This window comes from Schistocerca serialis, chromosome 12 (assembly GCF_023864345.2).
Source record: "Schistocerca serialis cubense isolate TAMUIC-IGC-003099 chromosome 12, iqSchSeri2.2, whole genome shotgun sequence".
In the NCBI taxonomy this organism is placed as follows: Eukaryota; Metazoa; Arthropoda; class Insecta; order Orthoptera; family Acrididae; genus Schistocerca; species Schistocerca serialis.
The window spans coordinates 115,369,348-115,513,526 of NC_064649.1; the positions used below are offsets into that span (position 1 = coordinate 115,369,348).

Sequence of the window (144,179 nt, forward strand, 5' to 3'; positions counted from 1 at the left end):
TGCGTGAAAATGTAATCACTTGTCAGTTCTAGTATAATATATTTGTCCAATGAATACCCGTTCATCATCTGCATTTGTTCTTGGTGTTGCAAGTTTAATGGCGAGTAGTGTAGAATGGGCGTGTGCAGCGAACGAAACGAACAACAACCCGATACTGAAGTATGAGCAGTCAGTCGGCAGTGGGACTGCGACGAGTGACGTCTGCGAAGAAAGAAGAGTCCGGCCGTGCGAGACCGAGACCGGGACAGATTGGAACTGGATCGAGGCTGGAACGAGACCGGCCATTTCCCATTGCTGGTAACTGTAAGTAGAAAGGCGCGACCGAAATTAACTATGAAAGACCGTCCCTTAGAATTCGTTCCTCGCTCGTAACGTTCTTCTTGATGAATCGTTCCTTTGGACCCGTTAGTTTCCGAACGACCCGTCTCTAGTCCTCACCCACGCGCAAGCAAGCGTTGAGCAGTGCCTCGCGCAAACGTCTGCGTGTATGAAACCCGTCCGCAGTAATGCAAATTTTGAAAAAAATGTACAGATGTGTGTGAAATCTTATGGGACTTAACTGCTAAGGTCATCAGTCCCTAAGCTTACACGCGACTTAACCTAAATTATCCTAAGGACAAACACACACACCCATGCCCGAGGGAGGACTCGAACCTCTGCCGGGACCAGCCGCACAGTCCATGACTGCAGCGCCAAAATTTGAAATAATGAAAATCAGTCCAGTTAAGGAAACTAATTGTATGGAGAATGAAAACTATGTAACTAAAACTCAGTACCGAAGCAGTACGATGCGCAATATGAAGCACAATGTCAGAACAAGAATTCCACGAAAATAGATCACCGCTGTACTCGGATGGGAATAACAGTTTGAAATTATCAACACTATTCACTGAAACTTAATGTGCTAGCTAGGTCGACAACTAGCAATCTCGACTACACACTGATCAAGAATGCAAGGTGAGATCTGCCCTGAAATAAAACAGACATACCATCTTGTTTGGCAATCTGTTTTTGTTCACGCCCGGGTTCCCGGGTTCGATTGCCGGCGTGGTCAAGGATTTTCTCTGCCTCGTGATGACTGGGTGTTGTGTGATGTCCTTAGGTTAGTTAGGTTTAAGTAGTTCTAAGTTCTAGGGGACTGATGATCATAGCTGTTAAGTCCCATAGTGCTCAGAGCCATTTGAACCATTTGTTTTTGTTGGTTGGTTGATTCGAGGGAGGGGAGCAAACTGCAAGGTCATCGGTCCCATCGTATTAGGGAAAAATGGCGAAGGAAATAGGCCGTGCCATTTCGAAGGAACCATCCCGGCATTCACCTGAAGCGGTTTAGAGAAATCACGCAAAACCTAGGTCAAGATGGCCGCACGCGGGTTTCAACCGTCGTCCTCCCGAATGCGAGTCCAATGAGCTGACCACAGCTGCCACGCGGGATTAGCCGAGCGGTCTGGGGCGCTGCAGTCATAGACTGTGCGGCTGGTCTCGACGGAGGTTCGAGTCCTCCCTCGGGCATGGATGCGGGTGTCTGTTTGTCCTTAGGATAATTTAGGTTAAGTAGTGTGTAAGCTTAGGGACTGATGACCTTAGCAGTTAAGTCCCATAAGGTATCACACACATTTGAACATGACCACAGCACCACCTCTCTCGGTGCTGCTCCTATATGATGTTCTCGAAAGCAAATACAAATCAGCAGATAGTTTTTTTTTTTTTTTTCAGGAAGTCTAGCCACGTGTGGTGTAAGGTCAATGTACACACGAAAAAAATTCAAAACTTTACGATGAGTCAGGAGGTCAGTGTTGCTTTAAACAAAATGTTTTTCGACAACTGAGACTCTGATTGTCGAGAAAAAGACCGCACAACAATCGGATACTCTAACAATTACAACCTTTAAAGTTCCTTCAAAATCTTCTCGATCAATAGAACGAGCAAGAACGCTTTATATGTCTGTTTTGATCTTCATAATAAAATATTCTAGATAGCTTCTCCCAGATTCACAGGAAACAGATTGTATTCTTTGAAAATCTTAACTGCAGGCTAGCATGCCTAAAATAAGAATGTCTCAGCACCGTACAAGTGACTGACTCACAAGTCAACCATAGATAAAACTAAACACACAGTCAAGGATCCTATTCGCTTCTCCTACAGTGCGGTCATTCATCTTTGTCCCATTACAGTGAAGGAGAATTATTTACAATACCAGAAAGCATACGAGTACCTTACAAATACTTTATTGACCGAACTCCTGCACGGCAGAGGTTGCTGAACACTACGACTGTTTCGAGATCTTAGCCCCATCATGAGATGTATCTGAAATCTACCACAGTAGAACGTAATGTCCTTGCCCTAACAACTAACAGGCAAATATCTGTCGCAGATGTACCGTCAAACAACATCCCAAATTGTGGCTGCGAAGAATTCCAACTTTCAACCACGGCCTGAGCGAAATGTAGCTCTGGCCGAGGAAGGAAGTAACGTAGGCCCATGAATTGGTACAGTCAGGATCCGTTTCAAAGTGGGGGTAAAAACGGCCATTTAGTTGAAAAATTTTAATTTTTTTCTTTTTGCGGAAACATTATTTGGAATTTGCTGATGAACTTAGTGTACGATTTATTAAATTTGGTTGATAGGAAATATATTTAATTTTTGTTCAAAATGGTTCAAATGGCTCTGAGCGCTATGGGACTTAACATCTATGGTCATCAGTCCCCTAGAACTTAGAACTAATTAAACCTAACTAACCTAAGGACATCCCACAACACCCAGTCATCACGAGGCAGAGAAAATCTCTAAACCCGCCGGGAATCGAACCCGGGAACCCGGGCGTGGGAAGCGAGAACGCTACCGCACGACCACGAGTTGCGGACTTTAATTTTTGTAATAAAGTTAGTGACATAGGACATTTTTAGGATTTGATAAACCATTACTCAGTTGACTGAAAATTAATATGTCAAGGAAGTATGAGGACTAGAAGGCTGTGATACGATGTAAATCGTAGTGGAGAAAATTGCTGCACAAGTTGGTAGGGCTGACAAGACAGCTGAGATTCTTGACGACATTGTTCATGCGATATTCTTGAAATGACTGAGAAATCAGGGGCTGTTGATGACACCGCTGCCCGACGGCAAGACTATTAGGAATCGTCTTCCAGACGATACCATCAATGAACGATCAGAATACTGTCGTGAAGCCACAGGAAGCAAATACTACGGAATAGGATGAGAGGGCAGTCTTTTCCCACAAAATATCAACAGATGACAAGCCAGTCCACATCCTTCGTTTAGGCGAGTGGTGTAAATATGAAAACCAGTATCATCTGGAACTTTAGACAAGTTCACCTACAATAACTCTTTGCCTAAGTACGCTATGTTGGCTATAAGGCGAGTATATAACGATTTGGGAAATCCAGATCAATTGGATAAATGTACAGGGTGATTAAAAGTTAAACTGTCAAACCGCTGTAGAAATAACACCAGTGGCTAGAATGACGTCAAATTGGAATATTATCGGAGAAGGGGGAAAACGTCTGTAAGAAGAAAAATAGATGGTTACAAAATGTAGCAATAGATGGCGCTGTAAGGACCATAATTTAACAGTGGTCGACTACAAATGACAAATGAATCATACAGCATAGCCTGAGGTGTACATTTGACATTAAACAAACTGTACTACTTGGTATGCGTGGGTGTACAGGTGTGATACTGTTAGTTAAGGAAGCCCATCCATCACGGCAAGGTCATATCACATCGGAGAGGAGAAAAATCGGTTTTTAATTGTCCTGAGGCCAAGAACCGCATAAAAAGCATCAATCACAATCAAATCGGATAGTTAATTTCCGTCTGACCATGTTCAATATGTTGTTCACCGTTTTCTGCAACAAGTTGAAATCAAATGGCTCTAAGCACTATGGGACTTAACATCTGAGGTCATCACTCCCCCAGACTTAGAACAACTTAAGCCTAACTAACCTAAGGAAATCACACGAATCCATGTCCGAAGCAGGATTCGAACCTGCGACCGTATCAGCGGCGCGGTTCCGGACTGAAGCGCCTAGAACGGCTCGGCCACTGCGGCCGGCTTGCGTGCCTTCAATGTAACTACGAGGGTTGTTTTTTAAGTAAGGGCCATTCGCGCGTATAGTCCCGTAGTTCGCGCGGACGCCGCAACAAGCCACCGCGCCACTTGCCGGCATCCTTCCCGTCCACACTGATGCAAGTTGCAGCTCTGTAGCTGACGTGTACGCATCGCTGTGCTACTTTATAATGTTTACGATTATTGAATCGCCCGCCGCGTCTGAGATACGGTCAGTGATACGTTTTTTGACCGCGAGAAGCCTATCAGCTGCAGAAATTCATCGTCAGTTAACAGAAGTTTATGGCTGGAATGCAATGAGTGAAGGTAATGTGCGTCAATGGGTTAGAGAGTTTAAAAATGGCCGTCAAAACGTCCATGACTCAGGCCGGCCGTCTGTGATCGCTGATGATTTGGTGGCTGCAGTCGATACAAAGATTCGTGAGGACAGAAGATTCACAATTTCCACTCTTTCTTTGGAATTTCCACAAGTTTCAATATCGGTTTTGTACAAAATTGTGTCTGAAAACCTAAACTTTAAAGAACTGTGTTGTCGGTGGGTACCCAGACTCCTCACAGAGGACCACAAAGGGAAGAGATTTGCCACTTCATTGGACTTTTTGATTCGTTACGAGGAAGGAGGGGATGACATGTTGAGTCAAATTGTCACTGGAGATGAAACATGGGTATCCCAAATCACTCCCGAAAGTGAGCGACAATCGATGGAATGGCGACACACAACCTCACCCGTCAAGGTCAAAGCCAAACAGACGCTGTCAAAGCGCAAGATTATAGCAACTGTGTTCTGCGACCGGCGCGGTGTTTTGCTAGTGGACTTTATGCCACGAGGAACGACAATCAACTCAGATGCCTACTGTGCAACTCTAAAGAAGCTCCGCAGAGCGATTCAAGACAAAAGGCGCGGCATGCTGACAAAAGGAGGTTTGCTCCTGCACGATAACGCTAGCCCTCACACGTCTCAAAAGACTCGGGATTTGATTGATTCTTTTGGCTGGGAAGTTTTGGACCGTGCACCATACAGCCACGACCTTGCTCCTAGCGATTTTCACCTTTTCCGGTACCTGAAACATCATCTTGGCGCGTAGCGCTTCAATGACGACGATGAAGCGAAAGCGGCCGTGAATTCTTGGCTGTCGGAGCAGGCGACCGAATTCTTTGAAGAGGGAATTAAAAACTTAGTTGTACGGTATGACAAGTGCTTAAATAAACAAGGCAACTATGTAGAAAAACAGGTAAAAGAGTGTAGAATCAGAAAATAAAAGTTTTTTTACAAAAGGATTTGTATCTTTTTTTAAAAATAAAAACGGCCCTTACTTAAAAAAAACAACCCTCGTAAGTTTTCAATCGCAACACTGAACACATCTTTCAGATAGCCCCACAGCCAGAAGTCACACGGATTAAGATCATGTGATCGGGACGGCAGGCTGCAGGGAAATGGCGGCTGATAATTCTAGCATTTCCGAAATGGCGGCTCAGCAGCTACTTAACTGAATTTGCAATGTGCGGAGGTACGCCATCGTGCATAAAAATGATCCCATCCACACATCCACGCTGTTGGAGAGCTGGAATGACGTGGTTGCGCAAAAGACGTCCATAGCGCTTACCAGTGACAGTAAAGATAACACCGCGCGACTGCTACGGCCGCAGGTTCTAATCCTGCCTCGGGCATGGATGTGGGTGATGTCCTTAGGTTAGTTAGGTTTAAGTAGTTCCAAGTTCTAGGGGACTGATGACCTCAGATGTCTCATAGTGCTCAGAGCTATTTGAACCATTTTTGGTACAGATAACACCTTTGTCTTCGAAAGACTATGGCCCTATGATAAATAATGCCGTAAACCCGCACCAGACAGTGACCTTTTCAAGATGAAGTGGTACTGGTTGATTTGCTTGGGGATTTTCCGTTGCCAATATTCGACAGTTCTGTGTATTGACATATCCTGTCAGATGGAAGTGGGCTTTGTCTGTCCACAACACCTCTCCACGGCCAATCATCGTCCACTTCTTGCTGGCAGGTCAACAGGAAGCAATTGGTGTACATGGGTAATTTTGAATGGATAGCAAAGAAGGATGCTTCGTAGGATTTTAAGCACTGTGCTCACGGGTATCTCCATTGTTTGGGCAATTACCCGTGCAATTCACGTTTACACACCAGCACACGTCTCCTGCTGCATTGCTGTGGCCACTGCTTCCACTGACGTCGAATCAATTCGTTTCCTCCCTCTACCATGTGCACACCAAAAGAACCCGTCTTTTCGAATTTCCGAATCATTTTCTCCACACCCACGGCAGCCACCGGACCAACGTCTTTTTTTTCAAACCCTTCATTGTCCGGAACTTCTGCAGAGCGACGTGTGCACAGTCACCATCCTTGTAATACAGCTTTACAAGCAGAGCGCGATCCTGCATTGAGAAGGTCATGTGGAACGTCGCAGATGCGAAAAGCCGTTTACCCGGCGTGTTTATACCAAATCCAGTGGGTCGTGCGCATGACAGGTGTTTTCATTTACGTATTACGCAGTTGACGTTAAATAACGAAAAGTGTGAGGTCATCCACATGAGTTCCAAAAGAAATCCGTTGGAATTCGATTACTCGATAAATAGTGCAATTCTCAAGGCTGTCAATTCAACTAAGTACCTGGGTGCTAAAATTACTAACAACTTCAGTTGGAAAGACCACATAGATAATATTGTGGCGAAAGCGAGCCAAAGGTTGCGTTTCATTGGCAGGACACTTAGAAGATGCAACGAGTCCACTAAAGAGACAGCTTACACTACACTCGTTCGTCCTCTGTTAGAATATTGCTGCACGGTGTGGGATCCTTACCAGGTGGGACTGACGGAGGACATCGAAAGGGTGCAAAAAATGGCAGCTCGTTTTGTATTATCACGTAATAGGGGAGAGAATGTGGCAGATATGATACGCGAGTTGGGATGGAAGTCATTAAAGCAAAGACGTTTTTCGTCGCGGCGAGATCTATTTACGAAATTTCAGTCACCAACTTTCTCTTCCGAATGCGAAAATATTTTGTTGAGCCCAACCTACATAGGTAGGAATGATCATCAAAATAAAATAAGAGAAATCAGAGCTCGAACAGAAAGGTTTAGGTGTTCGTTTTTCCCGTGCGCTGTTCGGGAGTGGAATGGTAGAGAGATAGTATGATTGTGGTTCGATGAACCCTCTGCCAAGCACTTAAATGTGAATTGCAATGTAGTCATGTATTGATCAATTTTCACACTATTTTTGTCTTCTGCCATACGTTTTCTCCCTTCTCCGATGACATTCCGTTGCAATATGATATCATTCTGGCCAATGATCTTATTTCTACAACGTTTTGAAAGTTTAACTTTAATTGTAATCACACAGTATATATGCAGTTTGGAGTGGGGAAGGCCGGGCCTCGAACGCGGGTCTTCTGCTCACTAGGCAGATGTGCTAACCACTACGCCACTCTAGCACAGTGTCTTAGCACAACTGTACGGACCACGATAGTTTCATTTCTCACGGAAAAGTCTAACAGGGAAAACACAAAATGCGAACGAGTCATTTAACAATATACTGTGGACAAGGTTATCTATAATTGTATTTGTGGAGCACCATACATTGAAGATTGTCATGTGTGTTGCCGTCATCACATATAAGAATGATACTACCGGTAGACTGACAGTCTTACAGGAACTTGGAGTGAAGGCTGGTTCGAATAAGAGAGCCTTTCTGGCGGAACTGGACAAGGAGCGAACCAGAAGACTGAGATACAAACCCGAACTGTATCCAAAGAATATGACGAATAGGATGCCTTCAGAGAATGGAGAAGTTGATACACATTGCAGTTCTGTTGCGTTTTAGCTGTCTTTTTCTATTAAAATGTGAGTTTTGATTTAAATTAATTTGTACTTTCAATTACTGGGAAAAAAATTTTCGCAGACAAATGTCCCGTTTCCTCTGGAACTACAGAAGAGAGCAGAAGAGACTCTGTTGATTTTCTTTTCTTTTTACAATGCACAGAAATTTAATAAAATCTGTAATAAAAGAAGTGGAACAGAAAAAACATGAAGGCCCAACGGAACCGACCGGCCGCCATGTCATCCTCAGCCCAAAGGCGTCAGTGGGATATGAGGGGGGCATGTGGTCAGCACACCGTTCTGCCGCTACTTCTCAACCAAGTAGCTCTTCAGTTTGCTTACAAGGGCTGAATGTACTCCGCTTGCCAGCAGCGCTCGGCAGACCGCATGGTCACCCATCCAAGTGTTAGCCCAAACCGACAGAGCTTAACTTTGGTGATCTGATTGGAACCGGTGTTACCACTGCCTCAGGGCCGTTGACTCCTAGGATAAATACGAGAACTGTCCAGAAAGTAAGTTCCGATCGGTCGCGAAATGAAAACCACAGTGAAAACCAGAAATTTTTACTTGCAACAGTTAGGTACAACTTCCACCTACTTCTCTACATAGTCGCTGCTCCAACTTCGAGTTTTGTCGTAGTGTTGTATCAGCTTTGCAATACCCTCGTCATAGAAGGCAGCCGCCTGTGGTTTCGGCCAGTTATCTGCACTGGACTGCAGCTCGTTGTCTGTGCAAAATTTTGTCTTCATAGCCAGCGATTCTGGCGAGCAGAGATGAGACTCAGGGGGAGCCAATTACGGACTGTATTGTGGGTTATCAAACACTTCTCATCGGGAAAGCTGCAGGGGCGTCTTCATTGCCCTGCAGTGTGCGGCAGAGAATTGGGTTGAAGAAGGAACTGCTCGACAGTTGTGTTATGTGGGCTGCATGACACAGGCGAAATCTCTAACCGGGCCCTCATACTTGGCGGGAGACGCTATTCCCTACACATCTTCACGTGCTCACTGTTCACTCAAAACTGAAAAAAGCGACGCGACACGATCGACGGGCATACTAGAGACACTGCCCAACACATCTGCGCAAAGCTTTACCGGATTTTCACGGCGGTTTCCATTTCACGGACGATCGGAAATAACTTTCTGGACAAACCTCGTACTTGAACCAAAGTAGAGGAGTAAGTACATGAAGGATGTATAAGTAAGCTGCAACAGTTTCATTACGTTGTATGGCATACTACTTGAGAAAATTGGTTATGAAAGTAGCAGATGTAATAGTATTGTTACAAGAAATCAATTCAAACACTTTACATAGCACGTAAACAATGTTAAAGATTGCGCCTGACATGCCTGCCTTGCACTATCATGTAAATGCATGCAAACTATGGTAAGCGACGCAACTGAACATTGCCTACTTGCTGAATAAATATGGGCATTTGTCTGAATTGTACTATGTTCTGATGGGCATTTCTATTCAGCAACACATTCAAGGTCTTTATCGGTGTCACAATTGTCCACATTATCCTCCGATTCGTAAAGTTCGTTGCTGGAAAGTTTATTTTTGGTAACAGTCATCGGCACACGTTACTGCTAGAGGTAGCCATGCTTTTGGCAGGTACCATTGTTTACCTGTACATTTAGTGCCAAAGTCGCCACTAGCTAAAATCTCAATTTCGAGATGGAGTTGTTATCCCTCGGGTTGGTTCAAAAATGGCTCTGAGCACTATGGGACTCAACATCTTAGGTCATCAGTCCCGTAGAACTTAGAACTACTTAAACCTAACTAACCTAAGGACATCACACACACCCATGCCCGAGGCAGGATTCGAGCCTGCCACCGTAACAGTCCCGCGGTTCCAGACTGCAGCGCCAGAACCGCTAGACCACCACGGCCGGCCCCTCGGGTTGTCATGCAACTTTCAACTAGTTGGAGTTATAATGTTTTGCACGCAGTAACTCACTTTCCATTTTTCCCACTCTTCCCTAATAAATTCGGAGAAAATCAGTTTGTATTCTGGGGGAATGTAGGACCATTTGATGTAATACTGACCCTACGCATTCTCTCAGAAGATAGATTAAACAAATACAAATCTATAAAATTTATAGACTTAGAGAAATTTTTGGCATACTCTATTCGCAATGCTGAAGGTAGCATGGGTAAAATACAGGGGGTGAAACGCTACTTACAACTTGTACATAAACCAGACGGCAGTTTTAAGAGTCGATATGCAAGAAAGGGTAGCATTGGTTGAGAAGGGACTGAAACAGGGTTGTAGCCTATCCCCCATGTTATTCGATCTGTCCCCAGAGCAAGCAGTAAAGGAAACTATAGAAAAATTTGCAGTAGGAATTAAAGTTCAGACAGAAGAAATGAAAAATTTTTGTCAGTGACATTGTAATTCTGTCAGAGACAGCAGAGGACTTGGAATTGGAAGAGCAGTTGAACGGAATGGACAGTGTCTTGACACGAGGATATAAGATGAACATAAGCAAAAGCGAAACAAGAATAATGGAATGTAGTCGAATTAAGTTGAAGGACATACACTAGAAAACGAGATACTTTAAGTAGTAGATCAGTTTTATTATTTGGGTAGTATAACAACTGATGACGGCTGAAGTAGAGAGGATTTAAGAAAGAGACTGGCAATGGCAAGAAAAGTGGTTGCGAGTACGAGAAATCTCTTAATATCGAATATACAATAAAGAGCCAAAGAAACTGGTAGGCATGCCCAATATAGTGTAGGGCTCCTTCGAGCACGCAGAAGTGCCGCAACATGGCATGGACTCGACTAACGTCTGAAGTAGTGCCGGAGAGAACTGACACCATGAATCCTGCAGGGCTGTCCATAAATCCGTAAGAGTACAAGGGGGTGGAGCTCTCTTCTGAACATCACGTTGCAAGGCATCCCAGATATGCTCAATAATGTTCATGTCTGCGGAGTTTGGTGGCCAGCGGCAGTCTTTAAACTTAGGAGAGTGTTCCTGGAGCCACTCTGTAGCAATCGTGGACGTGTGAAGTGTCGCATTGTCCTGTAGGAATTGCCCAAGTCCTTCTGAATGCACAGTGGACATGAATGGATGTAAGTGATCGGACACGATGCTTACGTACGTGTCACCTGTCAGAGTCGTATCTAGACGTATCACGGAACCTATATCACTCCAAATGCCAACGCCCCACACCATTCCCAGCTTGAACCATCCGCTGACATGCAGGGTCCATGGATTCATGAGGCTGTGGCCATACCCGTACACGTCCATCTGCTCGATACAATTTGAAACAAGACTCTTCTGACCAGAAACATGTTTCCAGGCATCACCAGACCAATGTCGCAGTTAACGGGCACAGGCGAGGCGTAAAGCTTTGTGTCGAGCAGTCATCAAAAGTACACAAGTGAGCCTTCGGCTCCGAAAGCCCAGATCAGTGATGTTGAATGGGTCGCAAGCTGACACTTGTCGGCCAAGCGTTGAAATCTGCAGCAATTTGCGAAAGGTTTGCACTTTTTTCACGTTAAACGATTCTCTTCAGTCGGCGTTGGTCCCGTTCTTGCAGGATCAACAAATGATTCAAATGACTCTGACCACTATGCGACTTAACTTCTGAGTCATCAGTCGCCTAGAACTTATAACTAATTAAACCTAACTAACCTAAGGACATCAAACACATCCATACCCGAGGCAGGATTCGAACCTGCGATCGTAGCGGTCGCTCGGTTCCAGACTGTAGCGCCTAGAACCGCACGGCCACACCGGCCGGCTTTCAGGACCTTTTTTCCGGCCGCAGCGACGTTGGACATTTGATCTTTTGCCGGATTCATGATATTCACGGTACACTCGCGAAATAGTGGTACGGGCCATCGTAACGGTAGTAACCTATCTGAAAACTGCGCCAGCCACTTGTTGTCTTATATAGGCGTTGCCGAACACAAAGCCGTATTCTACCTGTTTACATATCTGTGTAACTGAATAAGCAGGGCCATACCAGTTTCTTTGACACTTTAGTGTAGATGTAAGGCTTAGGAATGCTTTTCTGAAGTTATTTACATAAAGCACAGCCACGTATTGGCGTGAAACATAAACAATATACAATTTAGACATGAAGTGGTTTTTTAAGTTTGATGTTACAGAACAATGCCGAATATTAGATAGGTGCAACCACAACGGAGGGGTATGTGTGGAGAGGCCAAACAAACGTGTGGTTCCTGAAGAGGGGCAGCAGCCTTTTCAGTAGTTGCAGGGGCAACAGTCTGGATGATTGATCTGGCCTTGTAACGCTAACAAAAACGGTCTCGCTGTGTTGGACTGCGAAAGGCCGAAAGCAAGGGCAAACTACAGCCGTAATATTTCCCGAGGGCATGCAGCTTTAACTGGAATACTCTCTTTCAAAGTCTGAAGGTGGCAGGGGTAAAATACAGGGAGCGAAAGGCTATTTACAATTTGTACAGAAACCAGATGACAGTTATAAGAGTCGAGGGACATGAAAGGGAAGCAGTGGTTGGGAAGGGAGTGAGACAGGGTTGTAGCCTCTCCCCGACGTTATTCAATCTGTATATTGAGCAAGCAGTAAAGGAAACAAAATTCGGAGTAGGTATTAAAATCCATGGAGAAGAAATAAAAACGTTGAGGTTCGCCGATGACATTGTAATTCTGTCAGAGACAGCAAAGGACCTGGAAGAGCAGCTGAACGGAATGGACAGTGTCTTGAAAGGAGGGTGTAAGATGCACATCAACAAAAGCAAAATGAGGATAATGGAAAGTAGTCGAATTAAATCAGATGATGCTGAGGGTATTAGATTAGGAAATGAGACACTTAAAGTAGTAAAGGAGTTTTGCTATTTGGGGAGCAAAATAACTGATGATGGTCGAAGTAGAGAGGATATAAAATGTAGACTGGCAATGGCAAGGAAAGCATTTCTGAAGAAGAGAAATTTGTTAACATCGAGTATAGATTGTCAGGAAGTCGTTTCTGAAAGTATTTGTGAGGAGTGTAGCCATGTATGGAAGTGAAACTTGGACGATAAATAGTTTAGACAAGAAGAGAGTAGAAGCTTTCTAAATGTGGTGCTACAGAAGAAAGCTGTAGATTAAATGGGTAGATCACATAACTAATGAGGAGGTATTGAATAGAATAGGGGAGAAGAGGAGTTTGTGGCACAACTTGACTAGAAGAAGGGATCGGTTGGTAGGACATGTTCTGAGGCATGAAGGGATCACAAATTTAGCATTGGAGGGCAGCGTGGAGGGTAAAAGTAGTAGAGGGAGACCAAGAGATGAATACACCATGCAGATTCAGAAGGATGTAGGCTGCAGTAGGTACTGGGAGATGAAGCAGCTTGCACAGGATAGAGTAACATGGAGAGCTGCATCAAACCAGTCTCAGGACTGAAGACCACAACAACAACAAAAAATTGTGTAACTACTGAGAAGGTATTGAGCAGTATTGGGTGGACTAAAGAAGGGATTGGTTGATAGGACACATTCTGAGAGATTAAGACATCACCAATGTAGAAGACCAAGAAACCAGAACCAGAAGGATGTAAGTTGTAGTCATGTAGAGATGAAGAGCTTTGTGAAGTATAGAGTATCATGCAGAGCTGCATCAAACCAGTCTTTGGACTGAAGATCGCATCATCAACAACAACCAACACAACAACTCAGTTTTCCTACCGAGTTTCGCTTATCATTTTTTGCAGCTGAGGGCTTCAGTTGTTCAAATGGTTCAAACAGCTCTAAGCATTATGGGACTTAACATCTGAGGTCATCAGGCCGGGGTGGCCGAGCGGTTCTAGGCGCTACATCTGGAACCGCGCGACCGCTACGGTCAGAGATTCGAATCCTGCCTCGGGCGTGGATGTGTGTGATGTCCTTAGGTTAGCTAGGTTTAAGTAGTTCTAAGATCTAGGGGGACTGATGACCTCAGAAGTTAAGTCCTATAGTGCTCAGAACCATTTCATCAGTCCCCTAGAACTTACAACTACTTAAACCTAACTAACCTATCACACACATCCATGCCCAAGGCAGGATTCGAACCTGCGGCCGTAGCAGCAGCGCGGTTCCGGACTGAAGCCCCTAGAAGCGCTCGGCCACAGCGGCCGGCGCTGCAGTTGTCGAGTCCGGTTTGTGTTCTTCCCTGGACTCTCTCTGTTTACCCGCATCTCCATGATAAGGCTTCACGAATAAAAGTGTATACGGCACCCCGCCACCTTCCGAAGTTCCCGAGGCTGCATCAGTTGCAGGTGACCTGCTGCGGACGGGCCACTTCCGCTGTTGACTCTCATTGGCTGTCGCGGCGGTTCTCCCCGGCGCTAAGAACAGCAGGCTAGGGTAGCTGAGCGCCGCTCGTCGGCCACGTGGCTGACGCGCTGCCCCTAATGAGATCGCGAGCAAATATGGCGTCCACTCCGAGGCGTGTGTCAGTTGCGCCGCTCCAGCTGTTTGGCCGACGCTCCAGCTTGTGTGCTGGACCATACTACACACTCCAGCGTGTTCCGCACTCAGCTACGGGTCGTTCCACAGCATAGCTGCTGCAGGCACTTCTCCGTCTGAATACCCTCCCAATACTGGCTGATTGCTGGACAGGTATTGTTCGCACTGCGGTACACTCTGCTAAAACGTCAGACAGTATGTATTTGTACCGTACATCAAGGACCATTTGAGCTCAATAAGATTTACAATCAGAGCATCCTGATTAAAGAAATAAAACTAAACCAATATGAAACTTCAGGGGGGTAGGGCGTCAAACGGGCCGACCTGGAGCAGGGAGGCACCACAGGACATTTTAATTTCCACTGTCTATACTTTTACAAATAAATTCATAAAACTTTGTCAGCATGACCAGGAAGGATTCAGGATTCACACTCATAGCAGTGGAAGTGCAAAAACATAAATAATTTTTTTTCAGATATATCATATTTTCACTTACTGATGGCTGCATTTGTTGCTATAGGTACTTTTTTCTTCACAAGTAAGAGAGATTCTTTGATGAATTTTACACACCATGCAAACCATACTTACAGGTGTATGAAACTCTAGAATGTTCCAAATCTGTTAAAAACTGTGGTAAAAATTGAGATAATTAACTACAAAATTTGATTTTTTTCTAAACATAAAGTTTAAAACGTAACAGCACATTCATTTTTTCATAAGTCAAATAGATTCTAGAGTTTCAGACACCCGTAAGTATGGTTTGTATGCTGTGCAAAATTCATCGAACAGTCTCTCTTACTTATGAAGGAAAGTGTACCTATAGCAACAAATGCAGTAGCACAATAGCAGTAAGAGAAAAAATGATGAAATTTCACATGTAAAAAAATTATTTTGTTATGTTTTTGAAGTTCCGCTGCTACGAGTGTGAATCCTGAATCCTTCCTGCTCATGCTGACAAAGTTTTATGAATTTACTTGTAAAAGTATAGACAGTGTAAATTAAAATGTCCTATGGTGCCTCTCCTGCTCCAAGTCTGCCAGTTTGACATCCTAACCCCCCTTAAGCAAACAAAATTCCTGACGAATATTATGAAAGCAATGAAAATACATGGGAAAACAAATTCGTAAAATAAAGTGAGTTAGTAACTTTAGAAATCATACAGCACAACAGACTAAAAAGATTTGCGATGGATGTAAGAGTTAATAAAAAGAAAAAAACATATACTTTCACAAAAAGAAATATCAGCAATAGGAAATGCATATCTAGAAATATGTAAATAAAACACTGTATCACAGTGGTACTGTATGTTAGAAGCAGTCGAACTACTTGAAAGACGGATTGTCAAGAAAACACTGGGTGGAATACAAACCATGGATCACTGGAAAACGAGAAGCAATGAAGATATCTGCCGAATTGTTTGTGTCTCGTTTCCTAATCTAATTCCTTCAGCATCACCCGACTTAATTCGACTACATTCCATTATCCTCGTTTTGCTTTTGTTGATGTTCATCTTATATCCTCCTTTCAAGACACTGTCCACTCCGTTCAACTGCAAACCTCAAAGTTTGTATTTCCTCTCCATGGCTTTTAATACCTACTCCGAATTTTTCTTTTGTTTTCTTCACTGCTTGCTCAATATACAGATTGAATAACATCGGGGAGAGGCTACAACCCCGTCTCACTCCCTTCCCAATCACTGCTTTCCTTTCGTGTCCCTCTACTCTTATAACTGCCATCTGGTTTCTGTACAAATTGTGAATAGCCTTTCGCTTCCTGTATTTTACCCCTGCCCCCTTCAGAATTTGAAAGAGAGTATTCCAGTCAACATTGTCAAAAGCTTTCTCTAAGTCTAGAAATGCTAGAAACGTAGGTTTGCCTTGCTTTAATCTAGCTTCTAAAATAAGTCATAGGGTCTGTATTACCTCACGTGTTCCAATATTTCTATGGAATCCAAACTGATCTTCACCGAGGTCGGCTTCTACTAGTGTTTCCATTCGTCTGTAAAGAATTCGCGTTAGTATTTTGCAGCTGTGACTTATTAAACTGATAGGTCGGTAATTTTCACATCTGTCAACACCTTCTTTCTTTGGGATTGGAATTATTATATTCTTGTTGAAGTCTGAGGGTATTTCGCCTGTCTCATACATCTTGCTCACCAGATGGTAGAGTTTTGTCAGGACTGGCTCTCCCAAGGCTGTCAGTAGTTCTAATGGAATGTTGTCTACTCCGGGGGCCTTGTTTCGACTCAGGTCTTTTAGTGCTCTGTCAAACTCATCACACAGCATCGTTTCGCCCATTTCATCTTCATCTACATCCTCTTCCATTTCCATAATATTGTCCTCAAGTACACTGCCCTTGTATAGACCCTCTATATACTCCTACGTTTCTGCATTCTGTTTTCCCAAGTAGCAGCATCTAAACGGCCGCTTTCTCGGACACATATCACTTTATAACACTGTTATGCATCAATTTACAATCTTTGTAAATTTTGTATGAATTGAGTTAAGCAAGCTTTAACCACAGAAAAAGTTTTAGCTCGCCTACATATAAATTTCGCCGTCTAGAATTTTTAGAACGGAACTGACAGTAGAACATTACCTTTGAACTACATCTTTAAGAGACCTTGTACGGATTGTTATTTGCATCAAAGTCTTGAAACTAGTTATTATCTTCATTATTTAATGTGGTGACACAGAAGAATGCTGAAGATTGTATGGGTAGATCATGTGACTAATGATGAGGTACTGAATATACTAGAAGAAGGGATCGGTTGGTAGGACATGTTCTGAGGCATCAAGGGATCACCAATTTAGCATTGGAGGGCAGCGTGGGGGGTAAAAATCGTAGAGGGAGACCAAGAGGTGAATACACTAAGCAGATTCAGAAGGATGTAGGTTGCAGCAGTTACTCAGAGATGAAGAAGCTTGGACAGGATAGAGTAGCATGGAGAGCTGCATCAAACCAGTCTCAGGACAAGACCAGAACAACAACAACTTGGGATGGAGCGGATGACGGCAAGTGTTGTCTTCAGCCGTCCGCTGCGCCCGTATATAATTACGGCCTTAGAGGCAGTGGCTGGACTCCACTTCGCACACAGCTACAACACGGTCCGCGTCAGACAAACGCCAGCTTACGCACTGCCTCGGGTGACGTCACAGCCAGGCTGCAACTAAATGCACGTTTTTCGGTACAGGTAGTAAGTGAAATCGCGACGACTGATTTGTATCCCGCCTGGAAGGCGGCGCGTGGATCTGCTCCTGAAAACTAGAGGGTATGCCGAATGTAGAAAGCGAGTAGGAGCAGGTGAGGTGAAAATCTCGGTACTGCTTTTAAAGTAAAAGATGTTTACTCTAGGTAAGACAATAAATACCGGGTAACATAACTTTGGCTATGATGAGCACGTAGGTGCGAAGCTGGATGTATCTAAGCTAACACAGACAAAATCTGTAGTGGCTCGCCTACTATAAAAAAGAAAACAAATGTTGCTTGTTCGTCTGCTCGGAATCTGGAGCGGCGCTCGTAGAGCTGCACAGTGCCGGCTAGAGGACGCTGTCGTCGGTGTCGGTGTCGTAGTGCCAACCTAAGAACTTGTACCTACGCCTTGGCATCGTAGCTATCGCTATCACAGACTGTACACCGTCTTCGATCGCTTACATTTAGTGGGAGTAACTGTCTGTCTGCCGCCCGTAATGTTGACAAAAGCGCGTGACTAATGGTGACTTTATTTTCCACGAGCAATCAACTTTGACTATCTGAAATCGGGGCGAAAGACTATTTAATGTGTACTTACGGTAGAGGTCGCCACTGAACTGCTCATTGTGCTGTTTATGATAGAGACATCATTACTATTATTATTATTATTATAACGATTGTTCCCCTTTAGGAGAGCGATTGAACTTGAATTCATAATTTCATCTTCGGATGTTTTTCTTCTTTGCTTCCCAAAACCTCCTCATCCTCTCAGAATGCTCCTTCTTCCGTTCCTCTGTCCATTTTTTACCAGGCTGACGCGATGTTCTTTCCCAAAACTTCACACTTGTGATTTTATGCCGGCACTCGGTGCGACCTTCGAGATTTTTTATGTTGGTCTGCTGTAGATCCCTCTGGACTTCTTTCAGCCATTCTGTGCCACATTTACTCCTTGTTATAATATTGAATTATTTCTTTGCTGTTCTGGAGTCTTCCATCCTGTAGATGTGCGTATAAAATTTGGCTCGGCGCTTTCTGATTTCATCTGTTACTATGTTGATCTTTCTATAGAGTTCGTTTTGTGGTCTCTTCATCCAAATGCCATTTTTGTTGATTGGACCGTAAATCTTCCTGAGAATTTTTCTTTCCTGCTTTTCTATTTCCTTAATTTTTGAATGACCATCAATCACCGTTGTTTCAGTTGCATAGATTGCTTCTGGAAGAATCACTGTTGTATAGTGCCTTAATTTTGCGTCTGTCGAAATGCACTTCTTGTTGTAATGCATCCATGTTAGCTTGTAGGCCTTCTGGAGCTTGGTGATTCTTTGTTCATTGGCAATTCGGTTTAATCCTGAGGACTGTATAGTTTTACCGAGGTATTCAAAATGGCAGACTTGTGCAATTTTACCATATTTTGTTATTAAAGGGGATTTATTTTCTGGCTGCCTTTCCATATATTGGGTTTTTTCATAAGATATCTGTAGTCCGGTTTTTTGTGAAATTTCATGTAGTTTTTCCACTGCGTGAATCGCTTCTGTTCTGTTATTGGTGATAATTCCAATATCGTCAGCGAAAGTAAGGCACTTGACTTTAATTCGGTTCTCTTTCTTGATACCAATTTGGATACCCTTTACGTGAGGTTCCCATTCCCTGATTATCTTTTCTAGAACAATATTGAAAAGGATTGGGGATAGTCCGTCCCCCTGTCGGACTCCAGATTTGATTTCGAAGGGTTCTGACACTTCGCCCATGAATTTCACTTTGGCCGTTGTTCCTGTAAGTGTCTGTTCTGTGATTTTTCGTGTCTTTCGGTCGATCCCAAACTCTTCCATGATTTTAAACAGGTTCCACGGTCTACTGAATCATATGCTTTCCTGAAGTCGATGAATGTAACTACTGTGTTTCTGCATTTCCTCATTTGCAATGTTGTCTTTAAGCACCAGATCTGTTCCGCACATGAGCGTCCTTTTCTGAATCCGGCCTGGTATTCACCAATTAGTGTATCTGCTTGGGATTCTATCCTGTTTAAAAGCGCTTTGGAAAGGATTTTGTAAGCGACTGGGAGCAGGGAAATTCCTCTGTAATTGGTCATGTCTGTCTTGCGCTCTTTTTGTGTAGCGGGTGAATTAGAGCGCATTTCCAGTCCTCTGGTATCTGCTCCGTTATCCATATCTCTGACATTATATGGTGTAATTTCTGCATAAGTATAGGATCGATTAGTTTCCAGAACTCAGCAATGATCCCATCTTCTCTTGGTGCTTTGTTATTTTTCAACTGCTTGACTATCTCCATAATTTCTTCAAGATCCGGGGCATGTGAGTCTGTGTGTGTGAATACTGGAGAAGAGAAGACAAGTTTTTCTTGGGGTGGTTCGCAGTTGAGAAGGGAACTGAAATATTGGGCTAAGATTTTGCAGTTATTTTTCGTGTTGGTTTCCAAAGAGCCATCGGGTTTCTTGAAGCACAAGCTAGGCGCTTGGTATCCCTGTAAGTTTTCTCTGAAAGTCTTATAAAAATTTCTTGTATTATTTTTGATGAAATCCTGCTGGATTTCAGAGAGTCTGTTGTTGTCATATCCCCGTTTTTCTTTTCTAATTATTTTTGAGGTCTGTTTTTGAGTTTTAAGAAAGTTCTCCCAGTTTTCTTCAGTTTTGTGACTGCAAAATTTTTTCCTTGGAGTTATTCGGTTGTCGACTGCCTCATCACAGGTTGCATTCCACCAGCGATGTTTCCTGTTGCGAGGGGGTTGTCCTAATTTGAGAGCTTCCTGAATTTTCTCTGTTAGTTTCTTCCAGTCTGTTGATTTTTCCTGATTAATTCGCATGATGATTTTTTCTTTGTTGAGTTGCAGATATTCCGGATATGGTTTGGCACTTTTGGGTGGCCTTTTTAGCATTCTGTTGGGTTGGAATTTTGTTTTTATTTGGAGAAGATGATGATCTGATTCAAAGACACCTTTGCGGGTTCTGATGTTTTGAATTTCTTTTATGTTTTCTTTGGAAATTGCGGCATGGTCTGTTTGGTATTCACCCTGTCTAAGACTGGGTGATCTCCATGTTGTTAATTTATGTGCAGGTGTTTGAAACTGGGTACACATTATTTTAAGTCCAAAGTTTCTGCAGAAGTCCATTAGTTTTTCACCATTCTTGTTGGTACGTTTGTGTTTGATGTGAGGTCCAGTGGTATCTCTGAATTTTTTTTCCTTCCATAATTGTGCGTTAAAATCGCCTACTAAGATTTTCACATGGTGCCTAGGTACTTTATTTGTTGTTTCTTCTAGTGCTTCCGAGAAATTGTCCACTGTTTCAGGGTAGATTTAGTTGTGGTGATTTGTGGGGGCGTGCACATTGATCAGAGTGTATGCTTTATTAGCTAATTTCACTGATAGCAGGCAGACTCTTTCATTGGGAGACGTGAAGTCAATAACTGAGTCGAGTACGGAAGTGTGTACGGCGAATCCTGTTCCGAAAAGTGGTAGTTTGTCTCTTACTTTTATGGCAGGTTTGCCCTTGTAGATCCTGTAATTCTCTGTGTTAAAGTGTCCTTCATCTGTGAATCTCGTCTCTTGCAGTGCAGTGATTTTCAGGTTAAATTTTCCCATTGCGTTGGTAAGTTGCTTTAATTTGCCTGTTTTAGTGAGGGTGTTCACATTAATTGTACCAATAAAATTTTTGCGTTTCGTTTTGAGAGTGTGAGGAGTTTTTGAGAAGCTCCGATTCTTCTCCGCATGGTGTCCCTGATCCCCCAGAATCCGATGATCAGGCGAATCCAGTCTGTCGACTGGTGCCTGGGGTAGTGACTCTGTGGGCGTCTTTTCCATCATGCGTTCAAGTTGAATTTTAGTCTTTGTGGTGATCTCTGTTGAGACCACAGGTATACGACTCGATTTTTGAGTTCGAGAAGATTTTGTGCAGCCGCCTCAACTAGAGAACAGACGCTGGCCACTGGCCGCCTGATACTGCACAGACACCACTGGGTTTATTGGTTTTTGGTCCGCCCTGGGTATCTCATTTCCCCAGTACCACCTACAGGGCTATTACAAATGATTGAAGCGATTTCATAAATTCACTGTAGCTCCATTCATTGACATATGGTCACGACACACTACAGATACGTAGAAAAACTCATATAGTTTTGTTCGGCTGAAGCCGCACTTCAGGTTTCTGCCGCCATAGCGCTCGAGAGCGCAGTGAGACAAGATGGCGACAGGAGCCGAGAAAGCGTATGTCGTGCTTGAAATGCACTCACATCAGTCTGTCATAACAGTGCAACGACACTTTAGGACAAAGTTCAACAAAGATACACCGACTGCTAACTCCATTCGGCGATGGTATGCGCAGTTTAAAGCTTCTGGATGCCTCTGTAAGGGGAAATCAACGGGTCGGCCTGCAGTGAGCGAAGAAACGGTTGAACGCGTGCGGGCAAGTTTCACGCGTAGCCCGCGGAAGTCGACGAATAAAGCAAGCAGGGAGCTAAACGTACCACAGCCGACGGTTTGGAAAATCTTACGGAAAAGGCTAAAGCAGAAGCCTTACCGTTTACAATTGCTACAAGCCCTGACACCCAATGACAAAGTCAAACGCTTTGAATTTTCGGCGCGGTTGCAACAGCTCATGGAAGAGGATGCATTCACTGCAAAACTTGTTTTCAGTGATGAAGCAACATTTTTTCTTAATGGTGAAGTGAACAGACACAATGTGCGAATCTGGGCGGTAGAGAATCCTCACGCATTCGTACAGCAAATCCGCAATTCACCAAAAGTTAACGTGTTTTGTGCAATCTCACGGTTTAAAGTTTACGGCCCCTTTTTCTTCTGCGAAAAAAACGTTACAGGACACGTGTATCTGGACATGCTGGAAAACTGGCTCATGCCACAACTGGAGACCGACAGCGCCGACTTCATCTTTCAACAGGATGGTGCTCCACCGCACTTCCATCATGATGTTCGGCATTTCTTAAACAGGAGATTGGAAAACCGATGGATCGGTCGTGGTGGAGATCATGATCAGCAATTCATGTCATGGCCTCCACGCTCTCCCGACTTAACCCCATGCGATTTCTTTCTGTGGGGTTATGTGAAAGATTCAGTGTTTAAACCTCCTCTACCAAGAAACGTGCCAGAACTGCGAGCTCGCATCAACGATGCTTTCGAACTCATTGATAGGGACATGCTGCGCCGAGTGTGGGAGGAACTTGATTATCGACTTGATGTCTGCCGAATCACTAAAGGGGCACATATCGAACATTTGTGAATGCCTAAAAAAACTTTTTGAGTTTTTGTATGTGTGTGCAAAGCATCGTGAAAATATCTCAAATAATAAAGTTATTGTAGAGCTGTGAAATCGCTTCAATCATTTGTAATAACCCTGTATATCTAGGAAGCTTTCGCCTATCCGCCACCCGGGGAGGCGCCCGATGGGGGTACCAACAACCCCACACGGGACATCATTACTATTATAATAATTATTATTGTTATTATTCAGATGTTCAAATGTGTGTGAAATCTTATGGGACTTAGCTGCTAAGGTCATCAGTCACTAAGCTTACACACTACTTAACCTAAATTATCCTAAGGACAAACACACACCCTTGCCCGAGGGAGGACTCGAACCTCCGCCGGGACCAGCCGGCCGTCTATCACTGCAGCGCCTAAGACCGCTCGGCTAATCCCGCGCTGCTGTTATTATTATCAGCAATATTATTATGTAGTGTGTGTGAATGTTTATCAAATATATCGACCAATTAGAACTCAAAACTTTCATTTATGACGGTAGTTCCCGATCTTGTTCAGTAAATAGAGAGTACAAGGATTTCAAATGGTTCAAATGGCTCTAACCACTATGGGGCTTAACATCTGAGGTCATAGTGCACTAGACTTAGAACTACTTAAACCTAACTAACCTAAGGACATCACACACATCCATGCCCAAGGCATAATTCGAACCTGCTACCGTAGCAGCAGCGTGGTTCGGGAATGAAGCACCTAGAACCGCTCGGTCACAACGGCCGGCTATAAGGATTTCTTTCAGTGAACAAATGAAGAATGGAAATTACGGTCAGCATTTTCTCCATCGCTTTCTGGCTCACTGCAAAAATAGTTTTCAGCGTCTCGTAAAGAAAAGACGGTGCCGCTGCCCCACAAACGGTTGTTTACGCTTTGTTAGTCTCGTAGCTGCTAGCGATTGAAATTTGACGGTATCTTGCCATACGAAAAAGTTCGGGCAACCAGCGAATACACGTATTCATGTCAGAATGGTTCAAATGGCTCTGAGCACTATGAACTTCTGAGGTCATCAGTCCCCTAGAACTTAGAACTACTTAAACCTAACTAACCTAAGGACATCAAACACATCCATGCTCGAGGCAGGATTCGAACCTGCGACCGTAGCGGTCGCGCGGTTCCAGACTGTAGCGCCTGGAACCGCTCGGCCACTCTGGCCGGCCATGTCAGAATCATTAACATTATCATACAATACACCATACGTCGTGCTTTTAGCATATATATCGTATAGGTGCCCAGTTTTTCAGTGGTGCAGTAAAAAAGTCTGTGTGAGTATGTAACTCCCCCCTTCCCGGCTGAGCCCCCACTTGCAACCTCCCCTCCCCTTCCTAATTCTAGCTATTGTCCACTAGTTTACTTAGCTTTTCGTGCAGAGTTGGTTCCAGTTCCTCTTGTCTTGGGGTCCGATTCTTGAAGCTGAATTTGTCACATTTTAGGTCCTCATGGTTGAACTCATGTAAATAAATTTCAAGATTGTTGTTGCAGAATTTCTGTTGTTACGTCAATATATTTTGCCTTGGAAGGGCCAACAGACCGACAGGCCGCCATGTCACCCTCACCCCGGTGGATGCTGATATGGAGGGTTATGTGGTCAGCACACCGCTATCCCGACTACATGTCAGTTTACGAGACCGGAGCCGCTACTTCTCAATCAAGTTGTTCTTGTTGTTGTGATCTTCAGTCCTGATACTGGTTTCATGCAGCTCTCCATGCTTCTCTATCCTGTGCAAGCTTCTTCATCTTCCAGTACCTACTGCATCCTACATCCCTCTGAATCTGTTTAGTGTATTCATCTCTTGGTCTCCCTCTGCGATTTTTACCCTCCACGCTGCCCTCCAATACTAAATTGGTGATCCCTCGGTGTCTCAGAACATGCCCTACCAACCGATCCCTTCTTCTAGTCAAGTTGTGCCACAAGCTCATCTTCTCCCCAATTCTATTCAATACCTCCTCATTAGTTATGTGATCAACCCATCTAATCTTCAGCATTCTTCTATAGCACCACATTTCGAAAGCTTCTATTCTCTTCTTATCTAAGCTATTTATCGTCCACGTTTCACTTCCATACATGGCTACACTGCATACAAATACTTTTAGAAACGACTTCCTGACACTTAAATCAATACTGGATGTTAACAAATTTCTCTTCTTAAGAAACGCTTTCCTTGCCATTGCCAGTCTACATTTTATATCCTCTCTACTTCGACCATCATCAGTTATTTTGCTCCCCAAATAGCAAAACGCCTTTACTACTTTAAGTGTCTCATTTCCTAATCTAATTCCCTCAGCATCACCCGATTTCATTCGACTACATTCCATTATCCTCGTTTTGCTTTTGTTGATGTTCATCTTATACCCTCCTCTCAAGACACTGTCCATTCCGTTCAACTACTTTTCCAAGTCCTTTGCTCTCTCTGACAGAATTACATTGTCATCAGCGAACCTAAAAGTTTTTATTTTTTTCTCCATGTATTTTAATACCTACTCCGAACTTTTCTTTTGTTTCCTTTATTGCTCGCTCAATATACAGATTGAATAACATCGGGGATAGGCTACAACCCTGTCTCACTCCCTTCCCAACCACTGCTTCCCTTTCATACCCCTTGACTCTTATAACTGCCATCTGCTTTCTGTACAAATTGTAAATGGCCTTTCGCTCTCTGTATTTTACCCCTGCCACCTTCAGAATTTGAAAGAGAGTATTCCAATCAACATTGTCAAAGCTTTCTCTAAGTCTACAAATGCTAGAAACGTAGGTTTGCCTTTCCTTGATCTTTCTTCTAAGATAAGTCGTTGGGTCAGTATTGCCTCGCGTGTTCCAACATTTCTACGGAATCCAAACTGATCTTCCCCGAGGTCGGGTTCTATCAGTTTTTCCATTCGTCTGTAAAGAATTCGCATTAGTATTTTGCAGCTGTGACTTGTTAAACTGATAGTTCGGTAATTTTCACATCTGTCAACACCTGCTTTCTTTGGGATTGGGATTATTATATTCTTCTTGAAGTCTGAGGGTATTTTGCCTGTCTCATACATCTTGCCCCCCAGATGGTAGAGTTTTGTCAGGACTGGCTCTCGCAAGGCCATCAGTAGTTCTAATGGAATGTTGTCTACTCCGGGGGCCTTGTTTCGACTCAGGTCTTTCAGTGCTCTGTCAAACTCTTCACGCAATATCATATTTCCCATTTCATCTTCATCGACATCCTCTTCCATTTCCATAATATTGTCGTCAAGTACATCGCCCCTGTATAGACCTACTCCTTCCACCTTTCTGCTTTCCCTTCTTTGCTTAGAACTGGGTTTCCATCAAAGCTCTTGATATTCATGCAAGTGGTTCTCCTTTCTCCAAAGGTCTCTTTAATTTTCCTGTAGGCAGTATCTGTCTTACCCGTAGTGAAATAAGCCTCTACATCGTTACATTTGTCCTCTAGCTATCCCTGCTTAGCCATTTTGCACTTCCTGTCGATATCATTTTTGAGACGTTTGTATCCTTTTTTGCCTGCTTCATTTACTGCATTTCTATATTGTCTCCTTTCATCAATTAAATTCAATATTTCTTCTGTTCTGTTGTTGCAGAATTTCTGTTGCTATGTCAATATATTTTGCCTTGGAAGGGCCAACAGACCGACAGGCCGTCATGTCACCCTCACCCCAGTGGATGCCGATATGGAGGGTTATGTGGTCAGCACACCGCTATCCCGGCTATATGTCAGTTTACGAGGCCGGAGCCGCTACTTCTCAGTCAAGTAGCTCCTCAGTTTGCCTCACAAGGGCTGAGTGCACCCCGCTTGCCAACAACGCCCGGCAGACCGGATGGTCACCCATCCAATTGCTAGCCGAGCCCGGCAGCTCTTAAGTTCGATGATTTGACGGGAAGCGATGTCGCCACTGCGTCAAGGCCGTTGGCTAGTATATCATACAGTCTTTTGAATTTTCACAGTAACAAAGCCTAAGTTGCATTATTCACCTTAATTACAAAAATACGTCCGGTCACATCAGAGACATGCTTACTATCATCTCACTCATCGGAAATAACAAAACTCCAAAGGATTTACAAGTTTTCTTGAAAAATGAATTTAAATCAATTTCGTTGTCCCCCCCGGTAGCTGAGTGGTCAGAATGTCAATCCGAAGGGCTTGAGTTCGATTCCCGGCTGGGTCAGAGATCTTCTCCGCTCAGGGACTGGGTGTTGTCTTGTCCTAATCAACATCATTTCATCCCCATCGACGCGCAAGTCGCCGACGTGGCGTCAAATCGAAAGACTTGCACCAGGTGTACGGTCTACCCGACGGGAGGCCCTAATCACACGACTTTTATTTATCAGTTTCGATTTCATAAATGAATCCAGAGATAAACATATTAAACACTACTAGATTGCGTAATTAATAATAGAAATTTTAAGTGTGCTAAAAGAATTCGTAATTTCAAAAAGTTTCTAAAAACAATAATTTCAGCTATACTTTCGGAGCTGGTACTTATCCATTGTAACATGGAAAATAAAGTAATTCCTTTTCATAAATTTTAGCTTCAAGTATAAGATGTTGTGTATAAAATTATATATAACTTTGCAGAAAAGAAGCTGAGATAATTCTGACCTGCCGGCCGCAGAGGCCGAGCGGTTCTAGCCGCTACAGTCTGGAACCGTGCGACCGTTACGGTCGCAGGTTCGAATCCTGCCTCGGGCATGGGTGTGTGTGATGTCCTTAGGTTAGTTGGGTTTAAGTAGTTTTAAGTTCTAGGAGACTGATGATCTGAGAAGTTAGTCCCATAGTGCTCAGAGCCATTTGATTAAATCTGACCTGTCCAAAATATGAAAAAGAATGCAATTTTGTCATATGATGACATGATGGAGACCGTGGCTGTTGTTTGAAGACAAATGTTGATGGTCTTAGGACAGCAACCAGCCACAAATTTACTTTCAGTTCCTTTATTCAAAGAATACCGTTACCGGTTTCGAATCATTGTGATTCACCCTCAGACGGTTTACACGCTTTCTTTATGACATGTGGTGTGTTTTTTACAGATTAATTGTCCTAAAATAGAAATAATACATAATTATAAACACGTCACACGCAGATGGTTGCGTTACAGATTTTCGACGCATGTGACTTACGTGAAACGTCGGTTTGGAGTGTCTGTTTTCATAACATTCGTCGCCCGCATCTCGTGGTCGTGCGGTAGCGTTCTCGCTTCCCACGCCCGGGTTCCCGGGTTCGATTCCCGGCGGGGTCAGGGATTTTCTCTGCCTCGTGATGGCTGGGTGTTGTGTGCTGTCCTTAGGTTAGTTAGGTTTAAGTCGTTCTAACTTCTAGGGGACTGATGACCGTAGCAGTTAAGTCCCATAGTGCTCAGAGCCATTTGAACCATTTGAACCATAACATTCGTCCAACAGATGTGAATATATTCCCACTGCATTCTTATTGTAGCACACGTAAATTGTTCTCTGAACACTTTAGATGTGTGACTGAGAAGATTTCTACCACACACCACATGTTTTGATACATGCAAAGAGCTTACAAACATACGAGTATCAAAGATGCTATGATATATCGTAACATTTGACGATGATGTCCTATGTTTGGAAAGGGTCATATATTCATTTACGCAACTGTAATGCCTTTTACACTATCAGCTTTTCCACAAATAATAAATCACAACAAAAAGTAATCCATGATGTAAATACCTCCAAGTGTCCCTACCGTAAATCAGGAATATCCAAACTCAAATGCGATGCATGCCCAAAATTCTACATTGGACAGACTGACAGAAGCTTTGAAATTAGATAGAAAGAACACACTGATGGTTTAAGACTTGGTAACTCGAACAGATCTGCATTTGCAGCCCATATTGCTGAAGAAAACCATTCAGTGGGAAACATTGAGGACAACTTAAAAATTTTACTTCTGGCAGAAAAAGGAGCCACTGTGAATATATTAGAGGAAATAGAAATACACACACACAAAAACAGCACCCCAGGCTATATCCTTAACGAACACACAGAGTTAGCTAACACCCCTTTCCTGAAAATTTTTACAAAAATTATTTTCCAATCTCCAAAGCTAATAACATTAGTACACCTATATGCAGATCAAGTAGCAAATTTATATGTTACTATAATTCTCATGATGCTAAATGTAATTAAATAATGTACTATTTTACCTATACAGTACTATAAATATATGTATAAAAACAACTTTATAATTAATGTAACAATATCAATTAAAAAAAAAAAATCAATTTCTCTGTACTAGTGCAAACGGCATTACAGTTGCGTAAATGAATATATGATCCTTTCCTAACATAGGACATCATCGTCAAATGTTACGATATATCATAGCATCTTTGATACTCATATGTTTGTAAGCTCTTCGCATTTATCAAAACATGTGGTGTGTGGCAGAAATCTTCTCAGTGACAAATCTAAAGTGTTCAGTGAGAAAAATTTACGTGCGCTACAATAAGAATGCAGTGGGAATGTATTCACGTCTATTGGACGAATGCCGGCCGGAGTGGCCGTGCGGTTCTAGGCGCTACACTCTGGAACCGAGCGACCGCTACGGTCGCAGGTTCGAATCCTGCCTCGGGCATCTATGTGTGTGATGTCCTTAGGTTAGTTAGGTTTAAGTAGTCCTAAGTTCTAGGGGACTGATGATCTGAGAAGTTAGTCCCATAGTGCTCAGAGCCATTTGATTAAATCTGACCTGTCCAAAATATGAAAAAGGATGCAATTTTGTCATATCATGACATGATGGAGACCGTGGCTGTTGTTTGAAGACAAATGTTGATTAAATTAGAACAGCAACCAGCCACAAATTTACTTTCAGTTCCTTTATTCCTTAGAAGTTAAGCCCCATAGCGCTCAGAGCCAATTGAACCGTTTAATTCTGATCTGCACAAAATTTGAAAAAGAATAGTGGTTTCGCCCATTACTGTTGAGGAAAAGTAATGCTAGAGGAGTTACAACTACCAAGTGAAGGTTAAAATTTTATGACTGCACTCCCGTCGTGTTGAGGGTACATGGTAACAGCGGGAGCTAGGTGTCCGCGCGAGACGTACTCAGGTTTTAATTACAAATTAAAAGCCCTGTCCGGGAGTTAATTGAAAACGGGCGGAATAATTTATGCGGCTTTTCCCCCGAGCCGCGACCTCTGGGGAAGGAGCGCCCCGGGCTACGTGAGGCGGGCGGCCGTGGCGTGGCGCGTGGGGGCGGCGGGGGCGCGGGGGCGGCGGGGGCGGCGAAAGAAAACGGGAAAGCAATTTCACAACTGGGCGGGCCTGCGCGCTGATTTAATTCCTCGGCTGTGCGGGTCGAACTGGACTCGCCTGTCCCCACCTCAAAGGCGGCGCCGACCGGCGAAGACAATGGCGCTTCCGCCGCCGCAGGCAATCGCTTCCGTTTCCGCCCCCGCTGACGGCGGCGCTTTATGGACGCGCCGCGTCGCGGGAGCTGGCCGCCCGCGTAACGGGACAAAAGGGGCCCCGCGCGGAAATATCGAGGGCTGTTTTATGGGTGAGAGACGTGTTCGCCGTTCCCGAGTCGATGATCGATAGCAAAATTTTGAACATTGCTCTAGTGTAGTGGTTCCCGCCTTGGGGAAATTACCCCCTCAGGAGTAACAACGAAACGCTGGACTTGTTTTGCGTCACGTAACTACACTACTGGCCATTAAAATTGCAACACCAAGAAGAAATGCAGATGATAAACGGGTGTTCTTTGGGCAATTATACTAGAACTGACATGCGATTCCATTTTCACGCAATTTGGGTGCATAGATCCTGAGAAATCAGTACCCAGAACAACCACCTCTAGCCGTAATAACGGCCTTGATACACCTGGGCATTGAGTCAGAGCTTGGATGGCGTGTACAGGTACAGCTGCCCATGTAGCTTCAACACGATACCACAGTTCATCAAGAGTACTGACTGCCGTATTGTGACGAGCCAGTTGCTCTGCCACCATTGGCCAGACGTTTTCAGCTGGTGAGAGATCTGGAGAATGTGCTGGCCAGGGCGGTAGTCGAACATTTTCTGTACACAGAAAGGCCCGTACAGGACCTGCAACATGCGGTCGTGCATTATCCTGCTGAAATGTAGGGTTTCGCAGGGATCCAATGAAGGGTGGAGCCACGGGTCGTAACAGATCTGAAATCTAACATCCACTGTTCAAAGTGCTCTCAATGCGAACAAGAGGTGACCGAGACGTGTAACCAATGGTACCCTATACCAACACGCCGCGTGATACGCCAGTATGGCGATAACGAATAGACGCTTCCAATGTGCGTTCACCGCGATGTCGACAAACACGGATGCGACCATCATGATGCTGTAAACAGAACCTGGATTCATCCGAAAAAACGACGTTTTGCAATTCGTGCACCCAGGTTCGTCGTCGAGTACACCATCGTAGGCGTTCCTGGCTGTGAAGCAGCGTCAAGGCTAACCGCAGCCATGGTCTCCGAGTTGATAGTCCGTGCAGCTGCGAACGTCGTCGAACTGTTCGTGCAGGTGGTTATTGTCTGGCAAACGTTCCCATCTGTTGACTTAGGGATCGAGACGTGGCTGCACGATCCGTTATAGCCATGCGGATAAGATGCCTGTCATCTCGGCTGCTAGTGATGCGAGGCCGTTGGGATCCAGCACGGCGTTCCGTATTACCCTCCTGAAGCCACCGATTCCATATTCTGCTAACAGAATCCGACCGTCGCCAGCACCAATGTCGCGATACGATAAACCGCAATCGCGATAGGCTACAATCCGACCTTTATCAAAGTCGGAAACGTGATGGCACGCATTTCACTTCCATACACGAGGCATCACAACAACGTTTCACCAGGCAGGCCCGAGTGGCCGCGCGGTTCTAGCCGCTACAGCTCCATCCAGTACCATGGAAGTCATTCCCTCATGTCTTAGCTGATGTTATATCATCCTGTCCCTTCTCTTTATCAGTGTTTTCCACATATTCCTTTCCTCTCCGATTCTACGTAGAACCTCCTCATTCCTTACCTTATCAGTCCACTTAATTTTCAACATTCGTCTATAGCACCACATCTCAAATGCTTCGATTCTCTTCTTTTCCGGTTTTCCCACAGTCCATGTTTCACTACCATACAATGCTGTACTCCAGACGTACATCCTCAGAAATTTCTTCCTCAAATTAAGGCCGGTATTTGATATTAGTAGACTTCTCTTGGCCAGAAATGCCTTTTTTGCCATAGCGAGTCTGCTTTTGATGTCCTCCATGCTCCGTCCGTCATTGGTTATTTTACTGCCTAGGTAGCAGAATTCCTTAACTTCATTGACTTCATGACCATCAATCCTGGTGTTAAGTTTCTCGCTGTTCTCATTTCTACTACTTCTCATTACCTTCGTCTTTCTCCGATCATTTAATTCTTCTTCACTTTCACTCAGGATAGCAATGACATCAGTGAATTGTATCATTGATATCCTTTCACCTTGTATTTTAATTCCACTCCTGAACCTTTTATGTCCATCATTGCTTCCTCGATGTACAGATTGAAGAGTAGGGGCGAAAGGCTACAGCCTTGTCTTACACCCTTCTTAATACGAGCACTTCGTTCTTGATCGTCCACTCTTATTATTCCCTCTTGGTTGTTGTACATATTGTATATGACCCGTCTCTCCCTGTAGCTTACCCCTACTTTTTTCAGAATCTCGAACAGCCTGCACCATTTTATATTGTCGAACGCTTTTTCCAGGTCGTAAAATCCTATGAAAGTGTCTTGATTTTTCTTTTGCCTTGCTTCCATTATTAGCCGTAGCGTCAGAATTGCCTCTCTCGTCCCTTTACTTTTCCTAAAGCCAAACTGATCGTCACCTAGCGCATTCTCAATTTTCTTTTCCATTCTTCTGTATATTATTCTTGTAAGCAGCTTGAGCGATAATTCTCGCACTTGTCAGCTCTTGCCGTCTTCGGAATTGTGTGGATGATGCTTTTCCGAAAGTCAGATGGTATATAGCCTGACTCATATATTCTACACACCAACGTGAATAGTCGTTTTGTTGCCACTTCCCCCAATGATTTTAGAAATTCTGATGGAATGTTATCTATCCCTTCTGCCTTATTTGGCCGTAAGTCCTCCAAAGCTCTTTTAAAATCCGATTCTAATACTGGATCCCCTATCTCTTCTAAATCGATTCCTGTTTCTTCTTCAATCACATCAGACAAATCTTCACCCTCATAGAGGCTTTCAATGTATTCTTTCCACCTATCTGCTCTCTCCTCCGCATTTAACAGTGGAATTCCCGTTGCACTCTTAATGTTACCACCGTTGCTTTTAATTTCACCAAAGGTTGTTTTGACTTTCCTGTATGCTGAGTCTGTCCTTCCGACAATCATATCTCTTTCGATGTCTTCACATTTTTCCTGCAGCTATTTCGTCTTAGCTTCCCTGCACTTCCTATTTATTTCATTCCTCAGCGACTTTTATTTCTTTATTCCTGATTTTCCCGGAACTTGTTTGTACTTCCTCCTTTCATCAATCAACTGAAGTATTTCTTCTGTTACCCATGGTTTCTTCGCAGCTACCTTCTTTGTACCTATATTTTCCTTCACAACTTCTGTGACGGCCCTTTTTAGAGATGTCCATTTCTCTTCAATTGTACTGCCTACTGCGCTATTCCTTATTGCTGTATCTATAGCGTTAGAGAACTTCAAACGTATCTCGTCATTCTTTAGTACTTTTGTATCCCACTTCTTTGCGTATTGATTCTTCCTGACTAATGTCTTGAACTTCAGCCTACTCTTCATCACTACTATATTGTGATCTGAGTCTATATCTGCTCCTGGGTACGCCTTACAATCCAGTATCTGATTTCGGAATCTCTGTCTGACTATGATGTAATCTAATTGAAATCTTCCCGTATCTCCCGGCCTTTTCCAAGTATACCTCCTCCTCTTGTGATTCTTGAACGGGGTATTCGCTATTACTAGCTGAAACTTGATACAGAACTCAATTAGTCTTTCTCCTATTTCATTCCTTGTCCCAAGCCCATATTCTCCTGTAACGGTGGTCTAGGGGTAGCGTCTTTGATTCATAATCATAACGTCTTAGGTCCCGGGTTCGACCCCCGCCACTGCCTAAATTTTGATAAATAATCAGCGTTGGCGGCCGAAGACTTCCGGCATAAGAAGTCAGCCTCATTCTGCCAACGGTCTTGTCAAAGAGGGCGGAGGAGCGGATAGAGGTTCAGGGCACTCTCTTGTCCTAGGGGTGGGAAATTGCCCCTAAAGGCGGAAGAATCAGCAATGATCAACGACATCAGGATGCGGAAGGCAATGGAAACCACTGCATTAAAGACACGTAACGTGTATCCACAGGACATGTGGCCTGTAATTGAAGAAGTGTCATGATGATCTCTCCATTGGCAAAAGATTCCGGAATAGTCCCCCATTCGGATCTCCGGGAGGGGACTGCCAAGGGGGAGGTTACCATGAGAAAAAGATCGAATAATCAACGAAAGGATAACGTTCTACGAGTCGGGGCGTGGAATGTCAGAAGCTTGAACGTGGTAGGGAAACTAGAAAATCTGAAAATGGAAATGCAAAGGCTCAATCTAGATATAGTAGGGGTCAGTGAAGTGAAGTGGAAGGAAGACAAGGATTTCTGATCAGATGAGTATCGGGTAATATCAACAGCAGCAGAAAATGGTATAACAGGTGTAGGATTCGTTATGAATAGGAAGCTAAGGCAGAGGGTGTGTTACTGTGAACAGTTCAGTGACCGGGTTGTTCTAATCAGAATCGACAGCAGACCAACACCGACAACGATAGTTCAGGTATACATGCCGACGTCCTTAGGTTAGTTAGGTTTAATTAGTTCTAAGTTCTAGGAGACTGATGACCTCAGAAGTTAAGTCGCATAGTGCTCAGAGCCAAAACCGTTTCACCAGGCAACGCTGGTCAACTCCTGTTCGTGTTTGAGAAATCGATTGGTAACTTTCCTCGTGTCAGCATGTTGTAGGTATCGCCATCGGTGCCAACCTTGGGTGAATGCTCTGAAAAGCTAATCATTTGCATACCATAGCATCTTCTTCGCGTCTGTTAAATTTCGCGTCTGTAGCACGTCATCTTCGTGGTGTAGCAATTTTAATGGCCAGTAGTGTACAGTGTTTTTAAAGTACCATTACTATTCTCACTTCTTCATACACTGAACAGCTAAAGAAACTGGTATACCAACCGTGAGTACGCGAAGTACCACAACACGGCGTGGCACGGACTCGACTAATGTCTGAAGTAGCGCTGGCGCGAACTGTCGCCATGAATCCTGCAAGGCTCTCCTTAAGTCGGAAAGAGTATGACGGGGTGGAGATCTCTTCTTAATAGCACGTTGCAAGGCATCTCAGATATGTTCAACAATGTTCATGTCTGGGGAGTTTGGTAGCCAGCGGAAGTGTTTAAACTCAAAAGAGTGTTCCTGGAGCCACTGTGTAGCAATTGTACACGTGTGGGCTGTCGCATTGTCCTGTTGGAATTGCCCACGTCCGTTGGAATGCACAATGGGCATTCCGATGCTCATGTACGTGTCACATGTCACATGTCAGAGTTGTATCTAGACGCATCAGGCGTCTCATATGACTCCAACTGCACACGCCCCACACCATTACAGAATCTCCACAAGCTTGAACAGTCCTCCGCTGACAAGCAGGATCCATGGGTTGTCTCCATACCCGTATACGTGTATCCGCTCGATACAATTTGGACTCATCCGCCAGGCAACATGTTTCCGGTCATCAGCAGCCCAAAGTCGGTGTTGACGGGTCCAGACTAGGCGTAAAGGTTTCTGTCGTGCAGTCCTCAAGGGTACACGAGTGGGCCTTCGGCTCCGAAAGACCATATCGATGATAATTCGTTGAATGGTTCGCACGCTGACACTTGTTGATGGCCCAGCATTGAAATCTGCAGCAATTTGCGAAAGGTTGCACGTCTGTCACGTTGAACGATTCAGTCGTCGTTGGTCCCGTTCTTGGAGGATCTTTTTATGGCCTCAGCGATGTCGGAGATTTGATGTTTTACCTCATTCCTGCTATTCACGGTACACTCGTGAAATTTTCATACGGGATAATCCCCACTTGATAGCTACCTCGGAGATGCTGTGTCCATTGCTCGTGTGCAGTGCGCAAAAACTGAACTACAGGAACTCAGATAAGAAGGGAAGTTTGTTGGCTGAAATGGCCGAATTGTTTTAACACATTCGCAGAAGAAATGTACCAAAATATCAACAATTTGAGGAAACAGACAAAGTTGCTCTATCACATACGAGTGTAAGTCAATTATTATCCGCAATTTAGTAATATTTTTATTTATTTCGGTAGTACTGGCGTTTTACGTTGATGACGCATTCAATGTTTATTCGTTGTTATACACTCCTGGAAATTGAAATAATAACACCGTGAATTCATTGTCCCAGGAAAGGGAAACTTTATTGACACATTCCTGGGGTCAGATACATCACATGATCACACTGACAGAACCACAGGCACATAGACACAGGCAACAGAGCATGCACAATGTCGGCACTAGTACAGTGTATATCCACCTTTCGCAGCAATGCAGGCTGCTATTCTCCCATGGAGACGATCGTAGAGATGCTGGATGTAGTCCTGTGGAGCGGCTTGCCATGCCATTTCCACCTGGCGCCTCAGTTGGACCAGCGTTCGTGCTGGACGCGCAGACCGCGTGAGACGACGCTTCATCCAGTCCCAAACATGCTCAATGGGGGACAGATCCGGAGATCTTGCTGGCCAGGGTAGTTGACTTACACCTTCTAGAGCACGTTGGGTGGCACGGGATACATGCGGACGTGCATTGTCCTGTTGGAACAGCAAGTTCCCTTGCCGGTCTAGGAATGGTAGAACGATGGGTTCGATGACGGTTTGGATGTACCGTGCACTATTCAGTATCCCCTCGACGATCACCAGTGGTGTACGGCCAGTGTAGGAGATCGCTCCCCACACCATGATGCCGGGTGTTGGCCCTGTGTGCCTCGGTCGTATGCAGTCCTGATTGTGGCGCTCACCTGCACGGCGCCAAACACGCATACGACAATCATTGGCATCAAGGCAGAAGCGACTCTCATCGCTGAAGACGACACGTCTCCATTCGTCCCTCCATTCACGCCTGTCGCGACACCACTGGAGGCGGGCTGCACGATGTTGGGGCGTGAGCGGAAGACGGCCTAACGGTGTGCGGGACCGTAGCCCAGCTTCATGGAGACGGTTGCGAATGGTCCTCGCCGATACCCCAGGAGCAACAGTGTCCCTAATTTGCTGGGAAGTGGCGGTGCGGTCCCCTACGGCACTGCGTAGGATCCTACGGTCTTGGCGTGCATCCGTGCGTCGCTGCGGTCCGGGCCCAGGTCGACGGGCACGTGCACCTTCCGCCGACCACTGGCGAGAACATCGATGTACTGTGGAGACCTCACGCCCCACGTGTTGAGCAATTCGGCGGTACGTCCACCCGGCCTCCCGCATGCCCACTATACGCCCTCGCTCAAAGTCCGTCAACTGCACATACGGTTCACGTCCACGCTGTCGCGGCATGCTACCAGTGTTAAAGACTGCGATGGAGCTCCGTATGCCACGGCAAACTGGCTGACACTGACGGCGGCGGTGCACAAATGCTGCGCAGCTAGCGCCATTCGACGGCCAACACCGCGGTTCCTGGTGTGTCCTCTGTGCCGTGCGTGTGATCATTGCTTGTACAGCCCTCTCGCAGTGTCCGGAGCAAGTATGGTGGGTCTGACACACCGGTGTCAATGTGTTCTTTTTTCCATTTCCAGGAGTGTATCTTTGCAATTTTCAAGCTGCTAGGTTAGTTTCGTTATCGCTACCGTGCTGTTAATCATGGCTGCTCCGCTGTCTATTTATGCCAAAGATCAGGGGTCCAGATTCATGGAAGACTTTCAGAAGAGTAGGGGAACTGTATTTTGCCACAACGGACTGTCTACGAATTCACTGAAAAATTCCGGAATGTTCGCACAAGTGTTACGCACGATGAAGCAACCGGACGACCGTTTACCGCTACGAATGAAGAAACCATTGAGCGTTCACGTGAAATAATTTGGACAGACGATTAACTACTGACGAAGTGGCACATCGTATGCACTGTTCTGCCTAAGAAATCATAAAGTTTGTGCAAAATGGGCCCCAAAACAACTAACACAGCTGCATAAACAAACGCGCTTCGATATCAGCAAAAAACATTTGGATCGCTATAGCAACGAAGGAGACAACTTCTTAGACAGGATCATTACTGGTGACGAAACATCGATCATTGCGAGCCGGAGAGTAAACGGCAGAGTATGGAATGGAAACATCAAAATTCGCCATGCGAGAAAAAGTTCAAGACCCAACCGTCCGCAGGTAAACTGATGGTTGAGCGGTTCTAGGCGCTACAGTCTGGAACGGCGCGACCGCAACGGTCGCAGGTTCGAATCCTGCCTCGGGGCATGGATGCGTGTGATGTCCTCAGGTTAGTTAGGTTTAAGTTGTTCTAAGTTCTAGGGGACTGATGACCGCGGATGTTAAGTCTCATAGTGCTCAGAGCCATGTGAACCATTTTTTTTATGAGGGCATCAGGAAGCTTGTACAACGATGGACCAAGTGCGTTGAAGCGCAAGGAGATTGTGTCCAAAAATGATGTTCTTGTAAGTTTCCTATTTGATTACAATAAAATTTTATAACTACGTTCCTGGTGACTTATCGCCGTACATTAATTAACATAGAGAAAACAAATGACGTTACGTGATTCTTGAGTTTCTCCCGGCGTATTTGATAATCAAAATATCCACGGGTGTGCTGCCGGTCTATAGTGTCCAACGGGCACAATATTTCGGCGATCATACATGTCGCCATCGTCAGGTGAACTGACGGACTGAGCTCCTGTGAAGGTGCCAGCACGGAGATCCGTACGCTATGGCTGCTCAGAGGGAACTGGGTTCGGTCGCGGCGGCGGCCGATTTAAATACCCTCCGCCCGCGGCGCGCTCCCTCCGCCGTCCGCGCCCCGCGCCACGGTCGCGCGGTGGAACAGATTGCGACGGCGTCTGAGATGACGTCGATGTGATGGCTCTGTCCGCCGTGGTCGTCACAACTATACGTTTGCTCGATTTACTCTTAATTAACCCGATCGCTGGTTCCCAAGCCTTGCTAAGATTATAGCCACAGTCACGGTTTATGAGGCCGTCATTGGTGCGAATTTCGATGGCCTCTCTAACAACGCTGTCCCAGTATCTCGACGTCTGTACCAGAATCCTCGTGCGGTCATACTCCATGGCGTGATTTTCCGACAAACGATGTTCAGCGACCGCCGACTTGCTCGGATACATCAGTCGACTGAGCCTCTGGTGTTCACGGCATCGATCCTCGACGGTACGCATCGTCTGACCAATATACGACTTACCACATTGACACGGAATCTGGTACACGCCGGCCTTCCTCAAACCGAGGTCATCTTTGGCGCTCCCCACCAGTGCACGAGTTTTATTCGGAGGGCAAAACACAGTTCCGCCCCGGTGTTTCTTCAAAATGCGGGCGATTTTCCCCGAGAGTGCGCCTGTATATGGAATAAATGCAGTGCCCACCTCCTCCGTCGTGACTTCATGGGTACTCAGAGTGGCAGATTCAACGTGCACTCCGCCCAACCACTGCAGCACAACCTGTTGAGATGGATCAAGTCAGCACACCCGTGGATATTTTGATTAAATGACGTTACGTTTCAAAGTAATCATTATGTAACTCGGAAAATTCCCGTTTAACTTAAATTAATGCTGCTGTATCTACAGTTTTCTATGACGTGGTATTTATTGATTGTATTACTAGATTGGATGTTCAGGAACAGATCTTCAGGAACCGACGACTTCATCCTTAAGTTAATAGAAGTAAATACGTTCAAATAATGGATGTAAGAGCAGAATCGGATCATTTATCAGATGTCAGCCGTACTTGGCTCTTGAACACGAGAGTGCATGTGAAGGTGAAATCTGGTGTAGCGTTATTGGACTGCGGTTTTACGGCATGAAATATTAAAGAGAATAAACGGCCCTGATCCTAAAAATGTTTCTCACTAGCCGTCTGTCTGTAACACTACGGACTTACACATAACAGTGTATTGCTTGACGCTTTTGGGTAAAATTATAAGGAGTAATTCTTTCATCTTCACCGCTGTCTTTCTCATGAAATTACGGTATTGTTGTGAATTTTCCATCACAAGGTCTACAGTGAGATTCTTGCTCCCTTCAAAATCATACCGCCACCTAATCCACTCTCTCATCCAGCACGAACACGGCAGTTCACGTATCTGCTTTGCCACTAAAGGTATTAAGGTCTCAGCTGCAGCCCCACGCTCTTACATCAGATCCTCTTACTTCACCCACAAAACTGCGACTGGAAAATCTCGCGGCTCATGTCGCGTATTATCGGTTGCAGTAATTTCGGTTGTTTTTTTTTTTTTTTTTTTTTTTTTTATATATATGAGCACAGTTACGGTGTGCGTGTATTGTGGCGGTGGTACTACGCCTCTGAGGATTTCCTTACAGATTTTTTCCTACTGCGCGCCCAGACTAAATGACAGAATGTCATATAAAATTGTATACGAAGACAGTAACTTGTTCTCGAAAGAACAGTTACTGTTGATGACCGTGCAGCTTTTCCCTGGAATAAATGATGACTAACTGAAAACCTCAGCTGCCGACAGGTGTTGTTGATATACCTCGATGTGGATAGCTGAAAATGCGTGCCCCGACCGGGACTCGAACCCGGGATCTCCGGCTTACATGGCAGACGCTCTATCCATCTGAGCCACCGAGGACACATACGAATAGCGCGACTGCAGGGACTTATCCCTTGCACGCCTCCCATGAGACTCACATTCCCACCTGTCCACAATTCTACATATCTATTGTACCTTATAGACATTTGCCCATCCACTCATTACTCGCGCACGCTTTGGCGATTCCCGTAAGAGTCTCACGGGAGGCGTGCAAGGGATAAGTCCCTGCAGTCGCGCTATTCATCTGTGTCCTCGGTGGCTCAGATGGACAGAGCGTCTGCCATGTAAGCAGGAGATCCCGGGTTCGAGTCCCGGTCGGGGCACGCATTTTCAGCTGTCCACATCGAGGTATAACAACAACACCTGTCGGCAGCTGAGGTTGTCAGTTAGTCATCATTTATATAAAATTGTATTGCGAAATTACCGGGACCGGGCGATTCCCACCCTGTTATAAAGCTCATCCACAGTAACTGGCTCCAGTAGAGTGGTATTTCGCTGTTAGTTAATCCGAGATAATGCTCCACATTGTGTAGGCAGCCTGCAGTTAGACTGAGTCCCACGCTTGTTGTAGAACACAAGAGGAGAAATACGTCGCACTGTTTGTGTGTTACAAACGCCTTCATCACCTGTCCGAAAACTGCGAGTGAAACGCCTGTCGCATGCGTCTTTATCAAGATGATAATTTTGGACCTAAATCACCTTATCGTGACAGTGTTATTTAGTGTGGGTGTACATTAGTCGTGTGACTGCCACAATATCATAAAATAATACTGTCGCTCGAGTTTTTGGGAGATGACCTTGTAACGCTGCGCTTGTGGGGCACACGATACTCATTAAAGCCTGTACTATGGTAAGTTGGCGGGCTTCACCTTATGAGAAAGGATTTTCGTATAGATATTGACCGCGTGTACCTGAATGGAGACAAATCAGATTTACACCCACTCTGTAATAACAATGATACATCAAGCAAGTCCGAAATGCAACCACACGTCAGGACGGACAAAAAACAACAGAGAATATGCTACCAATTTGTTAATAATACGGTCGCCAGCCTAATTAGGCATTAACTGAGTTTCTTCTCTGTACAAGTTGATGTACGTTCATGCAAAACAACATGTAGTAACACTGCATAATATGGTAAATTTTAGAACCAGAAAATCTACTGAACTGATAATTTTACTTTCTGTTCTGATATGGATAAACCATAGATACATGACACTACACTGTAATGTTTACTACAAATTGAGCTGATTAAAATCGGGCATAGGTTGCCCTAGAAATAGCACTTTCGGAACACACACACAACGCCAATTTTGATACAGATAAAACACTGATAAATTTTGGTTTTTATATTGACTTTAACTTTGATGGTCAAATCAGTTTAGAACACTTCAGAATTCAAATGAATAAAAAAGAGGGGTGGGACCCTGAAACTGTTATGATCACTGTATTGAAAATTTTGATTGCTGAAATCATTATGCACTCAAGATTTCCAATCTATGATTTACTACTCTTTTCATCTTATTTCCTGCTCATTTAAATACCATTATATCTGTCTCGAAATAATTAAACTTCATTACTAAATCAATATCAAAATTATCTTCCAACTTTGTCAGACCTTCGTTATTTACCTATTGATTCATTAACAAAACAGTTCTTTAAATATCATTCTAACATAGCTAGGTCTGCAGGTAATTTCTATTAACATAAACTTTAATTCTTCATTTCGGGACACTCGGATTGCACAACATTTGGAAAGGACCCTGTCTAGGTTAGTTGTGAGGATAATTAAATAATAGGAGAGTTCTGGTAAAATTCAAATTGTTATTGAACAGTATGGAACAAAAGTAACACTGGTCCATACGAATACAGTACTCAAAAGCTTCAACCTGTTCGTATCGATGCGGCTGTTGCCAGGCGGCGAGATGGCGAGGCACAGAGCACACATACAACCACAGCAATGGCTCTTGACGTATCGGCACTTTACTTCTTCTTAGCGTCGCAATACTTTTCCATTTAGTGCCTATGGAATATTGCCATGCTGTATAGGCGCCGGAAACGGCACATCCGAGGCTCAATGAAACTACTTCTTCCAGGAGAGCCTCCTCGATCCAGAACGTGTTTCTCAGACCGATGCTCAACTCCGACTACTACTGCTGAGCCCGTTGTGCCGTGCCGCGCCCGTGTGCATTTTCCCGCGCTCGCCTGCCATCCACCTTTTACCGCTCCCCTCCAGACAGGGTATTCACCAGAGGTTTTGCATTCTACATATCCTAATACACTCCTGGAAATTGAAATAAGAACACCGTGAATTCATTGTCCCAGGAAGGGGAAACTTTATTGACACATTCCTGGGGTCAGATACATCACATGATCACACTGACAGAACCACAGGCACATAGACACAGGCAACAGAGCATGCACAATGTCGGCACTAGTACAGTGTATATCCACCTTTTGCAGCAATGCAGGCTGCTATTCTCTCATGGAGACGATCGTAGAGATGCTGGATGTAGTCCTGTGGAACGGCTTGCCATGCCATTTCCACCTGGCGCCTCAGTTGGACCAGCGTTCGTGCTGGACGTGCAGACCGCGTGAGACGACGCTTCATCCAGTCCCAAACATGCTCAATGGGGGACAGATCCGGAGATCTTGCTGGCCAGGGTAGTTGACTTACACCTTCTAGAGCACGTTGGGTGGCACGGGATACATGCGGACGTGCATTGTCCTGTTGGAACAGCAAGTTCCCTTGCCGGTCTAGGAATGGTAGAACGATGGGTTCGATGACGGTTTGGATGTACCGTGCACTATTCAGTGTCCCCTCGACGATCACCAGTGGTGTACGGCCAGTGTAGGAGATCGCTCCCCACACCATGATGCCGGGTGTTGGCCCTGTGTGCCTCGGTCGTATGCAGTCCTGATTGTGGCGCTCACCTGCACGGCGCCAAACACGCATACGACCATCATTGGCACCAAGGCAGATTCGACTCTCATCGCTGAAGACGACACGTCTCCATTCGTCCCTCCATTCACGCCTGTCGCGACACCACTGGAGGCGGGCTGCACGATGTTGGGGCGTGAGCGGAAGACGGCCTAACGGTGTGCGGGACAGTAGCCCAGCTTCATGGAGACGGTTGCGAATGGTCCTCGCCGATGCCCCAGGAGCAACAGTGTCCCTAATTTGCTGGGAAGTGGCGGTGCGGTCCCCTACGGCACTGCGTAGGATCCTACGGTCTTGGCGTGCATCCGTGCGTCGCTGCGGTCCGGTCCCAGGTCGACGGGCACGTGCACCTTCCGCCGACCACTGGTGTGTCCGCTGTGCCGTGCGTGTGATCATTGCTTGTACAGCCCTCTCGCAGTGTCCGGAGCAAGTATGATGGGTCTGACACACCGGTGTCAATGTGTTCTTTTTTCCATTTCCAGGAGTGTACATTGCCTACGTATGGACCAGACCCACAATTACAACTTTGACATCTTACAATAGTTTCAACGTTTATTACATTTCAATTCTGTTATAATATTGCTTGAAATCTGACATAAACATTAATATTCACATCGAAATTTGTTTACAGTTTTCTTAACACAATGGCAAGAAACAAAATAAAAACCAGAAATGAAATCAGAACATCACTTACACTAATTTATCGAAGAATCAGAAGAGAAAAAAAAACATAATATTTATATGTACAATAGTACAGCGTTGTTGTTGTTACAACCTTCTTCTCGGCGTACTCTCTCGTACAGCTGGCTGATGCGACCTTACTGTTAGATTTCCCTATCGACCATAGTACGTGGTCACTCAAGAGTCTGGATACAGCGGTAGAAAAGTTGAACAGTGTGAGAAATCGTAATAGGATATGGTACAGGGTGTCAGTGTGTGTGTGGTAGGGGAGTTTGGGGAGGAGGGTGGGGTGGCGCAAGCTGCAGCAACGATGACGACAGAGGCGGCCATGGTGAAATCCGCCATCATGGATTCGCTTTACGTGTTTGAAATGGGAAGCGGGTCACGTAGCACATCATTTTGAACTGCTTTTTTCTCAGTAATACACATGTGAAATCTATTTTAAGATATCTTTATTTGTGTAGGAAGTTTAGGACACCTGTCAGAGTCGGATCAGGCAAAAATCTCGATACACTTGTATAAAAGTCAATCAATGTGAGGAATCATAATAGTGTATGGTATAAGATAGGGTGTCTGTAGGCGGGGGGGGGGGGGGGGGGGGAGTGTCTTAGATCAGGAAAGCAGAAAAGGGACCCACTTGCAATGTCGGGAATATACCGCTTACCATGCACATGCTGAAAAGTTTACGTCGGAATGACTGGACGATCAGTCAACACCAGGCTCAAAGAACATACGCGACATTGCAGGTTGGGGCAGCTGGAGAGACTGGCCGTGGCAGAGCACGCACTGAGTAAGACCGACCACGTCATAAAATCCGCCGACACGGACGTACAGGCTGTAGAGTAGCACTATCACACGCTCTTGTTCAGAGAAGCTGTAGAAATACACAAACACGCGAACAGTTTCAACAAGAAAGAGGAAAGCCTTAAGGTAAACGGATCCTGGCATCCCGTACTCCAGAGAACGACCGTCGCAGGAGGAGAACCGCACCGGAAATGACAACGGAGAAGCCCTCGGGCATTGGAGCGCCAGGTACATATAGTCTGCGGCCGCGAGCTCGGCTCCAGTTCACCACCGGCAATGGAGGGTGAAGCTTTGACAAAGCCAGCCACTCGTGCTGGCGAAATGTCAGAAAAATCATTAGATGAACGTCGGCTGAAGAACCCGAGACAGAAGCAAATAGGCAGTTTGTTAACCTAAGGACATCACACACATCCATGCCCGAGGCAGGATTCGAGCCTGCGACCGTAGCAGCAGCGCGGTTCTGGACTGAAGCGCCTAGAACCGCTCGGCCACAGCGGCTGGCGGCGATGTCATATTTGAGTTCAGCAGTGTAACTGTCCATGTCTCGGAACCAGAACCATGCTACAGTGGTATGAAGAGCATTATAGTGAGTCCACCTTGATGTCTCGGCGACCAAATTCGCGTGATGTAAATCCTATAGAACCCATCTGTATTGCTGTCGGGCGCCATCACTGCGTACCCAAATCAGCGGCCCGTTATTTACGCGAATTACACGACCTGTGCGTAGACATCTAATGCCACATAGCTCCACAGACTTACCAACAAACTGTCGGATCCCTGGTATGCAGAGTCAGTGATGTATTTCATTCCAAAGACGGACAAAAGGCTATAAGCAGGTGGTCAAAATGTTCCGGCTGACCAGTGTATAATGCGTGGCAATACCCTTCTTTCCCTTTAGGCCGAGAACTCTTACCGCCTCAACTCATTGAAATCTTATCTAACCAGACGCTGGTGCATTTATGTTTCAGATATCATTTCATCACAGATAGCACTTTCGTCGGAGGAAGGTGGGATATTACAAGTAACAGTATCTGTGAAATCATTAAAAAAATAACAACGTGTGTGGGAGTTCTGCAGTAACGCTTCTCCAAGGCATACTTAAAATTGCCTCGCGGTCTCTGCTCCATTCACCGTTCAAAATAATAGGCTGCATTCTGCACATATTAAAAATACTCCGTCTAGACAATAAGTACTTGAATATTCCACTCACCATGCGAGGTGGTAAGGTGGTTAGAAAACTGGAGTCACATTCGGGAGGACGAGGGGTTAAAACCCGGGTCCGGCCATCCAGATTTAAGTTTTCAATAATTTACGTACATTGGTAAATTGTGAATTTGTGGTAAGTTCGTATGGGACAAAACTGCTGAGGTCAGCGGTCCCTAGGCACTAATTAATAGAACTGAAACTAACTTAGACTAAGGACAACACACACACCCGTGCCCGAAGGACGACTCGAACCTCCCACGCGGAGGAGCCGTCCGTAAATTGCTTCAGGTTAATGCCGGGATGGTTTCTTTGTAAGGACACGGCTTCCTTCCTTCCTTCTCCATCCTTCCCTAATCCTATGGGATTGATGACCTCACTGTTTGGTCCCATTCCTAAAATCAAGTAACTAATATTCCACAGTGGCGGATTCTGACTTTGTGGAGTTTTGTGAAAATCAAATAATTAATGCATTGATCTACTGCTATGCATTGCTTGCTGGATATTATGTGTGGAGTAACACATAGCGTTTTCCTCAATCGCCGTCCCTCCTCCAACACCTCACATAAGGTGAGGCACCTGCTCCTATTCCATGCGTATAAATCTCAATTCTTTGCCACTATTTTCTTCATTGGTGATTCGAAGTGTGACTCAAAACTTCAGTCACGTTCTGTATTACCCGCCGACGAAATCCAATGCTCATATCGTAACTTGAAATGAATTTCACGTTTTTTTTTTCTCACCAATATACACGGTGTTACAAAAAGGTACGGCCAAACTTTCAGGAAACATTCCTCACACACAAAGAAAGAAAATATGTTATGTGGACATGTGTCCGGAAACGCTTACTTTCCATGTTAGAGCTCATTTTATTACTTCTCTTCAAATCACATTAAACATGGAATGGAAACACACAGCAACAGAACGTACCAGCGTGACTTCAAACACTTTGTTACAGAAAATGTTCAAAATGTCCTCCGTTAGCGAGGATACGTGCATCCACCCTTCGTCGCATGGAATCCCTGATGCGCTGATGCAGCCCTGGGGAATGGCGTATTGTATCACAGCCGTCCACAATACGAGCACGAAGAGTCTCTGCATTTGGTACCGGGGTTGCGTAGACAAGAGCTTTCAAATGCCCCCATAAATGAAAGTCAAGAAGGTTGAGGTCAGGAGAGCGTGGAGGCCACGGAATTGGTCCGCCTCTACCAATCCATCGGTCACCAAATCTGTTGTTGAGAAGCGTACGAACACTTCGACTGAAATGTGCAGGAGCTCCATCGTGCATGAACCACATATTGTGTCGTACTTGTAAAGGCACATGTTCTAGCAGCACAGGTAGAGTATCCCGCATGAAATCATGGCGGTGAATCGAGGGAGTACAGTACATACTGACGAAACTAAAATGAGCTCTAACACGGAAATTAAGCGTTTCCGGACACATGTCCACATAACATATTTTCTTTCCTTGTGTGTGAGGAATGTTTCCTGAAAGTTTGGTCGTACCTTTTTGTAACACCCTGTATTTACATCAATTCTTTGAAAGTTATCCTAACGTGCGTCGAAATTATACTACAGTGTCAGCAAGGATTTCGCTGGGGACAAATGGCTGTTCTATATCTGTATGCAACTTGTTATAAATATTTTTTTTTTATTCACGGCCCCTGCGGAACAGTAATCAGTTCACAGTTTTGGTTGTGAGAAGTCGCTCTGGGAATTATTTAAGTAGGATCTCTTGAGATACTAGACATCAGTCTTCAAGTGCCTGCTACTTCAGCATTTGCCTAGTTTCCCATCTGCTGCACTAGAATCAAACTAGCCTGTGAACATTATAACGCCGCTTTCTTCGGTTCTCCGTGTCCCCTAATGATTTGATCTGTCAGTGACTCCACGAATGAGTAGTTTCTTTCTAACAATAATATTGAGCCAGAATGAGATTTTCACTCTGCAGCGGAGTGCGCACTGATATGAAACTTCCTGGTAGATTAAAACTGTGTGCCGGACCGAGACTCGAATTCGGGACCTTTGCCTTTCGCGGGGAAGTGCTCTACCAACTGAGCTACCCACGCACGATTCATGACCCGTCCTTACAGCCTTGATTCCGCCAGCGAAAGAAAACCAACACGATACTTGAAAAGGTATTCAAAGTTCAGCGTGAGGAAATAAAAATTCATTTTACCGTGTGTGTTATATGTGGTGTCACCGCCAGACACCACACTTGCTAGGTGGTAGCCTTTAAATCGGCCGCGGTCCGTTAGTATACGTCGGACCCGCGTGTCGCCACTATCAGTGATTGCAGACCGAGCGCCGCCACACGGCAGGTCTAGAGAGACTTCCTAGCACTCGCCCCAGTTGTACAGCCGACTTTGCTAGCGATGGTTCACTGACAAATTACGCTCTCATTTGCCGAGACGATAGTTAGCATAGCCTTCAGCTACGTCATTTGCTACGACCTAGCAAGGCGCCATTATCATTTGCTATTTATCTTTTGATGCATGTACCGTCAGACCGATGTTCACCAATTATGGATTGAAGTTAAGTATTCCAGAAGCTACGTACCTTTTTTTGCTAGTCTCTATTCCTTTAACTGTTCCAGACCTCACGCCAGCCGGCGTGAGCTTAAACGCGTGCCTTTCGGCTTCCTCTCCTAGTGGCTTGGCTGTCCTGCCAAGTCACAACATTATATTTATTTTATTAGTACGCGACTAGTTTCTAACTTTTACGCCATTTCCAAATGATTTTCTTCATACATGATAAGCCAGCAAACTACAATGGCAAAATCAGCCATTTGCGTTAAACTGACACTCTCTTTAAATTTACGTGTTCCACTTGTTTTACACTCACACACACAGACACACACATACACACGTACACAGGGAATAGCGCGGAAAACGCATTTTACGAGCACTTAATGACGCCTAACCGGAGAATAAACCCGGGATAACTAAACCGGTTATTCTGGTAGGGTTGATGAAGTTAACTGGAGAATAATATTTCACAGTCGCGGCAATAGCTAGAGAATGAGTGACGACAAGATTGTTTGTTAGAACGAGGACGGAGATGAAACTGGGACATCCCACAAATTGTGTGGAAGAATATAACGACTCCGAATTTATATAAAAATTTTGTACTACTACCACTTTTCGATCTCATGCTTGAGAAACTGGACCATATAAATGAAATGTGAAATTATTTCCTAACATAAAACTTTTGGCTTGTAGTAGGCCTAATAGGCCTTCGTGAATTACATTCTGTAGTGTTATTTATGTAAATGAAGTGGATAAAAATGTCCATTTGTGCCAAAACAGTCTCGCTTGTTTGACGTGTGTTACAGTTGCAGCAATATTGGAAAGGCCTATTCCGTTTATCTAGCGGACAGTGACGAAACAGAGGTAATCAAATCGAGAAACTACACCAGTGTTGGGTACTATTCGAATTAACAGCTTTCTCAGCATTGGACAACGACATTTTGATTTTTTATGAAGCAAAACGTTTGACGAACTTTGATGCTGTAATAGATTCTTTTTCAGAAAGGAAAGCACACCGTGTAAAGTTGTAGCAACATTAGAGAGAAAAAAAAAATGCTGGGGCCTAAGCATTGGACTGTCTGGCTTGTCTCTCGTCTTTACTACTTTTGTGATTCCTATCTTTAGTTTTATGTCACACAAAAGAGAAAGTTATTAGCTAATAGGCTAAGAGTTCTTACTCTCCTGGTCAGAAATGATTCGACCCAGTACTAATAGTGAGCTTTTTTGAGGGGGGTAGGAGGCCAAATGGTTCAAATGGCTCTGAGCACTGTGGGACAACATCTATGGTCATCAGTCCCCTAGAACTTAGAACTACTTAAACCTAACTAACCTAAGGACGTCACACAACACCCAGTCATCACGAGGCAGAGAAAATCCCTGACCCCGCCGGGAATCGAACCCGGGCGTGGGAAGCGAGAACGCTACCGCACGACCACGAGCTGCGGACAAGGTAGGAGGCCAAATCAGCTGACTGGGAGCAGCAGAGGCACCACAGGAGATTCTAATTTCCACTGTCCTGAATGTCGGCTTAACAGCTTCCAGTGCAAAGTATACATTCCTGAATTCCCAGAGGGGATGTGCAGTACAGGAATGGAGTACGAAGAGGCGTGGCACTGCACTTTGGCACACTGAAGGCTAAATAACATGTCTTACATTTCCTCGAATGTACATATCAGACTCTTCAGAAAGACGTGTGCTGCAAAGTGAACATATTTTTGAAAAATCGATTTTTTAAAAAGTTGAGAGGTGGCATGAGCCCCCTCTCATATTTCTATCTTACGATTTTCGTCTCTAATTGCATGCAGTGAAAAGTTGCTATTCCTTCACACGCGGACTTCCCACGCAGTGTCTCTCGTCACCCAGGTGGTCCGGTGACAGGCGGGCTCTGCGGATCTCGAGAGGGTTAAGCCGACGGGTGTGAGGGAGTCGAGTGAATGCTTTCCAGACGCCGACATTGTCAAGAGACACGCCCGCAGGGGCCTGAAGTAGCGGCTGGACTAGAGGTTCCGTTACTTCGCAGAAACTTAGCGAAAACACTTTCTGGCGGGCTACCAGCGAGGCGTGGGAATGACTTGTGTACCCAGGCAGTTGTGGCGGGAAAATTCCCGCGCTTTCTGAAAAATAGTAACTTTGATTGGCTGGCTCAGGGCATAGCTCCGTGACGTAGCAAAATCAGCGCAGAAATTGGCGCCAAGAATCTCCATTGGTGGAATGGTAGTGCTCCGGAAATAGAGTGGAATTTTCCGCCAGTTTTCGAGTTGCTGATTGGAACGTTTAACCACGGCCACTGTCGTGGGGGCGGGAATGTTCTGTGTTCAGCCAGTACGGGTGCTCTTGTGGGTGATCGGCTCTCGCCTTTCGGTCGGAGTAGGTTACAAGACTGAGCTCTCGCTGCTCTGGTCAGCCTGCCTTCCGTTGGCCGTCTAATATACTTTTATTTAATTGTAACTGTTTGACGAAGTTGCTGAGGTTTCGACTTCAACGTAACTTTCCGTGTACAGTTGGCAGTTGAGCGTTCTGTGTACAAGAGGCCTATGTTGTCTGTCTCGAGCAGTTTTGGCTAATGTTGACTGTATCGGAGTTACTGGGTGACATCGCTTGCTAAAATCAATCACTGTAACGTCAGTGATTGTGTGGCGAGCTTTCTTCGTCTCCCTCAGAGCCGCATTTGTATTGCTAGGAAGTCTTTAGTCTGGAACAACCAGGCCAGGATAATTTGTTTCGGGCTATACTTGCGACGTTATCATCACCATGACGGGCCGTCGAAGCAACCAGCCATCGCCTCCGGTACGCCAGATCGTGTTCTGGCAGTTAAGAAGACAGTTTGGTAATGTATGTCCACAGCACCGGCAGATAGGGATATTCCTTGGTGATAATCAGAGCTCAGCAGAGCGCGCCTGTTCGTCTTTTTCTAACTTTGTTCTGTCTTGAGTAGCAGCAATTAATGTTGGGTTGGCTATGTGTTTTCTCTTAAGATTTGAGTTGCAAGGAATTGGCTCCACATACCACTTCATCATAATCCTCACAATCTAGTTTAGGCACAACTTCACATTCACAGCGTTTGTTTGAGTATCCAATTTGAGCCAATTTGATGTATTGTAAATGTTTCATGTGTTTTTGTTTATTATTTTGTGTTTAGTCTTAGTAAATCATGTTGTTATTTTGGACAGAACTTTCATTCTGTTAATCGGTAGAGCAACCCTATCGTTCCTCACTATGTTAATGAAACCTTCGTTTATTTAACTTATTTATCAAATTAAATTATTGCAGGTGCCAAACTCTCTTCTACTCCACTGGCAGGGTTGATTAGAGTCAGTTCGTGTATTTTTTTTTTTTTTTTAATCCTTGTGCAACAGCAAAAGTCGGAGTTAGAATAGGGGGGGGGGCTTAGAGCATCATTTACATATGTATATTCTAGAAGAATTTAGTGTTAAATACACTGCTAGCCCCGGCACCTCGCAAAGTTTCTGACATCGTATCTCAAAAGCTCCGCGTGAGGGGTGGCCAGGGGAGGGGGGGGCAATATCATGATTTTGTTGCCGCGGTTCGGAAATATGGTAGATCCGTGGCTGTCAGAGGCTGTGCTCAAAACATATCGCTAACCTTCGTATCGTCTATCTTTTGCTTACGTTTGCCTGCAACCCGAAAGATCTTCATTGTAACCAAGATAAGTTGAACACGCTTCCAAAGTTGTGATCGGTGTATATCGCCCTTTTGTTTACGACTGCTATTAGCTTCAGCGATCTACTAACATGTGACGTCTCGTGTTATGTGTGTCAGTGAGAAATAAATAAAGTAAGGAGTGTATCCACTTGAGTGTATGTGTAATGTACTTTCACGAAATCTTGTAACTTCAGTGTCGTAATTTAAGTCATAGCTATTGATCAACTGCGTCCATGGTGCACACATGGTAAAAAGTTGAAAAGCTGGCAGCCTTTCGTAAACTACCTTCCCCTTTGCCCGTGACGCTCAAAATATTGTAGTTTTGTTGTTTTATTATTAAAAATATGGTTTAAAATCTGAGTTTTAGAACAATATTTTGTAAAAATGCTTTCTCATTGTAAAATTTTTCAGAAATTCGAAAGTTGTGGCTTTTATGGTTGGGGGGAGGGGAGGATTGTATGGCTTAACGAGGATTGTATGGCTGAAGAGATGCGTTCTGGCACATTAATAGATGAAGCATTGCTTCAACGATATAACAATGCTGACGCTGTAGTTGAATGGCACAAGGACAGGATGAAGAAGCGAAGAAAGAAGAGGAATGCTGAAGATTAGATTGTTGTACCGACTAGCTAATGTTGGTCTACTGCGTCGAGTACGAGGAAAAAGAAGTTTGTGGAATGACTTGACTAAAACAAAGGATCGTTTCAGACGATGCGTTCTGTTCCATAACTGGGGCAGATGTGAGCTGCGATAATTCGTTCTAGCGATTTACCAACGCTCGAATACAGTTAGGAGGTTCGAAGGTATATAGATTGCAGAAGCTGACAAGAGATGAAGAGGCTGGCACACGATAGTCTGTCATGGAGAGATGCATCAGACCAGACTTTGGACCAAAGGACTGAAAGAAAGCATACGTACATTGAAGCGCCAAAGAAACTGGTATAGGCATGCGTCTCCAAATACAGGGATAACATATAGAACAACCAGAAGAGGGCGTTGTGGTCGGCAACGCCTGAATAAGGCAACAAGTGTCTGGCGCAGATCGGTTACTGCTGCTACAATGACAGGTTATCAAGATTTAAGTGAGTTTGAAGGTGGTCTTACAGTCGGCGCACGATCGATGGGACACAGCATCTCCGAGGTAGCGATGAAGTGGGGGTATTCCCGTACGGCTATTTCACGAGTGTACCGTGAATATCAGGAATCCAGTAAAGCTTAAAATCTCCGACATCGCTGAGGCCGGAAAAGAACCTGCAAGAACGGGACCAAAGACGACTGAAGAGAATCGTTCAACCTGACAGAAGTGCAACACTTCTGCAAATTGCTGCAGATTTCAATGCTGGACCATCAACAAGCGTCAGCGTGTGAACCATTCAACGAAACATCATCGATATATGTTTTGGAACCGAAAATCCACTCGTGTACCCTTTATAACTGCACGACACAAAGCTTACACCTCGTCTGTGCCATTCAACACCGACGTGGAACTGTTCAGATGGTTCAAATGGCTCGGAGCACTATGGGACTTAACATCAGAGATCATCAGTCCCCTAGACCTTAGAACTACTTAAACCTAACTAATCTAAGGACATCACACACATCCACGCCCGAGGCAGGATTCGAACCTGCGACCGTAGCGGTCGCGCGGCTCAGGACTGTAGCGCCTAGAACCGCTCGGCCACTCCGGCCGGCACGTGGGACTGTTGATGGCTGGAAATATGTTGCCTGGTCGGTCGAGTCTCGTTTCAAATTGTATCGAGCAGATGGACGTGTACAGGTATGGAGACAACCTCACGAATCCATGGACCCTACATGTCATCAGGGGACTGTTAAAGCCGCTGGAGGTTCTGTAATCGTGTTGGGCGTGTGTAATTGGAATGATATGGGACCCCTGATATGTTTAGATAGGACTCTGACAGGTGGCACGTACGTAAGCATCCTGTCTGATCACCTGCATCCACTCATGTCCATTCTGCATTCCGACGGACGTGGGCAATTCCAACAGGACAATGCGAAAGCCCACACGTCCACAATTGCTACACAGTGGCTCCATCAACACTCTTCTGAGTTGAAACACTTCCGCTGACCACCAAACTCTCCAGACATGAACGTTACGGAGCATATCTGGAATGTCTTGCAACGTGATCAGAAGAGATCTCCACCCCCTCGTATACTTACGGATTTATGGACAGCCTTACAGAATACTACTACAGATATTAGTTGAGTCCATTCCAAGTCGCGATGAGGCACTTCTGGGTGGTTGCGGGGAGCGTACACGATATTAGGCTGTCCGCCCCCGGTAGCTGAATGATCAGCGTGACGGATTGTCAATCCTCTGGGCCCGGGTTCGATTCCCGGCTGGGTCGGGGAATTTTCTCCGCCGAGGGACTGGGTGTTGTGCTGTCGTCATCATCATCATCCTATCATCCTCATCGACTTTGTTGATCCATTATGGACCACGCGACACAGTCTGTGTCGACCAAGAGCTGTTGCATAACGATTTGATTCACAGATCCAGTTATATGGTTCCTTCCGTGTATAGCGATTTTACGACTATGATGTGTGAGACCTGAATATGGCACCAATGTAGTGAAGTAGCACGTAAGAAGTTCATAAAATAAATTTCTACAATACATAAGGCTGTTGGTAAATTATTGCATCAAGAAATCACCGCCTGCAGGTCGTCGAAGTGGCGTCAAATTGAAAGACCGGCACCCGGCGAACGGTCTGCCCGACGGGGGGCCCTAGCCACACGATTAAATGGTATATTTTCACATTTTATATAGTCAGACTTTTTTTTTTGTCATCAGTCTACTGACTGGTTTGATGCGCCCCGCCACGAATTCCTTTCCTGTGCTAACCTCTTCATCTCAGAGTAGCACTTGCAACCTACGTCCTCAATTATTTGCTTGACGTATTCCAATCTCTGTCTTCCTCTACAGTTTTTGCCCTCTACAGCTCCCTCTAGTACCATGGAAGTCATTCCCTCATGTCTTAGCAGATGTCCTATCATCCTGTCCCTTCTCCTTATCAGTGTTTTCCGCATATTCCTTTTCTTTCCGATTCTGCGTAGAATCTCCTCATTCCTTACCTTATCAGTCCGCCTAATTTTCAACATTCGTCTATAGCACCACATCTCAAATGCTTCAATTCTCTTCTGTTCCGGTTTCCCACAGTCCATGTTTCACTACCATACAATGCTGTACTCCAGACGTACATCCTCAGAAATTTCTTCCTCGAATTAAGGCCGGTATTTGATATTAGTACACTTCTCTTGGCCAGAAATGCCTTTTTTGCCATAGCGAGTCTGCTTTTGATGTCCTCCTTGCTTCGTCCGTCATTGGTTATTTTACTGCCTAGGTAGCAGAATTCCTTAACTTCATTGACTTCGTGACCATCAATCCTGATGTTAAGTTTCTCGCTGTTCTCATTTCTACTACTTCTCATTACCTTCGTCTTTCTCCTTTTTACTCTCAAACCATACTGTGTACTCTCTAGACTGTTCATTCCGTTCAGCAGATCATTTAATTCTTCTTCACTTTCACTCAGGATAGCAATGTCATCAGCGAATCGTATCATTGATATCCTTTCACCCTGTATTTTAATTCCACTCTTGAACCTCTCTTTTATTTCCATCATTGCTTCCTCGATGTACAGATTGAAGAGTGGGGGCGAAAGGCTACAGGCTTGTCTTACACCCTTCTTAATACGAGCACTTCGTTCTTGATCGTCCACTCTTATTATTCCCTCTTGGTTGTTGTACATATTGTATATGACCCGTCTCTCCCTATAGCTTACCCCTACTTTTTTCAGAATCTCGAACAGCTTGCACCATTTTATATTGTCGAACGCTTTTTCCAGGTCGACAAATCCTACGAAAGTGTCTTGATTTTTCTTTAGCCTTGCTTCCATTATTAGCCGTAACGTCAGAATTGCCTCTCTCGTCCCTTTACTTTTCCTAAAGCCAAACTGATCGTCACCTAACGCATTCTCAATTTTCTTTTCCATTCTTCTGTATATTATTCTTGTAAGCAGCTTCGATGGATGAGCTGTTAAGCTGATTGTGCAATAATTCTCGCACTTGTCAGCTCTTGCCGTCTTCGGAATTGTGTGGATGATGCTTTTCCGAAAGTCAGATGGTATGTCGCCAACGTGAATAGTCGTTTTGTTGCCACTTCCCCCAATGATTTTAGAAATTCTGATGAAATGTTATCTATCCATTCTGCCTTATTTGACCGTAAGTCCTCCAAAGCTCTTTTAAATTCCGATTCTAATACTGGATCCCCTATCTCTTCTAAATCGACTCCTGTTTCTTCTTCTAACACATCAGACAAATCTTCACCCTCATAGAGGCTTTCAATGTATTCTTTCCACCTATCTGCTCTCTCCTCAGCATTTAACAGTGGAATTCCCGTTGCTTTCTTAATGTTACCAACGTTGCTTTTAATGTCACCAAAGGTTGTTTTGACTTTCCTGTATGCTGAGTCTGTCCTTCCGACAATCATATCTTTTTCGATGTCTTCACATTTTTCCTGCAGCCATTTCGTCTTAGCTTCCCTGCACTTCCTATTTATTTCATTCCTCAGCGACTTGTATTTCTGTATTCCTGATTTTCCCGGGACATGTTTGTACTTCCTCCTTTCATCAATCAATTGAAGTATTTCTTCTGTTACCCATGGTTTCTTCGCAGCTACCTTCTTTGTACCTATGTTTTCCTTCCCAACTTCTGTGATGGCCCATTTTAGAGATGTCCATTCCTCTTCAACTGTACTGCCTACTGCGCTATTCCTTATTGCTGTATCTATAGCGTTAGAGAACTTCAAACGTATCTTGTCATTCCTTAGTACTTCCGTATCCCACTTCTTTGCGTATTGATTCTTCCTGACTAATGTCTTGAACTTCAGCCTACTCTTCATCACTACTATATTGTGATCTGAGTCTATATCTGCTCCTGGGTACGCCTTACAATCCAGTATCTGATTTCGGAATCTCTGTCTGACTATGATATAATCTAATTGAAATCTTCCCGTATCTCTCGGCCTTTTCCAAGTATACCTCCTCCTCTTGTGATTCTTGAACAGGGTATTCCCTATTACTAGCTGAAACTTGTTACAGAACTCAATTAGTCAGAATACAGCATAAATTAAAACTTGTCATTACAATTTACTTCATTCGAAAAATAACATCACTTACATACATGACAATTTGCAAAGGAATAAAATATTTATGGTACATGTTCGCTGATGAATCACAGTGCTATTTCGAACATTCATGTACGACAGGTTTCTGTGGAACACTGGTACATTCTGTTGCGTTGTGTTTGCCTCGATTATAGCTCTATGAGGAGTTGTAGAAAATAACCTATAAGATGGAAATGAAGCGTACGGTGACCCATGTCCATACAATGTATTCCCTTTTGCTGTGTGTCAGAACCCAACCTGTTTCTCACACATACACTACTAGCCATTAAAATTGCTACACAACGAAGATGACGTGATACAGACGCGAAATTTAACCGACAGGAAGAAGATGCCGTGATATGCAAATGATTAGCTTTTCACAGCATTCACACAAGGCTGCCCCCGGTGGCGACACCTGCAACGTGCTGACATGAGGAAAGCTTACAACCGATTTCTCATACACAAACAGCAGTTGACCGGCGTTGCCTGGTGAAACGTTGTTGTGATGCCACGTGTAAGTAGCAGAAATGTGTACCATCACGTATCCGACTCTGATAAATATCGGATTGTAGCCTATCGCTATTGCGGTTTATCGTATCGCGACATTGCTGCTCGCGTTGGTCGAGATCCAATGACTGTTAGCAGAAAATGGAATCGGTGGGATCAGGTGTGTAATACGGAACGCCGTGCTGGATCCCAACGGCCTCGTATCACTAGCAGTCGAGATGACAGGTATCTTATCCGCATGGCTGTAACGGATCGTGCAGCCACGTCACGATCCCTGAGTCAACAGATGGCGACGTTTGCAAGACAACAACCATCTGCACGAACAGTTCGACCACGTTTTGCAGTAGCACGGGGTATCAGCTCAGAGACCGTGGCTGCGGTTACCCTTGACGCTGCATCACAGACAGGAGCGCCTGCAATGGTGTACTCAATGACGAACCTGGGTGCAGGAATGGCAAAACGTCATTCTATCGGATGAATCCAAGTTCTCTTTATAGCATCATGATGGTAGCATCCGTGTTTGGCGACATCATGGTGACCGCACATTGGAGGCGTGTATTCGTGGTCACCATACTGGCGTATCACCCGACGTGATGGTATGGGGTGCCATCGGTTACACGTCTCGGTCAGCTCTGGTTGCATTGACGGCACTTTGAACAGTGGACGTTACATTTCAGATGTGTTACGACCCGTGGCTCTACCCTTCATTCGATCCCTTCGAAACGCTACATTTCGGCAGGGTAATGCACGACCGCATGTTGCAGGACCTGTACGGGCCTTTCTGGATACAGAAAATGTTCGACTGCTGCCCTGGCCAGCACATTCTCCAGATGGCTTACCAATTGAAAACGTCTGGTCAATGGTGGCCGAGCAACTGGCTCGTCACAATACGCCAGTCACTACTCCTGATGAACTGTGGTATCGTGTTGAAGCTGCACGGGCATTTGTACCTGTACACGCCATCCAAGCTCTGTTTGACTCAATGCCCAGGCGTATCGAGGCCGTTATTACGGCCAGAGGTGGTTGTTCTGGGTACTGATTTCTCAGGATCTATGCACCCAAATTGCGTGAAAACGTAATCACGTTTCAGTTCTAGTATAATATATTTGTCCAGTGAATACCTGTTTATCATCTGCATTTCTTCTTGATGTAGCAATTTTAATGGCCAGTAGTGTAGTGCTGTGTGTCAGAACACAACCTGTTTTGCACACATAGTACGTAGCTTCTTCACACAGTGAAGTGGTCAGGCTGCGAGAATGCGTTGCAGTCGTCAGAACTGCTGACGTTATACTGCGTTGCTCCCGCCTTCTGGGTTGCCCATGCCACACAGCGCAGCAATTAAGAATCTCCTTTGTCACCCGCTCCCCCCCCCCCCCCACCCCACCCCACCACAAACCGTCTCCCTCGCACACCTAACCCCCCCACCCCATCCCCCCCCTGCTTCCGTCTAACTTACCCCCGAGCCCCCACAGGACTCTGTAATCACGGCCAGACCACACATCTCGCGGTCCGCTTGCTCCCTTTTGTCGCGGCCTTCCTGAGCGGAAAATTGGATTATTTTAATTCTTCCCAGAATTGTAGCAGACGAAGAACTTTTTTTCACATCTCCCCGCCCCTCCCCCTGCTCCACATTGCTGTCACGTGCCGATTCCTCGGCGCTCCCTCCGTTCTTCTACCCTTATTTTTTTCCCTTTAACTCCTGAAAAACCAGTATTCTGTCGCGCTACTGCACACCTCTGCTACTGAATTTGCCAAACCAGCGAACTGCATCCCTCGCGCTTCTTTCTGACAGTGGCAGTTAATTAGGAATTAAGTCTTGTCAGCACACACACACACACACACACACACACACACACATAACCCTGCACCACTTCGAGGCAGGAAGTCAGCGTGCGAAAAAGTTTGATTCACTGCATTGATCTGTCTCCCATGAAGCGCCGACCACGACTGCAACTTCGACATCAGCTTCTACACTCCAAGAGTCACGTAATGGTGTCAACAATATATTTTTGCATTTAGAATAGAAAGTTGCTGATTGGAATTTGGCGAGAAGATTGCTACGCAACGAAAAACGCGTTTGTTTTAATGATGTCCATCCCAAATCCTGCATCATTTCAGTGACACTCTTTCCCTATTTCGCCGTAATACAAAACGTGCTGCTTTTCTTTGAACTTTTTCGATGTACTCCGTCAGTCCTATTTGGTAAGGATGCCACACAGCGCAGCAGTATTCTAAAAGAGGGCGGACATGCGTAGTGTAGGCAGTCTACTTTAGTAGATCTGTTATATTTTCTAAGTGTCCTGCACTTTGGTTAGCCTTCCCCACAACATTTTCTACGTGTACTTTCCAATTTAAGTGATTTATACTTGTAATTCCTAGATATTTAGTTGAATTAGGTGAATTAGTTTATGGCCCTTAGGTTTGACTGATTTAGCGTGTAACAGAACTTTAACGGATTTCTTTTAACACTCATATGGAGAATCTGACACTTTCCCTCATTCAGGGTCAATTGCCAATTTTCACACCATACAGATATCGTTTGTAAATCGTTTTGTAATTTGTTTTGATCTTCTGATGACTTTACTAGTAAACAACTGCAAACAACCTAAGAGGGCTGCTCAGATAGTCTCCCAAATAGTTTATATAGATAAGGAAGAGCAAATGGGATATGACACTACCTTGGGGAACGTCAGAAATCACTACGAACTGTCACCTCTGTGACAGGAAATCACAAATCCAGTCACATAACTGAGACGATATTCCATAACCGCGAAATTTCACTACAAGCCGCTTGTGTGGTAGAGTGTCAAAAGCCTTCCTGGAAATCCAGAAATACGAAATCAGTTTCAAATGCTGTGTAGCACTCGACACTGCTAGTTGTGTTTCTCAAGAACGATGTTTTCTAAATCGGTGTTGACGGTGTGTCAATAGGCCATTTTCGTAGGCAATATGTGGTTCAAATGACTCTGAGCACTATGGGACTCAACATCTGAGGTCACCAGTCCCCTAGAACTACTTGAACCTAACTATCCTAAGGACATCACACACATCCTTGCCCGAGGCAGGATTCGAGACCTGCGACCGCAGCGGTCGCGCGGTTCTAGACTGAAGCGCCTAGAACCGCTCGGGCACTCCGGCCGGCGAAGGCAATATACAGGGTGATTCAAAAAGAATACCACAACTTTAGGAATTTGAAACTCTGCAACGACAAAAGGCAGAGCTAAGCACTATCTGTCGGCGAATTAAGGGAGCTATAAAGTTTCATTTAGTTGTACATTTGTTCGCTTGAGGCGCTGTTGACTAGGCGTCAGCGTCAGTTGATGCTAAGATGGCGACAGCTCAACAGAAAGCTTTTTGTGTTATTGAGTACGGCAGAAGTGAATCGACGACAGTTGTTCAGCGTGCATTTCGAACGAAGTATGGTGTTAAACCTCCTGATAGGTGGTGTATTAAACATTGGTGTAAACAGTTTACAGAGAATGGGTGTATGTGCAAAGGGAAAAGTTCTGGACGGCCGAGAACGAGTGATGAAAATGTAGCACGCATCCAGCAAGCATTTGTTCGCAGCCCAGGAAAATCGACTCGCAGAGCTAGCAGAGAGCTGCAAATTCCACAATCAACTGTATGGAGAGTCCTACGAAAAAGGTTAGTTATGTACCTGAACGTCAACTACCCGAGGCGATGGATCGGCCGCCAGGCAGCCCGTGACAGAGCACTTCATCACTGGCCTCCAAGAAGCCCTGTTCTTACCCCCTGCGATTTTTTCTTATGGGGGTATGTTAAGGATATGGTGTTTCGGCCACCTCTCCCAGCCGCCATTGATGATTTGAAACGAGAAATAACAGCAGCTATCCAAACTGTTACGCCTGATATGCTACAGAGAGTGTGGAACGAGTTGGAGTATCGGGTTGATATTGCTCGTGTGTCTGGAGGGGGCCATATTGAACATCTCTGAACTTGTTTTTGAGTGAAAAAAAACCTTTTTAAATACTCTTTGTAATGATGTATAACAGAAGGTTATATTATGTTTGTCCGCAACTCGTGGTCGTGCGGTAGCGTTCTCGCTTCCTGCACCCGGGTTCCCGGGTTCGATTCCCGGCGGGGTCAGGGATTATCTCTGCCTCGTGATGACTGGGTGTTGTGTAATGTCCTTAGGTTATTTAGGTTTAAGTAGTTCTAAGTTCTAGGGGACTGATGACCATAGATGTTACGTCTCATAGTGCTCAGAGCCATTTGAACCATTTTTTATATTATGTTTCTTTCATTAAATACACATTTTTAAAGTTGTGGTATTCTTTTTGAATCACCCTGTATGTTCCAGAATCCTGCTTCATATCGACGTTAATACGCCGCTAAGCTCGTAGTATGGGCCTGTAATTTAGTGGAGTACTCCAACTACCTTCAGGCGTCGCGCTAGCGATTTCAGAGCGAGTATACAGACAGCGTTTCTGTTCCGTACCGGTAACGTATCCCATCTCCCCACTTGAGCTGTGGAGAGGCGCCCAGTTGCGCCCAGACAGCCCCCTACAACCACCCTGCCGCCCCTCCCCTCCACCACCCACACACCCACCCCCACACCCCCGCCCGGCGACAGACAGGGTTGTCAGAGGCGGTCGGCTAATGAGCGCCTAATAGCGCCAGTTTAATCACGCCCGGGGCTCCGGCCCCCCCGCTGCAACCTAATCTGCCCCCTGGACCCTGGAGCCGCGCCAATAAACTAATCGAGTTCGGCACGGTCGACCTGGCCACCGCAACATCGCCTCCCCCTCCCCCTCCCCCCTCCCCCAACAGCCCACAGGCTACTCACGCTGGCCACGCACCTCTCCACGCAGCCCGCTGCCAGGCTAGCTCAGCCGTTCACCACCCTAATAATAACAGAGTGCTCCACCTCACCTCGTGCCAGCAGCGGGGCGCTCGCTGGCCAAAGCGCGGACGGGTTGCCGCCCACGCACGTCGCTCTAGACACGGACAAACTCCTTCTCATCTCTGCGTACTACATAGCTCGCTTGTGGCCGGTCCTTTGTCGCACCGGTTAATTTCTATGGCTCCGTGCGTCTCTAAAAATGGGACACTGTTAGGATTTTTATTTTACAGGCCCGCCTTGATCACACAGACTTTTACACTTCACTATTACCGGTTTCGGCTACTGCCATCCTCACATCTGTTACAAAGAAAAACGCTGTTTAATCGACTAAGTTCAATTTGCTGACGCTAAATCTACACACATGAAAAAAAAGGTTTTGAATCACTCCGGTTCCCAGAACTTTTGAACAAATTTGGGGAAACTGACAGAAACTTCTACCTCTGAAAAGATCTGTTTGGATTCCTTAGAAATATACGAGCACAGGGGGAAAAACTGACCCTACGACACAGTCACAATATACATAAATGACCCAGTGGATGACATCGGAAGTTCACTGAGGCTTTTTGCAGATGATGCTGTGGTGTAACAATGGAAAATTGTACTGAAATGCAGGAGGATCTGCAGCGAATTGACGGGTGGTGCAGGGAATGGCAATTAAATCTCAATGTTGACAAGTGTAATGTGCTGCGAATACATAGAAAGATAGATCCCTTATCATTTAGCTACAACATAGCAGGTCAGTAACTGGAAGCAGTTAATTCCATAAATTATCTGGGAGTACGCATTAGGAGTGATTGAAAATGGAATGATCATATAAAGCTAATCGTCGGTAAGGCAGATGCCAGACTGAGATTCATTGGAAGAATCCTAAGGAAATGCAATCCGAAAACAAAGGAAGTAGGTTACAGTACGCTTGTTCGCCCACTGCTTGAATACTGCTCACCAGTGTGGGATCCATACCAGATAGGGTTCATAGGAGAGATAGAGAAGATCCAACGGAGAGCAGCGCGCTTCGTTACAGGATCAGTTAGTAATCGCGAAAGCGTTACGGAGATGATAGAAGAACTCCAGTGGAAGACTCTGCAGGAGAGACGCTCAGTAGCTCGGTACGGGCTTTTGTTAAAATTTCGAGAACATACCTTCTCCGAAGAGTCAAGCAGTATATTGCTCACTCCTACGTATATCTCGCGAGGAGACCATGAGGATAAAACGAGAGAGATTAGAGCCCACACAGAAGCATAACGACAATCCTTCTTTCCGCGAACAATACGAGACTGGAATGGAAGGGAGAACCGATAGAGGTGCTCAGGGTACCCTCCGCCACACACCGTCAGTTGGCTTGCGGAGTATGGATGTAGATGTAGATGTAGATCTTATGCGTTGGTCGAAGAAAGGCGAAATTTCATTTACAACATTTGTACATTTAGGTAAAACTTTTGACAATGGTGACTGTAGTGCACTCTTTGAAATTTTGAACGTACCAGGGGTAAAATACAGGGAGCGAAATGTTATGCACAATCAGACTGCAGTAGTAGGGGTCGAATTACAGAAAATAAGAGAAGTGAGACAGGTTTGTAGCCTATCTGCAATTTATGCGATCTGTAGACTGAGCAAGCAGTAAAGGAAACTATAGAGATGTTCAGAAAGCGAATTAAAGTTCGTGGAGAAGAAATACAAAGACTGAGGTTTCCTGATGCCATTGTACTTCTGTCAGAGGCACCAAACGGATGAACAGTTGAATCGACTGGACGAGGGGCTATGAAATGATCATCAACAAAAGGAATGCAAAGCTGTTAGAATGCAATCGAACTGAATCAGCTGTAGATGGTGGAATTAGATTAGGAAATGAGACACTGAAAACAGTCAACGAGTTTTGTTATTTGGACAGTATAGTAGCTGACGACAGCCAAAGTATGGAGGGTGTAAAATGCAGACTGGCTGTAGGAAGAAAAGCATGTCTGCCAAAGAGAAAATTGGTTCAAATGGCTCTGAGCACTAACATCTGTGGTCATCAGTCCCCTAGAACTTAGAACTACTTAAACCTAACATACCTAAGGACATCACACACATCCACGCCCGAGGCAGGATTCGAACCTGCGACCGTAGCGGTAACGCGGTTCCAGACTGTAGTGCTTAGAACCGCTAGGCCACCCCGACCGGCCTTTACGCCTCGCCTGGGCCCTTAAAGACAGACATTGGATTGTTCATGACTGGAAACATGTTGCCTGGTCGGTCGAGTCTCGTTTCAAATTGTATCGAGCAGATGGAAGTGTACTGGTATGGAGACAATCTCATGAATCCATGGACCCTGCATGTGAGCAATGTACTGTTTAAGCTGATGCAGGCTCTGTGATGGTTTGTGGCGTGTGCAGTTGGAGTGATATGGGACCCCTGATACGTCTAGATTCGACTCTGACAGGTGACACTTACGTAAGGATCCTGTCTGATCAACTGCATCCATTCACGTCCACTATGTATTCTGACGTATTTGGGAAATTCCAGCAGGACAATGCGACAACCCACTCGTCCAGAGTTGCTACAGAGTGGTTCCAGGAACACACTTCTGATCTTAAACACTTTCACTGGCCACCAAACCCCCAAACATTACTGAGCATTTCTGGGATGCCTTGCACTGCGATATTCAGAAGAGATTTCCACCCCTCGTTCTCTTCCGGATTTATGGACAACCCTGCAGGATTTATGGTGTCAATTCTTTCCAGCACTACGTCACACATCAGTCAAGTCCATGCCATGTGGGACCCCTATACGATATTGGGCAGGTGTACAAGTTTCTTTTGCTCTTCACTGTAGCCCTGGTCGATTTTCCAATTTTCAGTTGTAGAGCGATATTTCAAAGCGACTGAAATTCTACAAATAAAAATCACTCAAAATTATTTAAATACCAAGAATTTTAGCACTGCTCTTATGGTTAACTTATATTTCGGTTTTTCTCCCCGGTTATTAGTAAAAAATAATAAACACCTTGTAATGGTTCTTTATTTGCGAAACCATTACCACCCGCCAATCCAATTTTTCGATACCGTAGATTAATGAATATTTTTCTACGTAATGTCTCATATTTTTCACTCTATTCAAATTTGGTTTCATTTTTGTATGTAGGTACGTCGCTATTTTGAGATGTTGAAATCGATATATTATCCAGTGTGAATATCTTTGTACTTATTATCTTTGAGGCTGGCTTGTGACTTTTGGCGCGGAAGCGTACAGAGTAGTCAAGTTTTTGTGTTGAATATGGACAGTCTTGACTGTGTGTTGGAAATGCAAAGATGAGTCTGAGTTGTGGACAATGAGAAATGTTGTGCAGTAACGGCTGCGAAATTGTATGATAAAGTAATGTTTCGAACATGTGAAAGTATAAGAAGTTAATAAATGTGAATTTTTGTGAAAAATTGTCTTCGTAAGTTCTTCAAGTCGGCTTAATTAACATCCGAGTGTCTTTCGCACCAACAGCAATAGTCATGCTATCTACGCAACATTTTTAATTACGACCCAAAGCCACAGCTAGATCGTCGTTGGATTGCAAATAGAAGATAAGTGATATAATTGTTAATTTTCTTCAGTGACTTTAATCAATTGATGTAGCAATACCTGCCACATTAAAGACATTTCAGTTGCGCAATAAAAAGATCATACTTTGAGTGACGGCCTTGGAAGAGCCAGTCCCGACAAAACTCAACCATCTGGTGAGCAAGATGTATGAGACAGGCGAAATACCCTCAGACTTCAAGAGGAATATAATAATTCCGATCCCAAAGAAATCAGGTGCTGACAGATGTGAAAATTACCGAACAATCAGTTTAATAAGTCACGGATGCAAAATACTAACGCGTATTCTCTACAGACGAGTGGAAAAACTGGTAGAATCCGACCTCGGGGAAGATCAGTTTGGATTCCGTAGAAATATTGGAACACGTGAGGTAATACTAACCCTACGATTTATCTTAGAAGTTAGATTAAGGAAAGGCAAACCTACATTTCTAGCATTTGTAGACTTAGAGAAAGCTTTTGACAATGCTTACTGGAATACTCTCTTTCAAATTCTAAAGGTGGCAGGGGTAAAATACAGGGAGCGAAAGGCTATTTACAATTTGTACAGAAACCAGATGGCAGTTATAAGAGTCGAGGGGCACGAAAGGGAAGCAGTGGTTGGGAAGGGAGTGAGACAAGGCTGTAGCCTATCCCCGATGTTATTCAATCTATATATTGAGCAAACAGTGAAGGAAACAAACGAAAAATTCGGAGCAGGTATAACAATCCAAGAAGAAGAAATAAAAACTTTGAGGTTCGCGGATGACATTGTAATTCTGTCGGAGACAGCAAAGGACTTGGAAGAGTAGTTGAACGGAATGGACAATGTCATGAAAGGAGGGTATAAGATGAACATCAACAAAAGCAAAACGAGGATAATGGAATGTAGTCGAATTAAGTCGGGTTATGCTGAGGGAATTAGATTAGGAAATGAGACACTTAAAATAGTAAAGGAGTTTTGCTATTTAGGGAGCAAAATAACTGATGATGGTCGAAGTAGAGAGGATATAAGATGTAGACTGACAATGGCAAGGAAAGCGTTTCTGAAGAAGAGAAATTTGTTAACATCGAGTATAGATTTAAGTGTCAGGAAGTCGTTTTTGAAAGTATTTCTATGGTGCTAGCCATGTATGGAAGTGATACATGGACGATAACTAGTTTGGGCAAGAAGAGAATAGAAGCTTTCGAAATGTGGTGCTACAGAAGGATGCTGAAGATTAGATGGGTGGATCACATAACTAATGAGAAGGTATTGAATAGAATTGGGGAGAAGAGAAATTTGTGGCACAACTTGACAAGAAGAAGGGACCGGTTGGTAGGACAAGTTCTGAGGCATCAAGGGATCACCAATTTAGTATTGGGGGGCAGCGTGGAGGATAAAAATTGTAGAGGGAGACCAAGAGATGAATACACTAAACAGATTCAGAAGGATTTAGGTTGCAGTAGGTACTGGGAGATGAAGAAGCTTGCACAGGATAGAGTAGCATCGAGAGCTGCATCAAACCAGTCTCAGGACTGAAGATCACAACAACAACTTTGAGTGCGCGACGTAATAATATTTGAACTAATTAACTGTTAGTGGAGGTATTGTTATAACCTGTTATAAACGAGGCTGAACAAGTAATGAAAAATACCGGTAATCCAGAACTAAAATACCTGTATCGCTTTTAACGTCTCGGGTTTTTCCCTCCCTAGCACGCATGGCTAACAGATCTGGAGATACAAGGTTGACAGTTCGCTGCTTATGGCGGCCAGGTGTGGGTGGAAGTAGCCGTTGCCACCGTGGCTGCTGGAGCCATTTTAGCCTTACAGGCACGAAGCGATTCCGCCGGTGCAAGAGCGTTTGAAAACGGAGCCAGTTGTAACCGCGTCACGTTGGTTTCGACAACAGCTGTGTGCGGTTCGCCACAGCGAGTTCGCAGCAATAACGCCCCCTGTATAGCTGTCGCGAATGGTCAGTTAGTTCTATCAGGACCGCGACCACATTTAATGTACTCAGCACTGCAGGCGCGGGCTGAACTGCTCTGCAGAACAAGGGGCAATATAGCATTTAAACGTCCCACAAACAGACCTATGAACCGCAAAAGCGATATGAAATTGCGAAGTTAGTGCGAAACAATCAATAGAATGAAATTATATCAGCAGAAATTGTTCTCAGAGGTAGACCGTGCTACTATAAATGTGCAGATAATTCTATTATGACTGCGCATGGTATACTGAATAACATTACATCAGCATTTACGTCATATGCATACTAATAGTTATAGCTATTACAAGTCACATGTTTTTAGGTTGGGTAGTACCTCCAAGCCAAGTGGTAAGAGCAAGCCGTTAATGCTTATTTTCCCCTGGGCAGCAGATTGGGCTTCCAAGTGTGGGCACGTGGATGCAAAACGGTTAGTCTATACATACAGGCGTAGTGTACTTAGTGGTACAGTTATGGCCGTGCAAGAAACATGCTGTTGTTGTTGTGGTCTTCAGTCCAGAGACTGTTTTGATGCAGCTCTCCATGCTACTCTACCCTGTGCAAGCTTCTTCCTCTCCCAGTACCTACTGCAACCAACATCCTTCTGAATATGTTCTGTGTATTCATCTCTTGGTCTCCCTCTACGATTTTTACCCTCCACGCTGCCCTCCAATACTAAATTGGTGATCCCTTGATGCCTCAGAATATGTCCTACCAACCGATCTCTTCTTCTAGTCAAGTTGTGCCACAAATTTCTCTTCCCCCAATTCTATTCAACACCTCGTCATTAGTTATGTGATCTATCCATCTAATCTTCAGCATTCTACTGTAGCACCACATTTCGAAAGCTTCTATTCTCTTCTTGTCCAAACTATTTATCGTGCACGTTTCACTTCCATACATGGGCTACACGCCATACAAATACTTTAAAAAGACTTCCTGACACTTAAATCTATACTTGATGTTAACAAATTTCTCTTCTTCAGAAACTGTTTCCTTGCTATTGACAGTCTAAATTTTATATCCTCCCTACTTCGACTATCATCAGTTATTTTGCTCCCCAAATAGCAAAACTCCTTTACTACTTTAAGTGTCTCATTTCCTAATCTAATTCCCTCAGCATCGCCCGACTTAATTCCACTACATTCCATTATCCTCGTTTTGTATTTGTTGATGTTCATCTTATATCCTCCTTTTAAGACACTGTCCATTCCGTTCAACGGCTCTTCCAAGTCCTTTGCTGTCTCTAACATAATTAAATTGTCATCGGCGAACCTCAAAGTTTTTATTTCTTCTCCACGGATGTTAATTTCTACCCCAAGTTTTTCTTTTGTTTCCTTTACTGTTTCCTCAATATACATATTGAATGTCGTCTGGGATAACCCTGTCTCATCCCCTTCCCAACCACTGCTTCCTTTTCATGTCCTACGACTCTTACAACTCCCATCTGGTTTCAGTAGGCATTGTAAATAGCCTTTGGCTCCCTGTATTTTACCCCTGCCACCTAAAGAATTTGAAAGAGAGTATTCCAGTCGACGTTGTCAAAAGCTTTCTCTAAGTCTACTAATGCCATACAGTAAAGCTGCATGCCCTCGGGAAAAATTACGGCTGTAGTTTCCCCTTGCTTTCAGCCGTTCGCAGTGCCAACACAGCAAGGCCGTTTTGGTTAGTGTTACAAGGCCAGATCAGTCAATCATCCAGACTGTTGCCCCTGCAGCTACTGAAAAGTCTGCTGCCCCTCTTCAGGAACCACACGTTTGTCTGGCCTCTCAACAGATACCCCTCCGTTGTGGTTGTAGCTACGGTACGGCTATCTGTATTGCTGAGGCACACAAGCCACCCCACCAACGGCAAGGTCGATGGTTTCTGGGGGGAGGGCAAGAAACATACGGTAGTAAATTATGTGATGTATTTTCAGGAAGACTGTTCGATACAGAGAAAAAATAGCCTACATACTGATGTGTGTTCATATTAAGGTACCACATATAACAATACCTGTTACCCCTATATATCGTGACAACCGAAACTCGCTGCCTTCAACCGGACTTTTTGCGAGTTATTCCCTTAACCATTAGGGTAGCAGATGACGCATCCATAAAAAATCAAAACTTTCTGTATTGCAGAACATTATTGGATCTCTGCACAGCAGCATGAAATCGGCAAACAAGTTCTTGGTAGGTTTATGAGGAGAAGTGGCACCAGAGGTCGATGCCCATAGCATGCGATACCCTTAAACTATGATATGCTGGTTTGCCGGTGTGAAACTAGTGCTAGAAGTCATCCCAAAAATACTCGATCCGGTTCAGAACACAGGAATCTGGCGGCCAACACAGCAACGTCAGTCCCCTATCACTCTTCTCGAACCACTGCAGCAGTAAGTTAGCCTTGTGACATGGTGAGTTATCTTGCTGGAAGATGCCATCCCAAAGGGGAACACATAAAGTGTGAACAGATGCAGGTGCTGTGCAGGTAATATCCACAGCTATCTTGCTGCCTTCGATTACTATTGCAGGTTCCATGCAAGTCCAGGTGAATGTGCACCATAGCATAATACTGTCCCCATCGGCATGTTGAAGTGTGGTGGTGTCTTTTTTGGAGCAACCATTCACTTTTATGGTTGTGTATCGAGATACCATCTTTGACCTGGAGGGTGTTTGATTGGACGACTGGTGATAGATCACTGGGAGCAGTCATAGCAGTAAATACATTACGGCCATTAACATTGCTACACCAAGAAGAAATGCAGATGATAATCGGTTATTCATTGGACAAATATATTATACTAGAACTGACATGTGATTACATTTTCACGCAACTTGGGTGCATAGATCCTGAGAAATCAGCACCCAGAACAACCACCTCTGGCCGTAACAACGGCTTTGATACGCCTGGGCATTGAGTCAAACAGAGCTTGGATGGCGTGTACAGGTACAGCTAAAAATGCCCATGCAGCTTCAACACGATACCACAGTTCATCAAAAGTAGTGACTGGCGTATTGTGACGACCTAGTTGCTCGGCCACCATTGACCAGGCGTTTTCAATTAGTGACAGATCTGGAGAATGTGCTGGTCAGGGCAGCAGTCGAACATTTTCTGTATCCAGAAAGGCCCGTACAGGAACTGCAACATGCGGTCGTGCATTATCCGACCGAGACGTGTAACCAATGGCATCCCATACCATCACGCCGGGTGATACGTCAGTATGGCGATGACGAATACACGCTTCCAATGTGCGTTCACCGCGATGTCGCCAAACACGGATGGACCATCATGATGTTGTAAACAGAACCTGGATTCATCCGAAAAAATGACGTTTTGCCAATCGTGCACCCAGGTTCGTCGTCGAGTACACCATCGCAGGTGCTCCTGTCTGTGATGCAGCGTCAAGAGTAACCGCAGCCGTGGTCTCCGAGCTGATAGTCCATGCTGCTGCAAACGTCGTCGAACTGTTCGTGCAGACGGTTGTTGTCTTGCAAACGTCCCCATCTGTTGACTCATGAATCGAGACGTGGCTGCACGATCCGTTACAGCTGTGCGGATAAGATGCCTGTCATCTCGACTTCTAGTGATACGAGGCCGTTGCGATCCAGCACGGTGTTCCGTATTACCCTCCTGAACCCACCGATTACATATTCTGCTAACAGTCATTGGATCTCGACCAACGCGAGCAGCAATGTCGCGACACGATAAACCGCAATCGCGATAGGCTACAATCCGACCTTTATCAAAGTCGGATGCGTGATGCTACGCATTTCTCCTTATTACACGAGGCATCACAACAACGTTTCACCAGGCAACGCCGGTCAGATGGTGTTTGTGTATGAGAAATCGGTTGGAAACTTTCCTCATGTCAGCACGTTGTAGGTGTCGCCACCGGCGCCAAACTTGTATGAATGCTCTTTAAAGCTAATCATTTGCGTATCACAGCATCTTCTTTCTGTCGGTTAAATTTCGCGCCTGTAGCACGTCATCTTGGTGGTGTAGCAATTTTAATGGCCAGTAGTGTATGTGGTAGTATGTATCTGGAGAAATTTATACTGGGTGGTGGAGATTAAACTGACAGCACTCCGAGTGTAGCGGTGCGGGATGTATACTTTGCAGGGCGCTGAAACATCGTGGGTATCCAGATTGAAATTTTCACTCTGCAGCCGAATGTGTGCTGATATAAACTTCATGGCAGATTAAAACTGTGTGCCAGGCCGAGACTCGAATTAAAGCTGGCGGAACTAAAGCTGTAAGGACAGGTCGTGAGTCGTGCTTGGGTAGGTAAATCTGTAGAGCACGTTCCCGAGAAAGGCAAAGGTCCCCAGTTCGCCTCTCGGTCCGGCACACAGTTCTAATCTGCCAGTAAGTTTGTTACATCGTAGGTATGCTCATTAATCAGTGCGCTAACGGAGTATGCTGACAAAATAAAGTTCCACTTTCTGCCACCTGAAAATCGTCCTGTAAGCAGTCACAATCTGAAATGTTTCCCCGTTAAACATCAGTATTTTTATAATTACGTAGGCTTCCGCGGGCAGAGTCAGTCGACATAAAAGTTTTCTGGGTATGGCACCGCGTCATAATGTAAAAAAAACTACATCTGCTGGAGAAAACCCAACGTTTCGGCTACGGTTGCAGCAGGCTTCTTCTGGGTCAACCGTTCATATGACATCGAGGTGCTTACGGAACAGAAATGTGTCTTTCAGTATGTCACTGCTGAGTACATTGCGCAAATACACAGAAGAGGCAAAGAAAATGATACACCTGCCTAATATCGTGTAGGGTCTCAGCGAGCACGCAGAAGCGCCGCAACACGACGTGACTTGGACTCGACTAATGTCTGAAATAATGCTGTAGTAGCTGACAACATGTATCCTGCAGGGCTGTCCATAAATCCGTAAGAGCACGAGGGGCTGCAAAATCTGTTCTGAACTGCACGTTGCGACGCATCCCAGATATGGTCAATAGTGTTCATGTCTGCGGAGTTTGGTGGCCAGAAGACTGTTCCTCGAGCCACTCTGCAGCGATTCTGGATGTGTGGGGTGACGCATTGTCGTGCTGGAATTGCCCAAGTCCGTCAAAATGCACAATGGACGTGAATGGATGCAGGTGATCAGACAGGATGCTTACGTACGTGTCACCAGTCTGAGTCATATACAGGGTGAGTCACCTAACATTACCGCTGGATATATTTCGTAAACCACATCAAATACTGACGAATCGATTCCACAGACCGAACGTGAGGATAGGGGCTAGTGTAATTGGTTAATAAAAACCATAAAAAATGTACGGAAGTATGTTTTTTAACACAAACCTTCGTTTTTTTTAAATGGAACCCCGTTAGTTTTGTTAGCACATCTGAACATATAAACAAATACGTAATCAGTGCCGTTTGTTACATTGTTAAATGTTAATTACATCTGGAGATACTGTAACCTAAAATTGACGCTTGAGTACCACTCCTCCGCTGTTCGATCGTGTGTACCGGAGAGCACCGAATTACGTAGGGTTCCAAATGAACGGTGATGGACCTTAGGTACAGAAGAGACTGGAACAGCACATTACGTCTACATACTAACACCTTTTTCTTGGTCTTTTTCACTGACGCACATGTACATTACCATGAGGGGTAAGGTACACGTACACACGTGGTTTCCGTTTTCAATTACGGAGTGGAATAGAGTGTGTCCTGACATTTCAGGCCAATAGATGTTCAATGTGGTGGCCATCATTTGCTGCACGCAATTGCAATCTCTGGCGTAATGAATGTCGTACACGCCGCAGTTCATCTGGTGTAATGTCGCCGCAGGCTGCCACAATACGTTGTTTCATATCCTCTGGGGTTGTAGGCACATCACGGTACACATTCTCCTTTAACGTACCCCACAGAAAGAAGTCCAGAGGTGTAAGATCAGGAGAACGGGCTGGCCAATTTATGCGTCCTCCACGTCCTATGAAACGCCCGTCGAACATCCTGTCAAGGGTCAGCCTAGTGTTAATTCCAGAATGTGCAGGTGCACCATCATGCTGATACCACATACGTCGACGCGTTTCCAGTGGGACATTTTCGAGCAACGTTGGCAGATCATTCTGTAGAAACGCTATGTATGTTGCAGCTGTTTGGGCACCTGCAATGAAGTGAGGACCAATGAGGTGGTCGCCAATGATTCCGCACCATACACTTACAGTCCACGGTCGCTGTCGCTCTACCTGTCTGAGCCAGCGGGATTGTCCACGGACCAGTAATGCATGTTCCGTAGATTCACCGCCCGTGGTTTGTGAAACCCGCTTCATCGGTAAACAGTTAGAACTGCAACGCATTCTCTGTTAATGCCCATTGACAGAATTGCACTCGTTGATTAAAGTCATCACCATGTAATTGCTGATGTAGCGACACATGAAACGGGTGAAAGCGGTGACGATGCAGTATGCGCATGACATTACTTTGACTCAGTCCACCGGCTCTCGCAATGTCCCGTGTACTCATGTGTGGGTTCATGGCAACAGCAGCTAACACACCAACTGCAACCGCTTCTCCTGTGACGGGCCTGTTACGGACCCGTTTGCATGCTACGACCATACCTGTTGCATACAGTTGGCGGTAGATGTTTTGCAATGTGCGGCACGTTGGATGCTCTCTGTCCGGGTACCGTTCTGCATACACCCTGCAGGCTTCAGCTGCATTTCGTCGACACTCGCCATAGATGAGTATCATCTCCGCCTTTTCACAGTTCGAATACACCATGGTCACAGTTCCTACAACACTACACTATCACAGACGTCTGGTAACACGGCGTACTACAGTTGGTCTGCGTGCGGAGACGAATGCAGAATAACAATAGCAGCAAGCGCTACATGCGGACACTGCGACAGCTAGACCAAACCACAACAGTGCACTACAGCCACACTCGTAAACACGGTCGTCATCGTAAACATGTCCCTGCAGATGCTGCTCGCCGACCGTGGCCCGTGTTTGTTACAACACGCAACTGAACGTCAGAGGTTCCAAGCGTCAACTTTAGGTTACAATATATCCGGATCTAATTAACATTTTACAATGCAACATGTGGTGTCACCGCCAGACACCACACTTGCTAGGTGGTAGCTTTAAATCGGCCGCGGTCCATTAGTACATGTCGGACCCGCGTGTCGCCACTGTCAGTGATCGCAGACCGAGCGCCACCACACGGCAGGTCTCCAGAGACTTACTAGCACTCGCCGCCGTTGTACGGACGGCTTAGCTAGCGATGCAACACTGACGAAGCCTCGCTCCTTGGCCGAGCAGATAGAATAGCCTTCAGCTAAGTCCATGGCTACGACCTAGCATTACATTGCATGTATCTACGGAGTCTCACTTGTATGGTCAAGAGCGATGTACAACAAGGATGGATTAAAGTTAAGTATTCCAGCAGCTACGTACTTTTCTTTATAGCATTCATTACGTATCCTGTTTCAGACTTCACGCCAGCCTGCGTGAGTTGACGCGTGCATATCGGCATCCTCAACCAAGTAGTGTGCGTAGTGTTGGCTAACTGCTCACACTACACAACAAACGGCACTGATTACGTATTTGTTTATATGTTGAGATGTGCTAACAAAACTAACGTGGTCCTATTTAACAAAACGTAGGTTTGTGTTAAAAAACATACTTCCGTGCATTTTTGTATGGTTTGTATTAAACAATTACACTAGCCCCTCTCCTCGTGTTCGGTTTGTGGAATCGGTTCGTCAGTATTTGATGTGGTTTACGAAATATATCCAGCGGTAACGTTAGGTGACTCTCCCTGTATAGGCGTATCAGGGGCCCCATATCACTCCAACTGCACACGCCTCACACCATTACAGAGCCTCCACCAGCTTCAACAGTCCCCTGCTGACATGCAGGGTCCACGAATTCATGAGGTTGTCTCTATAGTCGTACACGCCCAACCGCTCGATACAATTTGAATCGAGACTCGTCCGACCAGGCAACTTGGTAACAGTCATCAACAGACCAATGTCGGTGTTGACGGACGCAGCTCAGGCGTAAAGCTTTGTGTCATGCTGTCATCAAGCGTACACGACCGGGCCTTCGACTTCAAAATCCAATATCGATGATGTTTCGTTGAATGATTCGCACACTGACACTTCTTGATAGCCCAGCATTGAAATCTGCACCAATTTCTGGAACGGCTGCACTACTGTCACACTCAACGATTCTCTTTAGTCGTCGTTGCTCCCATTCTTGCAGGATATTTTTCCTGCCGCAGCGATGTCGGAGATTTGAAGTCTTACCAGATTCCTGATATTCACGGTACACTCGTGAAATGGACCTACGACAAAATCCCCACTTCATCGCTACCTCGGAGATGCTGTGTCCCATCTCTCGTGCGCCGACTATGGCACCCAGTATTTCCGAGGTAGCGATGAAGTGGGGATTTTCCCGTACGACCGTTTCATGAGTGTACTGTGAATATCATGAATCTGCTACAACATCAAATCTCTGACATCGCTGCGGCAGGAAAAAAATCCTGCAAGAACGGGACTAACGACGACTCAAGAGACTCGTTCAACATGACAGAAGTGCAGCCCTTCCGCAAATCGCTCCATATTTCAGTGCTGGGCCATCAACAAGTGTCAACGAAACATCATCGATATAGGCTTTCGGAGCCCACTCGTGTACCCTCGATGACTGCACGACACAAAGCTTTACGCCTCGCCTGGGACCGTCAACTCCGACATTGGACTGTTGATGATTGGAAACATATTCCCTGGTCAGACGAGTATCGTTTCAAATTGTATCGAGCGGATGGACGTGTACGGGTATCGGGACAACGTCATGAATCCGTGGACGCTGCATGTCAGCAGGGGACTGTTGAAGCTGGTGGAGGCTCTGTAATGTTGTGGGGCATGTGCAGTTGGAGTGATATGGGACCCCTGATACTTCTAGATACGACTCTGACAGGTGACACGTACGTAAGCATCCTGTCTGATCACCTGCATCCATTCATGTCCACTGTGTACTTCGACGGGCAATTCCAGCAGGACAATGCGACACCCCATACGTTCAGAATTGCTACAGAGTGGCTCCAGGAACACTCTTCTGAGTCTAAACTCTTCCGCTGGCCGTCAAACTCCCCAGACACGAACATTATTGAGCATATCGTGGATGCCTTGCAATGTGCTGTTCACAGGAGATGTTCACCCTCTCGTGCTCATGGATAGATTAGATTAGATTAATACTAGTTCCATGGATCATGAATACGATATTTCGTAATGATGTGGAACGAGTCAAGTTTTCCAGTACATGACATAATTAAGTTAATTTAACAACATACTTAAGTCAATATAACAACTTTTTTATTTTTTTGTGTTGTTATTTTATTTTTTTATTTTTATTTTTTATTTATTTTTTAATATTTTTTTCTTAATTTATATCCAAAAATTCCTCTATGGAGTAAAAGGAGTTGTCATTCAGAAATTCTTTTAATTTCTTCTTAAATACTTGTTGGTTATCTGTCAGACTTTTGATACTATTTGGTAACTGACCAAGACTGTAGTGCCAGTATAATTCACCCCTTTCTGTGCCAAAGTTAGATTTAATCTTGAATAGTGAAGATCATCCTTTCACCTAGCATTGTAGTTATGCACACTGCTATTACTTTTGAATTGGGTTTGGTTGTTGATAACAAATTTCATAAGAGAGTATATATACTGGGAAGCTACTGTGAATATCCCTAGATCCTTAAATAAATGTCTGCAGGATGATCTTGGGTGGACTCCAGCTATTATTCTGATTACACACTTTTGTGCAATGAATATTTTATTCCTCAGTGATGAATTACCACAAAATATGATGCCATATGAAAGCAATGAGTGAAAATAGGCGTAGTAAGCTAATTTACTAAGATTTTTATCACCAAAATTTGCAATGACCCTTATTGCATAAGTAGCTGAACTCAAACGTTTCAGCAGATCATCAATGTGTTTCTTCCAATTTAATCGCTCATCAATGGACACACCTAAAAATGTGGAATATTCTATCTTAGCTATATGCTTCTGATTAAGGTCTATATTTATTAATGGCGTTATACCATTCACTGTACGGAACTGCATGTACTGTGTCTTATCAAAATTCAGTGAGAGTCCATTTACAAGGAACCACTTAGTAATTTTCTGAAAGACAGTATTGACAATTTCATCAGTTAATTCTAGTTTTTCAGTTGTGATTACTATACTTGTATCATCAGCAAAGAGAACTAACTTTGCCTCTTCATGAATATAGAATGGCAAGTCATTAATATATATTAAGAACAACAAAGGACACAAGACTGACCCTTGTGGAACCCCATTCTTGATAGTTCCCCAGTATGAGGAATGTGCTGATCTTTGCATATTATGAGAACTACTTATTTCAACTTTCTGCACTCTTCCAGTTAGGTACGAATTAAACCATTTGTGCACTGTCCCACTCATGCCACAATACTGAATTCGCTCCAGCAGTACTTCAAACATTAGACGAGTCCATGCCACGTCATGTTGCGGCACTTCTGCGTCGTGTTGGAGCCCCTACACGATATTAGGCATGTGTTTCAGTTTCTTTGGCTCTTCAGTGTACAAATGAACGACTCTCATTGTTATTATTGAACCGTGATTTATTTTAAAGGAATATTCTTAGGAATTTATTTTATTTATTCGCGATTCATCAAGCACATTAACACATTTAATCACACTATGTAAGCATGGAATTAGTTGCCAGGGAGTAACTGATGAAATCATAGCCAGATTCCTTTTTAACAAATGCGAATTTTATTCACTTTAATAGTGTCTAAAGCCTTTTTTTAAAAAGAAACAGATTTAAAATTACAATCAGAAAGCACCCTGTAAATATCAAAGTTACAGATTATTCAGAGGCGGAAAGAAACAATTTTTGACTGTTTTCGCTTTCGGGCTGAGAACCTTGCCGCTCCCTTTTGACACGGCCGTAGTTACGACTGCTCACAACAGCCTCTGAAAGACTACACTGGTGCAAATCTGCAACACACCAGATAACTGCCGGCCGGAGTGGCCGTGCGGTTCTAGGCGCTACAGTCTGGAACCGAGCGACCACTACGGTCACAGGTTCGAATCCTGCCTCGGGCATGGATGTGTGTGATGTCCTTAGGTCAGTTAGGATTAATTATTTCTAAGTTCTAGGCGACTGATGACCTCCGAAGTTAAGTCAGAAAGTGCTCAGAGCCATTTGAACCATTTTTCAACCAGATAACTTTAAACTAGGAGTTTTAACAATTTACACAATCACACAAACTATGCACCCCCCGTAGGAGGGATGGAAATGGTACAAAACACTAACAATTAAAATATTAACCTTGCCACCGGAGGTGCAACTTGATTTTAACTTCTAAGAAAAGTCTTACGGTGAAAGGGTGGCAACTTTATATACTAAAATGACTATTTAAATAAAAGCCCATGAAATGCAATCTTATATAAAATTCTACAAGGTTGACCAAACAATAGTTAAGATGCTCTGCAGTAAACAGATACCGCCCCTCAAGATCATAGGCAATAATATCAAAGTTTCCAAAGATCAAAACGTATTCCAGCAATAAATTCGTTAACACACCAAATCCGACAAACATGACAGAGGCAGCTACTTACGTACGGTAGATTGACAGGGAGATTACCGTACAACCCGAACCGCAGGCTGCTCTAACCCGCCACTACACCACAAGGGAAAAACGGACCACCAAATTTATAAACAACCACCTTTCCTCGGGTGGGCAAACGGATAAGAATGGTGGGACGACCCCAAAACCAAGCGGCTGGTGACCTCACCAAGAAAACAAGTAGAATTTAACAAGAGTAGGCCTAAATAAAACAACGTATCACCAATCACTTAACTTCTAATAAACTGCGATTTCTGGTGAAGACCTGGCCCAGCATCCCCAAAACGCTCTCCCGAACCGTCCGCTGCCAGCCGCTTCAACGGACGCAGGAAGGCGCGCCGATCTCCCGTCTCACGGCGTCGCAGCTCGCACCGGCCAGACCGACGTCGTGGGTTGACTCCTGTTGCTCTCGTGTCGGCCGCGCATTCACTACCCCTCGCTATACGGCGCGGCCCACTGGACTCACGTGGCGACCTCACATGCGCCGACGCTCAAGACGGACAAGTCATCTCGTGTCTCAGTGCTGGAACAGGAGGGGAAAATTGCTGCCCTTCAGGCTGAGTTAGACAAGGCCAGGGGAGATCTTGACAGGTTAAGGAGGGAGAAAGGTAAAGAGAGGTGGGAAGTGGCAACAGGCAACAGGAGGAACAGGCCTAGAACTTTGTCTGACAGCTTTATGGTGAATGTGGAAAATAGATTTGACCTGTTGCTTCAGTTAGAAGCTGGTGAGCCTCAAGCAGTTACAGGTGTAGACAGGGCACAACAAACTTTCAGCAGCAAATTGAAAAGTAAGAATGTAGGGAAATCAGTAAAGAGAAAGAAAGTGTTGTTGTTAGGTAGTTCCCATGGAAGAGGTGTTGGCCAACTCTTGCAGGATGAACTAGGATCAGAATACCAGGTCACCAATTTTTTTAAACCTAGTGCTGGTCTGGAGCAGGTGACAGAGGATTTAGGATCACTTTGCAAAGATTTCACTAAGGAAGACACCGTGGTTATAGTGGGTGGGGCAGGTAACAGTATTGACAGAGATCCTGGGTACAGCATAGAGTGTGACCTGGCGAAGATTGCATCAGCATCGAGGCATACCAGTGTTGAGTTTGTATCTGTTCTTGGGCGCCATGACCGACCTCATTTGAACTCTTCTGTCAAGAGAGTTAATTTGGAGCTGGAACGGCTGCTCATGTCGGGTGCGGGGTCACACATTGGTGTGGTTCATGTTGATTCTGTCAGTAGGTGGGATTATACTAGGCATGGCCTTCACCTCAACAGGAAGGGGAAGGGTAAATTGGCTGGGGAAATAGCAGGAAAGTTAAAGGGGGGAGGCACTGTCATGAGTGGTAAAATACCAGTGGTTATAGGATTCAGAAAAGACCCTTTTTTAGGGTAGGGAGGACAGAAAGAAAGCAAATTTTAAGAGAGGTTAGAACTGAGACAAACCTTCAGTTTGAGAAAGAAATCAAAAAACATAATTCCAGCTTATTACATCAACATAAACAGCCATTGGTTAAGAATTTTCAACTGTCAGCAGATATTTTAACTCCATCCAATTTTAAGTCAGTCAATGTGAAATGTCAGCTATCTTTATTGCATCAAAATATTCGAGGACTAAGAAATAAAATTAATGAATTAACTATCTGCATAGATGAATTAGAGTCTTCAAACCCAGCTGACATAATCTGCCTCTCTGAACATCATGTGACCACTGGTATAGAACTTTTAAGTGTTACAGGGTTTAGGTTAGCATCTCACTATTGTAGATCAGAAATGGAGAAAGGAGGAGTTGCCACATTCATCAGGAACTGTCATAAATTTAAGAACATAGACATTCATAAATTTTGCCTAGAACAGCATATGGAAGCATGTGCAACAGAATTAGAATTTCACAAAAAATCTTTCATAATATTAAGTGTATATCGAGCACCTGCAGGTAACTTTAATCTGTTTGTAAACCACCTTGAAGCTGTACTGGCCCATTTAACAACCAAAAACAAAGAAATAGTGGTTGCTGGTGATTTCAATGTAGATTTCCTTAAAGACTCTCCCAATAAGAACCTATTTGAGTTAGTAACACTATCATTCAACTTAATTCCCACAGTAAAGTTCCCCACTAGGATAACCACTTGCTCACAAACAGCCATTGATAATATCTTTATAGAAAAGTCAAATGAACAAAATTATATTACAAAACCAATAGTCAATGGCCTCTCAGACCATGACATGCAGTTCCTTCTGTTAAATGTTAATACTGAACAAGATATAAAATCTGTTAAATCTGAGCTCAAGAGGGTAATCAGTAAGCCAAAAATTGATTATTTTAGGACACTCCTCAGAGACATTCACTGGACTGATGTTTACAGTGCTCATGGCATGAATGAAAAATATAACATTTTTGCTAATAAAGTGCTTACCTTATTTGAACACTGCTTTCCCCCAAAACTTACCAAGGTTAGAGCAAAGTCTACAAAGAAGCCATGGATTACTCGAGGAATAGGGGTATCTTGTAAAACAAAAAGAAAACTGTATCTGTCAATCCGAAACATTTCCAATGTTGATGCTATAGCACATTATAAGAAATACTGCAAAATATTAAAGACTGTAATACGGATGTCAAAGCAAATATATTACAAGGAAAAGATAGTCATATCAGATAACAAAATAAAGACAATATGGGATATAGTGAAGGAGGAGACCGGTAGAACCAGACATGAAGAGGAACAAATAGCATTAAGAGTAAATGATGCATTGGTGACAGATGTGTATAGTGTTGCAGAACTTTTTAACAAACATTTTATAACTGTTACTGAAAAGATGGGGTTGTCAGGTTCGGTAGATGCTGCTATGGATTACCTTAGACCAGACATTTCAAGTAACTTCCATAATATGAATTTGACCCTCACTACCCCAACAGAAATAATGTCCATCATAAAATCTTTAAAATCAAAAACATCTAGTGGGTATGATGAAATATCAACAAAGTTAATTAAAGAATGTGATTCTGAGCTAAGTAACATATTAAGCTATCTGTGTAACCAGTCGTTTATCAGTGGAATATTTCCCGAATGGCTGAAATATGCTGAAGTTAAGCCACTGTTTAAGAAGGGAGATAAAGAAATAGCATCAAATTTCCGTCCAATTTCACTGTTGCCAGCATTCTCAAAAATTTTCGAAAAAGTAATGTACAGTCGTCTTTATAACCATCTTATCTCAAATAACATACTGTCAAAGTCACAGTTTGGATTTCTAAAAGGTTCTGATATTGAGAAGGCTATCTACACTTACAGTGAAAATGTACTTAATTCATTAGACAAAAAATTGCAGGCAACTGGTATATTTTGTGATCTGTCAAAGGCATTTGACTGTGTAAATCACAATATCCTTTTAAGTAAACTAGAATATTATAGTGTAACAGGAAATGCTGCAAAATGGTTCAAATCTTATATCTCTGGCAGGAAACAAAGGGTGTTATTAGGAAAGAGACATGTATCAAGCTATCAGGCATCATCCAACTGGGAACTAATTACATGTGGGGTCCCACAAGGTTCCATTTTGGGGCCCTTACTTTTTCTTGTGTATATCAATGACCTTTCATCAGTAACATTACCAGATGCCAAGTTTGTTTTGTTTGCTGATGATACAAACATTGCAATAAATAGCAAATCAAGTGTAGTCTTAGAAAGATCAGCCAATAAAATATTTGTAGACATTAATCACTGGTTCCTAGCCAATTCTTTGTCACTAAACTTTGAAAAAACACACTACATGCAGTTCAGAACTTGTAAGGGGTGTCCCAAGAGTATATGTCTAACATATGATGACAAGAAGATAGAAGAAGTGGACGGTGTTAAATTCTTGGGATTACAGCTTGATAATAAATTCAACTGGGAGGAGCACACCACAGAAATGCTGAAGCGTCTAAACAAATCTCTGTTTGCAATGCGAATTTTGTCAGACATAGGGGATATAAAAATGAAAAAGCTGGCATACTATGCTTACTTTCATTCCATAATGTCATATGGGATTATTTTCTGGGGTAATTCATCAAGCCAAGCTAAAGTTTTCCGGGCACAAAAACGTGCAGTAAGAATTATATGTGGTGTGAACTCAAGAACATCCTGCAGAAGCCTGTTTAGGGAACTAGGGATACTAACTACAGCTTCCCAATATATTTATTCCTTAATGAAATTTGTCATTAAAAATATATCACTTTTTCAAACCAATAGCTCAATTCATGGAATCAATACTAGAAATAAGAATAATCTTCACAAGGATTTAAAGTCACTTAGTCTTGTACAAAAAGGTGTGCATTATTCAGGAACACACATTTTCAATAACTTGCCAGCAGCCATAAAAAGCTTAACAACCAATGAAATTCAGTTTAAGAGAAGCCTAAAGGATTTATTGGTGGCCAACTCCTTCTACTCCATTGATGAATTTCTGAGGAAAACCAACTGATTTGTATATAAGTACAACATATCTTCTGCACAATTTCAGTGCAGTAATGTGTTCACTGAAAATTTGTGTGTGTGTGTGTGTGTGTGTGTGTGTGTGTGTGTGTGTAAGTATAATCTAACTTCTGCACCATTTCAGTGCAGTAATGTGTTCATTGTAAATAAGTATTACAGTAGTTGTATTACATGTTTCTTACCTTATAAATAAATAAAAAACTTTTTTATTTTAAATTCAGTGCAATAGTATTTGTAAAATGACTCTTAGTGTTCATTAAAAAATGACGATCATTCCACTTGGGACCTGTGGAATGGTACATTAGCTTATTTGTTTTAGTTTAAATATTTGTCATGTATTGTTGTTTTTCTGACATGTTCCACATCCTGGAGGACCTCCTCACTACGGATCAATTGGAATGAAAGTAAATCTAATCTAATCTAATCTAATCTAGTGCGCGACCGACCAACCGATCGATCCAACCGCCAATGACCACTGCCTGAGCAAACTCGAGCAGACTGGCGGCCTAACGCGCAGACTCAGATGCAGGACCGGGCGACCACTCGCTGAGTCCTCTTACTGGCAGAGTAGAAAGATTCTCATTTTGCCTGTTTTAGAGGTTGATTCGAACGACAGACAGACACTAATTGCCTAACAAATGCGGACGAGAGACAGACTAGCAAGCTGGGGAGGAGAGACTGACCCAGACTGACCGACTGGCGAGACCATAGCGCCATTAAATGCTCGTGAGCAGGCAACCTTTCCCCTTTCCCACCAGAGGGAGACACCAAAGCTGCGACTGCCACAGCGGCGCCACCGTCAGAAACGGAGGGCGACTGCTTCACACTACGCGCTGCGGCGCGCTCCTCAAAATAGCAATTTTTATCACAGCTCAGTTATTACCGTATTACAAAATATCGGAGATCGCTCCATGTGCAAGAGCTGCATTTAATGTTTGATTTTCTACTCTAAACCCTAAGCATCGCCTGATTTAATCCGACTACATTCCATATCTGAAATCTTGTTCTCTTCAGCAATACATTATTCTGGGTCTTTACCTGCAACAGTGCCCATGGAAACAAATGAGAGGCATTAAATTCGAAATGACCCTCGCAGAAACGCTGTTTAATATGAATGTACATGGGAGAATTAAATTTACCCCCACGAAATACAGAAAAATCGTGAGCAACAGAGCAAACTTGTTTAGGCCCGCGGCTGCACCGGCGGACAATACGGACTACGCAGTGGTGCCCGTGCGTACACGCACTCACGCGCACACGCACCGCCCCCGTCCACCTGAGCACGCGGCTATTTGTTCCGCCAATATTTGCCTTCGCGCACCAACTGCCGCTACCAGAAATTTTCGGCGCTGAAAAATTTCGCTACGAATTCCACGTAAATGTGCGAGCACTGTGCAGTACCGTTCCCTGCTGCACCTTACTTACACTATTTAAAGTTGCTACACCAAGAAGAAATGGAGATGATAAACGGCTATTCATTGGACAAATATATTATACTAGAAGTGACACGTTTTTAGATTTTCACGCAATTTGGGTGCATAGATCCTAAGAAAGTAACCAGAATAACCACCTCTGGCCGTAATAACGGGCCTTGATACGCCTGGGCATTGTGTCAAACAGAGCTTGGAAGGCGTGTGCAGGTACAGCTGCCCATGCTGATTCAACACGATACCACAGTTCATCAAGAGTAGTGACTGGCGAATTGTGACGTTGCCCGGTCACCATTGACCAGACGTTTTCAATTGGTGAGAAATCTGTGCTGGCCAGGGCAGCAGTCGAACATTTTCTGCATCCAGAAAGGCCCGTACAGGACCTGCAACATGCGGTCGTGCATTGTCCTGCTGAATTGTTGGGTTTCGCTAGGATCGAATGAAGGGTAGAGCCACGGATCGTAACACATCTGAAATGTAACGTCCACTGTTCAAAGTGCCGTCAATGCAACCAGAGGTGACCGAGACGTGTAACCAATGGCACCCCATACCATCACGCTGCGTGATATGCCAGAATGGCGATGACGAATACACGCTCCTAATGTTCATTCACCGCGATGTCGCCAAACACTGATGCGACCGTCATGATGCTGTAAACAGAGCCAGGATTCATCCGAAAAAACGACGTTTTGCCATTCGTGCACCCAGGTTCGTCGTTGAGTACACCATCGCCGGCGCTCCTGTCTGTGATGCAACGTCAAGGGTAACCGCAGCCATGGTCTCCGAGCTGATAGTCCATACTGTAGTGCTGTCGAACTGTTCGTGCAGGTGGTTGTTGTCTTGCAAACGTCCGCATCTGATGACTCAGGGATCGAGACGTGGCTGCACGATCCGTTACAGCCATGCGGATAAGATTCCTGTCGTCTCGACTGCTGGTGATACGAAGCCGTTGGGATACAGCACGGCGTTCCGTATTACACTCCTGAACCCACCGATTCCATATTCTGCTAACAGTCATTGGATCTCGACCAACGCGAGCAGCAATGTCGCGATACGATAAACCGCAATCGCGATAGGTTACAATCCGAACTTTATCATAGTCGGAAACGTGATGGTTCGCATTTCCCCTCCTTACACGAGGCATCACAACAACGTTTCACCAGGCAACGCCGCTCAATTGCTGTTTGTGTATGAGAAATCGGTTGGAAACTTTCCTCATGTCAGCACGTTGTAGGTGTCGCCACCGGCGCCAACCTTGTGTGAATGCCCCGAAAAGCTAATAATTTGCCTATCACAGCATCTTCTTCCTGTCGGCTAAATTTCGCGTATGTAGCACGTCATCTTCGTCGTGTAGCAATTTTAAAGTCTATTTTTATTTGGCGTTGCTAAACATTGCAATGTCTGTGATACAATCGTGGTGCTGCTAGAAATCGAGAGGAAAAAGTTCTAAGTCGTCGACTCGGATAACGCTTTTATGAATGAAAGTAATCTTTATTGTACTAGTAGAGAGTGTTACTTTTATTGTGGGCGTTAAATGTGAAGAAGGTGGCATGCAAAGGATTACCATCGTAGCACAGCGGCAGAGACCACGACCCAGTAATGGCATCTGTTGGTTCGCCGCATAAATTCCTGCCGTTTCTACATTGCCACGATTTTATTTCGTTAGTATAAAATAACAGTTGTAAAAGTATGAAAAAAGAACTTTGTTGCAATAATTGGACGTCCGTTGTTTGAAACTGGTAAGCAATATTTTATTCAAAATTATCTCCAAAGCCGTTTATGCATTTCTTCCACCTCTCCAGCAGGCTATGAATGCTACGCCAAAAATGTTCTTCTTTTGAACTGAACCAGTCAGCGAACGATTTGAGTACATTTAAATGCGAATTGGAGCTTTGTTCAGCGAGAGCGTGTCCCAGTGATGCAAATACTCTACTGGCCATTAAAATTGCTACACCACGAAGATGACGTACTGCAGACACGAAATTTAACCGACAGGAAGAAGATGCTGTGATATGCAAATGATTAGCTTTTCAGAGCATTCACACAAGGTTGGCGCACCTACAACGTGCTGACATGAGCAAAGTTTCCAACCCATTTCTCACACACGAACAGCAGTTGACCGGCGTTGCCTGGTGAAAGGTTTTTGTGATGCCTCGTGTAAGGAGGAGAAATGCGTACCATCACGTTTCCGACTTTGATAAAGGTCGGATTGTAGCCTATCGCGATTGCGGTTTATCGTATCGCGACATTGCCGCTCGCGTTGGCCGAGATCCAGTGCCTGTTAGCAGAATATGGAATCGGTGGGTTCAGGAGAGTAATACTGAACGCCGTGCTGGATCCCAACGGCCTCGTATCACTAGCAGTCGAGATGACAGGCATCTTATCCGCATGGCTGTAACGGATCGTGCAGCCACGTCTCGATCCCTAAGTCAACAGATGGGGACGTTGCAAGACAACATCTGCACGAACAGTTCGACGACGTTTGCAGCAGCACGGACTATCAGCTCGGAGACCGTGGCTGAGGTTACCCTTGACGCTGCATCACAGACAGGAGTGCCTGCGATGGTGTACTCAACGACGAACCTGAGTGCAACGAATGGCAAAACGTCATTTTTTCGGATGAATCCAGGTTCTGTTTACAGCATCATGATGGTCGCATCCATGTTTGGCGACATCGCGGTGAACGCACACTGGAAACGTGTATTCGACATCGCCATACTGGCGTATCACCCGGCTTGATGGTATGGGGTGCCATTGGTTACACGTCTCTGTCACCTCTTGTTCGCATTGACGGCACTTTGAACAGTGGGCGTTACATTTCAGATGTGTTACGACCCGTGGCTCTACCCTTCATTCGATCCCTGCGAACCCTACGTTTCAGCAGGACAATGCGCGACCGCTTGTTGCAGGTCCTGTACGGGCCTTTCTGCATACAGACAATGTTCGACTGCTGCCCTGGCCAGCACATTCTCCAGATCTCTCACCTACTGAAATCGTCTGGTCAATGGTGGCCGAGCAACTGGCTCGTCACAATACGCCAGTCACTACTCTTGATGAACTGTGGTATCGTGTTGAAGCTGCATGGGCAGCTGTACCTGTACAAGTCATCCAAGCTCTGTTTGACTCAATACCCAGGCGTATCAAGGCCGTTATTACGGCCAGAGGTGGTTGTTCTGGGTACTGATTTCTCAGGATCTATGCACCCAAACTGCGTGAAGATGTAATCACATATCAGTTCTAGTATAATATATTTGTCCAATGAATTCCCGTTTATCATGTGCAATTCTTCTTGATGAAGCAATTTTAACGGCCAGTAGTGTAGATGATAATCGGACGGAGCCAATTTCAAATGGTTCAAATGACTCTGAGTACTATGGGATTTAACCTCTGAGGCCATCTGTCCCCTAGAACAGAACTACTTAAACCTAACTAATCTAAGGACATCACACACATCGATACCCGAGGCAGGATTCGAACCTGCGACCGCAGCGGTCGCGCGGATCCGGACTGAAGCACCTAGAACCACTCGGCCACCCCGGCCGGCATAGAGCCAAGTCGGGAGATTAAGCCGCATGCCCTGGTATTTCCCAGCTGAACGCCTCTATCGTTTCCCTGCCCGTTTTGCTGCGTGTGATGGGGCGTTATCATGGAGCAATATGACTTTGTGTTGCCTTTTGCCATATTCCGATCGTTTTTCATGTAATGCTCGAATAAATCGATCATTTGTTGTTCTTAGTGATCAGTGTTAACGGTTTCCCAAGGTTTTAGCAGCTCATTATAGATGACACCCTTCCGATCCCACCAAACACAGAGCATTGTCTTCTTTCCAAAGCGATTTCGTCTTGCAGTGGATGTCGATGTTTTGCCTGGATTCACCAATGATTTACGGCGCTTAGAATTGTCAAAATAGATCAATTTTTCATCACCTGGCACTATTCAATGAAGAAATGACTTTCTTTTGTATCTGGCGAGCAAGATTTCACAAATGGTCTTTCAGTCTGCTTGCTATCTTTCAAGCATTTTGCTTTTGTTGATGTTCATCTTATACCCTCCTTTCAAGACACTATCCATTCCGTTCAACTGCTCTTCCAAGTCCTTTGCTGTCTCTGACAGAATTACAATGTCATCGGCCAACCTCAAAATTTTTATTTCTTCTCCATGGATTTTAATACCCACCCATAATTTTTCTTTTGTTTCATTTACTGCTTGCTCAATATACAGATTTAATAACAATGGGGGGAGGCTACAACCCTGTCTCACTCCCTTCCCAACCACTGCTTCCCTTTCATGACCCTCGACTGCCATCTGCTTTCTGTACAAATTGTAAATAGCCTTTCGCTCCCTGTATTTTACCATTGCCACCTTCAGAATTTGGAAGAGAGTATTTCAGTCAACATTGTCAAAAGCTTTCTCTAAGTCTACAAATGCTAGAAACGTAGGTTTGCTTTTCCTTAATCTTTCTTCTAAGATAAGTCGTAAGATCGGTATTGTCTCACGTCTTCCAATATTTCTACGGAATCCAAACTGATCTTACCCGATGTCGGCTTCTACCAGTTTTTCCATTCGTCTGTAAAGAATTCGTCTTAGTATTTTGCAGCTGTGACTAATTAAACTGATAGTTCAGTAATTTTCACATGTCAACACCTGCTTTCTTTGGGATTGGAATTATTATATAAACTAATTAAACCTAACTAACCTAAGGACATCACACACATCCATGCCCGAGGCAGGATTCGAACCTGCGACCGTAGCGGTCGCACGAGTCCAGACTGAAGCACCTACAACCGCTCGGCCACAGCGGCCGGCAAAAGAGGTATAGAAATAGATGGAGATACAATTAGTGGGAGGAATAGATAGACGAGCCAGTGCAAATGAAAGATACATATGAGGCTTGGGAAGTCTGAATCCTTCCACAACAGCGAACTGTAACAGGTAAAGTGGAGGGCGTATTTTGTGGCGATATTTAGGGAAAATAAGGGAATATAGAAGAAAAATTAAGTTGGAACCCCTGAGAATTTCTGATCTCCCGAGAGTTATGGTGAAGAGAGTGGCAGCAGGAAGGAAAGGCAAAAGGAGACAGTGTAAGTTATAGAGGAGACAGTGATAGATCAATATATTGTAAACCAGTGGGAGAAAAATTAGACAGAGGGAGAGCGACGTGTATAGACAGTGGCAGTGCGAGGGAGAAGCCGTGCCAAGGCAATGTGTAAAATCATTTAGAGTGTTACTTTTGAATGCATTTCGGGAACAACAGTGATCAATGTCTTATAAATAATTACTATTAAAAAAAGTCTTGATCACGATTTATTTAACAAGGTGACCGCTTTCGACCACTACTGTGGTCATCTTCAGACCATTGAGTAGGAACCTCTATCTGGAGATTCTCCAGCAGAAAGAGGTTCCTACTCAATGGTCTGAAGATGACCACAGTAGTGGTCGAAACCGGTCACCTTGTTAAATAAATCGTGATCAAGACTGTTTTTAATAGTAATTATTTAGAGTGTTCTTTGTTAAAAGTGGGTGGATATGTTCTACATCTACATCTACATCCATACTCCGCAAGCCACCTGACGGTGTGTGGCGGAGGGTACCCTGAGTACTTCTATCGGTTCTCCCTTCTATTCCAGTCTCGTATTGTTCGTGGAAAGAAGGATTGTCGGTATGCTTCTGTGTGGGCCCTAATCTCTCTGATTTTATCCTCACGGTCTCTTCGCGAGATATACGTAGGAGGGAGCAATATACTGCTTGACTCTTCGGTGAAGGTATGTTCTCGAAACTTTAACAAAAGCCCGTACCGAGCTACTGAGCGTCTCTCCTGCAGAGTCTTCCACTGGAGTTTATCTGTCTTCTCCGTAACGCTTTCGCGATTACTAAATGATCCTTTAACGAACCGCGCTGCTCTCCGTTGGATCTTCTCTATCTCTTCTATCAACCCTATCTGGTACGGATCCCACACTGGTGAGCAGTATTCAAGCATTGGGCGAACAAGCGTACTGTAATCTACTTCCTTTGTTTTCGGATTGCATTTGCTTAGGATTCTTGCAATGAATCTCAGTCTGGCATCTGCTTTACCGACGATCAACTTTATATGACATTCCATTTTAAATCACTCCTAATGCCTACTTCCAGATAATTTATGGAATTAACTGCTTCCAGTTGCTGACCTGCTATTTTGTAGCTAAATGATAAGGGATCTATCTTTCTATGTATTCGCAGCACATTACACTTGTCTACATTGAGATTGAATTGCCATTCCCTGCACCATGCGTCAATTCGCTGCAGATCCTCCTGCATTTCAGTACAATTTTCCATTGTTACAACCTCTTGATGCACCACAGCATCATCCGCAAAAAGCCTCAGTGAACTTCCGATGTCATCCACAAAGTTATTTATGTATATTGTGAATAGCAACGGTCCTATGACACTCCCCTGCGGCACACCTGAAATCACTCTTACTTCTGTTATCTAATAACTCCTCAATCCAATCACACAATTGGTCTGATAGTCCATATGCTCTTACTTTATTCATTAAACGACTGTGGGGAACTGTATCGAACGCCTTGCGGAAGTCAAGAAACACGGCATCTACCTGTGAACCCGTGTCTATGGCCCTCTGAGTCTCGTGGACGAATAGCGCGAGCTGGGTTTCACATGACCGTCTTTTTCGAAACCCATGCTGATTCCTACAGAGTAGATTTCTAGTCTCCAGAAAAGTCATTATACTCGAACATAATACGTGTTCCAAAATTCTACAACTGATCGACGTTAGAGATATAGGTCTATAGTTCTGCACATCTGTTCGACGTTCCTTCTTGAAAACGGGGATGACCTGTGCCCTTTAACAATCCTTTGGAACGCTACGCTCTTCTAGAGACCTACGGTACACCGCTGCAAGAAGGGGGGTAAGTTCCTTCGCGTACTCTGTGTAAAATCGAACTGGTATCCCATCAGGTCCATCGGCCTTTCCTCTTTTGAGCGATTTTAATTGTTTCTCTATCCCTCTGTCGTCTATTTCGATGTCTACCATTTTGTCATCTGTGCGATAATCACACGCATGCCAACATTTTTGGTGATGAGGGCAGAATGAGGTTGAAGCAGCTGGTGTTCCACTTTTCTGTGGTACGCAGTTAATGGAGTAGGCCAACGAACGGGTCGACTTGGAGCAGGAGAGGCACCACACGACATTTTAATTTCCACTGTGTATGCTTTCACAAATAAATTCATGAAAATTTGTTAGCATGAGCAGGAATGATTACGATTCACACTCATAGCTGTGGGAGTTCAAAAACATAACAAAATAATTTTTTTTTACGTGTGAAATTTCATAATTTTTTCACTTACTGTTGGCTGCATTTGTTGCTATAGGTACACATTTCTTCATAAGTAAGAGAGATTTTTCGATTAATTTTACACAGCATACAAATCATACTTACAGGTGTATTGCACTCTATAATTTCTTTAATTTATGAAAAATGAATGACCTGTTACATTTTAAACTTCGTGTTTAGAAAAAACTCAAATTTTATAGTTAATGATCTCAATTTTTACCACAGTTTTTAATATATTTGGAAAAATTTAGAGTTTTGCATCAAGGAGTTTGTGTTTAATAAGCATACTAAGTTTGAAAGCAATAGGATATTTATGATGGATGTTACATGTACCTATGTACCGAGATTTGTGTTTTGCGGAAAATGGCCGTTAAAGTTTCTGCTTGATATAGAATTCTTTTAGAAACGTCGAGCACAATAAACAGGTTCTTTTTTTAAATTTTCTAAATCAGTTTTATTCCTTTTCACATTCCTATGATGCACTCTTCTTGATTTTATCACCTCCAAAAATGATTTATCTGCTTTCACTGCTCGCTGTCTATCGCATACAAAGCTTTGATGCAGCTCATTCCGGGCTTAATTGCCATTTTCTTTATAACATATTTCCTGCTTTGCGCACTAACATTAAAACATGAAACTGCCTCATAAACCCCCATAGCAAGTGCATTTCTTCCCAGAAAAATGGTTTTTGGCAGTCTTTCCCATACACATTGGTTAAAGCTTTCATTTGGGTTTTCGGTACCGCCATGAACACATTTCGTCAATACGTTTTCTTTTGCAGGGTCATTATTCGTACATCAGAAATATTTCCATGATTTACATACCCACTGCAACTATGCTTGAAATATGAGCCCTAGTGCCTGTCAGTTAAGCTATGATTTATTCTCGTCCTTACTTCTTAATGCAACGGAATGGATAACGCATCTGACTAATAGCTATTGTACATTTCTGATGGACTCACTCCACCCTGGCAAAGCCACATTTCCCTCCTGTGGTACATATTTTATCCAGTCCCGAGTTCGAGTCTGGGTCTGGCACACAGTTTTAATCTACATCTACATCTACATTTATACTCAGCAAGCCATCCAACGGTGTGTGGCGGAGGGCACTTTACGTGCCACTGTCATTACCTCCCTTTTCTGTTCCAGTCGCGTATGGTTCGCGGGAAGAACGACTGTCTGAAAGCCTCCGTGCGCGCTCGAATCTCTTTAATTTTATATTCGTGATCACCTCGGGAGGTATAACAAGGGGGAAGCAATATATTCGATACCTCATCCAGAAACGCACCCTCTCAAAGCCTGGCGAGCAAGCTACACCGCGATGCAGAGCGCCTCTCTTGCAGAGTCTGCCACTTGAGTTTGCTAAACATCTCCATAACGCTACCACGGTTACCAAATAACCCTGTGACGAAACGTGCCGCTCTTCTTTGGATCTTCTCTATCTTCCGTCAACCCGATCTGGTACGGATCCCACACTGATGAGCAATACACAAGTATAGGTCGAACGAATGTTTTGTAAGCCACCTCCTTTGTTGATTGACTACATTTTCTAAGGACTCTCCCAATGAATCTCATCCTGGTACCCGCCTTACCAACAATTAATTTTATATGATCATTCCACTTAAAAATCGTTCCGCACGCATACTCCTAGATATTTTATAGAAGTAACTGCTACCAGTGTTTGTTCCGCTATCATGTAATCATACAATAAATGATCCTTCTTTCTATGTATTCGCAATACATTACATTTGTCTATGTTAAGGGTCAGTTGCCACTCCCTGCACCAAGTGCCTATCCGCTGCAGATCTTCCTGCATTACGCTACAACTTTCTAATGCTGCAACTTCTCTGTATACTACAACATCATCCGCGAAAAGCCGCATGGAACTTCCGACACTGTCTACTAAGTCATTTATATATATTGTGAAAAGTAATGGTCCCATAACACTCCCCTGCGACACTCCAGAGGTTACTTTAACGTGTGTAGACGTCTCTCCATTGATAACAACATGCTGTGTTCTGTTTGCTAAAAACTCTTCAATCCAGCCACACAGCTGGTCTGATATTCTGTAGGCTCTTACTTTGTTTATTAGGTGACAGTGCGGAACTGTATCGAACGCCTTCCGGAAGTCAAGGAAAATAACATCTACCTGGGAGCCTGTATCTAATATTTTCTGGGTCTCATGAAGAAATAAAGCGAGTTGGGTCTCACACGATCGCTGTTTCCGGAATCCATGTTGATTCCTACAGAGTAGATTCTGGGTTTCCGAAAACGACATGATACTCGAGCAAAAAACATGTTCTAAAATTCTACAACAGATCGATGTCAGAGATATAGGTCTATAGTTTTGCGCATCTGCTCGACGACCCTTCTTGAAGACTGGGACTACCTGTGCTCTTTTCCAATCATTTGGAACCCTCCGTTCCTCTAGAGATTTGCGGTATACGGCTGTTAGAAGGGGTGCAAGTTCTTTCGCGTACTCTGTGTAGAATCGAATTGGTATCCCGTCAGGTCCAGTGGACTTTCCTCTGTTGAGTGATTCCAGCTGCTTTTCTATTCCTTGGACAGTTATTTCGATGTCAGTCATTTTTTCGTTTGTGCGAGGATGTAGAGAAGGAACTGCAGTGCGGTCTTCCTCTGTGAAACAGCTTTGGAAAAAGGTGTTTAGTATTTCAGCTTTACGCGTGTCATCCTCTGTTTCAGTGCCATCATCATCCCGGAGTGTCTGGATATGCTGTTTCGAGCCACTTACTGATTTAACGTAAGACCAGAACTTCCTAGGATTTTCTGTCAAGTCGGTACATAGAATTTTACTTTCGAACTCACTGAACGCTTCACGCATAGCCCTCCTTACGCTAACTTTGACATCGTTTAGCTTCTGTTTGTCTGAGAGGTTTTGGCTGTGTTTATACTTGCACTGAAGCTGTCTTTGCTTTCGCAGTAGTTTCCTAACTTTGTTGTTGAACCACGGTGGGTTTTTCCCGTCCCTCACAGTTTTACTCGGCTCGTACCTGTCTAAAACGCATTTTACAATTGCCTTGAACTTTTTCCATAAACACTCAACATTGTCAGTGTCGGAACAGAAATTTTCGTTTTGATCTGTTAGGTAGTCTGAAATCTGCCTTCTATTACTCTTGCTAACCAGATAAACCTTCCTCCCTTTTTTTATATTCCTATTAACTTCCATATTCAGAGATGCTGCAACGGCCTTATGATCACTGATTCCCTGTTATGCACTTACAGAGTCGAAAAGTTCGGGTCTATTTGTTATCCATAGGTCCAAGATGTTATCTCCACGAGTCGAATCTGCCAGGAAGTTTCATATCAGCGCACACTCCGCTGCAGAGTGAAAATTTCATTCTGGATTTTATCTAAAGCTTGGACATCCCAGCAAGAAAATGAAGGTTATGGTAAAATACCTCAACAAAATGGCTACCCACAACTCAATAATCAGGACCACCATTTGTCTCACATATCTTCTCTTTTATTGCAATAAATTCTATCACTGTAATGTTGCAAAATTTCTTGCATTACACTTAAACGCAATAGTTAAACAAGGGATTCTCCACCCAGTGGGCATGATATAACATAAGCATTTTACTATTCTATGGTCTCGTAATGTTTCTGTCTATTGCTACAGTGCACTTTCTGGATTGGTAAGGAATCTTTCGCTATTTCATTCTCTCCCACACTCCCATAACCTCATTCATTATCAACATAACGAATTTACTGACTATCGTGCGGTACTAGAAAAACTCATGCTTGACCCACTAAATTTGCTACTGTCTCATGCAAATCACGCAGATTAAATACACATAATAAATCGCACTGACAGTATAAAACACATATTTAAAAACCAAATGTTTGGTTTTCTACTCGTTCTGCTTTCCCCAGTCAAACAATAGTCATCCCAGATTCACACGTCACTGACCCACGTAATAAATTTACCTGCCACAAACTCTGGAGGATTTATGCACATCTCCCTGTGCAATGCAACCTACATGGTGTTGCTGGGTAGATGGCTGACTCACCTGAATTCACTCTCAAAGTATCTGAATATGTAGTTGGCGTTTCACTAATCTATCTCATAATGGAAGTTTTGGTATCTTCTATACCTCTCACATACGGATCCTCAACTGAATGCTTGACAAGTTCTCATCCTTTTTATTGCCTCATAGTCAGGTTGAGACTCGCACTGTACTCACCACATGGAAGTGCTTGTCTCTAATTCAAGTTCTGCACACGGAAATTTCAATTATTTTTAACTTAGATTTACACACGCAAGTATTTCATCTTAAGGGGAGCCGGAGGTGCCTATGCTACCCATGTTAAAATCACTAAGTTTGAGGAACATTTATTAATAAACTACCAAATAGAAAAACTTGAATTTTTTTTACATATAGAGTGGTTTACTATTCCAGTTATGACAGAGGGATTTTGGAGTATCTTTTCTAGTTTCCTTACAATTATTTTTTTATTAATGACCCAAATTTTTTTACAAATAATTGCTTTATAATTAAACTGAAATGAAACTACTGAATATATTGCCAAATGGCTGTGTTACAATGTAAGTTTGACCACTAGGAGTGCTGTATAAAAATTTCATCTCTCTAACTTGAGTGGATTTTGAGAAAATGTTCCTTATATTCGAAAAATTCTAATTTACGGGAAATGGCTATCGAAGTTTCTCAATACATTCCTGCACTATAGGATGGATTATCAGGGTCTTCTTCTTCATATGCCATTCTCTTCTTTCTGCTCCTCTTATCCTTTCTCTGTCAATATTTCTTAGTGCTCGCACAGTGTTCACCCCAGCTGTAAATCCTAATACCTTCAGAACCTCACACTGTTCCCTTGGTTGTAGGTTGCTATTGCATCATAAATGCCAAAGTGCAGTGTTTTTATGCTCACAAACACCCTTTTAGGAATCAGTTTCCAAATCAAATTGTTTACGCTCTCATTAGGATTCTGCGTCTTTCCGTGTAGACATTTGTGTAACAATTCTGGCTGTGCTAAGTCATGAAAAATTGGTTTTATTGTTCCCACCTGATTCTTGTACATACTGCATATTACCCGCTTTACACAAGAAGTATAATACTACCAACAACAGGCGCAACACTGAACAAAATCTAAACGGTAAACAGCAAAGAGACGATGTTCCGCGCTCTTATTCATTGTAGTATCGCAACTTGGTATTAGTGTTAATTTTTTTTTCCCTACGTTCTTCCTCTTCTTACATACACGGTTACTAAAACGTGGCATCGTAACCAGAACAAAAGTGTACGACAATATTAAATGGAGCAAGATGTTCGAAATTCTGAGGAAAATAGGAGTAAGCTGTAAGGTAATACGGGTAATATTTGTCACAGAAAACAATGTAGCCAACCCTTGCACACTCGCTGTATGCGTAACATAGGGCGCTGTATGCGTAACAGGCCGAGAAAATCCCAAGCAGTTCGCCAGGAAGTCACGAGAGGGTGTTAGATGCATTCAGTGGCCGCCCATTTCATCTGCAAGCTTGGGGGAAAATAACTCCACTTCTAGGGCGAGTAGAACAATAATTAAAAGTTTACATTAAAGAGGAATGTTCCGATTAATTTTCGGTAGCAAAAAAAAATACATAATTTTTTGGATTTGACCACCTCCAGCTCCCCTTAATACTACCACACGCTAGTATTTCGTCTTATAATTACATCACTCGATTCCTTTGTCGCTTCCGAAGAATCCTACGTTCCCCATGAATTTTCACCTGCCTACCTCTATCCAAACAATTTACATGAGCCTCCCACCAATGGTTTCTGAAAAGAGAAATTAGAAGTTTATCTACTCTTAAATATTCTACATGCATACCATTTACATTTAAATTTGTTTTTCCGGAGCACACACAGAGCTCGTCTTCACACCTCGGGAACCAGAGACAGAGTGCTGAAACATGGCCGTTCATTCGGTCACCCCGCGCTTCTGCAGAAGTAGGGGAGGACCTTGCCACCGTATTGGTCAGCCACACTAGAGGCCCTCTGGTGCTCTTGTGCACTTCCTGTCTTTGGTTCAGCAACAGGTGACCAGAGAACTGTCTCAAACATGATTATACAGGGTGTTACAAAAAGGTACGGCCAAACTTTCAGGAAACATTCCTCACACACACATAAAGAAAATATATGTGGACATGTGTGTGGAAACGCTTAATTTCCATGTTAGAGATCATTTTATTACTTCTCTTCAAATCACATTAATCATCGAATGGAAACACACAGCAACAGAACCTAACAGCGTGACTTCAAACACTTTGTTACAGGAAATGTTCAAAATGTCCTCCGTTAGCGATGATACATGCATCCACCCTCCGTCGCATGGAATTCCTGATGCGCTGATACAGCCCTGGAGAATGGCATATTGTATCACATCCGTCCACAATACGAGCACGAAGAGTCTCTACATTTGGTACCGGGGTTGCGTAGTCAAGAGCATTCAAATGCCCCCATAAATGAAAGTCAAGAGGGTTGAGGTCAGGAGAGCGTGGAGGCCATGGAATTGGTCCGCCTCTACCAATCCATCGGTCACCGAATCTGTTGTTGAGAAGCGTACGAATACTTCGACTGAAATATGCAGGAGCTCCATCGTGCATGAACCAAATGCTGTGTCGTACTTGTAAATGCACATGTTCTAGCAGCACAGATAGAGTATCCCGTATGAAATCATGATAACGTGCTCCATTGAACGTACGTGGAAGAACATGGGGCCCAATCAAGACATCACCTACAATGCCTGCCCAAACGCACAGCAAATGTGTTGATAACGTGATTGCACAATTGCGTGCGGATTCTCTCTCCCACACATGTTGATTGTGAAAATTTACAATTCGATCACGTTGGAAGGAAGCCTCATCCGTAAATAGAACATTTGCACTGAAATGAGGATTGACACATTGTCGGATGAACCATTCGCAGAAGTGTACCTGTGGAGGCCAATCAGCTGCTGATAGTGCCTGAACACGCTGTACATGGTACGGAAACAACTGGTTCTCCCGTAGCACTCTCCATACAGTGACGTGGTCAACGTTACCTTGTACAGCAGCAACTTCTCTGACGCTGAGATTAGGATTATCGTCAACTGCACGAAGAATTGCCTCGTCCATTGCAGGTGTCCTCGTCGTTCTAGGTCTTCCCCAGTCGCGAGTCATAGGTTGGAATGTTCCGTGCTCCCTAAGACGCCGATCAATTGCTTCGAACGTCTTCCTGTCGGGACACCTTCGTTCTGGAAATCTGTCTCGATACAAACGTACCGCGCCACGGCTATTGCCCCGTGCTAATCCATACATGAAATGGGCATCTGCCAACTTCGCATTTGTAAACATTGCACTGACTGCAAAACCACGTTCGTGATGAACACTAACCTGTTGATGCTACGTACTGATGTGCTTGATGCTAGTTCTGTAGAGCAATGAGTCGCATGTCAACACAAGCACCGAAGTCAACATTACCTTCCTTCAATTGGGCCAACTGGCGGTGAATCGAGGAAGCACAGTACATACTGACGAAACTAAAATGAGCTCTAACATGGAAATTAAGCGTTTCCGGACACATGCCCACATGACATCTTTTCTTTATTTGTGTGTGAGGAGTGTTTCCTGAAAGTTTGGCCGTACCTTTTTGTAACACCCTGTATAATCTACCTACACTATCTGTGGTCAGCAGAGGATCAGCCATTCATGTAGTTCACTAACATTACCAAAATAGATTCAGGGATCTTTTTTTAAGGAAGTGCACATCTGAGTAATTAAACATACAAATTGCTCTTCTATCCTACGTTGGTATCCGGCTTCGGTGTATTAAATAAAATGGTGTTATTCTTCAAAAAACTATGTTCTGGCAAGCATAAACAAAGTATGTTGTTGTACATCTTTTCTGTGTCGGGCAGTACTGTACCCTTTCAAAACCAATACTGGTACATATTTTATCCAGTCCCGAGTTCGAGTCTCGGTCCGGCACACAGTTTTAATCTACCAGGAAGTTTCATATCAGCGCACACTCCGCTGCAGAGTGAAAAACTCATTCTGGATTTTATCTAAAGCTTGGACATCCCAGCAAGAAAATGAAGGTTATGGTAAAGTACCTCAACAAAATGGCTACGCGTCCAGCTACTCGTCCAGGGGGGTTGAAGTGCTCGGAGTTTCCAAGTCACCTGCTTTGGGGTGTGCATTGTCCATGTTCACTAGTCTGTTTATTCCAGTGCCGTGTAGACATAAGGAGTGCCCGCTGAGACCCGGCTTGTGGTGGTGTTCCAGTGTGGCGGGTGTCTGGGGAGGCGCTATGGGAGGTGGCGGTGCGGATGCGCTGCCTGGTGCTGGGCCTGATCCAGCTGGTGCGGCCATCCCGCCTGCTGCACACCGCATACCGCAGGCTCGAGACCGCCGCCGCTGGTGAGTACACGCGCAGGACAGTCTGTCGTTGGGAGACTGTCCTTTCTTGGACCAAAATACGCTTAAGTCCAATTTATATACTGTAGATGGTTGCCAGACCTCGGCTGTGCTCTATAAACAGTCGAATCAAACCACCTTCGTGCGGTAGCGTTCTCGCTTCCCGTGCCCCGGTTCCCGGGTTCGATTCCCAGCGGGGTCAGGGATTTTCTCTGCATCGTGATGACTGGGTGTTGTGTGATATCCTTAGGTTAGTTAGGTTTAAGTAGTTCTAAGTTCTATGGGACTGATGACCATAGCTGTTAAGTCCCATAGTGCTCAGAGCCATTTGAACCATTTTTAACCAATCAAACCACCTTCAGCAGTAAATTTCCTGATATTTTACACTGGAGAACCAAAGAAACTGGTACACCTGCCTAACATCGTGTAACGCCTCCGCGAGCACCCAGAAGTACAGCGACACGACGTGTCATGGACTCGACTAATGTCTAATGTAGTTCTGGAGAGAAATGATACCATGAATCCTGCAGGACTGTCCATAAATCCGTAACAGTACGAGCGGTTGGAGATTTTTTCTGAACAGCACGTTGCAAGGCATCCCAGATATGATCAGTATGTTCGTGTATGGAGAGTTTGGTGGCCACCGGAAGTGTTTAACTCATATGTTATCAATTCATCATCATCATCATCAGCCAATTCAATCATTAGATGATGTGGCCTTTTCGAGTCGTGGATTCAGGTAGGCTTTCAGAAGTCTTCTCCAATCCCTTGTCAATAGCACTCACCACGTCATGTGAATAAAGAGCTAGTTGTGTTTCACGGGAACGGTGTTTTCTAAACCCATGTTGACTGTGTGTCAATAGACCGTTTCCTTCGAGATAATTGATAACTTGCACCCAAGTTATCAATTATCTCGAAGAAAACGGTCTATTGACACACAGTCAACATGGGTTTAGAAAACACCGTTCCTGTGAAACACAACTAGCTCTTTATTCACATGAAGTGCTGAGTGCTATTGACAAGGGATTTCAGATCGATTCCGTATTCCTGGATTTCCGGAAGGCTTTTGACACTGTACCACACAAGCGGCTCGTAGTAAAATTGCGTGCTTGTGGAATACCGACTCAGTTATGTGAATGGATTAGTGATTTCCTGTCAGAGAGGTCACAGTTCGTAGTAACTGACGGAAAGTCATCGACTAAAACAGAAGTGATTTCTGGCGTTCCCCAAGGTAGTGTTATAGGCCCTTTGCTGTTCCTTATCTGTATAAACGATTTGGGAGACAATCTGAGCAGCCGTCTTCGGTTGTTTGCAGATTACGCTGTAGTTTATCGACTAATAATGTCATTAGAAGATGAAAAAAAACTGAAAAACGATATACAAAAAATATCTGAATGGTGCGAAAAGTAGCAGTTGACCCTAAATAACGAAAAGTGTGAGGTGATCCACATGAGTGCTAAAAGGAACTCGTTAAACTTCGGTTACACGATAAATCAGTCTAATGTAAAAGCTGTAAACACAACTAAATACCTAGGTATTACAATTACGAACAACTTAAATTGGAAAGAACATATTGAAAATGTTGTGGGGAAGGCTAACCAAAGGCTACGTTTTATTGGCAGGACACTTAGAAAATGTAACAGACCTACTAAGGAGACTGCCTACACTACGCTTGTCCGTCCTCTTTTAGAATACTGCTGCGCGGTGTGGGATCCTTACCGGGTAGGACTGATGGAGTACATCTAAAAAGTTCAAAGAAATGCAGCACGTTTTGTATTATCGCGAAATATGGGAGAGAGTGTCACAGAAATGATACAGGATTTGGGCTGGAAATCATTAAAAGAAAGGCGTTTTTCGTTGCGACGGAATCTTCTCATGAAATTCCAGTCACCAACTTTCTATTCTAAATGCAAAAATATATTGTTGACACCGACCTACATAGGGCGGAACGATGACCACGATAAAATAAGGGAAATCAGAGCTCGTACGGAAAGATATATGTGTTCATTCCTTCCGCGCGCTATACGAGATTGGGATAATAGAGAATTGTGAAGGTGGTTCGATGAACCCTCTGCCAGGCACTTAAATGTGATGTGCAGAGTATCCATGTAGATGAAGAGTGTTCCTGGAGCCTCGAAGCAGTTTTGGACGTGCGGGGTGTCGCGTTGTTCTGCTGGAATTCCCCAAGTCAGTCGGAATGCACAAGGGCACGAATGGATGTAGGTGATGATACGGTATGCCAACGTATATGTCAGTTGTCAGAGTCGTATCTACAAGTATCAGGGGTCCCATATCACTCCAACTGCACACATACCACACAATTAACGAACCTCCACCAGCTTCAGCAGTCCCCTGCTGACATGCAGGGTCCATGGGTTCATGACGCTGTCTCCATACCTGCACACGTCCATCCGCTCAATACAATTCAAAACGAAACTCGTCCCACCAGGCAACATCTTTCCTGTCATCCACAGCCCAACATCGGTGTTCACGTGCCAAGGCGAGGCGTGAAGCTTTGCATCGCGCAGTCATCAAAGGTACGTGAGTGGTCCTTTGGCTCCGAAAGCCCATATCGATGATGTTTCATTGAATGGTTCGCACGCTGACAATTGTTGATGGCCTAGCATTGAAGTCTGCAGCAATTTGCGCAAGGGTTGCACTTCTTTCACGTCGAACGATTCTCTTCAGTCATCATTAGTCCTTTTCTTGCACCATCTTTTTCCAGCCGCAGCAATGTCGGAGACTTGTTTTACCTGATTCCTCATGTTCACGGTACACTCGTGAAATGATCGTACGGGAAAATCGCCACTTCATCGCTACCTCTGAGGTGCTGTGTTCCATCGCTCGTGTGCCGACTGTAACACCACGTTCAAACTCATATAAATCTTGATAACCTGCCATTGTAGCAGCAGTAACTGATCCAACAACTGCGCCAGACACTTGTTGTCTTATATAGGTGTTGACGACCGCAGCGCCGTATTTTGCCTGTTTACATATTTCTGTATTTGAATACACATCCCGATACCAGTTTCTTTGGCGGTTCAGTGTATTTGAGCAACCAGTTTCTGCTGTGCCAGTCGCCTCTTCAGCCCCCTGACTGAGGTGAAGGAAGAATCCCGCCTCTGGTCCGGTCAAAATATGGCCCACCTTTCAGTGAATGGTATCCATAGATTTCGATCATCAATTCCAGGCAGCAAGTGATAATCGAAGGGATAGGTGTGTCAAGTAGAAATCTAAGAATACCAGTCACTGAAAGCGGGGCCATATTTTCACCGGACCAGAGGCGGCCTTCACCTCGATCAGGGGATCTGAAGATGGTCACAAGTGGCACCGAAACCTGATGCTCAAATAAAATAACAACTGGAAATTTAGACGGCTCAAGGCTGTTTGATTCGACTTTTTAAAAAAAAAATACAGTTAGTTAACTAGTTACTTTGTTACTTGTTCCTTAGAGCATTTGAACGATTCTTTTACCTAAATGTTGGTTCAAATGGCTCTGAGCACTATGGGACTTAACATCTGAGGTCATCAGTCCTCTAGAACTTAGAACTACTTAAACCTAACTAACCTAAGGACATCACACACATCCATGCCCGAGGCAGGATTCGAACCTGCGACCGTAGCGGTCACGCGGTTCTAAACTGAAGTGCCTAGAACCGCACGGCCACACCGGCCGGCTTACCTAAATGACGTGGAACGAATCTCTTTACAGGACATGTATACATCATTAGTGTTGACACTGATGAACACATTATTACTTTTAGTCCTACTTAGGCAACGATACTTTTTTTTACCAGGAACAAGGTTTAAAGCATTTTATTTCGAGCACTGTTGCTGCACAACTTTTTATTTACTCGTGATAATACGAGTTACGCATCGAGCTCGTTTTGGCGATTTTCCATCATCATATCTACCTGCGGAGATGGTATAATAGGTATAATATTGATCCTTAAGTCTATGTTAGTCTGTCTCTACATATGGCGCCTCGTGCGTCTTAGCTGGTATGACGTGGTTCATGTGATTGTAAATGTTGGCTGTCTTCTTGTTATGATACGATAGGTTTACTTTTCACTTGTGTGACCTTGTAAACTTATTTTTTGACAGATTTTCTGGTAGCTTCGGCATCAGCGATGCTACATGTTTACAACGGAATTTCTGCTATGCTTAATTTTTTTAGAGATAGTATTTTTGTGGTTTTTTTTTTTACATGGAGGTAAAAAAGGAAGAGAGTTGTCGTTACGTAACAAATTTGAAACTGACGTCCGGCATCTTACATAGCCCAAAACATTAGGTTCACCGCATTTAGGCTATACCTCCATGGTTCGTAGCGATAATACTTCCCCGTGACGTTACTATGACGTGCCTGTGCCCAGTTTCGACTGCTGGGGATATTTATCGACTTTCGTGGTCGTATCCTATGGTCGTATGACACATAGCATCGGTTGCTTTGATTGTGTGGAGATGCATTTGTTTCATCAAAACTGCCAGCTACAGGTGTACTAATGAATCCAATCGCAATCTAAAGTTTAAACGAATCACATTTCATTCGTAAGTAGAGCCGTTCAAGCATTATTTTCTTTCGTATATGTGAATTATGGAATATACTTAAAAATTATATATATATATATATATATATATATATATATATATACACTCCTGGAAATGGAAAAAAGAACACATTGACACCGGTGTGTCAGACCCACCATACTTGCTCCGGACACTGCGAGAGGGCTGTACAAGCAATGATCACACGCACGGCACAGCGGACACACCAGGAACCGCGGTGTTGGCCGTCGAATGGCGCTAGCTGCGCAGCATTTGTGCACCGCCGCCGTCAGTGTCAGCCAGTTTGCCGTGGCATACGGAGCTCCATCGCAGTCTTTAACACTGGTAGCATGCCGCGACAGCGTGGACGTGAACCGTATGTGCAGTTGACGGACTTTGAGCGAGGGAGTATAGTGGGCATGCGGGAGGCCGGGTGGACGTACCGCCGAATTGCTCAACACGTGGGGCGTGAGGTCTCCAAAGTACATCGATGTTGTCGCCAGTGGTCGGCGGAAGGTGCACGTGCCCGTCGACCTGGGACCGGACCGCAGCGACGCACGGATGCACGCCAAGACCGTAGGATCCTACGCAGTGCCGTAGGGGACCGCACCGCCACTTCCCAGCAAATTTGGGACACTGTTGCTCCTGGGGTATCGGCGAGGACCATTCGCAACCGTCTCCATGAAGCTGGGCTACGGTACCGCACACCGTTAGGCCGTCTTCCGCTCACGCCCCAACATCGTGCAGCCCGCCTCCAGTGGTGTCGCGACAGGCGTGAATGGAGGGACGAATGGAGACGTGTCGTCTTCAGCGATGAGAGTCGCTTCTGCCTTGGTGCCAATGATGGTCGTATGCGTGTTTGGCGCCGTGCAGGTGAGCGCCACAATCAGGACTGCATACGACCGAGGCACACAGGGCCAACACCCGGCATCATGGTGTGGGGAGCGATCTCCTACACTGGCCGTACACCACTGGTGATCGTCGAGGGGACACTGAATAGTGCACGGTACATCCAAACCGTCATCGAACCCATCGTTCTACCATTCCTAGACCGGCAAGGGAACTTGCTGTTCCAACAGGACAATGCACGTCCGCACGTATCCCGTGCCACCCAACGTGCTCTAGAAGGTGTAAGTCAGCTACCCTGGCCAGCAAGATCTCCGGATCTGTCCCCCATTGAGCATGTTTGGGACTGGATGAAGCGTCGTCTCACGCGGTCTGCACGTCCAGCACGAACGCTGGTCCAACTGAGGCGCCAGGTGGAAATGGCATGGCAAGCCGTTCCACAGGACTACATCCAGCATCTCTACGATCGTCTCCATGGGAGAATAGCAGCCTGCATTGCTGCGGAGGGTGGATGTACACTGTACTAGTGCCGACATTGTGCATGCTCTGTTGCCTGTGTCTATGTGCCTGTGGTTCTGGCAGTGTGATCATGTGATGTATCTGACCCCAGGAATGTGTCAATAAAGTTTCCCCTTCCTGGGACAATGAATTCACGGTGTTCTTATTTCAATTTCCAGGAGTGTATATACAGGGTGAGTCACCTAACGTTACCGCTGGATATATTTCGTAAACCACATCAAATACTGACGAATCGATTCCACAGACCGAACGTGAGGAGAGGGGCTAGTGTAATTGGTTAATACAAATCATAAAAAAATGCACAGATGTATGTTTTTTAACACAAACCTACGTTTTTTTAAAAATGGAACCCCGTTAGTTTTGTTAGCACATCTGAACATATAAACGAATACGTAATCAGTGCCGTTTGTTGCATTGTAAAATGTTAATTACATCCGGAGATATTGTAACCTAAAGTTGACGCTTGAGTACCACTCCTCCGCTGTTCGATCGTGTGTATCGGAGAGCACTGAATTACGTAGGGATCCAAAGGGAACGGTGATGGACCTTAGGTACAGAAGAGACTGGAACAGCACATTACATTCACATGCTAACACCTTTTTAATTGGTCTTTTTCACTGACGCACATGTACATTACCATGGGGGGTGAGGTACACGTACACACGTGGTTTCCGTTTTCAATTACGGAGTGGAATAGAGTGTGTCCCGACATGTCAGGCCAATAGATGTTCAATGTGGTGGCCATCATTTGCTGCACACAATTGCAATCTCTGGCGTAATGAATGTCGTTCACGCCACAGTACATCTGGTGTAATGTCGCCGCAGGCTGCCACAATACGTTGTTTCATACCGTCTGGGGTTGTAGGCACATCACGGCACACATTCTTCTTTAACGTACCCCACAGAAAGAAGTCCAGAGGTGTAAGATCAGGAGACTGGGCTGGCCAATTTATGCGTCCTCCACGTCCTATGAAACGCCCGTCGAACGTGTACCTCACCCCTCATGGTAATGTACATGTGCGTCAGTGAAAAATACCAATAAAAAGGTGTTAGCATGTGGACGTAATGTGCTGTTCCAGTCTCTTCTGTACCTAAGGTCCATCACCGTTCCCTTTGAATCCCTACGTAATTCGGTGCTTTCCGATACACACAATCGAACAGCGGAAGAGTGGTACTCAAGCGTCAACTTTAGGCTACAATATCTCGAGATGTAATTAACATTTTACAATGCAACAAACGGCACTGATTACGTATTTGTTTATTTATACAGATGTGCTAACAAAACTAACAGGGTTCCATTTAAAAAAACGTAGGTTTGTGTTAAAATACATACTTCCGTGCATTTTTTTATGGTTTGTATTAACCAATTACACTAGCCCCTCTCCTCACGTTCGGTCTGTGGAATCGATTCGTCAGTATTTGATGTGGTTTACGAAATATACCCAGCGGTAATGTTAGGTGAAAATGGCTCTGAGCACTATGGGACTCAACTGCTGAGGGCATTAGTCCCCTAGAACTTAGAACTAGTTAAACCTAACTAACCTAAGGACATCACAAACATCCATGCCTGAGGCAGGATTCGAACCTGGGACCGTAGCGGTCTTGCGGCTCCAGACTACAGCGCCTTTAACCGCACGGTCACTTCGGCCGGCAATGTTAGGTGACTCCCCCTATATATATATATATATATATGTACCCTTTAAGTCAAGTGCCTTGCTTTCGGTAACGATATTGCAATTATCACCAATAACAGAACAGAAGCGATTCCCGCAGTGGATAAACTACATGAAATTTCACAAAAAACCGGACTACAGATATCTTATGAGAAAACCCAATATATGGAAAGGCAGCCAGAAAATAAATCCCCTTTAACAACAAAATATGGTAAAATTGCACAAGTCTGCCATTTTAAATACCTCGGTGAAACTATACAGTCCTCAGGATTAAACCGAATTGCCAGTGAACAAAGAATCACCAAGCTCCAGAAGGCCTACAATCTAACATGGACGCATTACAACAAGAAGTGCATTTCGACAGACGCAAAATTAAGGCACTATACAACAGTGATTCTTCCAGAAGCAATCTATGCTGCTGAAACAATGGTGATTGATGGTCATTCAAAAATTAAGGAAATAGAAAAGCAGGAAAGAAAAATGCTCAGGAAGATTTACGGTCCAATCAACAAAAATGGCATTTGGATGAAGAGACCACAAAACGAACTCTATAGAAAGATCAACATAGTAACAGATGAAATCAGAAAGCGCCGAGCCAAATTTTATACACACACCTACAGGATGGAAGACTCCAGAACAGCAAAGAAATTATTCAATATTATAACAAGGAGTAAATGTGGCACAGCATGGCTGAAAGAAGTCCAGAGGGATCTACAGCAGATCAACATAAAAAATCTCGAAGATCGCACCGAGTGCCGGCATAAAATCACAAGTGTGAAGTTTGGGGTAAGAACATCGCGTCAGCCTGGTAAAAAATGGACAGAGGAACGGAAGAAGGAGCATTCTGAGAGGATGAGGAGTTTTTGGGAAGCAAAGAAGAAAAACATCCGAAGATGAAATTATGAATTCAAGTTCAATCGCTCTCCTAAAGGGGAACAACCGTTATAATAATAATAATAACAATAATAATATACCCTGTAAATTGCTATCATTTGCCACACACTGAGTGGTAAGATTTCAGAGTGAAAAGATGTGTTAACTACAGTAAGACTAGTGGACAGACAATCTAATAAACCAAGAGCTCTATCTATCCTACATGCGTATGCAGGTACACCTCCTGTAGTTCTATCGTTTTGACGTTTCAGCAATCAGTCACTTTGTTGGCATGCACAGGATAAGACAGCATGCCTTGATTCTTTTCTCATTGCGCGCGTTTAACAGATAGCAAAGAACACGCAGGTAACTTTTTTTCATACGTGAACATTAAAAATGTTGTGCATACTACTTGAAATTTGAAGATGTAACAAACAAGAAGCAGCAACAGTGATCAAACGAGCAGTGGTCCAGCTTCATTTGTCATCCATACAAATACAGTAGAAATAGAATTAAATGGATTGCGAAAGCATCCTTTTCATATCAGATCCTACTTTTCTTGGTTATTCGAAGTATATCAGCAAAAGAGAAGTTATATAATGGAGGCCAAATGTGTCCTATTACTAGAGCAAATGCGTTTTCAAGAATAGAAAAACGTTCGAAATTGCCTAGCTAACATCATGTTAAGCAGGTAATCTTCAGTATGTAAAGCAGTTGTTGTGCGCACGCGACAGAAATGATATGGAAAACAGTTGTTTGCGCTCGCAACAGAACTAACGAACAAGAAGCAGTCGTAAACAATAATTTGCTAATGTTTTGTGGTATTTAAGATGTCGGCAGGCTCCGCCCACAGTGGCTTCAAAACAACGTACAGCGTAAATCTATAGCGCCGTCTCTCTTTTTTTTACCTCTATGTCTTTTTACGCAAATGATAAGCGTTCTACTGTTTTGTGTTTATCGTTATAATTTACAATTTTCCTTTAATAATTAACAAAAAAACAGCTCGAAAAATTTACCGACATTGTTAAAAAAGAGTGTAAATTATCGGGACAAACACAAAACAATGAAATACTTCTTATTTACGTAAAAACCACAAAAATACTATCTCTGAGAAATTAAACGTAATCACTGACTTCCCGCGAAACAGAAATTCTATTGTAAACAGCTACCGCTGTAGCCGAAATTGCCGGAAAAGCTGTTAAAATATAACTTAAGAAGGTAATATAAATAAAAAGTAAAGATACAACTAAAGTGGTCATATCAGAACAGAAAGACAACCGACATTTGCCCTGCAAGATGCTACAAGGACCAGCTAAGACGTAAGCATGAGGTTTCATACGTAGACCCAAACACAGACGTAAGGAACAATATTACAGCTATTATTACATCATCGCAGTTACACTTCATGATGACAAATCGCCGTAACGAGCTCATTTTGCAACTTGTGCCACAACGAGTAAATAAATAAACATTTATTTCTTATTTATTTACATGTCAAGTTCCGTAGCACCAAAGTGAGGAGCAAATGTCCAAGGCGATGGAACATGTCAGTACTTGAAATTACAACATACAAGTAATAAGAGACAAAAATTAAATGTTTATGAACCTGAAAAAGGCACGCCATAAGTTTAAGTAAACGCAATCAAGAATACAACAAGAATCAGCTTAATAATAATAAAATAGTGCAGCAAGTATAAAATAAGTAGTTCTTCAACCTCATGCACGCTGTGGGCCCACTGGGAAGAAGAAAATTTTTAAGTAGAAATTCATCAATGAAACAGAAGCAGTTGTCCAGGAGAATTGATTTTGAAATTATACTTAAAAATTGCTTCGCTACCTCTCAGACATTGTATGTTATTGCACAAATGATCAAAAAATTTGGTTGCTGCGTACTGAACTCATTTCTGAGCCACTAATAAGCTTAACAATGAGCAATAAAGGTCATTTTACCCCTCTAGTGTTGTAGGTACGTACATTACTGTTCTTCTCAAACTGTCACGGATTATTTGTGTCGAGTTTTATTGGCGAATACATGCATTGGAAGGCGTAGTTAAAATTCCCAGTTCCTCGAAGAGTTAATACGGGACGTCCGCTGGTGAACAATGCAAATTATTACTGCAGCACGCTTTTGTATAGTCAATAGTTTCCCTCCAAGTGATGAGTAACCCCAGGAAATACTCCGTAATACATTACTAGGTGGAAACTAGCAAATACGTAAGGAGGCTGATACGTCTGATTCATACGTCTGATTCCAAGTTTACTAATTACGCGAGGAGCAAAAGTAGGTGAACTTAATTGTTTGAGAAGATCAGTAACATATTATGGGGTCCAAAATTAAAGCAACAAACCGCTATTTCCCCGCCCATTGCTGAATTCACCATTTATCATACACTCTGTCAACCAGATGTCCGTACGATCATATTCTGCACGGAAGCTGGTATTCCGGTCAACGGACACCCCCGTCAACGATGACGTCAGGGCATCTATCACACGGGGTGATGTTTGCCAGGTAGACCCACATCCAGTCACAGACGGTGCAGTAGAGCACAGAGAAGACGCCTACCAGACTCTCTGCGGGAGAGGGCCATAGGAAGAAAGGAATCAGGAGAGGCGCAAACCGAAATGGTCCAATGACTTAATGTTAATCGTTCTGTTGTTTCTTGAATGTGGCGACAGTTTATAGAGGCAGAAACTGTATCCCGGAGATCAGGGCTGGGTCGACAGCGTGTGATATCAGAAAGCACTCCGTCTTGAGGCCACAAGTGGCCCATCGGGACCATCCGACCGCCGTGTCATCCTCAGAGGAGGATGCGGATAGGAGGGTCGTGGGGTCAGCACCGCTTTCCCGGTCGTTATGATGGTATTCTCGACCGAAGCCGCTACTATTCGGTCGAGTAGCTCCTCAATTGGTATCACGAGGCTGGGTGCGCCCCGAAAAATGGCAACAGCGCGTGGCGCCTGGATGGTCACCCATCCAAGTGCCAGCCACGCCCGACAGCGCTTAACTTCGGTGATCTCACGGCAACCCGTGTATCCACTACGGCAAGGCCGTTGCCGATATCAGAAAGAGAGGAGCATTATTTGCCTGTAAGGTCACTATAGTACTGCCTTAGCACTACACCTGGCCTCGCAGCATCCCCTGGACGTGTTGTATCGAAGCAAACGTCGTACGGAAGGCTTCGGCAGAGAGGCCTTTAACTGTCGGAAACCTGCTAGATGTGTAGCTCTGACGCGTCTTCACAGACGGGAACGTCTAAGAGTGGAATCATCAACATGCCACCTGGACGGTCGAACTGTGGGCCAATATTCTTCTCGTCGTAAAATGTAAATTTTCGCGGCCGGAATTGTCACAATTCATAAAACTATTATGCCGTGGTCGAAGGGATTTCACTTCAAAACCCGACGTTTCGTCCCCATCTGCGGAGGACATTTTCAAGGGGGATCGTAGCTTTGTTCAATTTGCGATTCACACCGTGGCCCGCTACTGACTACAGCAAAATTCCGCTTCTGCGAGTTTCCTAGCAGTGGCGTGACGTGACATGTTATGAATACGCGAGTGAAACTAGCCGCTGTTACTACCACCCCATGATGGAAGACTGTTACACATGTTCTTCGGCACCGGAATCCAAATTTCGCTCAATTTCACGTCCTCTTCATTCCTATTAAAATTCCTGGTGTGTTTCACAATCTCTATGGCCTCTCTGTCTAGGCTTTCGTGGTATCAGTTTGTGCCTCTCAGTGCTTGAGATGTTCTGCCGTTCTTGCCCTCGCACTTTCGCGCTATATATTGACACAATATTATCACACATGAACCATGGACCTTGCCGTTAGTGGGGAGGCTTGCGTGCCTCAGTGATACAGATAGCCGCACCGTAGGTGCAACCACAACGGAGGGGTATCTGTTCAGAGGCCAGACAAACATGTGGTCCCTGAAGAGGGGCAGCAGCTTTTTCAGTAGTTGCAGGGGTAACAGTCTGGGTAATTGACTGATCTAGACTTGTAACACTAACCAAAACGGCCTTGCTGTGCTGGTACTGCAAACGGCTGAAAGCAAGAGGAAACTACAGCTGTAATTTTTCCCGAAAGCATGCAGCTTTACTCTATGGTTAAATGATGATGGCGTCCTCTTGGGTAAAATATTCCGGAGGTAAAATAGTCCCCCATTCGAATTTCCGGGCGGGAACTACTCAAGAGGATGTCGTTATCAGGAGAAAGAAAACTGGCGTTCGACGGATCGGAGCGTCGAATGTCAGATCCCTTAATCGGACAGGTAGGTTAGAAAATTTAAAAAGGGAAATGGATAGGTTAAAGTTAGATATGGTAGGAATTAGTGAAGTTCCGTGGCAGGAGCAACAAGACTTTTGGTGAGGCGAATACAGGGTTACAAATACAAAATCAAATAGGGGTAATTCAGGAGTAGGTTTGATAATGAAGAAAAAAATAGGAGTGCGGGTAAGCTACTACAAACAACATAGTGAAGGCATTATTGTGGCCAAGATAGACACGAAGCCCACGCCTACTACAGTAGTACAAGTTTATATGCCAACTAGCTCTGCAGACGTCGAAGAAATTGAAGAGATGTATGATGAAAAAAAAGAATATATTCAGATAGTGAAGGGAGGCGAAAATTTAATAGTCATGGGTGACTGGAATTCGGTAGTAGGAAAAGCGAGAGAAGGAAACGTGGTAGGTGAATATGGATTGGGGGTAAGAAATGAAAGAGGAAGCCGCCTGGTAGAGTTTTGTACAGAACATAACTTAATCATAGCTAACACTTGGTTCAAGAATCATAAAAGAAGGTTGTACACATGGAAGAAGCCTGGAGATACTGACAGGTTTCAGACAGATTATATAATGGTAAGACAGAGATTTAGGAACCAGGTTTTAAATTCTAGGACATTTCCAGGGGCAGATGTGGATTCTGACCACAATCTATTGGTTATGACCTGCAGATTAAAACTGAAGAAACTGCAAAAAGGTAGGATTTTAAGGAGATGGGACCTGGATAAACTGAAAGAACCAGAGGTTGTAGAGAGTTTCAGGGAGAGCATAAGGGAACAATTGACAGGAATGGGGCAAAGAAATACAGTAGAAGAAGAATGGGTAGCTTTGAGGGATGAAGTAGTGAAGGCACCAGAGGATCAAGTAGGTAAAAAGACGAGGCTAGTAGAAATCCTTGGGTAACAGAAGGAATATTGAATTTAATTGATGAGAAAATATAAAAATACAGTAAATGAAGCAGGCAAAAAGGAATACAAACGTCTCAAAAATGAGATCGACAGTAAATGCAAAATGGCAAAGCAGGGATGGCTAGAGGACAAATTTAAGGATGTAGAATCCTATCTCACTAGGGGTAAGATAGATACTGCCTACAGGAAAATTAAAGAGACCTTTGGAGAAGAGAGATCCACTTGTATGAATATCAAGAGCTCAGATGTTCTAAGCAACGAAGGGAAAGCAGAAAGGTGGAAGGAGTATATAGAGGGTCTATACAAGGGCGATGTACTTGGAGACAATATTATGGAAATGGAAGAGGATGTAGATGAAGATGAAATGGGAGATATGATACTGCGTGAAGAGTTTGACATAGCACTGAAAGACCTGAGTAGGAACAAGGCCCCCGGAGTAGACAACATTCCATTAGAACTACTGACAGCCTAGGGAGAGCCAGTCCTGACAAAACTCTACCATCAGGTGAGCAAGATGTATGAGACAGGCGAAATACCCTCAGACTTCAAGAAGAATATAATAATTCCAATCCCAAAGAAAGCATGTGTTGACAGATGTGAAAATTACCGAACTATCAGTTTAATAAGTGACAGCTGCAAAATACCAACGCGAATTCCTTACAGAGGAATGGAAAAACTGGTAGAAGCCGACCTCGGGGAAGATCAGTTTGGATTCCGTAGAAATGTTGGAACACGTGAGGCAATACTGACCCTACGACTCATCTTAGAAGAAAGATTAAGGAAAGGCAAACCTACGTTTCTAGCATTTGTAGACTTAGAGAAAGCTTTTGACAATATTGGCTGGATACTCTCTTTCAAATTCTAAAGGTGGCAGGGGTAAAATACAGCGAGCGAAAGGCTATTTACAGTTTGTACAGAAACCAGATGGCAGTTATAAGAGTCGAGGGGCATGAAAGGGAAGCAGTGGTTGGGAAGGGACTGAGACAGGGTTGTACCTATCCCCGATGTTATTCAATCTGTATATTGAGCAAGCAATAAAGGAATCAAAAGAAAAGTTCGGAGTAGGTATTAAAATCCATGGAGAAGAAATAACAACTATGAGGTTCGCCGATGACATTGTAATTCTGTCAGAGACAGCAAAGGACTTGGAAGAGCAGCTGAACGGAATGGACAGTGTTTTGAAAGGAGGGTATAAGATGAACATCAACAAAAGCAAAACGAGGATAATGGAATGTAGTCGAATTAAGTCGGGTGATGCTGAGGGAATTAGATTAGGAAATGAGACACTTAAAGTAGTAAAGGAGTTTTGCTATTTGGGGAGCAAAATAACTGATGATGGTCGAAGTAGAGAGGATATAAAATGTAGACTGGCAATGGCAAGGAAAGCGTATCTGAAGAAGAGAAATTTGTTAACATCGAGTATAGATTTAAGTGTCAGGAAGTCGTTTCTGAAAGTATTCGTATGGAGTGTAGCCATGTATGGAAGTGAAACATGGACGATAAATAGTTTAGACAAGAAGAGAATATAAGCTTTCGAATTGTGGTGCTACAGATGAATGCTGAAGATTAGATGGGTAGATCACATAACTAATGGGGAGGTACTGAACAGAATTGGAGAGAAGAGAAATTTGTGGCACAACTTGACTAGAAGAAGGGATTGGTTGGTAGGGCATATTCTGAGGCATCAAGGGATCACCACTTCAGTATTGGAGGGCAGCGTGGAGGGTAAAATCGTAGAGGGAGACCAAGAGATGAATACACCAAGCAGATTCAGAAGGATGTAGGTTGCAGTAAGTACTGGGAGATGATGAAGGTTGCACAGGATAGAGTAGCATGGAGACGTGCATCAAAACAGTCTCAGGACTGAAGACCACAACATCAACATTATTACACAATAAGTATTGAGCGTCTAAATGTTCCTTTATCGTCAGAACTTCTGTGTAGCACCACATGTGAAGCTGTTGTGTCCGTTCCTTTCTCCTGTAGCCTGCTTTTCACTTCCACGTACGACAGCACAACAGACAAAAGTGTGGGTGATTTGAAAAGTTCTCGAAACGGAATAGGAAAAAAGTCTTACACCACTGAAACTTTTTTAGTTATCACTGTGGTCTCCCTGTAGATCAATGCACTTCGTCCAACGATGTTCCAGTGCTTTGATACCATCTGGAAAATGAGTTTTCTCCAGGCCTGCAAAATACACTCCTGGAAATTGAAATAAGAACACCGTGAATTCATTGTCCCAGGAAGGGGAAACTTTATTGACACATTCCTGGGGTCAGATACATCACATGATCACACTGACAGAACCACAGGCACATAGACACAGGCAACAGAGCATGCACAATGTCGGCACTAGTACAGTGTATATCCACCTTTCGCAGCAATGCAGGCTGCTATTCTCCCATGGAGACGATCGTAGAGATGCTGGATGTAGTCCTGTGGAACGGCTTGCCATGCCATTTCCACCTGGCGCCTCAGTTGGACCAACGTTCGTGCTGGACGTGCAGACCGCGTGAGACGACGCTTCATCCAGTCCCAAACATGCTCAATGGGGGACAGATCCGGAGATCTTGCTGGCCAGGGTAGTTGACTTACACCTTCTAGAGCACGTTGGGTGGCACGGGATACATGCGGACGTGCATTGTCCTGTTGGAACAGCAAGTTCCCTTGCCGGTCTAGGAATGGTAGAACGATGGGTTCGATGACGGTTTGGATGTACCGTGCACTATTCAGTGTCCCCTCGACGATCACCAGTGGTGTACGGCCAGTGTAGGAGATCGCTCCCCACACCATGATGCCGGGTGTTGGCCCTGTGTGCCTCGGTCGTATGCAGTCCTGATTGTGGCGCTCACCTGCACGGCGCCAAACACGCATACGACCATCATTGGCTCCAAGGCAGAAGCGACTCTCATCGCTGAAGGCGACACGTCTCCATTCGTCCCTCCATTCACGCCTGTCGCGACACCACTGGAGGCGGGCTGCACGATGTTGGAGCGTGAGCGGAAGACGGCCTAACGGTGTGCGGGACCGTAGCCCAGCTTCATGGAGACGGTTGCGAATGGTCCTCGCCGATACCCCAGGAGCAACAGTGTCCTTAATTTGCTGGGAAGTGGCGGTGCGGTCCCCTACGGCACTGCGTAGGATCCTACGGTCTTGGCGTGCATCCATGCGTCGCTGCGGTCCGGTCCCAGGTCGACGGGCACGTGCACCTTCCGCCGACCACTGGCGACAACATCGATGTACTGTGGAGACCTCACGCCCCACGTGTTGAGCAATTCGGCGGTACGTCCACCCGGCCTCCCGCATGCCCACTATACGCCCTCGCTCAAAGTCCGTCAACTGCACATACGGTTCACGTCCACGCTGTCGCGGCATGATACCAGTGTTAAAGACTGCAATGGAGCTCCGTATGCCACGGCAAACTGGCTGACACTGACGGCGGCGGTGCACAAATGCTGCGCAGCTAGCGCCATTCGACGGCCAACACCGCGGTTCCTGGTGTGTCTGCTGTGCCGTGCGTGTGATCATTGCTTGTACAGCCCTCTCGCAGTGTCCGGAGCAAGTATCGTGGGTCTGACACACCGGTGTCAATGTGTTCTTTTTTCCATTTCCAGGAGTGTAGTTGTCAACTCCGGTTATGTATACTTAGTTTGAAGCGGATCTTCGTCCACCAAAAGAAATGGAAGTCTGACGGAGCCATATCAGGCGGGTGTGGCAACAATTCATACCTTAGTTCGTGTAATTTTGCCATGGCGACGGACACGTGTGCGGACGCACATTGTCTTGATGGAAGATGACTTTCTTCCTTGCTAAACCTAGCCTTTTTTCGCACATCTTTTGTCGCAATTTGTCCAGGAAAATGGTTCAAATGGCTCTGAGCACTGTGGGACTCAACTGCTGAGGTCATTAGTCCCCTATAACTTAGAACTAGTTGAACCTAACTAAGCTAAGGACATAACACACATCCATGCCCGAGGCAGGATTCGAACCTGCGACCGTAGCAGTCTTGCGGTTCCAGACTGCAGCGCCATTAACCGCACGGCCACTTCGGCCGGCCAATTTGTCCAGGAGGTTAGCATAGTATTCTCCAGAAATTTTTGCCCACTGGGGAGATAATCTACAAACTGAATCCCCTTCGCATCTCAGAACGCTGATCCCATGACCTTTCCTGTCGAAGGAATTGCCTTTGCTTTCTTTGGTGCCGGAGAATCAGCATGTTTCCACTGCTTCGACTGTTGTTTTGTCTCTGGCGTGTAGCAGTACATCCAAGTTTCACCTATGGTCACAAACCGACGCAAAAAATATTGTTCGTTTCTCCTAAAACGGGTCAAACATTGTTCCGATATTTCCATTCTCAGGCGTTTTTGATCTAGCGTCAAGAGTCGAGGCACCCATCTTTCAGACACTTTTTTCATTTATAATTCTTCAGTTAAAACGTGATATACCCTTTCAGATGATATCTGGCAAGTGTGTGTGATTTCACGCACTTTCAATCGGCGATCCTCCGTGACCATTTTATCAATGATTTAAGGATTAGTGACACATCTTGGCGACCACTGCGTGGATGATCATCTGAGCTCTCTCGGCCAAATTTTAATTCATTGGTCCTCTTGGCAACAGTTGAGTAGGAAGGAGCAGAGTCCCCCAGTGTATTCTGGAAAGCGGCATGAATGTCCTTTGCTTTCATACCTTTCTTTACGAAGTACTTAATCACCGCTCGAATCTCGATTTTTTTTCCCTCTTCGCAAATCATTACGCGGGAACAATAACAGAGCTACGTCAACACCACAGCTCTCTTCCAAGAGCACTGACGTTGCATGTGGTTACATCTACATCTATATATATTCTCCGCTAGCCACAAAGCGGTGTGTGGCGGAGGGCACAATTTGCGCGAAATTCATATTTCCCGCCCTCTGTTCCACTCGCGGATCGCGCGAGGGAAAAACGACTGTCTGAACGCCTCAGTACGAATGATGATCATTATGCGATTTGAAAGTTGGTGGTAATTATATATGCTCTACATCTTCGGTGAAGACTGGATTTCGCAATTCCGTGAGCAGCCCCTTCTGTTTAGCGCGTCGTCTATCTGCAAGTGTGTCCCACTTCAAACTTTCTGTGAGATTTGTAACGCTCTCGCGATGGATAAATGTACCAGTCACGAATCTTGCCGCTCTTCTTTGGACCTTCTCAATCTCTTGAATCAGACCCAACTGATAAGGGTCCCATACAGAAGGACAGTATAAGACTGGACGAACTAACGTATTGTAAGCTATTTCCTTTGTTGAAGGACTGCATCGCTTCAGGATTCTACCAGTAAACCGCAATCTAGAGTTCGCCTTACCCGTTACTTGTGTAATCTGATCATTCCATTTAAGATCATTTCGGATAGTGACACCCAGATACTTGACTGATGTTACCGCTTCCAAAGACTGATCATTTATTTTGTACTCGTAGATTAATGGGGATTTTCGCCTTGTTATACGCAGTAGGTTACACTTACTAATATTGAGAGATAACTGCCAGTCACTACACCACGCATTTATTTTCTGCAAATCCTCATTGATTTGTTCACAACTTTCGCGTGATACTACTTTCCTGTAGACAACAGCATCATCGGCAAACAGTCTAAGGCCGCTGCCAATACCGTCAACCAGATCGTTTATACAGGGTGTTACAAAAAGGTACGGCCAAACTTTCAGGAAACATTTCTCACACACAAAGAAAGAAAATATTTTATGTGGACATGTGTCCGGAAACGCTTAATTTCCATGTTACAGCTCATTTTATTACTTCTCTTCAAATCACATTAATCATTGAATGGAAACGCACAGCAACAGAACGTACCAGCGTGACTTCAAACACTTTGTTACAGGAAATGTTCAAAATGTCATCCGTTAGCAAGGTTACATGCATCCACCCTCCGTCGCATGGAATCCCTGATGCGCTGATGCAGCCCTGGGGAATGGCGTATTGTTTCACAGCCGTCCACAATACGAGCACGAAGAGTCTCTACATTTGGTACCGGGGTTGCGTAGACAAGAGCTTTCAAATGGCCCCATAAATGAAAGTCAAGAGGGTTGAGGTCAGGAGAGCGTGGAGGTCATGGAATTGGTCCGCCTCTACCAATCCATCGGTCACCGAATCTGTTGTTGAGAAGCGCACCAACACTTCGACTGAAATGTGCAGGAGCTCCATCGAGCATGAACCACATGTTGTGTCGTACTTGTAAAGGCACATGTTCTAGCAGCACAGGTAGAGTATCCCGTATGAAATCATGATAACGTGCTCCATTGAGCGTAGGTGGAAGAACATGGGGCCCAATCAAGACATCACCAACAATGTCTGCCCAAACGTTCCCAGAAAATCTATGTTGATGACGTGATTGCACAATTGCGTGCGGATTCTCGTCAGCACACACATGTTGATTGTGAAAATTTACAATTTGATCACGTTGGAATGAAGCCTCATCTGTAAAGAGAAAGTTTGCACTGAAATGAGGATTGACACATTGTTGGATGAACCATTCTCAGAAGTGTACCCGTGAAGGCCAATCAGCTGCTGATAATGCCTGCACACGCTGTACATGGTACGGAAACAACTGGTTCTCCCGTAGCACTCTCCATACAGTGACATGGTCAACGTTACCTTGTACAGCGGCAACTTCTCTGACGCTGACATCAGGGTTATCGTCAACTGCACGAAGAATTGCCTCGTCCATTGCAGGTGTCCTCGTCTTTCAAGGCCTTCCCCAGACGTGAGTCATAGGCTGGAATGGTCCGTGCTCCCTAAGACGCCGATCAATTGCTTCGAACGTCTTCCTGTCGGGACACCTTCGTTCTGGAAATCTGTCTCGATACAAACTTACCGCGCCACGGCTATTGCCCCGTGCTAATTCATACATCAAATGGGCATCTGCCAACCCCACATTTGTAAACATTGAACTGACTGCAGAACCACGTTCGTGTTGAACACTAACCTGTTGATGCTACGTACTGATGTGCTTGATGCTAGTACTGTAGAGCAATGAGTCGCATGTCAACACAAGCACCGAAGTCAACATTACCTTCCTTCAATTGGGCCAACTGGCGGTGAATCGAGGAAGTACAGTACATAGTGACGAAACTAAAATGAGCTCTAACATGGAAATTAAGCGTTTCCGGACACATGTCGACATGACATCTTTTCTTTATTTGTGTGTGTGGAATGTTTCCTGAAAGTTTGGCCGTACCTTTTTGTAACACCCTGTATAAATCGTAAAAAAGCAGAGGACCTTTTACGCTGCCCTGGGGCACACCTGAAGTTACTCTTGTTTACAGGCAACAATCCAATGAATATCACGTGAACAACTCATTGCGCTGACCTCTCGTGCTGATTCCCACAACTTTTCAACCCAGCCCACCGTTTTGCTGCCACATGGACAGCCTTTCGGCGTGATACTACACGTTAATGTTCCTGCTTGCGTACTTTTTCGGTCCTCCGTCGCCCTCGGCCACTGGAAAACAACTCAGCAGGTGCTCTGTCGTCGAAACGGCCCCCAGTCTGACTTGAAGGCGGCGTGCGCTTCACACGCCTCTCAGCATAGCAACCAGTCAGGCGCTGGAACTGGAAGCTGGAGGGAGGTGGCGGGGCAGGAGCGGCGCGTGCCTTAATTTCCCCCTCCGGCTGCCGCCCGGCGACGCGGAAAAGCCTTTTCCGGCTCCACTTGACCCGCACTGCTCTGAGCAAAACAGCTGTCGGTGTGTTCACTTCCCACTGCACAGCGGGTCTCTGCCGCCTACACTCCTCCCCACTTTACAGTCCGCATCTGCAAAGGCTTCACTCGTCCTCCAGCGTCAGGGAACGGGAGAGAAGCGCAGTGTCTCCGTTATACCAGCACTTGACCTCTGCCGTCTCTTTCATTCACTTCCTTATCTCTGCATATCTACTGCAACTCACCCCGGTAGTCCAAAGAAATTTCGTCACTAGATTAATCACAAAACTGGTCACACGCCCGTAGGATTCACGCACTGTCGCTTACGGACAAAAAATATTATCATCATGCAATAGCTTAGAAGACTTCCTTGTCCTACCACACAATGGTTTATCAATAAAAAAATTTGTCGATTTTTCTCCAACACCACGAACTTGAGACATAGTGATCACGAACCTCCGATTACAGAGAACATCACGAGGAGGTTGGTTGACTGTTGCAATAATTCGTATTGACACTACTACTAAGTCTACAGCAACATTTTTGGAGCAGATACCTCCTCGCGATTTTCTCGGTTATCGGACGTTCATGATCACTATGTCTCAAGTTCGTGGTGTTGGAGAAACATCGACAATTTTTTTATTGATAAACCATTCTGTGTTAGGACATGGAAGCCTTGTAAACTATTGCATGATGGTAATATTTCTATTTTTGTCCGTGGTAGAGGTGTTGATATGAAATATAAAATAGTTGGTGATATGACTGTATATAACAGTATGTAATAAATATTATTTTTTATTAATCTATAATTGTTTTTTTTTTATTTTAATATGCACGCGACAGCAAATAAAGAGACCTGTTGGGTCAGCATGAATGACCCATCCGAAACAACCCATTCTTGAATACTTATCTTGTAATTTGTCTGTGTTGTGGTCTTTAGTCCAGAGACTGGTTTGATGTAGCTCTCCATTCTACTCTATCCTGTGCAAGCTTCTTCATCTCCCAGTACCTACTGCAACCTACATCCTTCTGAATCTGTTTAGTGTACTCATCCCTTGGCTTCCCCCTACGATTTTTACCCTCCACGCTGCCCTCCAATATTAAACTGGTGATCCCTTGATGCCTCAGAATATGCCCTACCAACCGATCCCTTCTTCTAGTGGCCGGCTGCGGTGGCCGTGCGGTTCTAGGCGCTTCAATCCGGAACCCCGCGACTGCTACGGTCGCAGGTTCGAATCCTGCCTCGGGCATGGATGTGTGTGATGTCCTTAGGTTAGTTAGGTTTAAGTATTTTCAAGTTCTAGGGGACTGATGACCTCAGATGTTAAGTCCCATAGTGCTCAGAGCCATTTGAACCTTCTTCTAGTCAAGTTGTGCCACAAATTTTTCTTCTCTCCAATTCTATTCAATACCTCCTCATTAGTCATGTGATCTATCCATCTAATCTTCAGCAGTCTTCTGTAGCAACACATTTCGAAAGCTTCTATTCTCATCTTGTCCAAACTATTTATCGTCCACGTTTCACTTCCTTACATGGCTACACTCCGTACAAATACTTTCAGAATCGACTTCCTGACACTGAAATCTATACTCGATATTAACAAATTTCTCTTCTTCAGAAACGCTTCCCTTGCCAATACCAGTCTACATTTTGTATCCTCTCTACTTCAACCATCATGAGTTATTTTGCTCCCCAAATAGCAAAACTCCTTTACTACTTTAAGTGTCTCATTTCCTAATCTAATTCCGAGGGCATCACCCGACTTAATTCGACTACATTCCATGATCCTCGTTTTGCTTTTGTTGATGTTCATCTTATACCCTCCTTTCAAGACACTGTCCATTCCGTTCAACTACTCTACCAAGTCCTTTGCTGTCTCTGACAGAATTACAATGTCATCGGTGAACCTCAAAGTGTTTATTTCTTCTCTATGGATTTTAATACCTACTCCGAATTTTTCTTTTGTTTCCTTTACTGCTTTCTCAGTATACATATTGAATAAAATCGGGGATGGGCTACAACCCTGTCTCACTCCCTTCCCAACCACTGCTTCCCTTTCATGCCCCTCGACTCTTATAACTGCCACCTGGTTTCTGTACAAATTGTAAATAGCCTTTTGCTCCCTGTATTTTACCCCTACCACCTTCAGAATTTGAAGGAGAGTATTCCACTCAACATTGTCAAAAGCTTTCTCTAAGTCTACAAATGCTAGAAGTGTAGGTTTTCCTTTCCTTAGTATATTTTCTAAGATAAGTCGTAGGGTCAGTATTGCCTCACGTGTTCCAACATTTCTGCGGAATCCAAACTGATCTTAATTATGTGCATATATAGTTCGTCTATCCTGGGAATCGAGAAAAAGATTTTAGGCTGTAGCGATACTGCGGAGACATATGTCCTGGAAATTCTAACACAGTATCAAAATCGCTATAGCAGTTCCTAAGATTAGTCCGGACATAGGTGAACCATACCTAGATAGCTTATTATCAATAGAAAAACACTATGAGTTCAGATTTATAGTAAAACTAAACTCTGCCCGAACAGGCTATGAAGGCCCAACCGTTCCGACCGGTCGCCGTGTCATTCTCAACCCAAAGGCGCCAGCGGATGCAGATATGGAGCACACCGCTCTCTCGGCTGTAGGTCAGTTTGCGACACCGGAGCCTCTACTTTTCAGTCAAGTAGCTCCTCCGTTTGCCTAGCAAGGGCTGAGTGCACCCCGCTTGCCAACAGCTCTGGGCACGCCGGATGGTCACCCATCCAAGTGCTAGCCCAGCCCGACAGTGCTTAACTTCGGTCATCTGACGGGAACCGGTGTTACCACTACGGCAACAACGTTGGTGGGTTTATATTTATTAACAAAAAATCTACATGTTCAGAAAAATACGGCAGCAGAGAGGAAATATTTTTATTGACCATTTGAAAAATACAAAAAAAACGGGAAATACGCACTACGTCAGTCACCTGCATTTATCAGTACGCAAAACATGCCCAAGGAGTCGCAAATGAACGCAAAATTACCCTCAAATGAAGAACACTGGATCCTCTGGAAACGTCAAAATCCTTGTTCCATAATCACAGCTTTCAGTCTTTTTCCTAAAAGGAGACTCCTACGTACCAATAGCAGCGTCAACCTCCGTTTGATTTTCTCTACTTTCAATTCATTGTCTGGCCTCATTGAGAAGTTCTTCACTTTAGATGAGCTTCCTGCCCGATTTCCGTGCTTAATTAGAAGTCATTCAGACATAAAACCTATCCTTCGGTCTCCACACTGCCCTCAAGCGGTACAAATTTGCAATTGCGCCCTAAAGAGAACGCACGCACTCTTTGGAAACGTTATGTTCGCGCTCATTCGTACAGAAACAATGATTCCAAGCGAAGTCATGAGATGGCAGCAAGCGTCACAATTGCATGTAGTATGGTAGACTGCGAGCCAGCCTTTCAAAACGTAATCTAGAATTAAGGGCTGTAAGACAGAGCAAAGGACCTGGAAGAACAGCTGAACGGAATGGATAGTGTCTTGAAAGGAGGATATAAGATGAACATCAACAAAATCAAAACGAGGGTAATGGAATGTAGCCGAATTAAATCGGGTGATGCTGCAGGAATTAGATTAGGAAATGAGACACTTAAAGTAGTTTAGGAATTTTGCTATTTGGGGATCAAAATAACTGATGATGGTCGAAGTAGAGAGGATATAAAATGTAGACTGGCAATGGAAAGGAAAGCGTTTCTGAAGAAGAGAAATTTGTTAACATCGAGTATAGATTTAAGTGTCAAGAAGTCGTTTATAAAAGTATTTGTATGGAGTGTGGCCATGTATGGAAGTGAAACATGGACGATAAATAGTTTGGACAAGAAGAGAATAGAAGCTTTTGAAATGTGGTGCTACAGAAGAATGCTGAAGATTAGATGGGTAGATCACACAACTAATGAGGGGGTACTGAACAGAATTGCAGAGAAGAGAAATTTGTGGCACAACTTGACTCGCAGAAGGGACCAGTTGGTAGGCCATATTCTGAGGCATCAAGGGATCACCAATTTAGTACTGGAGGGCACAGTGGAGGGTAAAAATCGTAGAGGGAGACCAAGAGATGAATACACTAAGCAGATTCAGAACGATGTAGGTTGCAGTAGGTACTGAGAGATGAAGAAGCTTGCAAAGCATATAGTAGCATGGAGAGCTGCATCAAACCAGTCTCAGGACTGAAGACCACAACAACAACAAGAACTACACCAAGAAAGCTGAAAAGTGATTCGTACCTGTTCAGAAGCACAACATTTGTTCAGAGAACTTTTGCGAGGTGTTTCCGATACCACTCCGAACACAATTGTGCCAGTGGCGAGCCGATCAGTATAGTCAACTCGCAGGAACACAACTTGCGCTCTCTTTGCGACTGCACACTTTCGTACATTTACCGTACAGAAAGAACCGAGCATGGAACTCATATGTGTAGACAGAAAAGATTTAATAAAACATTTCTTATTTACTTACTACAACGTAGCTGCAACGTACATTTTACGTTTGTGTGCAGTAATATTTGTTTACTAAGCTTTTGACAGGTGATGAGTACAATGTATATTCAAATGGCAAAAGATATGTTTTATGTCATACAGTTTAACAAATTCCAGATTTTTCATTTACTTATACACTGAAATCTTGTTCCTTACCGAATTTCATGATTATAGGTCAACACGAAGTACCCTATAGGTTTTGATCGGTGGGTTTGCTAGTATTAAACTATATGACATAAATGATCGAATATTTTGATTCTATAGACTTAGAGGAATAAACGTCTTTCACCGCCAAGCGCCCATAGATCTTAATATTTTAACATGATATATCAACTCGCACAAAGAAAAAGTGTCTTAACATACAGACGGCAAAGAGACAGACGTGTAAAAAAATGTCAAATATTTTTCCGTGCTATATGATTGTTGTTGTTGTTGTGGTCTTCAGTCCGGAGACTGGTTGGATGCAGCTATCCGTGCTACTCTATCCTGTGCAAGCTTCTTCATCTCCCAGTACCTACTGCAACCTACATCCTTCTGAATGTGATAGTGTACTGACCCCTTGGTCTCCCTCTTCGATTTTTACCCTCCACGCTGCCCTCCAATACCAAATTGGTGATCCCTTGATGCCTCAGAATATGCCCTACCAACCGATCCCTTCTTTTGGTCAAGTTGTGCCACAGATTTGTTGTCTAGCCAATTCTATTCAGTATCTCCTCATTAGTTACGTCATCAACACATGGGGCCTTCAGCATTCTGTAGCATCACATTTCGAAAGCTTCTACTCTTTCTGTCTGAACTGTTTACTGTGCATTTTTCATTTCCATACATGACAACCCTCCATAAAAATACCTTGAAAAAAGACTTTCTGACCCTTATATCTGTATTCGACGTTAGTAAATTTCTCTTCTTCAGAAAATATTTTCTTACCGTTGCCAGTCTACATTTTACACTATTGGCCATTAACATTGCTACACCAAGAAGAAATGCAGGTTATAAACGGGTATCCATTGGACAAATATTTTATACTAGAACTGAAATGTGATTACATTTTCACGCAATTTGGGTGCATAGATCCTGAGAAATCAGTACCCAGAACAACCACCTCTGGCCGTAATAACGGCCTTGATACGCCTGGGCATTGAGTCAAACAGAGCTTGGATGGCGTGTACAGGTACAGCTGCCCATACAACTTCAACACGATACCAATACACGCTTCCAATGTGCGTTCACCGCGATGTCGCACAATCACGGATGCGACCATCATGATGCTGTAAACAGAACCTGGATTCATCCGAAAAAATGACGTTTTTGCCATTCGTGCACCCAGGTTCGTCGTTGAGTACACCTATGCGAGAGGCGTTCAATGAATTCGAAAGTAAAGTTCTATGTACTGACTTGGCAGAAAATCCTAAGAAATTTTGGTCTTATGTCAAAGCGGTAGGTGGATCAAAACAAAATGTCCAGACACTCTGTGACCAAAATGGTACTGAAACAGAGGATGACAGACTAAAGGCCGAAATACTAAATGTCTTTTTCCAAAGTTGTTTCACAGAGGAAGATTGCACTGTAGTTCCTTCTCTAGATTGTCGCACAGATGACAAAATGGTAGATATCGAAATAGACGACAGAGGGATAGAGAAACAATTAAAATCGCTCAAAAGAGGAAAGGCCTCTGGACCTGATGGGATACCAGTTCAATTTTACACAGAGTACGCGAAGGAACTTGCCCCCCTTCTTGCAGCGGTGTACCGTAGGTCTCTAGAAGAGCGTAGCGTTCCAAAGGATTGGAAAAGGGCACAGGTCATCCCCGTTTTCAAGAAGGGACGTCGAACAGATGTGCAGAACTATAGGCCTATATCTCTAACGTCGATCAGTTGCAGAATTTTAGAACACGTATTGTGTTCGAGTATAATGACTTTTCTGGAGACTAGAAATCTACTCTGTAGGAATCAGCATGGGTTTCGAAAAAGACGGTCATGTGAAACCCAGCTCGCGCTATTCGTCCACGAGACTCAGAGGGCCATAGACACGGGTTCACAGGTAGATGCCGTGTTTCTTGACTTCCGCAAGGCGTTCGATACAGTTCCCCACAGTCGTTTAATGAACAAAGTAAGAGCATATGGACTATCAGACCAATTGTGTGATTGGATTGAGGAGTTCCTAGATAACAGGACGCAGCATGTTATTCTCAATGGAGAGAAGTCTTCCGAAGTAAGAGTGATTTCAGGTGTGCCGCAGGGGAGTGTCATAGGACCGTTGCTATTCACAATATACATAAATGACCTGGTGGATGACATCGGAAGTTCACTGAGGCTTTTTGCAGATGATGCTGTGGTGTACCGAGAGGTTGTAACAATGGAAAATTGTATTGAAATGCAGGAGGATCTGCAGCGAATTGACGCATGGTGCAGGGAATGGCAATTGAATCTCAATGTAGACAAGTGTAATGTGCTGCGAATATACAGAAAGATAGATCCTTTATCATTTAGCTACAAAATAGCAGGTCAGCAACTGGAAGCAGTTAATACCATAAATTATCTGGGAGTACGCATTAGGAGTGATTTAAAATGGAATGATCATATAATGTTGATCGTCGGTAAAGCAGATGCCAGACTGAGATTCATTGGAAGAATCCTAAGGAAATGCAATCCGAAAACAAAGGAAGTAGGTTACAGTACGCTTGTTCGCCCACTGCTTGAATACTGCTCAGCAGTGTGGGATCCGTACCAGATAGGGTTGATAGAAGAGATAGAGAAGATCCAACGGAGAGCAGCGCGCTTCGTTACAGGATCATTTAGTAATCGCGAAAGCGTTACGGAGATGATAGATAAACTCCAGTGGAAGACTCTGCAGGAGAGACGCTCAGTAGCTCGGTACGGGCTTTTATTGAAGTTTCGAGAACATACCTTCACCGAAGAGTCAAGCAGTATATTGCTCCCTCCTACGTATATCTCGCGAAGAGACCATGAGGATAAAACCAGAGAGATTAGAGCCCACACAGAGGCATACCGACAGTCCTTCTTTCCACGAACAATACGAGACTGGAATAGAAGGGAGAACCGATAGAGGTACTGAAGGTACCCTCCGCCACACACCGTCAGGTGGCTTGCGGAGTATGGACGTAGATGTAGATGTAGACGTAGACGTAGATGTAGATCACAGGCGCTCCTGTCTGTGATGCAGCGTCATGGGTAACCGCAGCCATGGTCTCCGAACCCATTGTCCGTGCTACTGCAAACGTCGTCGAACTGTTCGTGCAGATGGTTGTTGTCTTGCAAACGCCCCCATCTGTTGACTCAGGGATCGAGACGTGGCTGCATGATCCGTTACAGCCGTGTGGATAAGATGCCTGTCATCTCGACTGCTAGTGATACCAGGCCGTTGGAATTGAGCACGGCGTTCCGTATTCCCCTTCTGAAACCACCGATTTCATATTCTGCTAACAGTCATTGGATCTCGACGAAGGCGAGCAGCAATGTCGCGATATGATAAACCGCAATCGCGATAGGCTGCAATCCGAGCTTTATCAAAGTCGGAAACGTGATGGTACGCATTTCTCTTCTTCACAAGAAACATCACAACAACGTTTCACCAGGCAACGCCGGTCAACTGCTATTTGTGTATGAAAAATCGGTTGTAAACTTTCCTCATGTCAGCAAAATGGCTCTGAGCACTATGGGACTTAACATCTGAGGTCATCAGTCCCCTAGAACTTAGAACTACTTAAACCTAACCAACTTAAGGACATCACGCACATCCATGCCCGAAGCAGGATTCGAACCTGCGACCGTAGCGGTCGCGCGGCTCCGGGCTGAAGCGCCTAGAACCGCTCGGCCATCACGGCCGGCCTCATGACAGCACGTTGTAGGTTTCTCCACCGGCGCCATCCTTGTGTGAATGCTCTGAAAATCTAATCATTTGCATATCACAGCATCTTCTACCTGTTGGTTAAATTTCGCGTCTGTAGCACGTCATCTTCGTATTCCAGCAATTTGAATGGCCAGTAGTGTATATTTCTTTAACGTCAGTACCGCCATTAGCCTGTTGTTTATTCACAGTGTTACATTTACACTTACACGTGTAAATGTAACACTGTACATAAACAACAGTCTAATGGCGGTACTGACTTTAAAGAATTGCAAAATGATTTGGATAAGATATCTGTATGGCGCGAGAAGTGGCACTTGACCCTGAATAAAGAAAAGTGTGAAGTTATTCACATGAGTACTAAAAGGAATCCGTTAAATTCCGATTACGCGATAAGTCACACAAATCTGAAGGCTGTAAATTCAACCAAATATTTAGGGATTACAATTGCAAATAACTTAAACGGGAACGATCACATAGATTATGTTGTAGGTAGAGCCAACCAAAGACTGCGATTCATTGGCGGAGCACTTAGAAGGTGCAACAGGTTTACCAAAGAGACTGCTTATATTACGCTTGTCCGCCCTACTCTGGAGTATTGCTGCGCGGTGTGGGATCCGCATCATGTGGGACTGTCGGATGACATCGAAAAAGTACAAAGAAGGGCAGCTCGTTTTGTATTATCGCGAAATAGAGGACTTACTGCCACAGACATGATACGTGAATTGGAGTGGCAATCATTAAAACAAAGGCGTTTTTCGTTGCGACGGGACCTTCTCAAGAAATTTCAATCACCAGTTTTCTCCTCCGGGTCTGAAAACGTTCTGTTGGCGCCCACCTACATAGGGAGAAATGATCATAACGATAAAGTAAGAGAAATCAGGGCTCACACAGAAAAGTTTAAGTGCTCGTTTTTCCCGCGCAACGTTCGAGAGTAGAACGGTAGAGAGACAGCTTGAAGGTGGTTCATTGAACCCTCTGCCAGGCACTTTACTGTGAATAGCAGAGTACTCACGTAGATGTGGATGCTTTGAAAAGTTCCTCTCACTAAGAGCTGCATGTTGCTTCCAAGCCCCAAATGTCCACTAAAAGACTTAGTGTTAAATCCAAATTCCCTACTTGTTCTCAACTTCTTAAATACTGCTCAAAGGAGAGATATCAGAAATGTCCTACAAGCATTAACAATGTACATGCTACCATCAACGCCTGTTCACGTTGATAACTTCCTGTTTTTTCACAAAAATGGTGTCTAGGGTGTAATAACAGGATTGAAGAGTAGCCTTGAATACGAAAGTAAGTGAGAGGGTGAGTCATCCTCTCTCAACATGGCCTCAGTAGAGATGTGAAATTGGTGCAGACTAAGGCCTGCATGTAACTGCATCGGTAGTGCAGAATGAGCCTGCTCAAAAGTAATGCATATTTTGTACATGTGTTTCACACGCATGCTAAGAATTTGCATTCAACATTCAGAACAACCTTGACTTAAAGCCATTAAGAGACAAATGTAAGGGCATGTCACCTTTTTGTAACAAGTTCCGAAGCGCACGTGCCGCTATATTTTTGTTACGGAAAAAGATTTTGGATTGGGGCCCAAATTCCGAGTAAAAGTACATCCGCAAAGATTCGCTTACCATGCTATCCTCAGACAAAGTGAAGAAGAATTGGAGGTCGTGTCGAACCCAATGAACAGTCTAATCACCGCACAATGTGGACTGAGAGTAAGCTCAAGACTGATGAGAATAATGAGAAGTAGGAGAAATCAGATTAGTGATAAATTTAACGTTGTCACTGGGGAAACATTCTGTTGGCACCCGCCTACCTAGGGAGAAATGATCATCACGATAAAATAAGAGAAATCAGTGCTCGCACAGAAAAGTTTAAGTGCTCGTTTTTCCCGCGTGACGTTCGAGAGTGCAACGGTAGAGAGACAGCAAGAAGGTGGTTCATTGAACCCTCTGCCAGGCACTAAATGAAGAGAAGCAGTTCTGCTACCTTGGAAGTTAAGTAACGTGTAAGGATGGACAATGCAAGAAGGACATCAAAAGGAGACAAGTAAGGGGCGGTCCTGGCTGAGAAAAGTCTACTAGAATCAAACATAGGTCTTAATCTGTGGAAGAAATTTTTGAAAGTGTACCTTTGGAGCAAAGCATGGTTTGAAAGTGAGTCATTGACAATCAGATAACCAGAAAGGAGGAGAATCTCAGCGTTTGAGTTGTGGTGCTGTAGAAGAATGTTGAAAGATTGGGTAGAATGGTGAGAAATGAGGATATCTCCACAGAATCGGCGAAGTAAGGAACATATTGAAAACACCTAAAAGAAGAAGTGGCAGCGTGATGTGATTTGTGTAAGGACATCTGGAAATATCTTAGATACACTGGAGATATGAATTAAAAAACGCCTTTTTTGTGTTTTATTAAGTTCTTGTTGTTATGGTCTTGAGTCCAGAGACTGGTTTGATGCAGCTCTCTATGCTACTCTATCCTGTGCTAGCTTCTTCATCTCCCAGTACCTACCGCACTCTACATCCTCTGAATCTGCTTAATGTATTCATCTCTTGGTCTCCCTCTACGATTTTATTAAGTACGCGATGCATTTCGGATCCTGTGGGTCCATCATGAGGTGTAATTTGTCTTAATACATGTTTTAGTGTTTCTCTTGAACGAGGTGAAATGCATATTCCTGTCACGAAAAGATTTGATGTTAGGCTATGAATTTCGTAAGTCAAATGCGGAAAATATGTGCGAAACAGTGTAAAAGATGAACAGTGTATATTTACCACATAATTCAAGAAAAGTGTTATCACCAGCAGACATTCTTTCCTCCATAATTTTCGTACATGTCACTTCATGGATAAAATTAAAATATTAAAGATATTTAAACAGTAAATACAGAGATACGTAAACAGGCAGAATACGGCAACGCCTATATAAGACAACAAGTTTCTCATATTGTTGTTAGATCGGTTACTGCTGCTACATTGGCAGGTTATCAAGATTTAAGTGAGTTTGAATGTAGTGTTATAGTCGGCGCACGAGCGTTTGGACACAGCATCTATGAGGTAGCGACGAAGTGGGGATTTTCCAGTAGGATCATTTCACGAGTGTATCATGAACAACAGGAATCCAATACAACAGCAAATCTCCGACACCGCTGCGGCTGGAAAAACAGCCTGCAAGAATGGGACCAAAATCGGCTAAAGAGAATCGTTCAAGGTGACAGAAGCCCAACCCTTCCGCAAATTGCTCCAGATTTCAATGCCCGATCACCAATAAGTGTCAGCATGCGGAACATCATCGATATGGGTTTTTGGAGCCGAGGGTCCATTCATGTGCCCTTGATGACTGAACAGGAAAAAGCTATACTCATCGCCTGGGCCCATCAACGCCGACATTTGACTGCTGATGACTGGAAACATGTTGCCTGGTTCGTTTCATATTTGTATCGAGTCTATGGACGTGTACGGGTATGGAGACAACCTCATGAATCCATAGATCCTGCATGTCAGCAGGGCACTGTTCAAGCTGGTGAAGGTTCTACAGTGGTGCATGGCATGTGCAGTCGGAGTGACATGGGACCCCTATTGTCTACATACAACCCTGACAGGTGACAGATAAGTAAGCAACGTGTATGGTGATGTGCATTCATTCATGACAAAAAATAAAAACACCTACAGCCATCCTTATGATTTACTTTATTTTGTCGCTACCAGTTTCAACGGTTCAGTGCATTATCTTCAGGCTCTTTTTGATGTGGTAAGGGTTGATATGGTCCACATGCATAACCCAACAGTAGCCTGCATTAGTAGATACGCAGATAATGTGTCAGCACACCAACCATCAATTGCCAACTCAATGAAGCGTTGAAACTGGTAGCTACAAAATAAAATAAAATCATAAGGACACCTGTACTTGTTTTTATTTTTTGTCATGATAGTAAACGGCCATCGTCCCAGAGATCTGCTAAAAGCATGAACATACAGATGCATTCATTCATGTCCATTGCGAATTCCCACAGACTTTGGCTATTCCAGCAGGACAATGCTACACTCCACACATCCAGAATTGCTACAGTGGCCCCAGAGACACTCTTCTGTGTTTAAATACTTCAACTGGCCATCAAACTCCCCAGAGATGAGCATTACTGAGCATATCTGGGATGCCTTCCAACGTGTTGCTCAGAAGACATCCCCACCTCATCTTCTTGTTGTTGTTCTGGTCTTCAGTCCTGAGACTGGTTTGATGCATCTCTCCATGCTACTCTATCCTGTGCAAACTTCTTCATCTCCCAGTACCTACTGCAGCCTACATCCTTCTGAATCTGCTTAGTGTATTCATCTCTTGCTCTCCCTCTACGATTTTTACCCTCCACACTGCCCTCCAATACTAAATTGATGATCCCTCGATGTCTTAGAGCATGTCCTACCAACCGAACCCTTCTTCTAGTCAAGTTGTGCCACAAGCTCCTCTTCTCTCCAATTCTATTCAATACCTCCTCATTAGTTATGTGACCTATCCATCTAATCTTCAGCATTCTTCTGTAGCACCACATTTCGAAAGCTTCTATTCTCTACTTGTCTAAACTATTTATTGTCCACGTCTCACTCCAATACATGGCTACACCCCCTCTTACGGATTTATAGACAGCTCCGCAGGATTCACGGTGTCAGTTACTTCTAGCACTACGTCAGACATTATCAAGCCCATGCCATGTCGTGTTGTGGCACTTCTGCATCTCGCACGGCCCCTTCTTGATATTTGGCAGATGTACAAGTTTCTTTGGCCCTTCGGTGTAATAACGTCATGTGAACTGGGCACTGCGCCACAGTTTTGAAGATGACTTGTAGAGTTCAAATACTTTAATGAATAAAAATATACAGTGCTACAGAGTATCTTAATGAAGATAGTGTCAGCTTAGCAACTTATCCTTGATACGTACTTTATATTACTTCTTGTAGTGGTCAAGTTAAATAGGACGCCATTTAAACTAAATTCCAAACCTTCTGGATTACTTATTGCCTTTCGTGACGATGTCACACTTCATCAAACGTTCGCAGCTTTTGACGACTGGACGCAGTAACCGTAGTAAAAAATTACGCAAGTTGCATTGACAGCTTGAGAAAGCCAGAAGGGGAGAGAGAGAGAGAGAGAAAGAGGGAGAGGGAGAGAGAGAGAGAGGTGCAGAAGACAAGTGGAAGAAGTGGAGAGGCTGGAAGGCGACGACAGGAGTAGGCGGATGAGAGACGCGTCCAGGTGGAGGCAAGACGCTAGACTTCCAGACAGGGCGACAGCCGAAAAATCGCCCGCCCCCGCGCAGAAACCAATTTAGGTGCGCTGCGCGCGGCGCCCGGGAAAGTCCCGGCCGCAGGGTAGCTCGCGCCGCGGGGGAAGCCCCCGCCGCGGGGGAAGCCCCCGCCGCGGGGGAAGCCCCGGGCCAGGTTGGGCTCGGGGAATCCCCGCGCCCCTCGGCTCTGGTTCCGCCTCGCCCGTGTCGCGACCCGGCCACTGGGGCGCCGCCTTCCTCGCCTCTCCTCTCCTCGGTCCGTCTTCCCTCAACAAGCCGGCGTCGGTCTCCCCAGACGTGGCTTAAGGATTCCGGTCGCCTCCGCGGGCCGAGAGCGTTCTCTCGTCACATCGCAGCCCAATCTGCTGGCCCTCCGCCGACGCGGCGTCACAAGCAGAATAAATGAACCGCGTGTGCCGAGGCCCGCCCTGGCAGGGTGCCTCCCTCTGACACCCACACGAGGTGGCGCCCTGCTGCACGTTACAAAGTGGCACGGCTGCATCAAGGCAAAGTGTTCTGGTACCTAAACTGGAAAGACATCATTTTCGAGCAATTTATAGTTTCTAACGTAGCATTTTAAATTTTTTATTTGCTATTTGTCAAATCTTTGTGTACAGTTCCTGACTGAATGAATGTAGGAGGGTGTGTGGAGGGGGGGGGGGCAGTGATGAAAAACACACAGTATTTAAAAGATGAACCAAACCCACAATTTTGAAGATACAGCAATGAAATTTTGTACCATGCATTGAATGAAATTAACATATTTAACTTAAGTTCCTCAGATTATATATACATATCCTGGATAGTTTCTGAACAAAACTCATAATTTTGAAGATACAGCAATGAAATTTTGTACCACGCTTTGAATAAAATTAACATTTTACTTTAAGTTCCTCAAATATATATATATATATATATATATATATATATATATATATATATATATATATATATATATATATTATTTTCAAAAAATAATAAAATAAGAGTTTTAAATTTCATAATTATACATATATATATGTTTATAAAGAGTTTTAAATTCCATAATTACATTACGTATTTCCTGTGTAGTTTCTGAGCAAATGGTACATATATTAGTTTTTGAGAGTAAGAGTTATATATATATATATATATATATATATAAAAACTCTTATTCTCAAAATATAATATATGTACCGTTTGCTCAGAAACTATCCAGGAAATTTCTACATAATTTGCTCGGTGTAATATATTTGCATATAGTAATATCCACTCACAAGGGTTTTTGAATATATCGAATGGGAAAATTTTAAATATTTTAATTATAGTTCTGTAAGTATATAACATAATATTCATGAAAAATCCCAAGCACTTTGCCTCATATGTCAGCTTACAGACGGAACTTGACGATGTACTCTTGTGGCAATATTGGGTTGATAGAAATTAGTGGACAAAATTTCATATTTCTAGCCTTCATAGATTCTGGGAAAAAGGCACATAAACCTTTTTAAAAGAATGTCTAACCTGTCGTTTTTTCCTTAGTCACGAGAGATTAAGGTTTTGTTTAAGTACTCTGAAAAGGATTTTTCTGAAAAAAGTATTTTTCGAGCATTTAAAGAGCATTTTCCTACCACATGTGTTTATGTGCCACGCCCACTTTTCTGTCACCCATTGCCAACCCACCCACTGTCAACTCTAAGCCATATGGAAATGCCATTATTAGCAAAATAGAATGTGTAGACCATGTTCAAAAACGTTTGGGAACAAGGCTGAGAACACTTAACTCTTGATATGAGAGGAAAAAAATTAGAGTATGGAAAATTGTTGACTGGACAAGGTTGGTTCACTAAAACTGAACTAGAAAACTTGCAGGTATACTATGCACACGCAATTAGGAGAAATAAAGAAAATCTGGAGGCAATAAAGAGAGATGTTTGGGCCACATTCTTCAATAAGTCCTCTAATGATGATAAGCCATGTCATGGATTGTTTCCACCAGGAGAAAATAGGGCTCAGGCAACTCGAGAATCTTATTCTCACGAGCATTCTCTTCCTTCTGCTGTTATTACAGCAATTAAGCCTATTTTCAGAGACTTGGCTCATCCTGACCTTCTAAGTAAATGTCTGCATTGGCAGACACAGAACCCAAATGAGTAGCATAATTTGAAACTGCCTTACTAAACCTATATTTGTAGGCACGCATACAACGAAACTAGGAGTTCATGATGCTGTTATATTCAGTTGTGGTAATATTGGAAATCGTTGGGTACAGAAAAAGCCGGGAATTAATCCTGGTGAAAATATGATCACTGGGCTGCAACATTGGGAGTAAATGAGGATAGTCGATGCAGACAGGTCTGCATCTAATATGGCCAAGAAAGCAAAAGAAACATCCAGAAAGATTAAAAAGAATCTAGAAGACCTAGATACCAAAGAAGGGCCATCATATGCAGCATGACAGTTTTAATTGATTGTAAGTAACAAATTTCAAAAGTTTTTTCTTTAAAGTCAATTTCCCGCAAAACTAAAATTTTCAGTACATATGGTCCATTATATCAGAAAGTATCATACATAAATGAATGAAATTTTCATAGACTCTGCATAACATACAAAGCCACCTCTGGTACAACATTAATTAATATACCCACATTAGGAAGTTCACAAAAAAATATTTTCTACAAAAAAATATTTTCAGCTGATAAAGTTAATATTTTTGTTAATAAATTTAAAAAAGTATTTCTTAAAAACTATCAAATGGATAAAGTATGTTTTAGTACAGTTGACTCTATTAGCATCATGTAATATACAGTAAAAATATTAAGGTCCTGCATCAAATAGTGTTTTCAGAAATGGGTCAAATACTTGCCTAAATTAACATGGGTTAGATAGGCAGGGTGTGGTCCTCTTAATACACATTCGGGAGGACGATGATTCAACCCCGTGACTGGCCATCCTGATTTAGGTTTTCCATTATGTCCCTAAAACGTTTCAGGTAAATGCCAGGATGGTTCCTTCGAAATGACACGGCCGATTTCCTTCCCCATCCTTCCGTAATCTGAGCTCGTGCTGCACCTCTATTGACCTCGTTGTCGACACTAATTTCCTCCTCCCCCCAGGTTCGTACTCAAGGTCCTCTTTCCGTTCAAGGTTTCTGCCTTCTTTCCTTTACGAGGCCTTCAACTGACTCATCAGCTGTTGAGAGGCGGTGTAAATCTATTTTTCTGATGATGTCTAGAGTGAGATGTCCTATCTTAAAGCTCATTCTCTCTGATACCTTCATCCTCCCTACGTTCCATCATCAGATACACGAGCGGCAGCATAAGCTGCAGTTCTGACCACTGTAGCAAATGAAAATGTTGTTTCAGGGCCTCACTTCCATATGGGTGAATCAAGGTTACTAAATAATAAGGTTGGGCAGTAAGCGCTCTGCTCTGCCATTGGCTGGCCTAGTGACGTCAGCGTGGAAGCAAGCGCTCACAAGCAGACGACACGGCATGCGCGTTTACGTCAGGTTTTTGGCGGAAGATTTTGTTTATACCAGAATTGAGATCTCTAAATTGCTTTTCTCCTGCTAAAATATTACAGTTAAAACTGATGAGTTATATTCTTTCGCAGCTTATGCCTCACACATCGGTAAAATATCAGATCACAACCACACTGACACACACTTGAAATTCGAAACCTCGGCTCAAATAAATCAGAAACTATTCATTTAATCGCATTGAAATGAATTTACTTAAGAGCTCGAAGTTGCACACACTTGTTTGTAAGGACAGCATTCCTTCTTTCTAAAGCCGCTATAGTATTCATCAAAGTAACTTTATCTGTGTCTGAAAAAAAACTGTCATCGGTACATGTGCTCTTATTACGATGTTTCTTATTTGGTGGCAGCTTTTCCAGAGTTTCCAGAGATCTCTTATGTAGTTCTCGTTCCTCATACCGTTTGGTTCTGTCTTCTGTTGCGGGTGACACATTGACAGTCGCACTACTGCACGGCAAATTGCACGAAGGAACTGCATCTGGCTTGAGCATTCTTTTTCGCGGGGCAAATTAAGCAATTCAGACTGTAAATCCCTTAAGTAATCTGTTTCTGCGAAATGGCGAGAACATATTCGTGCATGCGCAGCATTTACACTGTCTTTCCTACAACATTTCGACAACCATAGTTTTTCTAATGTTTCATTACGCGGGAAACTGTGATACATTACGTCAGTTCCCTTTGTGCTCCGGTTGTAGGAAAAACAGCCCGTTACAGCACAGCCTGGCATTGTAAAAATTAATTTTCTCACTCACTTGCAGATTCTCCAATAAGAATTTCACAGGACGAACCATAAACTATAGAGCTGGCGAACACAATGTTGATTCCGCTGTCCAGTATCGCTAACTATTTCAGTTCCGAATCAAATATCAATTACAGCAAAAACCGTTAACACTCCCGAATTCCGAATGTTTCCGCTGTTGACTGAGTACCTCAGAAGAAAGAACTCAATCAAAATACTCCTTCAAACACAAAACAACACAAGAAAAACAATCACACACAATTCGAACGGTGTACTGTTTGGCACAGCTGCTTCCACCGTGACGTCATGCGCACAACTGAGAAAACACGTTGCTTTGTGCGCATAGCTTTCTGCGCCCCCCTGTGGTGAATTTAGAGACACAGATACTTGAAACAGAGTCAAAGATGACCTATGACACCAAAGAATATATACATTACAATCTTGTAGATGATCTTGTGCAAGTTTGCTTGAAAGTAATCGTTGTTCACCGAGCTAGCATTGATGTGTTACTTCAAAAAGTGGGCATACTAGGAAGATTTTGCCACAATTTAATCATTTTCAAGCGCTTCAGATGCGATTTCGATATTGAAACTTCAGGAACTTATTGTTCATTAATAAATAAATAAATAAATTGAAAACTGACACTTTCGGTCAATTTCATGAATGTTCCCTCTTTATGAGCACCATATGTCAAAGTCTTATCTTCTCTTCTTCTCTTCTCTTCTCTCCAAGTTTATAGTCCATGCATTTCCATGCAATCCTGTGCTTCACGCTTACCTTTTCGGAAATTCGTTGCTCAAATTTATGTCCCTGTTTGATTCTGCTAGACTCTCTCCCTGTACTAATCTGCTGTTTAGATCTTCCCTTGTCCAACATGTTATTTTGCCTGCAAGGCAACAGAATTCTTTCACTTTGTCTGTTCCACAATTTTCATTTCAAGTTTATTGCTAATGTCATTTCTGCTACTCATTACTTTCTTCAGGTTCCTCCCAGTCCGTAGTTTCTACTTTGTTAGCCTACAAAGCTCTCTTCATCAATTCACTATTTTTTTCTTTCTATCTCCCCGATGATTTGTTTTTCCTTGTTTTCGTTTCAAGCTTGGCTTTGAATCTGTGGCACTAATGGTGCAAAAGCTAGACAGTTTACTGTCTTCCTTGTCCGAGGTTTCTCCTACTCAGCTCATTTAGACTTTTTCCTGTTACAACTGTAGGTTAGGCTATGTCGAGTCCACTGTCCATTTCCTGCGGTATGCCCCGTTTGTATGTGAAGGTCTGCTTGCTTTCATTTACTTGGGAGCATTTGCACTTTTGTGCAGATCTGAAGGACGAAAGTAACTTTCAGATTATGTGTCGCTCTGATGAGCTTACCTCGTTGAAACTTGAAAGAAATGCAGCAGTATAGTACAGAAGGTACCTGAAATAAATTCGCAATGAGACGAACTGAAATTACACTTCACAATAATTACATTTAGGTAACTGCGATTTATGATGGCCCCCTGGACATGAAAATATGCGCCAGATGCGAGTATGGCCCATGCACTGAGGTTCCATACAAGCTTAATTCTGTATACATGTAGACAGTTTATCTGTGCCGGGGATTGGGAATCTTAACTACTTTTGCCTGTTATCAAAATGTTCAAAATGTTTTTATTTTCTGTCTATGTCGGATAACAAATGGCAAAATATATATATACGAAATCTCAAAATCTCACAGAAAACTGGGCTACAAATCTCCTTTGAGAAAACACAGTATATGGAGAACAGGCCTGCAGATAATCTCCCCATTACTACACACTTACCACAAGATGCCCACTTCAGATATCTGGGAGAGATAATCCAACCATCAGGACTGAACTCAATAGCCAATAAAGATAGAATCTCCAGATTACAAAAAGCATTTGAGCTCACTTGGAATCACTATAATAAGAAATATATTTCTGTTGAAAGGGTGCAGTACCGCCCGACATTGAAAATAGGTACAACATTCTTCATTATTTTTGTCAGAACAACACATTTTTTTGTAAAATAACTCAATTTCAATTAATACAGCGAAGCCGGATACCAGTGTGGGAAAGAATGACAATTTATTTATTTAATTGATCACATGTGCACTCCCACAAAATAAATCCCTACATTCAGTTTGGTGAGATCTGGGAAATGAATGAATGTATGGTTGTCTGCTAACCGCAGATAGTGAATGTGAATATATGATCATCTTTGAGACGATCCTTTGGCCACCTTTGGTGGGACCAAAGAGATGAAATTTACCTGAGCTTTGAGCGCCTGAAATGTGGCTGACCAATACGGTAGCAAGGTGCTCCCCCACTTCGGCAGAGGTGCGAGAGGGCCTGAAGAATGGCCATGTTTCAGCACTCTGCCGCTGGATCTTGTGCTGCTAAGACCTGTCTTAGGTGTGCTCCGTAAAGACAAAAGAGTGGAGACACGGTATGCATGTGGAATATTTAAGAGTAGTTTGAAATAATAATTTCTCTATTTCAGGAACTTTTGTGGGGAGAATTAAATGTCAGGCAGGTAATATAAATGGAATCGTAGTAATCTTCGAAAGTGACCAACGGTCACAATGAAACCACGTGTAGCAATAAGTTGAAATACTTCCGTGTGCTTAAGTTAAGCTGAATTACTAGCGTGTGTACTATAAGTTGAAATATTTAAGAAATAGCGTGTGCAGGACTTGAAATTAGAGGCGAGTAGTTCCACGTGGAGAGTACTGTGTGAGTCTCAATCTGTTTATGAGACAAAGGATAAAGAGAAGTACTCGTCCATGGTATCAGTTGAGGACTCGCGTGTGTGATGAATATGCTCTTAATATTACTTTGCATGTTATGTTTCCGTGTGACGCTTGATTCAAACTATAATACTCTGAGAGAGAAGCAAGGTGAGTCAGCCATCTATCCAGCAACGCCACATGGCTTGCATTACACAGGAAGACGTGCATATATCTCCAGAGTTCATAGTAGGAAAGAAGAATTACGAAGTGGGGCAGTGTCGTGTGAAACTGGGATAAATACTATCTGAAATGGGAAAGCTGAAAGTGATAGTGTTGTGACTATTTATTGTGTTGTATTCCATGTTGTAGTGTGGTGTATGTCATGTAATTTGGGTATGCGTGGTTTGCATGGGAGAGTAGCTAGGTACTTGCAGAGGTAGTGGGTTATGTG

The 144,179-nt window shown here is 44.0% G+C and overlaps 1 non-coding gene across 1 annotated transcript; it reads left to right on the forward strand.

The window, feature by feature from the left end:
• The first annotated feature begins 40,847 nt into the window (after window positions 1-40,847).
• Trnat-ugu (transfer RNA threonine (anticodon UGU)) lies at window positions 40,848-40,921 on the forward strand. The gene has a single exon. It is a non-coding gene; the product is annotated as a tRNA-Thr (tRNA).
• Window positions 40,922-144,179: the final 103,258 nt, after the last annotated feature.